Source organism: Oncorhynchus mykiss, chromosome 27, assembly GCF_057628025.1.
Source record: "Oncorhynchus mykiss isolate SJ-2025 chromosome 27, ASM5762802v1, whole genome shotgun sequence".
NCBI classification, from domain to species: domain Eukaryota; kingdom Metazoa; phylum Chordata; class Actinopteri; order Salmoniformes; family Salmonidae; genus Oncorhynchus; species Oncorhynchus mykiss.
The window spans coordinates 21,877,833-22,022,011 of record NC_143048.1 but is presented as its reverse complement, the minus strand read 5'-3'; the positions used below and the strand labels follow the sequence as shown (position 1 = coordinate 22,022,011).

The 144,179-nt window shown below is 41.8% G+C and overlaps 7 protein-coding genes and 2 long non-coding RNA genes across 12 annotated transcripts; 4 read left to right on the top strand and 5 right to left on the bottom strand.

The window, feature by feature from the left end:
• The first annotated feature begins 16,450 nt into the window (after window positions 1-16,450).
• proca1 (protein interacting with cyclin A1) lies at window positions 16,451-20,630 on the top strand. The gene is made up of 4 exons (XM_021587963.3): window positions 16,451-17,570; window positions 17,722-17,854; window positions 18,120-18,254; window positions 18,474-20,630. The coding sequence occupies exons 1-4, from the start codon at window positions 17,006-17,008 to the stop codon at window positions 20,359-20,361; spliced, it is 2,721 nt and encodes a 906-aa protein (XP_021443638.3). The 5' UTR covers window positions 16,451-17,005; the 3' UTR covers window positions 20,362-20,630.
• A 2,793-nt stretch (window positions 20,631-23,423) lies between these two features.
• LOC110507751 (transcription elongation factor SPT6) lies at window positions 23,424-54,566 on the bottom strand. Of its 4 annotated transcripts, none has more exons than XM_021587961.3 (37): window positions 54,349-54,566; window positions 53,729-53,837; window positions 53,410-53,589; window positions 53,088-53,158; window positions 52,721-52,910; window positions 52,533-52,617; window positions 52,018-52,273; window positions 50,886-50,987; window positions 50,649-50,762; window positions 50,466-50,555; window positions 50,226-50,368; window positions 49,895-50,037; window positions 49,697-49,813; window positions 49,308-49,437; window positions 48,955-49,105; window positions 45,434-45,588; window positions 43,756-43,951; window positions 43,348-43,490; window positions 41,912-42,029; window positions 41,544-41,620; window positions 41,222-41,357; window positions 40,277-40,414; window positions 30,891-31,058; window positions 29,984-30,111; window positions 29,605-29,812; window positions 29,285-29,432; window positions 28,943-29,085; window positions 28,611-28,751; window positions 27,938-28,133; window positions 27,390-27,628; window positions 27,092-27,205; window positions 26,765-26,889; window positions 26,147-26,259; window positions 25,962-26,039; window positions 25,287-25,465; window positions 24,939-25,153; window positions 23,424-24,708 (listed from the first exon to the last, which is right to left on the bottom strand). In XM_021587961.3, the coding sequence occupies exons 2-37, from the start codon at window positions 53,826-53,828 to the stop codon at window positions 24,522-24,524; spliced, it is 5,217 nt and encodes a 1,738-aa protein (XP_021443636.3). In that variant the 5' UTR covers window positions 53,829-53,837; window positions 54,349-54,566; the 3' UTR covers window positions 23,424-24,521. The 4 variants fall into 4 exon arrangements, 3 of the variants coding, with proteins under 3 accessions (XP_021443636.3, XP_021443637.3, XP_090079706.1); XM_021587962.3 differs by lacking the exon at window positions 54,349-54,566 and adding an exon at window positions 54,151-54,254; XR_016492450.1 differs by lacking the exons at window positions 23,424-24,708; window positions 24,939-25,153; window positions 25,287-25,465; ... (7 more) ...; window positions 28,943-29,085; window positions 29,285-29,432 and having other exon boundaries at window positions 39,763-40,414.
• Window positions 54,567-54,754: 188 nt separating this feature from the next.
• LOC110507750 (dehydrogenase/reductase SDR family member 11) lies at window positions 54,755-57,955 on the bottom strand. The gene is made up of 7 exons (XM_021587960.3): window positions 57,243-57,955; window positions 56,430-56,639; window positions 56,028-56,122; window positions 55,780-55,909; window positions 55,375-55,467; window positions 55,218-55,283; window positions 54,755-55,082 (listed from the first exon to the last, which is right to left on the bottom strand). Exons 1-7 carry the CDS (start codon window positions 57,372-57,374, stop codon window positions 55,041-55,043), a joined length of 768 nt encoding a protein of 255 aa, XP_021443635.3. The 5' UTR covers window positions 57,375-57,955; the 3' UTR covers window positions 54,755-55,040.
• A 7,100-nt stretch (window positions 57,956-65,055) lies between these two features.
• Window positions 65,056-77,057, top strand: ca4b (carbonic anhydrase 4b). Its single transcript, XM_021587959.3, has 8 exons — window positions 65,056-65,256; window positions 65,879-65,923; window positions 67,917-68,081; window positions 68,360-68,505; window positions 68,674-68,766; window positions 68,864-68,930; window positions 75,954-76,117; window positions 76,384-77,057. Exons 1-8 carry the CDS (start codon window positions 65,202-65,204, stop codon window positions 76,561-76,563), a joined length of 915 nt encoding a protein of 304 aa, XP_021443634.2. The 5' UTR covers window positions 65,056-65,201; the 3' UTR covers window positions 76,564-77,057.
• Window positions 77,058-88,921: 11,864 nt separating this feature from the next.
• LOC110507748 (uncharacterized) lies at window positions 88,922-89,626 on the top strand. Its single transcript, XR_002471175.3, has 2 exons — window positions 88,922-88,997; window positions 89,218-89,626. It is a non-coding gene; the product is annotated as an uncharacterized LOC110507748 (long non-coding RNA).
• A 182-nt stretch (window positions 89,627-89,808) lies between these two features.
• On the bottom strand, window positions 89,809-92,383 carry LOC110507747 (RIMS-binding protein 2). The gene is made up of 5 exons (XM_021587958.3): window positions 91,839-92,383; window positions 91,209-91,365; window positions 90,860-90,963; window positions 90,616-90,687; window positions 89,809-90,520 (listed from the first exon to the last, which is right to left on the bottom strand). Exons 1-5 carry the CDS (start codon window positions 92,073-92,075, stop codon window positions 90,455-90,457), a joined length of 636 nt encoding a protein of 211 aa, XP_021443633.1. The 5' UTR covers window positions 92,076-92,383; the 3' UTR covers window positions 89,809-90,454.
• Window positions 92,384-96,656: 4,273 nt separating this feature from the next.
• On the top strand, window positions 96,657-103,228 carry ywhag2 (3-monooxygenase/tryptophan 5-monooxygenase activation protein, gamma polypeptide 2). Its single transcript, NM_001124475.1, is given in 2 exon segments — window positions 96,657-96,851; window positions 100,952-103,228. Coding segments are annotated over 2 exon segments (747 nt in total). The 5' UTR covers window positions 96,657-96,764; the 3' UTR covers window positions 101,612-103,228.
• An 8,692-nt stretch (window positions 103,229-111,920) lies between these two features.
• LOC149971273 (uncharacterized) lies at window positions 111,921-113,046 on the bottom strand. The gene is made up of 2 exons (XR_016492449.1): window positions 112,915-113,046; window positions 111,921-112,596 (listed from the first exon to the last, which is right to left on the bottom strand). It is a non-coding gene; the product is annotated as an uncharacterized LOC149971273 (long non-coding RNA).
• A 5,493-nt stretch (window positions 113,047-118,539) lies between these two features.
• camkk1b (calcium/calmodulin dependent protein kinase kinase 1b) lies at window positions 118,540-139,879 on the bottom strand. Its single transcript, XM_021586988.3, has 16 exons — window positions 139,590-139,879; window positions 139,287-139,334; window positions 139,076-139,129; window positions 138,879-138,930; window positions 138,625-138,758; window positions 138,497-138,533; window positions 138,280-138,301; window positions 137,776-137,864; window positions 137,191-137,390; window positions 136,927-136,980; window positions 136,589-136,662; window positions 136,264-136,351; window positions 135,970-136,098; window positions 135,470-135,573; window positions 125,220-125,264; window positions 118,540-118,723 (listed from the first exon to the last, which is right to left on the bottom strand). The coding sequence occupies exons 1-16, from the start codon at window positions 139,842-139,844 to the stop codon at window positions 118,639-118,641; spliced, it is 1,470 nt and encodes a 489-aa protein (XP_021442663.2). The 5' UTR covers window positions 139,845-139,879; the 3' UTR covers window positions 118,540-118,638.
• Window positions 139,880-144,179: the final 4,300 nt, after the last annotated feature.

The following is a 144,179-nucleotide window of genomic DNA, read 5'->3' as shown; positions in this document are numbered from 1 at the left end:
GTCGGTCCAGGGCCACCTCTCTTCCTCCACACCGGTCGTATGATTGTAGTATTGATCTCCTTCCGGGAACCACCCCCCCCCCGGGGTAGACTATACTCTCTGTCGGCTCCCGAACGTAAGGCTCTCGAAGATTATTTGTCTGTAGCTCTTGACGCCGGTACCATAGTCCCCTCCTCCTCTCCCGCCGGAGCGGGGGTTTTTTTTGTCAAGAAGAAGGACGGGTCTCTGCGCCCCTGCATAGATTATCGAGGGCTGAATGACATAACAGTGAAGAATCGTTATCCGCTTCCTCTTATGTCTTCAGCCTTCGAGATCCTGCAGGGAGCCAGGTTTTTCACTAAGTTGGACCTTCGTAACGCTTACCATCTCGTGCGCATCAGGGAGGGGGACGAGTGGAAGACGGCGTTTAACACTCCGTTAGGGCACTTTGAATACCGGGTTCTTCCTTTCGGCCTCGCTAACGCTCCAGCTGTCTTTCAGGCATTAGTCAATGATGTCCTGAGAGACATGCTGAACATCTTTGTTTTCGTTTACCTTGACGATATCCTGATTTTTTCACCGTCACTCCAGATTCATGTTCAGCACGTTCGACGTGTCCTCCAGCGCCTTTTAGAGAATTGTCTTTTTGTGAAGGCTGAGAAGTGCACTTTTCATGCCTCCTCCGTCACATTTCTCGGTTCTGTTATTTCCGCTGAAGGCATTAAGATGGATCCCGCTAAGGTCCAAGCTGTCATTGATTGGCCCGTCCCTAAGTCACGCGTCGAGCTGCAGCGCTTTCTCGGCTTCGCAAACTTCTATCGTCGTTTCATCCGTAATTTCGGTCAGGTGGCAGCTCCTCTCACAGCCCTTACTTCTGTCAAGACGTGCTTTAAGTGGTCCGTTTCCGCCCAGGGAGCTTTTGATCTCCTCAAGAATCGTTTTACATCCGCTCCTATCCTTGTTACACCTGACGTCTCTAGACAGTTCGTTGTCGAGGTTGACGCGTCAGAGGTGGGCGTGGGAGCCATTCTTTCTCAGCGCTCCCTCTCTGACGACAAGGTCCACCCATGCGCGTATTTTTCTCATCGCCTGTCGCCGTCGGAACGTAACTATGATGTGGGTAACCGCGAACTGCTCGCCATCCGGTTAGCCCTAGGCGAATGGCGACAGTGGTTGGAGGGGGCGACCGTTCCTTTTGTCGTTTGGACTGACCATAGGAACCTTGAGTACATCCGTTCTGCCAAACGACTTAATGCGCGTCAGGCGCGTTGGGCGCTGTTTTTCGCTCGTTTCGAGTTCGTGATTTCTTATCGTCCGGGCTCTAAGAACACCAAGCCTGATGCTTTGTCTCGTCTCTTCAGTTCTTCAGTAGCCTCCACTGACCCCGAGGGGATTCTCCCTGAGGGGCGTGTTGTCGGGTTGACTGTCTGGGGAATTGAGAGGCAGGTAAAGCAAGCGCTCACTCACACTCCGTCGCCGCGCGCTTGTCCTAGGAACCTTCTTTTCGTTCCCGTTCCTACTCGTCTGGCCGTTCTTCAGTGGGCTCACTCTGCCAAGTTAGCCGGCCACCCTGGCGTTCGGGGTACGCTTGCTTCCATTCGCCAGCGTTTTTGGTGGCCCACCCGGGAGCATGACACGCGTCGTTTCGTGGCTGCTTGTTCGGTCTGCGCGCAGACTAAGTCCGGTAACTCTCCTCCTGCCGGCCGTCTCAGGCCGCTTCCTATTCCCTCTCGACCGTGGTCTCACATCGCCTTAGATTTTGTCACCGGACTGCCTTCGTCAGCGGGGAAGACTGTTATTCTTACGGTTGTCGATAGGTTCTCTAAGGCGGCTCATTTCATTCCCCTTGCTAAGCTTCCTTCTGCTAAAGAGACGGCACAAATCATCATCGAGAATGTTTTCAGAATTCATGGCCTTCCGTCAGACGTCGTTTCGGACAGAGGTCCGCAATTCACGTCTCAATTTTGGAGGGAGTTTTGCCGTTTGATTGGGGCTTCCGTCAGTCTCTCTTCCGGCTTTCACCCCCAGTCTAACGGTCAAGCAGAACGGGCCAATCAGACTATTGGTCGCATCTTACGCAGTCTTTCTTTTCGCAACCCTGCGTCTTGGTCAGAACAGCTCCCCTGGGCAGAATACGCCCACAACTCGCTTCCTTCGTCTGCGACCGGGCTATCTCCTTTTCAGAGTAGCCTCGGGTACCAGCCTCCGCTGTTCTCATCTCAGTTCGCCGAGTCCAGCGTCCCCTCCGCTCAGGCTTTTGTCCAACGTTGCGAGCGCACCTGGAAGAGGGTCAGGTCTGCACTTTGCCGTTATAGGACGCAGACTGTGAGGGCTGCTAATAAGCGTAGAACTAAGAGTCCTAGATATTGTCGCGGTCAGAGAGTTTGGCTCTCCACTCAGAACCTTCCCCTTAAGATGGCTTCTCGCAAGTTGACCCCGCGGTTCATTGGTCCGTTCCGTATTTCTCGGGTCATTAATCCTGTCGCAGTTCGACTTCTTCTTCCGCGATACCTTCGTCGCGTCCACCCGGTCTTCCATGTCTCCTGCATCAAGCCCGTCCTTCGCGCCCCCGCTCGTCTTCCCCCCCCCCCCCCCCATCCTTGTCGAGGGCGCACCCATCTACAGGGTCCGTAGAATTTTGGACATGCGTCCTCGGGGCCGTGGTCACCAGTACCTCGTAGATTGGGAGGGGTACGGTCCTGAGGAGAGGAGTTGGGTTCCCTCTCGGGACGTGCTGGACCGTGCGCTGATCGAGGATTTCCTCCGTTGCCGCCAGGTTTCCTCCTCGAGTGCGCCAGGAGGCGCTCGGTGAGTGGGGGGGTACTGTCATGTACTGTCATGTTGTGTCTTGTCTCTGTCCTTTCCCTTCACCCTGTCTCCCTCTGCTGGTCGTTGTTAGGTTACCTTTTCTCCCCCTCTTTCCCCCAGCTGTGCCTTGTCTCCTCCTAACCACCTTGTCACCCCTTTTCCCACCTGTTCCCTTTTTCCCTCTGATTAGGTCCCTATATCTCTCTCTGTTTCTGCTCCTGTCTTTGTCGGATTCTTGTTTGTTGTGTTTCATGCCTGAACCAGACTGTCGTCATGTTTGCTGTAACCTTGTCTTGTCCTGTCGGAATCTGCCGGTCCGTCTGAGCCTACCTATGTTTGGTAATTAAAGAAGCTCTGTTTAAGTTAATTCGCTTTTGGGTCCTCATTCACGCACCGTAACATACTCGTTGGTTATTACTGCATTGTCGGAACTAGAAGCACAAGCATTTCGCTACACTCGCATTAACATCTGCTGTATGTGTATGTGACAATTAAATTGGATTTGATTTGATTTGGAAGACCCATTTGCAACCAAGCTTTAACTTCCTGACTGATGCTGCCTCCCCCGTGCTTGATGGTTGGGATGGTGTTCTTTGGCTTGCAAGCCTCCCCCTTTTTCCTCCAAACATAACGATGGTTATTATTGCCAAACAGTTCTATTTTTGTTTCATCCGACTAGAGGACATTTCTCCCGAAAGTACGATCTTTGTCCCCATGTGCAGTTGCAAACCATAGTCTGTCTTTTTTATGGCGGTTTTGGAGCAGTGGCTTCTTCCTTGCTGAGCGGCCTTTCAGGTTATGTCGATATAGGACTTGTTTTACTGTGGATATAGATACTTATGTACCTGTTTCCTCCAGCATCTTCACAAGGTCCTTTTCTGTTGTTCTGGGATTGATTTTAACTTTTCGTACCAAAGCACGTTCATCTCTAGGAGACCGAACACGTCTCCTTCCTTCGCTGAGACGACGAGCAAATTATTCGTTTTTAGATTTTACAGCACCTTACACAACATATATCTTCTAATTTCCCTAATCACCCCATACACTCTGTCCAATTTGAAATATAGTTGAGTAGTGGAGACCAGAGTCTATCATACTTGGACTGTCTCTTGTGGAGGTCATAAGTGAGGTTTTGAAGAGGGAGAAAGTCACCAATCTGGTCAATCCACATTTTAAATGTAGGAGAGGTATTAGAGTTCCACAATAGAAGAATACATTTCTTAGCAAAGTATGTAATAGTCATAAGCAAATTTTCTCTGTCAGGATCAAGAACAAAGTCCTGCTGGGCATTAAGAAGATAGATACACGGGGTCATATCAAACTGTACATCTAGTATTTTCTGTGCAGCAGTATGTATAGATTGCCAGAATCTGGCAATACAGCTCTCTACAGCTCCAAAATACATGCATATAGGTTCCACTTTCAGAGGTACATCTTATACAGTTAGGAGACATGTCTCTTTTCATTCTATGGAGTCTCAAAGGAGTGTAATAAAATGTGTACAAAATGTGTAATTAGATTCTTTCATTTTTACATTAGTAGAGGAGCAGTATACCCTGTCGCAAACCTCCGCCCATAACTCATCACTGATAGTCAGACCAAGGTTCTTTTCCCAGATTATTTTCAAAGGAGTAAAGGAGGAGCCTCCTTTCTCAGAAAGGAGTCTATAGATATAAGATATTTTGCCTTTAATGGATTGTGCTGTGACAAGAAGGGTTTCAACTTCATTCAACTGAGTTCTAAACCTCCTCTTGGAAGGTAAATGAGGAAATTACATGTCTAATTTAAAGATGTTTTTTTAAATGGGATCTTGGCACATTGAATTCACTGCAGAGCTCTTGAAAGGATTTCAGTGTAGTGGTTTACTGATGAAATAAGTCTGAAAAGGTGCTGATTCGTAGAGTATGCCAAAGATTAAAGTTGGCATCCCTCAGGGCTTTTGGCAAGTCTGGGTTGCCTACTTATTTGGGAGGAAATGCCCAGGTATTTCTTACAGTCCCTCCACGCTAGTAGGGTGCTGTAAATCACAAAGGTTTTGGCTATGTTGCCCACTTCACTAAAGTTATTAATGAATATAATTGAGCTTTGGGGTAATGAACCACAGGATTGGGCTTCTATCTGAATCCACGTTGACTCTTGTCTGTTTGTGATCCATGTTAGCATGTTGCGGATTTGGGCAGACCAGTAGTACAATTGAAGGGAGGGAAGGGCAAGACCACATTTTTAGATTCAGGTTTCGATAGAGTGGAGAACTTGATCCTGGGTTTTTATTGTCCCATATACATTTGGTGATGCTTTGGTTAGTTGTTTTGAAAAAGGAAACTGTGAGAGAGCTGCAGGCCGCCTGCAGAAACACCCATAATACTTGGATTGCTCCTTATCAACTCTGCCAGAGGCTCCGCCCCCAACAAGTAGAGCAGGGGGGACAGCGAGCCCCCTTTTCTTGTGCCCCGTTCCAGAGGGAATCTGTCAGAGTTCAGTCCGTTAGTAGTCACCATGGCATTTGGATGAGAGTATAGTGATTTGATCCATTTAAAAAAAAATTGGGCCCATATTAAACTTTTCTAAGACTGAAAACAGAAAGCTCCACTCCATCCTGTCAAACCCCTTCTCAGCATCCAGTGAAGCCAGCAGGACAGGGGTGTGGAACACCTTCTCAGCATCCAGTGAAGCCAGCAGGACAGGGGTGTGGAACACCTTCTCAGCATCCAGTGAAGCCAGCAGGACAGGGGTGTGGAACACCTTCTCATCATCCAGTGAAGCCAGCAGGACAGGGGTGTGGAACACCTTCTCAGCATCCAGCAGGACAGGGGTGTGGAACACCTTCTCAGCATCCAGCAGGACAGGGGTGTGGAACACCTTCTCAGCATCCAGTGAAGCCAGCAGGACAGGGGTCTTCTGTGCGTTTATTTGATCAATAATATCAAAAAGACGGTGAATGTTATCAGAAGAGTATCTGTCTCTAATAAATCCAGTTTGGTCCGCTTTTATTATTTTGGGAAGAAGAGTGTTTAGTCTTTTGGCGAGCAATTTGGTAATTATTTTGTAGTCGAAATCCAACAAGCTTATGGGCCAGAAGGACGAGCAGGATAGAGGGTCCTTGTCTTTTTTGAGCAACACTGTAATGCGAGCTGTGTGCATTGAGTCTGGGAAAAATCCTCCAGCATTGGCATGAAGATAGGGCTGAGCTGGGGCCAAAAAGCTTTGTAGAACTCTCTGGGGAATCCATCTGGGCCTGGGGACTTATTAGGTGGCATGGAGGTAATTGCCTCCAGGATCTCCTCATGAGTGAAGGGGGAGTTGAGATCTTCTTGGTAGGTCTCTGATACTTTATTTAGCGAGATTCCCTTTAGGAAGGAGTGGAGTTCTGCCTCTGTGTGTTTTTTCTTATAGGTATATAGTTTGCAGTAAAAATCATAAAGTTAAATGTTTCTTTTTGTGACCTCGTCCTCTGCTGTTCGGATAGCCATGATTTTACGCTCTGACTGCTCTTTTTTTAATTGGTAAGCAAGCAATCTACTAGGCCTATTGCTATACTCATGGTATTTCTGTTTAGTAAAGAAAAAAAATATATCTCCTGAGTGTAGTCCAAATTCAGTTTGGTTTGGCTGCTTTAAGTTGACTCCAGGAGGTGCTGTCTGGGGATTGTTTATGTACTTTTTCAAAGCATTCCAGCTCCCTCTCGAGATCTAGCTTGTGTGCTTCCATTGTTTTTTTCTTAGAGGAAGCATATGCAATTAGATGACCTCTTAGTGTGGCTTTAGCAGCGTCCCAAATTGTGGCCGGAAAAACAGGAGAATCTTTGTTGTCTTGTGTGTAGTTGTCTATCCATGTAGTTACCAATGTATGGAACGCTTCGTTTGATAACATGGAGGTGTTGAATTTCCAGCTCTTTGACCTCAGGATGTTTTTGCAGAGGTCAAAGCGGAGGTGGACAAAGGCGTGATCAGAAAGTGCTATGGGTCCGATTGTACACGTTGCTGAATTTATGGAACTCTTTGGGATAAAAATGTGATCTATACGGGAGTTGGTGTTATGGACATTAGAGTAGTATGTATAGTCCATAGATGAGCTATTAGTCTCTCTCCAGATATATATCAATCCCATCTCTTTAGTAAGAGAGTTCAACATCTTTGCAGATCTAGGATTTGTGGTGGGGACTTGAGAAGATTTGTCTAGGGTTGGGTTAAGGGTACAATTAAAATCTCTGGCCACCACGCCAAAGGAAACACAATGCTCATTGAACAGGGTTATCATTTTTTACATGAATGCAGGAGTATCTGTGTTAGGGGCGTATATGTTTAAGATAGTAATTGGTTGACCCAGTTATCAAAATAAATCTCCCCTCCGGATCAGATATGTTTTTGTAAATTTTTGTCAATGGAACATTCTTATGGATAAGTATGGCTGTACCTCTACTGTGAAAGATGAGAAATACACCTATCCCACCCAAGCTCTGCGGAGTTTGGCATGTTCGGCATGACAGAGGTGTGTCTCTTGTAATAGCACGATATCTGCTTTTTCCTTTTTTAGAGCACATAGTATCTTTTTCTGTTTTATTGCATGACCTAGACCATGGCAGTTCCATGTCAATAGATTTAAGGTACTAGTCATCATCATCGAACAGTAATCGAACTTTAGTGCAAGTCATCTCTGGGTAAAAGTGGATAATAGTTACAGCGTTCACATAAAAGGAAAATAAATGGTGTACATAAAATAACAATCTCTGAACACCTCAGCCGAGTTCCCAAACAACTTGACACATCCCGTTGGATCTATTACCCCCCGCTGAGTCTCAATTCTGTGTTCCGAAAAAAAAACAGGAACAGTTAGCAACGCACAACGTCTCCCCCTCCCCACCAAAGAAATGCCTCATCCTCTCCTCTCCGCCCCGCATTGAGTAAATGACAACTTAGCCCCCGTCCAGACCACATAAAATCAATAGCGCAGCCTACATATACCTCCTCCAGGGGACATAGGGAACCACAAGTAATAATAGCAACACATAAAAAGGGAAATAAAAGTAGGCTGAAACATTAGTAGGCCTAGGTTAGGCTATAGAGCATATCCCTCTCAGCTAAAGGAAAATAAATATAGATTGGACGGCTATAATGACTTTTAGCGGGGCGGTGGTCTTTGGATATCGGCTATATGTTGTCTTACCTTCTTTAGTAATAGCATTAATCGCATTAAGTCATTGTTCCGTTTCTCATTGACCAGGATTGCCTTTCAAAAAACGTTTGGCCTCTTCTGGAGTTTTGAAGTGTCGCAGGGATCCTTGGTGAAGAATCCTCAGCTCGTTTGGGGATTTGAATCCCCTGAAGATGCCTTGGTCAATCGAGTATTTCTTCACCTCGTCAAACTCTCTGCGCTTTCGGCGTATTCCAGCTGACAGGTCCTGGTGTAAAGTGAGTTTGGCGTTTCCCACTGTGATGGTGTTGATTTTCGCCACCTGTAGGACTCATTCCTTATCGGTGAATCTCAGGAAACGTATGGTGATTGGGCGCGGTGGTTGTCTGGCTGCTGGTGGGGGCCTCAGTGCTCGGTGTGCTCTCTCGAGTTCTATGGGCCTGTCGGTGGACAGGTGGAGCCACTCAGGAAGTTTGTCCTGCAGGTAGCGGATCAGTGGCATGTTTCCCTATTCTTTTTCACCCAGATTTAATAGAACACAATTATTCCTTCGCCCCCTGTTCTCTAGGTCCTCTGTTTTCTCTTCCAGATGCTCTATTTTCTTTTTAGCATATGCTATTGTTTCCATGGCATCTGTCAATAAGTTTTCCATGGATAGGATTCGCCCCTCTGCCTCGTCCAGGTGCCCTGCGTTTATGGTCTTGTTATCTTGTTGTTGATGTCAGGCAAAGCGTTTTCCAGGATTGTCACCTTGCCCCCTATCGCACTGATCTGAGAGTTAATGGCATCTAATTTAATGTTGAGTTCTGTACGTTGGGATCTCAACTCAGAAAGGATGTCTTCGACAGAGTGTGGGGTTGGGCCTCGGGGGGGAACGGGTCCTCTTGCTCCTGGCTAATGGCGCTAGCTTTTTCAGAAGCTAGCTTCTTCTTGGAGGCTTTTTCCGTCGCTAATGCTCGAGTTCGGGGTCTCGTTCAAGGGTCACGTGATCCCTTATAAAAGTATTTTAACTTGTTGAAACAAAGTTTAGGGGTAGATTTTTGGATTCCTTTCTCTGAATGTTTAACGAGTGGATTACTCCAATTGATGGCGCCGACTAAACTAACTTTTTGGGATATAAAGAAGGATTTTATCTAACAAAACAACACTACATGTTATAGCTGGGGCCCTTTGGATGACAATCAGGGGAAGATTTTCAAAAAGTAAGTGAATATTTAATCGTTATTTCAATGTATGATACCTGTGCCGGTGGAACAATATTTTGATGTGGTGCGCCGTCCTCAAACAATCGCATGTCATTTTTTTGCTGTATTAGCTAAATGTTTGATATCCATAATTTGTATGATTATTTATTTGAATTGCGCACCCTCTAGTTTCACCGGAAGTTGTCCCGCTAGCTGGACGCCTATCCGTAATTATCAAGAAATTTGTGGAGAGGTTGAAAAACAAGTTTTAATGAGTCCAACCTAAGTGCATGTAAACTTCCGACTTCAACTTCCGACTTATTCAATCTTTCCATATCCCAGTCTGTTGGCCCCACTTGCTTCAAGATGTCCACCATTGTTCCTGTACCCAATAAAGCTAAGGTAACTGAACTAAATGACTATCTCCCTGTAGCACTCACCTTTGTCATCATTAAGTGCTTTGAGAGGCTAGGTAGGAACCATGTCATCTCCACCTTACCTGGCACCCTAGACCCAATACAATTTGCATATCTGTCACATTCTGACCTTAGTTATTTTGTTATGTCTTTGTTTTAGTATGGTCAGGGCGTGAGTTGGGTGGGTTGTCTATGTTTATGATTTGGTATTTCTGTGTTTGGCCTGGTATGGTTCTCAATCAGAGGCAGCTGTCAATCGTTATCCCTGATTGAGAACCATACTTAGGCAGCCTGTTTTCACCCTTGAGTTGTGGGTGATTATTTTCTGTTCAGTGTTTTTCCAGTACCGTTCGTTTGTTGTTTTAGTTATTGTTTCAGTGTTCAATTACTTTATTAAAGAATATGGACACTAACCACGCTGCGCATTGGTCCTCCTCTTCTTCCACCTACGACGAACGTTACAAAGTTTAGCATGTCTTTGTCGTGACGAATCTGTGATCCTGCTGCCAGGAGAACAGTAATCAATAAGACCATCAATTTCGGGACACACAAGTGACTTTAATGATGTAATTCATTTAAATAATAAAACAAAATTCAAATGAACAAATCCCCCTTGTCATTTTACATTTATTTTGGGACGTTGCCTATTTTGTTAAATTTGTTAAGCCATGTGATATATCAGAAATTGTGTAATAGCATTATTGTCCCCCTAAAATATTTTAAATAAATACAGTTTATATGGGTAGAAGACTTGAAAAATTAAAGGACAGTGCACACTCTAGGAACTCAGCTGCAATCATTTAATAACCTAATAACCAACGTTTCGACAGACAAGCTGTCTTCATCAGGGTATAATGACAAACACTGCGGGGTGACTAGTTTATATAGTGTCAAAGGACACACACAGGTGTCTGTAATCATGACCGGGTGTGGCCTAATATAATTGGTTAATTCTCAGATATAAAAAATAACATACCAAAAACATGAATGGATAGCATACGATCATAGATACAATTTGGCTACATAGGCCTACAAACATTTACAACGGAAAAATCACAATAATCACAAGAATGACTTCAGATCAAAGTCTACGTTGAGACCGAAGGGAGTAAGAGTCTTTAAATTAATTAAAGATCCAGGCAGCCTCTCGTTTTAACAATACATTGTCGAGGTCACCCCCTCTCCTAGGGAGGGTGACATGTTCGATGTCGATATAATTTAGGGACGAAATCGAGTGGTTTGCGTCCAAAAAAGTGAGCCGCTACTGGTAAATCGATGCACTTAATGGTGCTACGATGCACCGAGATTCGTACTTTTAATTTGCGCTTTGTTTAACCCACATCATTTTTACCACAAGCATCATTTATAAGATAAATAACTGCCTTAGTGGAGCACGTGATAACACCTTTGATAGGGATATGTTTCCCTGTTCGGGGGTGTTTAAAGGATCTACATTTATAAGTGCCATTGCATTGAGCACAGCCATTACACTTGTAGTTTCCATCCAGTAGGGGCGCAAATAGACGTTGTACAGGGTGGTAAATCAGAGTTTACCAATTGATCTCAGAGATTTCTGCCCGGCGAGAATACGATCAAGGGAGCGCCTGAAAACACATTACCGATACTGTCATCGGAGTTTAGAATGTGCCAATGTTTGAACGATTCCCTTAATTTGTTCAAAGCACTTTGCATAGCGCGTAGTTAGAACGCAAAATGCTTCTTTTTGCGAGACTGTCCTTGAAAAATATCTCGGTTTATTTTGAATTTTCTCAATGTCAGTATTAATCTGGCCATCTTTGTACCCTCGCTCCTTGAATTTTATTTTCGTCTCAGCCATGTTTCTGTCGAAATCTGGTTGTTTTTTGCTTTTTTTTTTTATTCGACAGAATTGGCTGTATGGCAAACTGTTTTTCAAGGGAAGTGGGTGACAACTATCAGCCCTCAACAAACTGTAACGATCAGTAGGTTTCCTGTAAAAATCAGTGTATATAACATTATCCTCACAGGAGATCAAGGAAACTGATTTGACGTGTCAGATTGCAAAGTAAATCTCAGATGCTCAGAACAAGAGTTAAGAAAAGTATGGAATGCCTGGATCTGTTTTGCATCACCCCTCCATAAAACAAAAATGTCATTGATATACCTTTACCAAATAATGATGTTAGGCAAGAAAACATTTGAGAGGATTCATGGACTGTTTCTCCATGTAACCCACATACACATTAGTATAGTTAGGAGCCATGGGGGATCCCATAGCAGAACCCTTTGTCTGAACAAAGAAATCATCTAGAAACATGAAGTAGTTGTGTGTGTGTGTGTGTGTGAGTACTACTTCAGACAATGTTATAATGCATGCACTGGAAAGTAGTTTATCAGGGTCACGTGCAGAAGAAAATGTTCCATAGCTTCAATACCGCCCTCGTGTGGAATATTCTGTATAACGACTCAACATCAAAAGTAACTAACAAGGTATTCTCAGGGAGAGGATCAAGAGATTCAACGATAGAGATCATACTGCTGGTGTCCTTTACAACAATGGGGCGCCCTGGAGATTTTGTAACATTCTTGTGTAATTTCGGCAAAGTATAAAAAGTAGCAATTTTAGGGTGTTGAATAGCCAAAAAGCAGTGTTCTTTTTTGGTTATCTGACCAGAACTTAAATAACCATCTAGGACAGTAAAGATAGTATTCTGAAATTGGTCAGTGGGGTCACTTCTGAGTTTCTTGTAAAAAGTGTTGTCAAACAGTTGTCTATGACACTCATTTACTTAAACAGACCTATCCATGAGCACAACCGACCCACCCTTATCAGCAGGGCGGGTAAGGACTGAGTATCGGATTGTACAACCGACCAACCCTTATCAGCAGGGCGGGTAAGGACAGACGTATCGGATTGTACAACCGACCCACCCTTATCAGTAGCGCGGGTAAGGACTGACGTATCGGATTGTAAATCAAGCAAAGCTTGTTTTTCATCCTTAGGTCAATTATGGAAAGACATGTACTCCTGTTTGTTCTTACGGAGATGAACGATCTCTTTTTCAACGAGTCTGCAATATGTCTCAATAGAGTGATTGCGATTTAATGGAGGTACAAAATAACTCTTTACTTCTAAAAGGAGTCGGAATATGTGCAGGTCAGCAACCTACATGTTCAGTAGAAATATCACGATTCGGGGAGCTAAAGTATTCCCTTAAACGGATGTTTCTAAAATAAAACTTAAACATGTCTACCTTAACATCGAAATCGTTTTACTGAGTTGTAGGCACAAAAGATGACCCTCTATTAAGCAAGGAGATATGGGCAGGGCTCAATATCTTGCTTGATAAATTGAAGACACTCAGTCCCGTGGGGTCTGGGACCGTGTGAACGGTCCCCTCTGCCTCTGGTAGTCGTTTCTTCTTACCCCGTCGGGTGCGGCATCTCGTCGGTGCGCATGTCCGCGGCTACCTCCCCGTTTCCATCGGCCCAGTCTCTCGTTGGATAAAAAAAAAAAACTGGCACTGGTAGCAGATGAGGCGCTGGTTGTAGGTCAGTCGGGGATGGATAGAATGTAAGCGGCCTCCCTCCTGCGTCTGTCATGGAGAGGAGGACCTCTTTTATCAGGGTTTCTCCAGGAGTAGACTTTGTCCGCGGCCTTGTCTTTTTTGTTTTGGTTGAATTTCTTTATTTTAAGTTCCTTTATTTCTTTAGACAACTTGTCCTGGAGCGCTTGGTTAGTTTATAAGTTAATTGAATATGCCAGTCCATTTCAATAAAATCTTTTGTCAACTGGTCAACAAATAATGTTATTAAATCAATCGAGCATTTGTTCAGGATGGCACACCAGCGCTCACAGAAATACTCTGTGCGCTGTCCCAGTGATGGTTCTTTTTGCCACCTGAGTCCCGGTGGAATAATGCCTTGACGCACCACCGCTAACTAAACTAGCCGTTTCACAACAGATGAAAATCTGTAATCACAACCGGGGATTGGCTTGATAGCATTGGTTAATTCTCAGATATAAAATAACATACCAAAAACATGAATGGATAGCATATGATCATTGAGTCACTGATGTGAGGGTTGGCACCCCCCTCCCCCCCCTTGGGTTGTGCGTGGGGGAGATCTTTGTGGGCTATACTCAGCCTTGTCTCAGGATGGTAAATTGGTGGTTGAAGGTATCCCTCTAGTGGTGTGGGGGCTGTGCTTTGGCAAAGTGGGTGGGGTTATATCCTGCCTGTTTGGCCCTGTCGGGGTATTGTCGGATGGGGCCACAGTGTCTCCCGACCCCTCCTGTCTCAGCCTCCAGTATTTATGCTGCAATAGTTTGTGTCGGGGGCTAGGGTCAGTCTGTTATATCTGGAGTATTTCTCCTGTCTTATCCAGTGTCCTGTGTGAATTTAAGTATGCTCTCTCTAATTCTATCTTTCTCTCTTTCTTTTGTTATTTCTCTCTCTCTGAGGACCTGAACCCTAGGACCATGCCTCAGGACTACCTGGCCTGTTTTCAACTCTCTAGAGACACTCTGAATGATCCGCTATGAAAAGCCAACTGACATTCGCTCCTGAGGTGCTGACCTGTTGCACCCTCGACAACCACTGTGATTATTATTATTTGACCCTACTGGTCATCTATGGGGTGGCAGGGTAGTGGTTAGAGTGTTGGACTAGTAACCGGAAGGTTGCAAGTTCAAGTCCCCAAGCTGACAAGATACAAGTCTGCCCCTAACTGCCCCTAACAGGCAGTTAACCCACTGTTCCTAGGCCGTCATTGAAAAAGGAGTTTGTTCTTAACTGACTTGCCTAGTTAAATAAATAAATATATTTGAACATCTTGACCATTTTCTGTAATAAGCTCCACCCAGTACAGCCAGAAGAGGACTGGCCACTCCTGGTTTCTTCCTAGGTTCTGTCCTTTCTAGGGAGTTTTTTCTAGCCACCGTGTATTGCTTGCTAGGCTAGAACTTTGTGACATCAGCTGATGTAAGAAGGGCTTTATAAATACATTTGATTGATATATACAATTTGGCTACATTTACAATAGCAAAATCACGAGAATGGCTTCAGATCAAAGCCTACGTTGAGACCGAAGGGAGGGAGCAAGAGTCTTTAAATTAAAGATCCAGGCAGCCTCTCGTTCTCCTAGGGAGGGTGACATGTTCGATGCCGATATAACGTAGGGACAAAATCGAGTGGTTTGCTTCCAAAAAGTGGGCCGCTACTAGGTAAATTTGTTTTATACAAATTGTCTGTATAAATAGCCTTTATAACATATGTAAACAGGCCAGAAAGGTATAAAAAATATATTGGAATGCTTTGAGTGCTATTATAATCAAATCAAATTCATTTATACCGTATGATAAAATATCACCTACTTGTTGCACTTACAACTCGTCTAAGTCTATCAACTGATTTGAGCCAGTATATGGCTGTGGATTGACTGCGTTTTTTAATGGAATGTTGGCATATTGGCAGTTAATTAGACAAATGTATGGAATCATTCCTCTAAAACTGGCTAGCTAGCTAACAAACATACAGTGCAGATCAATTCTTCAAATTCAGGATTTTCCACATTATTTTATCACAGTACTGGCAAACCATGGTTGACAAACTCCCTGACCAAATTGGCGGACCTTTATACCATCATAAGAAGGTTCATGTCCATTTGAGACATTCCTACGCCTGCTCAGTTGTTTGCCTACTCTGTGACGCCATAGTAAGAACAGAGAAATCGACAGAACCTTCCATTTAATAAAATTATATTTAATAGAAGGATCTGGAGATCTGGAGAAATCAATTATTGTTGTCAGCTAATTGTTCAATCGTGTCTCATTTGTTTGTGGATAACAGTGCGAGTGTTTTGTAATTCAATGTGTGCATATTAGTGTGGATAATTTAATTTTATACATATATTTTTGTCACTTTCTATTAAAACTATTATTCTGATAATACCAACTGTAACTATTTGCCTATTAAAAGGGTTTATAAAGGCTGTGTTATATAAACTATGGAAGGGTCCAAAGGCTATCCAAACGGATTACCAGCATATAGGCAGATTTTTATCAATGTCAAAATATGACATTTTGACATTTTATCAATGTCAAAATCTAGAGCACAGAATTATTATTGTTTTCCACCCACTAAAACCTTGTAGTAATGAGCATTCAATTAACCCAGGGGCTTTTCCAAGGTTTAGTCGAATGTTGCCTCGGGTGATTTTGCATAATTTCTCTCCGCCTTCTAACAATCCGATTCAAGTGTATTTGCGGAGAATACAAAAATACCCACGCCTCTCCTGAAAGCTCATTGTAAATCCTGCCTTGTGACAAAACAGTGGCCTGATTAGAACTCACCGCCGATTTTTGTCTGGACTAGTGACTGCACATGCAGACCTAGCCAATTGGGTGAAATATTTAATAATCCATAAAACCTAAAAATGTTGCCAAAGCAGTATATGGATGGCAATATTTAAAATGCATAGCCCGTTTTTGTCAAATGAGTTCCATGATATTGCTAGCTACTTTAACAGATGAATTACCTGCCCGTGCTCCCATGCAGTGCCAGTCCAAGTAAATTACCCCATTTGACACCAGGGCAGCATTTACGCTTGGCTTGGGTACAGTAGTGCACCCTCTGACATGACCTCAACCTCAACTCCCCATCCTCCATCGGTAGTAGGTTTCAACCTCTGAAATAACATTAATTAAACCCAGTTTGCTCAGACATGCTGCTGAGAGAGCGCGGATTGCGTGCGAGCTTTGCAAACCTTTCCATTCTAGACAAAGAAAGACGTTTGTTCCAACATTCTAATTTAGGTCACCACCAATGCCTTTTGTGGAATCTAAAAGATGTCCAATCTATTGGGTTGGAAGAATCACGCCATCCTTGTTACCATGGGAAGCGCGAGAAGAACCTCCTCCTTGCTTGCAGCGTCACCAAAGCTAAATCTCGATTTTTGGTGAAAAGGGGGACGGGGAGGTAACTTGCGGTCAACCCACGGCAGAGTAGCCTAGGCTGCCAGCAGTTGTACACGCCATCCTATTAACCATATCGGGTCTGCTGACTTTGATTATTCGCCTATAAATAAATAGAATGCGTGTAAAAGACAAAAACGCACACAAACGTGCCTTGTTGTCAATATACTTTCCTGCAGTTATTGTCTCATTTGGATTTAACAAAATTCAGGCACAGGTAGGCTGATTATTTTCATGTTGAACTGCTAGTAATTGTAGAATAGTCGTGTTTTTATGTTTAAGCAACAGTTTGCGCACATTCTGAAATTAGCCTGGACTTACAATATCAATGGATTCCGTTGAAATAATGGAAAGTGTGTAATCGGCCACTGAAGGGGTTAATTTTATGTGTCAGACCCCTCCCATTATTGTCAGTCATCGTATTAATAATCGCACCACTAGAAGTGTCGCTATAAAGCCGGTTTTGGCGAGAACACCGGAAAGGAAGTGGTGCTGTCTCAGTGCGCGTGGTGCTGAAAGTGCCATCTGAAGTAATGTGGTCGGTCTTTTTTTTCTTTCTGTCTTATCTGGACAGAAACTTTGTCAAGGGAGAATTCCCCAATTATTCCCTAGATGCAGAGAAACAGAGTAAAGATGTGTTTTTCATGCTCAACAGCACATTCTGTGTCAAAATGTCAGGCATTGGGGGAAATTGTCTTTACCAAGTGTCAGACGGAATTGAGGAAGTGCGCTCAGTGCATGACACGTCGGGTGAACTGGTGGACTGCTCAGTAACCATCAACCAGACGCAGGTGAAGTCATTCATGCATGTGTGCAGATTGGGACTGAAGCACCAGATAACCAACCCCGAATATATGGAGTTGAGTTTTGCGGACATGACAGAAGCCAAATACAACTGTCAAGCGTTCCAGAGGACATCAAAGTGCACGACGGTCACCACGGAGAGGATAGCCGCACCAACAGCACAGACACCGAAGGAGACGACGAGAGAGAATTCTGTCCACGAGGATAACAAGCAGAGATCCAAGCGAGGATTCACTTATCCTGGAACCCTGTGGTGTGGAGCTGGCAACATGGCTGATAATTACGACCATTTGGGTAGGTTGTGAACTTGCGTAAAGTTTGATGTTATTCTGTATTTTAGATGCATGATGAACTATTATGACCACATTTAGTCATTCAACTGTTTCCCTGATTTCGGTGCATGTTGGTTTGTTGTTATTGTTTAATATACATTCGCCGTTTGCAGGAGAGTTCGCGGCGACTGACAGTTGTTGCCGCGTTCATGACCACTGCCCCTACGTCATCCATGCGTTTTCTTCAAAATACGGCTACACCAATTTCAAGTGGCATCCTCTTAGTCACTGTGACTGCGATAATGCGTGAGTTGCCTACATTATAGTTGAAACGCCTTTTTTTGTTTAAAAAATAGAATGTTAGGAGCAAAATGCAATGCCTTTGATCCATCCGTTTAAATAATCTATAAAGAATAAATAAATAAACTACTTCATACACTTGAGTAATCATGTTAGACAGTCAGAGGCTCAAACCAATTATATGATGTACTACTACAGTCTGTCAAACCATCCAGACAGGCTACAGTAACCAGGAGTGGCTAATTTTCTCTTTGTCACACTATCTGTGCAGGTTGAAGGAGTGTCTGAGGAAAGTCAATGACACCTCCTCCAGGGTGGTTGGCCAAGCTTTCTTCAATGTCATTGAGGTGCCCTGTTTTCAGTTTATATATGAAGAGCAATGTGTGGAGCGCCACTGGTATGGCGTGTAAGTACAATATTTACTGTAATAATGCACATGTTGTGGCAGGTGCAGCGAAATGCTTATGTTACTAGCATCGACAGTGAACTAGAATGTCTTGCAAATACAATACAAATAATTTTAAAAAATCAAACGAGAATTAACAATCCAAGCATTTTTAGTGGCTTTATAATACACTACAGGGAGCACATTTTAAACCTCTCTCCATCTCTCTTAACCACACAGGTGTAAAAAATATGACAAGCTCCCGGTTGCAGTGCCTAGAGAGTCCATCCCATATGATTTCGGAGGTATTGACGTTATTGACGTGCTGACCGTGGCTCCTCAGAAAGAGACAAAGGAAACAGGCACAGAGCAGGACAATCCTGAAGGCACAACACAGTCCACTGTTTCTGGCTCCCAGACCACTGGCCCTGAGGAACCCTCCCTCAGGAACATGGTCACAGTCGCTGAGGACTTCATCAAATTTCTGGCCACCGTCTCCACCTCTCAGGGTTCGGCTACAGACAACACCAAAGGAGAGACACAGACCTCAGAGAAGAAGAAGAGGAAGAACACTGCAGGGAAAAATAAGAAAAATAACAAGAAAAGGAAAGGGAAAGGAAAAGGGAGAGAGAGGAAGCAGAAAATCGACTTAGTCTCAAAAGGTGCAGAGGAGTCCTACCAAGTTAGTCCTACCAAAGCAGAGGAAGTTGTCAATAAGAGTAACTTTGCAAATGAGCCTGAGAATGATGACCAGGTGAACAGAAATGTCAACCGTTTCAGTGATGGTGAAAAAGATTGTGGAGGGAAAGCGGAGCTTTCTAATGATGTCATGAGAGATGAACCACATGTAGATGAAGAAAGTGCTGCAGATGCCTCTGACACCTCAGCCACTGCTGTCAAGATGGAGCAGACAATGCTGGAAACTCCGGCTCTGAAGGCTCACACAGAAACAGCGTCTCTTTCTGCAACCACCAGCACACCCATTGTGACCACACAGAAAACCAAAAGGCAGAGGTCAAGAAAGGGGGAAGGGAGGAAAAAACAGAGCAACATAACGCTAACTGTCACCCCTAAAGGAGTTGCACGCCATACCGCCATTAAACAGGACCTCCCAACAACCACAACAGAGAGCTCTGGCACCCCGACCATCCCTACCAGCACTCCCATAATCTCTGCAGATCAGCCTGCGCAACTAAAGTTAGAGAACCACAGTGAAAAGCGACATGTTACGGTTACTGCCGGCACCCCCATTGTGACTTTTATCAAAAGCAAAAGGCACAGGTCAAAGGAGAGAGAGAAAACAAATAAATGGAGGAAAATCCCTCCCACTCTTCCCATGGTGGGGGATACTTTCCGAAACCCCACTGAAAAGGATCTTGAAGTGATCACTACTGAGAGCACAAGTGCTCCAGCCATCACCACCATCACTACTGTTCGCGTTGCAGGGCAGCCAGTGTCACACAGACCCAAAAGTCACAATGAGAAAGGATCCAATACCATTACGACTGTAGGCTCAACTTTGAGTGAGACCAAAAGGCACAGGCTGAAAGAGAGAGAGGGAAGAAAGATGAGGAGAAAAGTCATATCAACTCTCTTGGCTGAGGGCACATCTCTTCAGAATCCCACTGAAGATGCCCTTCATACAGTCACTACTGACAGCACTGTTGTACTGAACATCCCCACAATCACCACTGTAGTCGCTGCAGAGCAGGCTGAGATGCTAACGCCACAGAGCATAGAGAGTCATAGTGAAAAGGGACTTCTCACCAGAACAGCCAGCGATCCCGTTATGACTGGGAGAAGACAAGGATCAAAAGAGAGGGAGGGTAGAAAGAAAAGTAAAAAAGTGACCATACCCACTGTTGTCAAGGATGAGGTTCCTATCCATAATGACAATGAAACTAAACTTGAAGAAATAATAACAGGTACAAGTCTGACACCCTCAGCGTCAGAAATCTCATTCAAAGTTGACGAAGTAGGAGAGTTCAATCTACAGGGTTCTGAGAACTACAGAGAACAGGCCCTCAGAGAACAGACCAGCACACACACTATAAGTCCAATAAAATCCACTGTCCAGAAAACGGAAGAGAGAATAGGTAGAAAGAAAAGGAGAAAACCACCACAATGAGACTCATACTAACAATGTTGCTAGTATAGAATGAAAGAGTGAAATGATGTCCTAGATGACTAGTCTGGCTCTTGACTATCAGGAAAACCTGCTATGCAGACTCAGACGTATGTGTAGTATGTGTTAGTCGTCATCTTGTGTATGTTTTGTAAAATCAACATTTGTGCCACTATTCAACAGGAATTGAAACAAGTGAATGAAGAATCAGGATAATGTTTTGTATTATAGTATGTGCATTTAAACACAAATGATTAATAAAATATTGGAAAGAAGCATATATTGAGTGCAATGAATTCTAAAAGTGATGATTTCATTAATAACACAATATTTTTTTTGTGCATGTAGGCATGTACTGTACTCCCAAGACACAGCAGGGAATATTTCATACGGAAGAAATGAGGGAATTCTAAGTTCAGGGAGTTCTCCATTTCATCTGCTTACTCGTAAATGGCTTACTTTTACTTTTCTGCAAACAATTCTTGCAATATTGTATACACAGACAGGCTCCAAGCCAAGAAAGCTGAGCCTTCTTCCAGGTTTAAATAATATTTCCTTTGTTCTGTGTGGGACTTTGGACCTCTAGTCTTTTCCAATGCGATATAAGGCATTGTGATGAAAAAGGTCACATTCCTAAAAAAGAATTACGCGCTCACTATGAACTCTATTCTCCTATGAACTATGAACTCTATTCTCTCCCCTAAATGAGGGCTGTAAGACCCTGAAACACTGAGGCTCAAATCCCTATGCTGATTCTTACACACTACAATTTTTAAAATTAACCTTTATTTAACTAGGCAAGTCAGTTATGAACAAATTCTTATTTACAATGACGGTCTACCCTGGCTAAACCCAGACAACGCTGGGCCAATTGTGCACCGCCCTATGGGACTCCCAATCACGGCCGGATGTGATACAGCCTGGAATCTAACCAGGGACTGTAGTGACACCTCTAGCACTGAGATCAGTGCCTTAGACCGCTGCGCCACGCGGGAGCCCAAATGAAGTTTCACAGAATGAGATTGACATGCAATACTGTTGCTTACTGTACAGACACACATGTATAGAATAAGTTATGTAATTATGTCCAGCAGTTCATGGAAGGTGCACATGATTTTTTGGTATTTCTCACTTAAAGGATATTAACATAAACAGCTCTAGGCCTGCTTCTGTTTTTTGTTTCTTGTCTGCTGTTTCTTGATATTTATTTAACTAATTTACAATAAATTGACAGGATATGTTACAGACTGAAAACATCAGCTAGGATAATAAAATCAGCAAAAAAAGAGACGTCCCCTTTTCAGGAACCTGTCAAAGAAAATTGGTAAAAATCCAAACAACTTTACAGATCTTCATTGTAAAGGGTTTAAACACTGTTTCCCATGCTTGTTTAATGAACCATAAACAATTAATGAACATGCACCTGTGGAACAGTCGTTAAGACACTAACAGCTTACAGACGGTAGGCAATTAAGGTCACAGTTATGAAAATTTAGGACACTAAAGAGGCCTTTCTACTGACTCTGAAAAACACCAAAAGAAAGATGCCCAGGGTCCCTGCTCATCTGTGCCGAATGTGCCTTAGGCATGCTGCAAGGAGGCATGAGGACTGCAGATGTGGCCAGGGCAATAAATTGCCATGTCCGTACTGTGAGATGCCTAAGACAGCACTTCAGGGAGACAGGACGGACAGCTAATCGTCCTTGTAGTGGCAGACCATGTATAACAACACCTGAACATCATACCTGCGGGACAGGTACAGGATGGCAACAACAACTGCCCGAGTTACACCAGGAACGCACAATCCCTCCATCAGTGTTCAGACTGTCCGCAATAGGCTGAGAGAGGCTGGACTGAGGGCTTGTAGGCCTGTTGTAAGGCGGGTCCTCACCAGACATCACCGGCAACATCGCCTATGGGCACAAACCCACCGTCGCTGGACTAGACAGGACTGGCAAAAAAGTGTTCTTCACTGATGAGTCGCGGTTTTGTCTCACCAGGGTGATGGTTGGATTCTCATTTATCGTCGAAGGAACGAGGCCTGTACTCTGGAGTGGGATCGATTTGGAGGTGGAGGGTCCGTCATGGTATAGGGAGGTGTGTCACAGCATCATCGGACTGAGCTTGTTGTCATTGCAGGCAATCGCAACGCTGTGCGTTACAGGGAAGACATCCTCCTCCCTCATGTGGTACCCTTCCTGCAGGCTCATCCTGACATGACCCTCCAGCATGGCAATGCCACCAGCCATACCGCTCGTTCTGTGCGCGATTTCCTGCAAGACAGGAATGTCAGTGTTCTGCCATGGCCAGCTAAGAGCCCGGATCTCAATCCTATTGAGTACGTCTGCGACCTGTTGGATCAGAGGGTGAGGGCTACGGCCATTCCCCCAGAAATATCCGGGGATTTGCAGGTGCCTTGGTGGAAGAGTGGGGTAACATCTCACAGCAAGAACTGGCAAATCTGGTGCAGTCCACGAGGAGGAGATGCACTGCAGTACTTAATGCAGTTGGTGGCCACACGAGATACTGACTTACTTTTGATTTTGACCCCCCCCCCCCCCCCTTTGTTCAGGGACACATTATTCAATTTCTGTTAGTCACATGTCTGTGGAACTTGTTCAGTTTATGTCTCAGTTGTTGAATATTATGTTCATACAAATATTTACACATGTTAAGTTTGCTGAAGATAAACGCAGTTGAGAGTAAGAGGACGTTTCTTTTTTTGCTGAGTTTAGTAAAACAGTTGGACACTTCAGTAAGCAGTGACTGGTATTCAAAGCTTAAGCTACTGATGGTGTTCCAGACTGGGACTAGACCCAAGCATTCAGACCAGCTCAGTTTGGGGGGGGGGGACAGAGTGTTTAAGCAGTACTGGCAAGTAGTAGGCTAGTTTGATCTGAGACAAAGTATAATAATTTCTCACCTCATACCACAGTATATTACATCAGCTGCATTGTCAGTGTTTTTCAATGGTCTTTTGAACGGAATCATATTGTATTTTGTATGGTCTGACTACTTGAGAGGAACAATTGTTCGCAGTTGGCAAAGAAACAAGAGAGTCTTCAGTATTTGACATTTTTATGAAGGAAAGGCATTCAACAATGCTAACATGCAGCTTTAATTAGTACTGCAGGCTGGCACTGATAGATCTCTTTGTTATGGACTCATTTTGTTTGTGGATTACATGAGAACATGATGAATACTAAAAATAACTGACACTGTTCTTACATGAGTTGAATTCAATTACAGGAAGTGAATTTTATAGTTTTAAAATACATTCATATGGGTTAAATACATTGACAGAGGATAACATTTAAGTGTACTGTATATTACGGGACAGCAGCTGTAATGTGAATATGCTGATGTAGCACAGTATGCACAGACCACAACATGTTTCAGTTGGCAATGCATTTAAAAATACAAAGTAAAAAAAATAATACAGTTAGTAAAAGTGCTTGAGGTCCTATACCTATTCTGTTCAACACTTCCAAGTAATACTGTCAATGTTCTTCATTATGTTACACTCAGAGTAGACATGAAGCCTGTATAGCTAATGTAGGCTAAAACCTATACCTAGTCAGCTCTCAGGCAATACACCAAGCAGCAACTGGATATGAATCCAGAAACTTACAAGTCATTAAAATGGCCTAAGACTCATGTGACAAAGATAAAATGGTATAGATATAATATACATGGTACTACAAATGGCCTTTTCAAACCCCTACTGAGAGATAGTTAATATTTATATAGCATATGTACAGTAACCTCGGGTGTGATTCAGAAAGAAATAGTTTTCATTGGTTTTTGTTGCATCACATGCATTTGAAGTTAATACGCTTAAAACCTGGTTTAAACAAGGCATGCAGTTTTCATTGTTTCCAATACATTCCACTAAAATTGCAAGCGAGAAACAGTGCTACCAAAGAAGTGATAGTCAACGTTTCCAACCATCTTCTTTAGGTGAATTTGAAACAAACCACTGTTATCAAATACATTATCCACGTGCAATTCAGTCATCCATGTTGGTCACCATCATCTTATCCTTCAATGTGAACAACTGAAGCAGTGAAGTGTATGCAGTAATATATAATGAGTCCAGTTCATATACAGTACAGTAGGGGTGAGTAACAGTGGGATCGGGAGAAAGAAAGTCTCCTCTGGACCTAGCGATCCATCTCATCCAGCAGCGGTGTGGCGTCTCCAGCGAGGGACATGGGCGTGCTCTCGATCATGGGGCTGGGAGAAGGTCGTGGGGTCATTCTGGGCCTCGTCTTCTTGCGCTCTGCCTCTTTCTCCTGGAGCCACTGCTCGGCCATCTTTCCCCAGTCCACTGCTGTGTGGGAAGTTGCCCTGAGGGTTGGGAGCAGGGAGAAAAGATAACTCACTATTTACTTACTCACTCACAATGTAGCAGTTGTATGCTTCCTGAACAATTAGAGGTAAGTTATCTGCCGTTGGAAACTTCTGTAAGTACGCAGCTACATACATGGACCATAATCTCTCCATTTGAATGACCCAAATTGAAATGGTTTCTCTATTGGATAATTCTGTCTAAGAGCTAGTTTTGAGAGGTGACTTACTTTGGTGTTGGTGTCCTGTGGTGGCGGGAGGAGGATGTTGATGATGGTGTGGAGGAGGAAGGGCGGTGTCCATGTCCGTGTGAGGACTGGGGAGTGCTGCTGGGGTACTGGGGTGTGGTGATAGTCTGCTGCTGGCTGGGGGTGGGGGTGGTGTATGAATAGCTGGGCGTCAGAAGGGGAGTAGCAATCGGCTGCTGAGCTGGTGTGGCAAACACCTGGGACAAAAAAAATAAAGTTGAAGGGCTCATGTTGAACAGAAATATGAAAAACGGATAGAGATGAAAGTGCAACGTTTTTGTGATTGTGACATTCAGATATACAGAAAGTGTCTGTGTATTCCAAACGTACATGATAGGCGCTGCTGCTCCCCCCTCCGCCGCTGCTGCCACCAGTATAGCCGTACTGGCTGGATGCCCATCCGGCTGGTGTGGTGTTGGGGTTCTGGCCCTGGCCCGTTACTGCGGCAATGGCACTGAACATCTGAGAGGTCATGTTCTGAGGGAGGGCGTTCACTGCACGAGTCAGATCTGAGTGACAGACGCACAGGGCATACATAATACATACAACTTTATACATTAGGAGAAGATTAAACAGAGAAACTGTTTCTTAAAAGTCCTTAAAATGCTGACGATTTCAACCTTAGGATGCATGAAATGTTAAAAACCAATTGAGGTAACATACAGTATATCATAGCCATAGAAATCCTGGGGAGTGAGTATACGTACACAATAACTGACATAGGGCCGGAACAATACCAGTATCACGATACTCGTTAGTATCGTGGCAAGGAAACAAAGCACAAAGCAGATTTGACTTCTTTAGGAAAACAGCCCTAATGCTGGAAACAAACATAATTATGTTGTCATCCAGAGTCACATGTATTTATTTTTACCAAGCTATAGCACACAATATTCTACATACAGCAGGTTTTTAAATAACCAAAGAGTTTTGTCTGCTTCGTGTTTTCCTTTTTGTCATGGAAAAAATATGGCGATACTGGTATTGTCCCGGCCCTAAACTGACCTGCAATGTTAATATTGGCTGGCGTGGCATTGACAGAGGCTGGGGTTCGTGTTCTACTGCTGCTGCTGGGAGTAATCCCTGTAGGAGAAATACCAAATATCAGATAACAGAAGTGAATCTGTCATTAGAGCACGATTAACCTGGACTGTAGGTTTCATTGTGTGGCATTCTGTGTATGCTCTGACCTGCCACTGGCTCCTGGAAATGGTCTTTGAACCAGCGGAAGAGTCCATTGACTGTGGGAAAAATCTGGCCTCTGTATCTGAACCCCTCAGGCGTGACAGTCACAAACTCAACCCTGCATGCCAGAGAAAAGTCATGCCATTCTGATTATGACAATATAACAATGACAGTACATTGTGACACTACAACACCACAGTATAGTACTTTATGAACACCACAGTATAGTACTTCACTGAACAGTGATAATTACTGTGGATACATGTGACAAACCCTCCTGAGCGAGAAGTAAATAAGGGTTAATGTTTATGTCCTTTCATGTCTCTAAACAAGCACCAATAATCACTCTTTCTCTTGGCAGGCAACAGCGGCAGAGACAAACAGGCGCTTTATGCTTCCCCTACTGTACTGACACACATTCTGTGTTTGGGTTTTGGGGGTGAGGCAGTTTCATTTCCAACACGAGAGCTTTTTTCTTTAGGGTGTCAATTACACATGAAAGAAAATGAAGCCAAGTGCATCTCCAGCATTTCTATATCTATGCAACTTCATACATTGTATGAATGGGTGTTTTTTTGAATGACAAAGGCAGCGGCTAGTGTGGTTGGCAGTCCTGAGGTAACCTTGGTTTTCCGCGGGGCTGGTAACCGAGCAGAAACTTCCCTGGCAGCTCTCTACAGGCAGACACATAGTAGGGGATGAATGTAGGCTTTTCCTTCTTGCTTTTCACTAAGACCTCCTCCATTTTCTGCAATTCAAAAAACAGGGATGGCAGCTGATGATCAATCGAAGAGAATTGAAAAGGTTTCTATCCCATCTGTCTCTTTGAAACTCTTATTCTCTCTCTCTCAAACACACACACACACTGGCAGATAGGCTGATACACACATAAATACACATTCATACACAATGATACTGTGAATTGAAAGAAAGTATATCCTTGTTCCTACCTTTCGGTCTCCACCATTGCATTCTTGAAAATACTTGTGACCAAGTAGATCGCGAGCAAACGCAGCCATTGGTTGAACGTATCTGGCTGTGATTTCATCCAGATCTTCAAATTCCTGAGAAAAAGGTCAAACAAACTAGTGAAACACATTGCTTTCATGCCAAATGGCGCCCTATTCCCTAAATAGTGCACTACTTCTGTAGATTATATAGGGAAAGGGTGCCATTTTGGACGCACATAATTAAATTCATACAGCCATATACTGCTTCATAATGAAGAAGCCTGTGAATGGAGCTGACCTCAGTGTTGATCCACAGGGTATGTCCCAGGCTGAAGGCATTCTCCTTGCCCTCCTCTCGTACGTCAATGTGCTGGTAGATGCCATCAGCAACCTTCCAAGTAACAGTCAGGTGGTTCTCTCCCTTACTGCTGGGCCTGATGATCACATCTCCCTGGTCCATGGACTCCATCATCTTCTCTGCCTGCTTGAAGTTGATGTTATGGAACGATGGGTGGGCTATCACCCTCTTGATGTAGGCTACAGGGAGTGGAAAGATGTATTTTAGCGTTTGGTATTATATTATTAGGCCTGGTTTCCCAGCCACAGATGTAGCCTAGTCCTCGACTAAAAAACACTTTAAATTTAACATTTTCAATGCCCAGGCTTCTTATTCCAGGACTAGGCTTAATCTGTGTCCCGGAAACTAGCCCAAAATCTACTCTTACTACCATTACCAAAATCAACCAATAATAAAAGATGAAACAAGAATGTAATTTTATCCATTTATCAATTCCAGCTATGTTCTCCATCTAGAGTTGTACAGTAAGATCTCAGACAGGTTCACACTTGTTCTCTGCTGTTTCTTCTTGGCCTCCTCCTCCTGCTTCACATCCTCTGTCTCAGTGTCAAAGTCGTAGTAGGTGTCCTTGGGAAGCTTCCACTCATTGTTTTTATCCGACAGGTCTGACGTCCGACAGGTCAGATCCACACTGAGCTTCTCAATGTCAATCTTCATGATCCTGCAGTGCACTGTCATGCCCACCTACAGCAGGTTCAAGTTAAAGTGTTATGACTTTTATAAAGTGCTATATGACTTATAAAGTGTTGTTACTTTTATAAAGTGCTATATGACTTATAAAGTGTCGTTACTTTTATAAAGTGTTATATGACTTATAAAGTGTTGTTACTTTTATAAAGTGCTATATGACTTATAAAGTGTTGTTACTTTTATAAAGTGTTATATGACTTATAAAGTGTTATATGACTTATAAAGTGTTATATGACTTATAAAGTGTTATATGACTTATAAAGTGTTATATGACTTATAAAGTGTTGTTACTTTTAGAAAGTGTTATATGACTTATAAAGTGTTATATGACTTATAAAGTGTTATATGACTTATAAAGTGTTATATGACTTATAAAGTGTTGTTACTTTTATAAAGTGTTATATGACTTTGGTAATTGACTGGTAGTTATACTGAAACCGAGAGATATTTTGGGGGAAACTACAGTGATACCTTAACCCTTTCTTCAGGGTGCTTGACCACTTTGTCACTGAGGAACTTGGTAGGGATAAAACCGGTGACTCCGTTGTCCATGCGACAGCGGACCCCAATAGCTTGGCCAGGGCAGGAGCCACTGTCAAAATGATTCCACACCTGCCAAAGAAAACAGAGGCTATGTCAGACTTTGCTGATCAAAAAGACAGCTGTGGTCAATAAAACTATAGCAACAAATAACAATAATCTAGGAACTTAAAACCCGATAGCCCACCACTCTTCAGATGGGCTGTCACTCACAGTGTGCAAGTATAGATTGCAGCAGAATATGGAGCATATCAGATTCTCACCTCGCTGAGCTCCGGGAAGTTATCCTGCTGACAGAAAGGACACTGCCACAGACCTGTCTCATCATTCCTTATGGCCTGGTCATAACTCTCCCCCTGGGGGCGCCGATGAGCAATGCCTGTCACCACACTGGTGATCAGTTTACCTAGAGAGCCACGAAGACAGTCAGACCGAGACCATGAAAACAGTGTTGAGATACCAATTAGGGAGTTATACATATTTTCTACTATGTCCACATTGGGGCTGTGACTCCCTGCACCAAAAAAGGTTGGTAGTGTGCGTGTTAACCCATAATTTTGAAAGAGATATCAATAAGGCCCTGGTTGAGAAGAAACATTACGTACCGATGTAAAAGGTCTCTGGTGTCTCCTTGGTGAGCAGGTTGAAGATCTCCTCTGTGTTAGGTCCTCTGTAGGTGGACCTCAGGTCTTTGTACCTGCAGCTCAGCTCAGCACGGATGTCATACAGGGTGATGCCCTTGTTACCATAGCCCTGTGGACACAGAGAGTCTCAAACAGTGAGCACTACAATGTCCTCAGATCAGGAAGAGGATGCAAGCTCTTCATAACCACCCAGAGTAGGACAACGTATGTGTTCCAAATGGCACCCTATTCCCTATATAGTGCACTACTTCTGGGATGCAGCCTACATCTCCCACACTGACCTGTCTTTCCAGCTCCTCAGCAAAGGCATCCAAGTCTAGGTCTTTGAGCCGCTCCGGGTTTTCCAGGATCTCCTCCAGTGCTCCAGCTGGGTTGGCGTCCTCCGCTGACTCATCGTACTCCAGGGCATCCACGGCCATCTTCCTTGCCCACTCGTAGGTCTCTGGGTGCACCCGCGACCCGTCCAGAACCTCAATATAGGAGTCAGTACTGCAGGTAGGGAAAGACACTATGTAGTGAATTGGCTGTGTGATGATATCAATAAAAGTAGTAGTGAATGTTACTATTATGAGTTAAATTTCAAAACAAAATATGTTTTTTAGTCTCAGGAATTTTCTGCAGTATTGCATGAATGACCATGCCCAATGGTCTGAGACCGACCTGTCTCCAAGTGAAGCTGTGTCAATCTTGATGAAACCAGCACAGTTGATGAAGACCTTGGGGCCCATGTGACACATGGTGACCAGCTGAGTGCGGTTTTCCAGACGAGTGTTATTTTGCTTCAGGATCTGGAAACAGAGATGGATAAGTGTACATGTAAAAGTATCTATTCAGATGTCAATACAGTAGAGCAGTGGTTCCCAAACTGTGGGTTGCACAGGGTCCGGCTTTAAACTTACTCTTGAAAGTTGTAATAGTAGAATGCCAAAGGTGCAATTTCGAGTAGTGCATCATCAGAATTCTCTTGTCATGTCAGTCATTGCATACCTTCGAGAGCTATTTATAACTTGTCAGAAATGTCCAGATCAACTTGCCCATGTCAGATAAAGTTTTCTAACTAGGTTTTTTTGCCTATAGATTTTGTGGTAATATTAGAGTCATTCAAATATCACATGAATACTCATTAGACATGTATAGAATTGCGAGAAAATTTGCTTTAAAACCGCAAAAACTTCTCTGGACCACATGACAAAATGTGTAGAATTGCAGAAAATGTACTTTAAACCTGCAAAATGTTCTCTCCACCAACAAAAGGGGTGTGAACAGTTTGTGTCATGAACAGTGCTTGCGCCCATAGAAATAGATGTGACGCGAGTGCAAGTGGGGAAGTGGGATTTTCCACAATGCTGGAAGGGGGGCCTGAATGAAAAAGTTGAGGAACCAATGCAGTAGAGTACTGAGAAACTAGAATAATAAAAACAAATAGGTACATACTGCTACTGTATATTAATCAATTCTATCTGGTAACACTTGGTATATTGTTGCTTTTATATCTGTGTAGTAACACTGTAATTACATTGCATTAACATGTTGGCAATCTAGATGCCTTATGTGATCTATATCTTACCCTGAGCAGGTGGGATCCCTTCCTGGGCCCCAGGCCACAGACGTACTGCACCAGGCTCTGGGTGTAGGGGTGGGCCATGGCCCGGTTCACATCCACACCCACTTCATTCACCCGGTTGATGAACTCACAGTACAGAGCATTCAGCAGGTCCTCCTTCACTACATGCTCCTGTGTGGGAAGAAAACAGAGAACAGTTAGACTCACTCTTTACAGACACATTGATTCACAGACTTTGATTCAAACCAGACTATGATTATCATGTACAGTCAACTAGACTTGCTACTGCATTAGGGTGATTCCACTCCAGAATGGCCCAAAAATATTTATGTTATTACAGATTTTTTGTGAGAATTCCCAGAACACTTAATTGGGAGGAAGGATGTTTAACATGCTTTTTACATTTGTATCACAACATTGTTTTAGAACCATTTTAGGCCTTTTTAAAACCTATACCTGCCTCCTGTAAGACCCTATGATCCGTGAACCGTACATGTTACAGACAACATCTTGGTGTTTGGAACAATATACTCTTTAAACACATTACATTTTGAGAATGTGCTCTCCATTTTATACATTGACATTATAGGTTATTAACCAATCACAGCTAGGGCTGTTACGGTGACCTGAGTCACGACCGCAGTCAAATTCCACGTGATAATTTAGTCATTGTAACTAGGCCTCTCCAAGCTCTAATGCTGCTGATGGTCATTAGTAGCCTACCAAACCCAGCACTCTGTTGTCCATCTAATGACTCTGGCATCAATGCAAATGTAATCGAAAATGTAATCTATAGGCTATTCAATTGCGTGAGAAAACAGAGTTTTGATGGCTTCTATTAAAAAGAGGTTCCCATCAGCTTTCTATAGGCTAGGCTTACTATACTACTAACCTAATATTAAGAAAATTGCTTTGTTTTACAACAGGTGTATAGCCTACCTGGCTGGAATGAAAATGAACCATGGCAAACGCGTCCTCCATTTGCTATTTAAGTGCATAGATTACAATATTCCCCCCCCCCCCCCATCTCTGTTCTGATACAGGTGCATGACAATGGTCCATTCTAAATCAAAACTAATTTCACACATTCAGTATATTAATTAGCATACGTAAAGACAAGATTAAATTATGAATAGTCTGATGGGTGATATTATCACTTGTGATTTATATATCATTTTAACATTTTATTTCACCTTTATTTAACCAGGTAGGCTAGTTGAGAACAAGTTCTCATTTACAACTGCGACCTGGCCAAGATAAAGCAAAGCAGTGTGACACAAACAACAACAACGTGTAATAAACAAACATACAGTCAATAACACAATAGGAAAGAAAGTCTATATACAGTGTGTGCAAATGAGGTAAGATAAGGGAGGTAAGGCAATAAATAGGCCATAGTGGCGAAATAATTACAATTTAGCAATTAAACACTGGAGTGAGAGATGTGCAGATGATGATGTGCAAATAGAGATACTGGGGTGCAAAAGAGCAAAAAAAAGTTAGGAGATGGATGGGCTATTTACAGATGGGCTATGCACAGGTGCAGTGATTTGTGAGCTGCTCTGACAGCTGGTGCTTAAAGTTAGGGAGGGAGATATGAGTCTCCAGCTTCAGTGATTTTTGCAATTAGTTCCAGTCATTGGCAGCAAAGAACTGTAAGGAAAGGCGGCCAAAGGAGGAATTGGCATTGGGGGTGACCAGTGAAATATACCTGCTGGAGCGCGTGCTACGGGTGGGTGCTGCTATGGTGACCAGTGAGCTGAGATAAGGTGGGGCTTTACCTAGCAAAAATGACCTGGAGCCAGTGGGTTTGGCGACAAATATGAAGCGAGGGCCAGCCAACGAGGGCATTCAGGTTGAAGTGGTGAGTAGTATATGGGGCTTTGGTGACAAAATGGATGGCACTGTGATAGACTGCATCCAATTTGCTGAGTAGAGTGTTGGAGGCTATTTTGTAAATGACAACGCCGAAGTCAAGGATCGGTAGGACAGTCAGTTTTCCGAGGGTATGTTTGTTTAGCAGCATGAGTGAAGGATGCTTTGGTGCAAAATAGGAAGCCGATTCTAGATTTAATTTTGGATTGGAGATGCTTAATGTGAGTCTGGAAGGAGAGTTTACAGTCTAACCATCCACCTATTTGTAGATGTCCCCATATTCTAAGTCAGAACCGTCCAGAGTAGTGATGCTGGACGGGCGGGCAGGTGCTGGTAGCGATCGGTTAAAGAGCATGCATTTAGTTTTACTTGCATTTAAGAGCAGTTGGAGGCCACGGAAGGAGAGTACGGCATTGAAGCTTGTCTGGAGGTTAGTTAAAACAGTGTCCAAAGAAGGGCCAGAAGTATACAGAATGGTGTCGTCTGCGTAGAGGTGGACCAGAGAATCACCAGCAGCAAGAGCGACATCATTGATGTATACAGAGAAAAGAGTCGGCACGAGAATTGAACCCTGTGGCACCCCCATAGAGACTGCCAGAGTTCCGGACAACAGGCCCTCCGATTTGACACACTGAACTCTGTCTGAGAAGTAGTTGGTGAACCAGGCGAGGCAGTCATTTGAGAAACTAAGGTTATTGAGTTTGCCTATAAGAATGTGGTGATTGACAGAGTTGAAAGCCTTGGCCAGGTCTATGAATACAGCTGCACAGTATTGTCTCTTATCGATGGAGGTTATGATTTCATTTAGGACATTGAGCGTGGCTGAGGTGCACCCATGACCAGCTCTGAAACCAGATTGCATAGCGGAGAAGGTACGGTGGGACTCGAAATGGTCTGTGATCTGTTTGTTAACTTGGCTTTCGAAGACCTTAGAAAGGCAGGATAGGTCTGTAGCAGTTTGGTTCTAGAGTGTCTCCCCCTTTGAAGAGGGGGATGACCGGGGCAGCTTTCCAATCTTTGGGGATCTCAGATGATACGAAAGAGAGGTTGAACAGGCTAGTAATAGGGATTGCAACAATTTTGTCTGATAATTTTAGAGAGGGTCCAGATTGTCTAGCCCGGCTGATTTGTAGGGGTCCAGATTTTGCAGCTCTTTCAGAACATCAGCTATCTTGATTTGGGTGAAGGAGAAATGGGGGAGGTTTGGGCAAGTTGCTGTGGGGGGTGCAGGGCTGTTGACCAGGGTAGGGGTGGCAATGTGGAAAGCATGGCCAGCCGTAGAAAAATGCTTATTGAAATTCTCAATTATCGTGGATTTATTTATGTTTCCTAGCCTCAGTGCAGTGGGCGGCTGGGAGGAGGTGCTCTTCTCCATGGACTTTACAGTGTCCCAGACCTTTTTGGAGTTTGTGCTGCAGGATGCAAATTTCTGTTTGAAAAAGCTAGCCTTTGCTTTTCTAACTGCCTGTGTATATTGGTTCCTAACTTCCCTGAAAAGTTGTATATCGCGGGGGCTATTCGATGCTAATGCAGTACGCCACAGGATGTTTTTGTGCTGGTAAAGTGCAGTCAGGTCTGGAGTGAACCACAGGGTATATCTGTTCCTGGTTCTACATTTTTTGAATGGAGCATGCTTATTTAAGATTGTGAAGAAAGCACTTTTAAAGAATAACCAGGCATCTTCAACTGACGGAATGAGGTCAATATACTTCCAGGATACCCAGGGCAGGTCGATTAGAAAGGCCTGCTCGCTGAAGTGTTTTAGGGAGCATTTGACAGTGATGAAGGGTGACCCCTTAGAGGGTTGTTTGACTGCAGACCCATTACGGATGCAAGCAACGAGGCAGTGATCGCTGAGATCCTGGTTGAAGACAGCAGAGGTGTATTTGGAGGGCAGGTTGGTTAGGATGATATCTAGGAGGGTTCCTGTGTTTACGGATTTGGGGTTGTACCTGGTAGGTTCATTGATAATTTGTGTGAGATTGAGGGCATCAAGCTTAGATTGTAGGATGGCCGGGGTGTTAAGCATGTCCCAGTTTAGGTCACCTAACAGCACGAACTCAATCAATTCACATATGGTGTCCAAGGCACAGCTGGGGGCAGAAGGTGGTCTATAGCAAGCAGCAACGGTGAGAGACTTGTTTCTGGAAAGGTGGATTTTTAAAACTAGAAGCTCAAATTGTTTGGGCACAGACATGGATAGTAAGACAGAATTCTGCAGGCTATCTCTGCAGTAGATTGCAACTCCGCCCCCTTTGGCAGTTCTATCTTGTCGGAAAATGTTATAGTTGGGGATGGAAATTTCAGGTTTTTGGTGGCCTTCCTAAGCCAGGATTCAGACACGGCTAGGTTGGCAGAGTGTGCTAAAGCAGTGAATAAAACAAACTTAGGGAGGAGGCTTCTAATGTTACCATGCATGAAACCAAGGCTTTTACGGTTACAGAAGTCAACAAATGAGAGCGCCTGGGTAATGGGAGTGGAGCTAGGCACTGCAGGGCCTGGATTAACCTCTACATCACCAGAGGAACAGAGGAAAAGTAAGATAAGGGTACGGCTAAAGGCTATAAGAACTGGTCGTCTAGTACGTTTCGGAACAGAGAGTAAAAGGAGCATGTTTCTGGGCGCGGAATAATAGATTCAAGGCATAATGTACAGACAACGTGGAGGTAAACCTAGGCATTGAGTGATGATGAGAGAGGTATTGTCTCTAGAGACATCAATTAAACCTGGTGAGGTCACCGCATGTGTGGGAGGTGGGACAAGAGGGTTAGCTGAGGCATATTGAGCAGGGCTGGAGGCTCTACGGTGAAATAAGACAATAATCACTGACCAAAACAGCAATGGACAAGGCATATTGACATTAGTTAGAGGCATGCGTAGACGAGTGATCACAGGGTCCAGTGAGGAGCTGGGCGGGCTGGAGACACGGCGATTCAGACAGCTAGCGGGCCGGGGATAGCAGGCTAGCAGAAGGGCCTTAGAGGGACGTTGCGACCGAAGAAGTCTGTTGTAGCCCCCTCATGCAGTTACATCGGCAGACCAGTTGTGATGGATCAGCAGGGGTTGCTTCAGGATAGAGACGTTAGCCAGGGGAAGCCAATCGGATAGCAGCTAGCTAGCTGCGATGATCCAGGTGAAGAGGTGAAGAGCTTGCGGTATGAATCCGGAGATAGAGTGCCTTGCGAAAGTATTCGGCCCCCTTGAACTTTGCAACCTTTTGCCACATTTCAGGCTTCAAACATAAAGATATAAAACTGTATTTTTTTGTGAAGAATCAACAACAAGTGGGACACAATCATGAAGTGGAACGACATTTATTGGATATTTCAAACTTTTTTAACAAATCAAAAACTGAAAAATTGGGCGTGCAAAATTATTCAGCCCCTTTACTTTCAGTGCAGCAAACTCTCTCCAGAAGTTCAGTGAGGATCTCTGAATGATCCAATGTTGACCTAAATGACTAATGATGATAAATACAATCCAGCTGTGTGTAATCAAGTCTCCGTATAAATGCACCTGCACTGTGATAGTCTCAGAGGTCTGTCAAAAGCGCAGAGAGCATCATGAAGAACAAGGAACACACCAGGCAGGTCCGAGATACTGTTGTGAAGAAGTTTAAAGCCGGATTTGGATACAAAAAGATTTCCCAAGCTTTAAACATCCCAAGGAGCACTGTGCAAGCGATAATATTGAAATGGAAGGAGTATCAGACCACTGCAAATCTACCAAGACCTGGCCGTCCCTCTAAACTTTCAGCTCATACAAGGAGAAGACTGATCAGAGATGCAGCCAAGAGGCCCATGATCACTCTGGATGAACTGCAGAGATCTACAGCTGAGGTGGGAGACTCTGTCCATAGGACAACAATCAGTCGTATATTGCACAAATCTGGCCTTTATGGAAGAGTGGCAAGAAGAAAGCCATTTCTTAAAGATATCCATAAAAAGTGTCGTTTAAAGTTTGCCACAAGCCACCTGGGAGACACACCAAACATGTGGAAGAAGGTGCTCTGGTCAGATGAAACCAAAATGGAACTTTTTGGCAACAATGCAAAACGTTATGTTTGGCGTAAAAGCAACACAGCTGAACACACCATCCCCACTGTCAAACATGGTGGTGGCAGCATCATGGTTTGGGCCTGCTTTTCTTCAGCAGGGACAGGGAAGATGGTTAAAATTGATGGGAAGATGGATGGAGCCAAATACAGGACCAATCTAGAAGAAAACCTGATGGAGTCTGCAAAAGACCTGAGACTGGGACGGAGATTTGTCTTCCAACAAGACAATGATGCAAAATCTACAATGGAATGGTTCAAAAATAAACATATCCAGGTGTTAGAATGGCCAAGTCAAAGTCCAGACCTGAATCCAATCGAGAATCTGTGGAAAGAACTGAAAACTGCTGTTCACAAATGCTCTCCATCCAACCTCACTGAGCTCGAGCTGTTTTGCAAGGAGGAATGGGAAAAAATTTCAGTCTCTCGATGTGCAAAACTGATAGAGACATTCCCCAAGCGACTTACAGCTGTAATCGCAGCAAAAGGTGGCGCTACAAAGTATTAGCTTAAGGGGGCTGAATAATTTTGCACCCCAATTTTTCCGTTTTTGATTTGTTAAAAAAGTTTGAAATATCCAATAAATGTCGTTCCACTTCATGATTGTGTCCCACTTGTTGTTGATTCTTCACAAAAACATACAGTTTTATATCTTTATGTTTTTTAGCCTGAAATGTGGCAAAAGGTCGGAAAGTTCAAGGGGGCCGAATACTTTCGCAAGGCACTGTATGGAGAAAAAGATGTCCGATAAGCTCTGGGTTGAAACGCGCTGTGCAGACTGGCAGGAGTTGTCCGGGCTAAAGGTTAGCTGATGATCGCTAGCAGTGGCTAGCTGACTACTAGCTAGTAGCTAGCTTCTGTTGGGGGTTCCGGTTCTAAAGTAAAGGAAATAGCAGATCTATACCACATTGGGTGAGGCGGGTTGAAAAATATAAAAAATATATGCGAAGAAAAAATATCTAAAAATATATAAAGATATATACACGGGACACGACAAGATGAAGACAAAGACGCCTGACTGCTACGCCACTTGTGAATGATATATTATCACTTGTGAATGATGTATTATCACTTGTGAATGATGGATTATCACTTGTGAATGATGCCCAGCGTGTGCAGTAAAGGCAAGAAACAGCACATGCCTTTTTTCTGTGTGACCTTTTCAAATCATAGTCGCACACCTCATGTAGTCTAGCCCATAAGCCTATATGTTTTGATAAGGTTTGTATCACAATTTAAGTGACCAAATTACTTCTTAAAATTAAGCACATTAATCCGCTTTACAACTGGTGTAGAGCCTTACTGGTATACAAAGTGGGTGCGTGAGTTTCAAGTTTAGGGAAGATAAGTTTCACCATAAATATGCACCTTTATAATAAAGCATTACATCCATAATCTCATTTGAGGTCACTTTTGAGAACAATGTTTTCCCGCTAATTGATTTTGGAATATTTGTGCTTACTGCCGTGTGCGCATTGCTGCACTTATAATGTGAAGAAATAGCCTGATAGTTTAAAAAAGTTAAGATAAACATTCTGATCTGTTGCATCACCCTCATTGCTTTTTTTGTTGCAACAATTTCAATGATTTTACTGAGTTAATGTTCATTTGAAATAAATTCCTTAGGCCTTAATCTATATGGATTTCACATGACTGGGAACAGATACCTTGAAAAAAATGGGCCTCAGGATCTTGTTGCGGTGTTTTTGTGTATTGAAATTGCCAATCGATAAAATGGTATTGTGTTTGTTGTCCGTAGCTTATGCCTGCCCATACCATAACCTCACCGCCACCATGGGGCACTCTGTTCACAACGTTGACATCAGAATACCGCTCACCCACACGACGCCGTACACACAGTCTGCGGTTGCCATATGGCATAGCTAGATCAGGGCATAACATACGGACATTTTAGAGTATGCTATTCTGTTCTTCTGAAATAGACAACATTTTCTTTATAACATGTTTCTTAAGACCTGTTTAAAATAAATAATGGATTTATTGTGATTGTGAGGGCTATATTAAATGGATTTATTATACTTAAAAAAAAAAAAATGTAGACGTTTCAAAAGGTCTGCATCAGTGGCTTGTAGGCCACCCCCCCCCCCCTGGGCCATGCAGGCATGGAATCGTCCATTTAGTAGGGGTTTGTAAAGGATCTCTGTAAGCTCTGTGTGATTTCATCAAAGCATGCCTGGCCTAATAGAAACAGGAGTTGCGTCCTGAATGGCACTCTATTCACTGTATTGTGCACTACTTTTAACCTGTCTAGGACTGGGACCCTATTCCGTTAGCGGAACCCCTCGCCAACAGCCAATGAAATTGCAGGGCACCAAATACAAATCAACAGAAATCTCATAAATCAAATTTCTCAAACATACAAGTATTAGGCACCATTTTTAAGATAACATTCACATTAATCCAGCCACAGTGTCTGATTTAAAAAATGCTTTATAGTGAAAGCTCCACAAACGATTATGTTAGGTCACCACCAACTCACAGAAAAACCCAGCCATTTTTCCAGCCAAAGAGAGGAGTCACAAAAAGCACAAATAGAGATAAAATTAATCACTAACCTTTGATGATCTTCATCAGATGACACTCATAGGACTTCTTGTTACACAATGCATATATGTTTTGTTCGATAAAGTGCATATTTATATAAAAACATCTCAGTATACATTGGAGCGTTACGTTCACTAGTTCCAAAAACATCCGGTGATATTGCAGAGAGCCACATCATTTTACAGAAATACTCATTAGAAATGTCGATGAAAATACAATTGTTAGACATGGAAATATAGATACACTTCTCCTTAATGCAACCGCTGTGTCAGATTTCAAAAACACTGAGAACGGCACTCAGAGCCCAAACCAGCCAGAGAAATATCCGCCATGTTGGGTAGTCAACATTATTCATAAATAGCATTATAAATATTCACTTACCTTTGATGATCTTCATCAGAATGCACTCCCAGGAATCGCAGTTCCACAATAAATGCTTGTTTTGTTCGATAATGTCCATCATTTATGTCCATTTATGTCCAATAGCTTCTTTTGTTAGGGCGTTTGGTAAACAAATCCAAAAGCGCGTTCTCGTCCAGTCGGCCGAAAAGTAAAAAAAGTTACATTACAGGTCGAAGAAACTTGTCAAACTAAGTATAGAATCAATCTTTAGGATGTTTTAATCATAAAAGTTCAATAATGTTCCAACCGGAGAATTTCATTGTCTGTAGAAAAGCCTGCCATATGAGTTATGTTATACTCACAGACATCATTCAAACAGTTTTAGAAACTTCAGAGTGTTTTCTATCCAATACTACTAATAATATGCATATATTAGTATATGGGACTAAGTAGGAGGCAGTTCACTCTGGGCAAGCTATTCATCCAAAAGTGAAAATGCTGCCCCCTATCCCAAACAAGTTAATCAAAGTCCTATTTGGAACTCAGTCTGTACCTGCAAAGGGTGTAACTTGAGGCAGAGGATGTCTTCGTCACTGCTGCACACCTGAGCATACTCCACCAGGGGGTCCTGGATCTTCCTGGCCACAGACACAGCCTGTCTCAGGAGAGGGGGGTAGTCCCGGAAATCTGCCTGTGGATTGGAGAAATAGAAAAATAAAGTACCAGTCAAAAGTTAGGACACATCTACTCATTCAAGGGTTTTTCTTTATTTGACTATTTTCTACATTGTAGAATAATAGTGAAGACATCAAAACTATGAAATAACACATACGGAATCATGTAGTAACTAAACAAATCAAAATATATGTTATATTTGAGATTCTTCAAAGTAGCCACCCTTCGCCTTGATAACAGCTTCGCACACTCTTGGCATTCTTTCAATCAGCTTCACCTGGAATGCTTTTCCAACAGTCTTGAAGGAGTTTCCACATATGCTGAGCACTTGTTGTCTGCTTTTCTCATCCAAAACCATCTCAATTGGGTTGAGGTCGGGTGATTGTGGAGGCCAGGTCATCTGATGCAGCCATCCATCACACTCCTTCTTGGTCAAATAGCCCTTACACAGCCTGGAGGTGAATAATCTTTTTTGGTTACAACATGATTCCATATGTGTTATGTCATTGTTGTGATGTCTTCACTATTATTCTAGTAAATAGTAAAAAGAAAGAAGAACCCTTGAATGAGTAGGTGTGTCCAAACTTATGACTGGTACTGTATGTAGAGTTAAGAGAAAAATCTATTTAACTGTCACTCACTCCACAATATTTCAGTCATTGGCAATACATATTACATATTTAAAAACCACATTGTGGACCACTCAGAGAGAGTTTCTGGAGGTACAGTATGTAGAAAACCTCCAATGTAGAGAAAATTGAAATTAGGAAATGCCTTGTGAGAATAAAGAAAACATGTTTGGGAAATGAGGGCAGGACTTGACCTCTGACTTCTTGCTGTTCATGTAGAGCATGGCCAGTTCATTATCAACCAGCTCCACCCCGATGGTGGGGAAGGAGGACTCCTGCTCCAGCTCACTGGCAGTGCGTTTAATGTCCTCAATCACCATCTGGGCGTCCCTGCACAGGGAGTGGAGGGGGAACATTACAAACGTTCAGGATGTGCATCCCAAATGGCACCCAAGTAGTGCACTATATAGGGAATAGGGTGCTGTTTGGGATGCAACCTCAGTCATGTTAGTAAGCTTTTTCAAACAGCAGTCTAAGAAGGCCACAGGTGAAAGAAACCAGGAGAGGGTTGCAAACCTGTTCTCCCCAGCTATAGCGATGATGTGAGGCTTCTTGCTGTTCAGAAACTTCTTCAGGGTTTCAATATCGTGGATCTAAAGGTATGGTAGGACAAATATTACAATATTTACTACAAATATGGTCAACAATGGATGGTATGGTTATCTGAGCTTCTTCAAAACTCTTGCTCTGTGTCCCAAATGGACCCAATTCCCTACAGAGTGCACTACTTCTTTCCGGAGCCCTTTGGTACGAAAAAAAAAGTATGAAAATGTATGCACTCACTACACTAATTGTAAGTCGCTCTGGACAAGAGCGTCTGCTAAATGACTAACATGTAAATGGGTGCCATTTAGGACTCACACTTGGTTTGGTTTTATATATACCTTTTTCTCCCTTTCATCCTCCCTCCATGCGTTCCTCCTCTTCAGGAAGTAAGGAAGCCTGAGGAAATCCCCCACCTCTCCGTCACCATTCACCAGGGCACAGAACACTGGGGTGTCTCTGTAGACAGACAGAGGTTTGCAGTGAATAATAACTATGTCACAAACATAGAGTTCCTATTAAATTTCTCGAGGGGTTATGTCATAAACCCTCAATGTTCCAGAATGGGGTGAAAATGGTAGCCATATTGGCCAGGGAGAAATCCAAACCAGTCTAATTCGAATGAATGGCAGTAGAGGCATACTTTGGAAAACAAAAGTAAGGCATGTGATATTTAAAAAATTGTGTAATAGAATTATTGTCAACCCAAAATATTTTCATATAATTATAAATACAGTTTTATACACATTTTCTGTATAAATAGCCACTAAAATATATGCAAACAGACTGTAATTGTCAAAATGTTTATTTTCTTGGAAAGCTTTGAGTGCTATTATACTGTATGATACAATATCAGTACTTGTTGCATTTACAACTTGACTAAGTTCTATCATCAACTGATTTAGCCAGTGTATGGCTGTGGATTGACTGCATAGATGCAGTAAAGAGGTCAATGGAACTCAACCAAAATAATGGAAATACCATGGAAACGTGAAAGATGCCATCGGGAAAAGATCCTGAATCTCCTCATTGCCCTCCAGCAAAATTAGACTACATTTAGGCTATTGTTTATACGTGTCATGGTCACCAATCAACTGCATTACAGTTAAAAAGACTGACTAACACCACTTCTCTGTGCAAGCTATGCTGGCAGGTAGCCTAGTGGTTAGAGAGCTGGACTAGTAACCGAAAGGTTGCAAGATCGAATCCCCGAGCTGACAAGGTAAAAATCTGTCATTTGGCCCCTGAACAAGGCAGTTAACCCACTGTTCCTAGGCCGTCATGGAAAATAAGAATTTGTTCTTAACTGACTTGCCTAGTTAAATAAAGAATTTAAAAAATGCTACCAGCTTATACAAAGGGAGTTAGCATAGCAGTCACTCAATACTTCTAAATCTGAGAAGGAACTACATCTAAATGTTATGCAGTGAAAACAGCCAAATATATCCAAATTGGACTTTAGTAACCATATTGTGGGCCAGACTTGACAAATATCAATTTTGATTGATCAGATTTGTGGAATGTGCGCCAATCCGGTGTCCTTCTATCCCCCACGGTCTGCGTTCCATCGACCTCTTACCACATCTATTGATTGAATGGAATGTTGGCATATTGGCAGTTCATTTGAGACAGTTAGAGAGACCCTATTCCCTATATGGTGCACTACTTTTGCCCAGAGGCACATAGGGTCTAGTCAAAAGTTGTGCACTACATAGGGACTAGGGTGAAATTTGGGACACAAACAAAGTGAAGTCAGAGACAGTGTGTATTACTCTACCTGCTGGATGAGAAGGCCACTCCCAGCACGCGGATTCCTTTGCCGTGGGCCTCAGACATGAGCTCCTCATCCTCCTCCTCCACTTGTTGGTCAGGCCGATAGGGCGCCACCTTCAGCCAGTTATACAGCTTCCTGCTGCAGGCCTGAGGGGCGGGCAACCACTATCACAACACTGTAGCAGGCTCAACATACATCAATGCTCTGAGCCGCCTGCTTTGGAAAGTCAATACCAGAATAAGAAAATAAGTCATCAATACCACAGTAGCAATGACGTCACATCAAAGTAAAGAAAATAAGAAGTTTAAATGTTGAGGTAATGTCTTCACAATATATCACAATAGATGTTGCTGCAGAAGATGTATCCTTGGGTGTGTGTGCGTGTAAGGGCGAAGCGGGGGGGAGGAGTACCTTAATGATGTTCTCCTTTGCTTCTGCAATAAGTTTGTTCTTCAGCTCTTTCGCCATCTGCGGGTAAAGGAACTGTTTGAGGGATCGTTCAATGGCCAGAGTGCGCTGTCTGTTCCACTCCTGAACCTGATGGCTGAACTCATCTCTGTAGTAAAACTGCTTTATCTCTTCATAGTACGCCTGGTCACCTCCGTACCTGCTCAACAAACATAGTGATATCATCGATACTTGACTGATTCAGGACAGTATACATGTAAAAAGAACACATTTTGGAATTTGTTATTACATGGTATTAATATGTTATTACATGTTATTAATGGTTATTTCATGATATTAATATGTTATTACACAAGCTCAGAACCTGCGTTGCAAATGGTACCCTACATCAGTGGTTCCCATACTTTTTATAGTCCCGTACCCCTTCAAACATTCAACCTCCAGCTGCGGACCCCCTCTAGCACCAGGGTCAGCACACTCTCAAATGTTGTTTTTTGCCATCATTGTAAGCCTGCCACACACACACTATATAATACATTTATTAAACATAAGAATGAGTGTGAGTTTTTGTCACAATCCGGTTCGTGGGGAGTGACAAAGAGCTCTTATAGGACCAGGGCACAAATAAAAATAATCAATAATTTTGCTCTTTATTTAGCCATCTTACATATAAATCCTTATTTGTTCATCAACAATTGTAAAAAACTCACCACAGGTTAATGAGAAGGGTGTGATTGAAAGGATGCACATAACTCTGCAATGTTGGGTTGTATTGAAGAGAGTCTCAGTCTTCATGCTAGTGAGGGCCGAGAATCCACTCTCACATAGGTATGTGGTTGCAAAGGGCATCAGTGTCAAGGCAGGATACTCTGAATGCAGCCCTATCCATAAATCTGTCAGTGGCTTCAAAATAAATTAAATTTGCACAGAACTGCTTGGTGCCATTTTGATGAGGCTCTCTTGTTCAGATATCGGTAAGTGGACTGGAGGCAGGGAATGAAAGGGATAATGAATCCAGTTGTGTGGTCCATTTCGGGAAAGTACCTTCGTAATTGCGCACCCAACTCACTCATGTGCTTTGCTATATCACATTTGACATTATCCGTAAGCTTGAGTTAAGCATTGTCCCAGCCATATCTGCGGCAGCAGGAAGAATGAAGTCCTCCACAATAGTAGGGGCTTGTCTGTCCTAGCCACCATATAAGACGCTTCTAGCCCCTTCTTATTAATGGTATCTGTTGCTTTTATACATGTTTTACTAATCGAAAGTCGTCTTAGTTCTCACTCAAAAAACTCCTGTGGTTTATTTTTCAAATTGGCATGTTTAGTTTCTAAATTTCTGTGCAAGAGCAAAGGTTTGACATTGTGTTGTTATTTCAAAGAAACACTAGATGGTTTATTTTTATTTTTGGCAGTGAAACGAGGCTACTCAGGCGAGAAAAAAACATCACCCAAATGTAAAGCCCTGTTGGAAAATCTAAATGGACTGTTTGAAAATGTGAATCACATTTTTATTTGGCTTACCCCTGCCGGATTGCACGATACGTGGGAATACCGCCCTACATAAATGCACTAAATTTGACCAGAGCGTAGTGCACTATTTAGTGAATATGGTGCCATTTGGGATGCTGACAATGTTATTAATATGTTATTACACAATTTTATAATAAAAAGCCCTCACCCCTTCACTCCAATCAGGTCAATACAGATGTTTATGGTGAGCAGGCCCTCTTCCTCTGCCTGGAACATCTTGAGGAACTGGTCTCCATTCAGCTCCTTTACAGGCTTGTTTTTCAGATACTTAAAGGAGTAACCATAATGGGCCTCATCCACATCCTATAGGAGAGATTAGACCACATACATGTCTGGTAGAGTACTTCAAACTAGATCACGACATATTAATTAATATATGCACTAACTGTAAGTCGCTAAATGACTAAATGTAAAAATATGAGTCAATGAAAAGGTTTCACATTCTTGTTCTGAAGCCATTCGAGCGTTGCTTTGGCTGTATGCTTGGGGTCATTGTCCTGTTGGAATGTATACTACGTTTCAAAAGTTTGGGGTCACTTCGAAATGTCCTTGTTTTTGAAAGAAAAGCGATTTTTTTGTCCATTAAAATAACATCAAATTGATCAGAAATACAGTGTAGCCATTGTTCTTGTTGTAAATGACTATTGGAGCTAGAAGCGGCTGATTTTTATTGGAATATCCACATAGGCATACAGAGGCCCATTATCAGCATGTCACACCCTGATCTGTTTCACCTGTCCTCGTTATTGTCTCCTGGAGGCTCTCCAAGGGCGCTCTCCTGGGCTACGGCAGTTTGGGAACAACAATCTGTCATTTGGAGGAATTCATGGCAGAGGTGAGAAGTTTTTGAGTCTCCGGTATCTGGGAGAAAGGTGGCCAGCAAACTGCTTGACTTAAGTCAACTCCCATAGTGAGTTTGCACATTGGCCGCCGAGAATGCCTGAATTCCGGAGTCTCTTTTCAATACTTTTCTGCACGGATTATCTGAGGAGATTAAGGATGAGCTAGCTGCTCTGGAACTGCCGGTGGACCTTGACTTCCTTATCACTTTAACCATTAAAATTGATGGACGCTTAAGGGAAAGCAAGAGTGAGAGGAGGTCTGGTCTCGGGCACACTCGTGCACCCGATATGATGCGTTCCTCTCCTATGGAATCTGGGAGTTTCTGAAGGCAGCTCTTCCCGAGAGGAGTCGAAGCCACCCGAGCTCTCTCGTGAATCTATGACGGGTGAGTTGGATACTCCTGAGCCTATGCAGTTGCGAAGAACTAGGCTATCACTTTGGGAGCGCTCACGGAGGATGAACAGTAACTGTTGTCTTTACTGTGGAGGGGCAGGACATTTTATACCTACCTGCCCTATTAGGTAACCCTTGTCTTTAGTGGGTACCAGTACTATGGGGAGTCAGACTGGGAGTTCCCTAATTCCCATCACCTGCACACCCCTTTTTGCTCTTGTGCTGTGGTGAGACCAATCTATGTCTCTCCGAGTGCTCATTGACCACAGTGAGACAATACAGTTCCTCCTCATGACATCTCCCCATGTTCCGGTTATGTTGGGATTTTCCTGGCTCCAAAAGCACAATCCTGTGATTGACTGGACCACAAGCTCCATCCTGAGTTGGAGCCCATTTTGCTATTCCCACTGCCTTCAAGCAGCACAGCCTTCCTCACGTCGTCTTCCTCATGATGTTAGCAAGACTGTGGATGTCTCTGCTATCCCCACAGAATACCATGAACTCCTAGAAGTTTTCAGTAAGGCACGTGCTACTTCCCTTCCCTCGCACCGTCCTTATGATTGTGCCATTGATCTTCTCCCAAGCACTACACCACCTCGGGGTCGATTGTATTCTCTGTCTGGACCAGAGACCAAAGCTATGGAGGAGTACATAGAGGAGTCTCTGGCCACTGGAGCCGTCCGTCCATCTGCATCTCCTGCCCGGTGCAGGGTTTTTCTTTGTGGAGAAGGACAAGACCCTGCGTCCATGCATTGACTACCGGGGACTTAATGACATTACTGTCAAGAATCGTTATCCCCTTCCTCTCCTCGGCATTTGAACCTTTCCAGGGGGCCACCATATTTTCCAAGTTGGACCTTTGAAATACCTACCACCTGGTTCGGATACGTGTGGGGGATGAGTGGAAGACAGCCTTCAACACAGCCAGTGGACATTATGAGTACCAGGTCATGCCATTTGGACTCACCAACGCCCTCACTGTTTTCCAGGCTTTGGTCAATGATGTGCTTCGGGACATGCTAAACCGGTTTGTGTTCGTGTACCTTGACGACATCCTGTTTTTTTCCTGTTCTTTATGTCAGACAGGTCCTTCAGCACCTCTTATGCAAATGTATAAAAAAATGTTAAACTGAAATACCTTATTTACATAAGTATTCAGACCCTTTGCTATGAGACTCGAAATTGAGCTCAGGTGCATCCTGTTTCTATTGATCATCCTTAAGATGTTTCAACAACTTGATTGGAGTCCACTTATGGTAAATTAAATTGATTGGACATGATTTGGAAAGGAACACACCTGTCTAAATAAGGTCCCAGCGTTGACAGTGCATGTCAGTGCAAAAACCAAGCCATGTGGTTGAAGGAATTGTCCGTAGAGCTGCGAGATAGGATTGTGTCAAGGCACAGATCTGGGGAAGGGTACTAAAACATGTCTGCAACATTGAAGGTCCCCAAGAACACAGTGGCCTCCATCATTCTTAAATGAAATAAGTTTGGAACCACCAACACTCTTCCTAGAGCTGGCCGCCGAGCCAACCTGAGCAATTGGGAGAGAAGGACCTTGGTCAGGGAGGTGACCAAGAACCCGATGGTCACTCTGACAGAGCTCCTGAGTTCCTCTGTGGAGATGGTGATCCTGCTGGAAGGTTCTCCCATCTCTGCAGCACTCTACCAATCAGGCCTTTATGATAGTGGCCAGACGGAAGCCACTCCTCAGTAAAAGGCACGACAGCCCGCTTGGAGTTTTCCAAAATTCACCTAAAGAACTCTGACCATGAGAAGCAAGATTATCTGGTCTGATGAAACCAAGATTTAATCTTCGGAGAGTGCACTGTAGACAGGTGAGTTTCTTTCTAAATCATGTCCAAACAATTGAATTGGCCATAGGTAGACTCCAAACAAGTTGTAGTGACATCTCAAGGATGTTTCAGACTGTAACAAAACAAAATGTGGAAAAAGTCAAGGGGTGTGAATAGGGAAAGGGGATACCTAGTCAGTTGCACAACTGAACCCATTCAACCAAAATGTGTCTTCCGCATTTAACCCAACCACTCTGAGTCAGAGGAACAGTTGTTGTGGGAGTTAACTGCCTTGCTAAAGGGCAGAACAGCAGATCTTCCACCTTGCCGGCTCAGGGATTCAAACAAGCAACCTTGTGGTTACAGTCCCAACACTCTAACCGCTAGGCTACCTGACGCCTCTGAAGGTATTGTATATCCCATGAAAGACCTAAATAAACCACTAATACAACAAACAAATAAGTGGAGGTAATTTGCAGAATAGGGTTGGAAAATACATGTAACTTTCACAAATTCCCAGGAATTCCTGGTAGAAGGATAAAGGATTTCTTCCAACTAGGATTTCTGGAAAACCTGGGAATTTTCCGAATGTTTCCGTGATTTTTCAACCCTATTGCAAATAGATGGTGTATACCTTCTTTCCCTTCTTGGTGGGTTTGATGTTGATCTTGGCTCTTTCCTGGAACGTCTGTCGGAGCACATGTCTGACTAGAGGCTCCCGGGCGATCTGCATGGCGACCATGTAGCGAGTCCCCTCCAGTACTGCCTCTGCTGTGCTGAACTGGCTGCACAGGCAGAGAGAACATACTATTAGTAGTATTGTGGAAGGTATAGGTTTGTATCTCTAATGGTGCGACTTGAGATGCAGCCATGTACAAGTTTGCATTTTCACCTCTCAACACCAACTCTGTTACTGCTAAAATGGTTGGGTTATCTTAATATTAAAGTGTATTCTGTATACAGTGCAATAATGAGTCGCCGGTTAACCTGCAGATGTAGTCCTTAGCCAGCTCCATGGGCTCAGCAGGAAACTGCTCCGTCTCGTGACGCTGGTAACTGTCACGTAGGTTTTCTCCAAACTGCTCTGGAGTCAGACCAAACTTCTTGGCCAGGCCATCTGATGAGAGAACCCTTTAAATGGTGGACTCAAAAACCGTTGCAAATACAATTGGTTCGTGATACAGGAAGTGCACTTCGATTAGCAAACTCTGTTAAAGTACACTAGTCACAGTTTTCCAGTCACACATTATTTCGCAAGTGTTTGTATTATCACAAGCTAACTGTATAGCCCTGAAGATGTACTGTATAGCACACAAATCTGTCTGTAATAGGTGCTGATAGTGACGCCTACTGGACACACATGATAAAGCACTCACCCAGTCCTGCACACTGGCAGATGCTGTACATATCCCTGCGAGATGCAAGCTTCAGGTCTGTCCCCTTTGACTGCTCCTCTTCTTCCTCTTCCTCCTCCTCTACTTCCTGCTCATTACCTGCGAACAGAATACATGATAATTACTCTGGTGAGGGTAAAGGTGCTTTCCCTATCTTACAATATATAATCTAAATCGTACCATCTTCATCCACTTTGATCTTCTTCATCTTTTTCTTGCTGGACCTGGCTGCATTCTGCATCTTTGGAATATCTCGGCCATAGTACAGCAGGAAATGGTTGTAGACGTCGCCCAGTTCATCACTAGACTGGACATCCTTCAACCTTGTCAAAAAACATAATCAGGTATGCATTCAGATACAACAAAGATAATAAAGGTGTCATAACATGACTAGCGTACTGTCCAAGGGGTGTACTTGTACATCAAGTTGCCTCACTACAGAAACAGGAGATGGGCTGTTCTGGCTCAGACAAGGCTTATTTACAAACATGTTTGACATGATAAGCCTTACCTCTCTAAATCTGAAGTGTCTAGTGGTCGAATGCCATCAGCCAGTGGCTTATCTGGGTCAGCTGAGATCTGTTCAAACTGGTATCCCTGCATCTTCTGGAACAGGCGTCTTAGGTTCTGTTTGCGGGTTTTCAGCTGGGTCCACTGAGGAGGAAAGAAAGTCCCACATTAAACAGTAATTAAACAGAGAGAATAAATGAAGGGTTAAAGTTAACCAAAATCCAATGCTACAGTATATTACCTTCTCATCCCACTGCCAAACCTTCCACAGATCATTGATATTGAGTTCAGGCTCTACATACTCTTTCCTGTAGAACGCTATAAACGGAACCTAGAGGTGAATCAATGAAGACAGTTGTATTAACTGTGAAAAATTATATGGAAGAACTACTTTACCGACAGTGCTAGAAGGACTGTGTAGTACCTCAAAGTGTTGGTTTCTCATGAAATTCAAAGCCTCTTTAATCTTCTGGATGGTGCTGGGGCCTTTTCTGCTGAAAGTAGTGGTTGGACCTCTGTCCAAATAGTCTGCGTTCTCCTGAAAACACAGAATATTAGATTTTTTTTAAAACGCAAGCATTTTAAAAACAGACCTAGACTGTAGCATCAGCTTTAACTAATCGTATTATGATACCTAGCTAAAATATCCTCACTCCAGTACCTGCATGGAGATGGTGAGAGTAGAGAAGGCATTCCTATAGATCCACTCAGCCTCCTGTTCCAGCTCATCATCCTCTGCTGGCTTCACACGAGTGGAGCGTAACTAAAAACAACAAGACCACACACATAGAAAGGGGTATGGGCTACAGTAGTGGTATTCAAAGTCAGTGGTATTCAAAGTCAGTGGTATTCAAAGTCACGGTCGCAGGGGAACTACAGTGAAAGAATTAAGAGTATAGATTATTATTTGCCAGCAGCATACCACCATGCATACCACTGCTGGCTTGCTTCTGAAGCTAAACAAGGTTGGTCATGGTCAGTTCCTGGATGGGAGACCAGATTCTGCTGGAAATGGTGTTGGAGGGCCAGTAGGAGGCACTCTTTCCTCTGGTCTAAAAAATATCCTAATGCCCCAGGGCAGTGATTGGGGACACTGCCCTATGTAGGGTGCCGTCTTTCGGATGGGACGTTAAACGGGTGTCCTAACTCTCTGAGGTCATTAAAGATCCCAAGGCACTTATCGTAAGAGTAGGGGTGTTAACCCCGGTGTCCTGGCTAAATTCCCAATCTGGCCCTCAAACCATTACAGTCACCTAATAATCCCCAGTTTACAATGTGCTCATTAATCCCCCTCCTCTCCCCTGTAACTATTCCCCAGGTTGTTGCCGCAAATGAGAACGTGTTCTCAGTCAGGTAAAATAATGGATAAATAAAATTGTATGGGACAATATGCAAAAGTTTTTGAGAAAGATAATTATCATTTATTTATTTTATTTAGTAAATGTATTTATTCGTTTCATTTCATTTTGATAAGAGATGCAAATGTCATGAATTGAAGGTGATTTGTTTATGTAAAAATCAAAATGTACCGATTTTAAGGTTGTGTCATTTTTGGGGTGGGTTCATGCAAAATTATTGTGAAAAAAATGTGGTCCCCAGAAATTCTGGCTGAAGAAATGAAAAAGTCTACAGCGTCAAGCACATAACTGTTATAGGTGAGTTTCAGGTGCTCACGTGTCCCAATGACTATGACTGTGACTGTGCACCCTATTCCCTATATAGTGCACTACTTTTGACCAGAGCCCATAGGATTCGAGTGCCATTTGGGACGCACCCTATAGAAGTATACACACCTGGAACCTCTCTGGCATGTCAGTGGAGCGGATCTCGTTGTCCTGGTCCGTCATGTGACTGCTCTCCAGCTCGCTAGGCTCATAGATCTCAAAGATACTGCGTCGACCCACCCTCTTCTTGGCCTGCTTCTTGGGCCGGTCCCATGACTCTTCATCTGCATCCTCCTCCTCCTCCTCAGCATCTTCATAGGCTTCAGTGTCAAACTCGGCAAAGTCAAAGTCCCCTCCGAATATCTCTTGGGCCTCCTGAAGGGCTCTGTAAAAAGGCAGTGGTGCTCAGTACTAAATACTGCATGTGAGTACAGATAAACATGCCAGTGTCCCAAATGGCACTCTATTATAGTGCCCTACTTTTGACCAGGGCCCATTGGGGAATAGGGTGCCATTTGGGAAACATCTACCATATCAAATTCCATTGCACAAATAGGACTTTTTACTTTCGAGTAAGCTTTCAGGTGGAGAGGCTACTGCAAATTGGGATCTAAGTGATTAAATTAAATGTCAGAATCACTTACGCATCAGTATATCCTGGCAGCTTCTTCCTCCACTTGGGTTTTTTCAAGGGCTGTCCGTCATCATCCACAATAAAGTCATCGATATCTGAGGAAAAAAAAAAAAAAAACACTATGACTCAAATATTTTCAAATGGCTAACTCAAAACAACTCGACTGTTTATAGATGAAGAAACTAAAATGTTTCATACCAGACTCTTCATCGTCCTCCTCCTCATCCTCCCCGGGATGCAAAGGCACATCCAATGCCTCACCCTCATCCGCTCCCGTCCCCATGAAGATCTCATCCGCTATCATGTCCTTCTCATGGGCCTCCCTGACATCTTCATCTCCCTCCTCATCCTCATCATCCGACATGTCTCGCAAACGACGGAACTTTTGCTGTTTATGATGATAAGGAAGGAGTAGAGATATCAGGAAAACATTTTAGTCAATCTACTTTTACATAGTATTTTTAGAGTGGGACCATGGGACAAGACACGAGACCTCCGCTGTGTGTTATACAGTGTCCATGATGACAATTCATTTTGCTTGTCATAATGGCATCGGAATATTTACCCTTTTCACTTTTACTCCCAAATTCTCCTCAATGAGATCAATATCATCATCATCCAAGCGGTCGTCAAAGCCTGTAGACAGAAATTCCAAGATACTCAAACACCAAAGGTGATTATTATTGGTATGCATGATTCTGCTGCACACTGTTTGGTGTCACAAATCATGACTGCTTGAATCTGAATGGGCAAAATAGAATCAAAGGGTTTACGACATTATAGTTTATTCAATGACTGAAGACATAGCCTACATTGTGGCTAGGAAGCAATCACAGTGCAGCCCAGACATGAATAAATACAGGACCAATTTATGAATGAACACTTACTTCTCTTCCTCTTACGGTGTCCAATTTCCTCCCCAGAGTCACTATCACCTTCTTTATCTTTATTCCCTTCTTCCTCATCCTCTTCCTCCCCTTCCCCTTCCTCCACACCATCATCAATCAGACCACAGAGGTTTCCATCTGCATCTTGATCCTCTGTATTCTCCTCTTCCTCCTCCTCATCTAAGTAAGTCACAAATCAAGAAATCGTACATTGTTAACATCGATCTTATTTAGGGTAGTTGTGATGATGTCCCTCTGTCAAGGGGCATCTTTGAAATAAAATCTAAATGGTTCACATGCTGTACAATGAAAAGATTACCATCATTTGCTGCAGCATGCTTCAGTGCCTTTTTCTCTGTGTCCTCTGGACACCCAAATTCCTCCTCAGACTCCTCTGCTTCCCTCTCGATGAAATCCATGTTTAGTGGCTGTTGAAGAGATAATAAACAACATGATTTTCATTAGCTGGTTATGTGTCAAAGAACCGTTTTTGGAAATAATGTTATGGGACAGAATTATTCCATCATTTAAAAACGTTAACCAATTTATTATTGTAAACAATGAAATATTAGGCTACAATAAGCTATGATGATAAGACGCTGCTGTCTGCCATGGCTGACTGGTAGAGATGCAGTAGAACATTATTATACCCAGGGGGCTAAGACATTGCTAGATATCACAAGGTTTAGCTAGTTAGCTACGATAAAAATGTATATGACTTTGCAAATAAGCAAAGGTAACCGTAGCTATCCAACGGATATCAGGCTGGAGCTGCAGGTAGCATTCTTCTTAGCTACAACAACATAGCCAACGTTAGCTAGCTTGCATAACAACAATGGAATGAGATGGCTACCAAGCTAGCTCTATCTACTGTAGCTAGCATACAGCTGTATTGCCACAAACAGCTGGCTGACTCCCATCGCCCATAACGGTACATACCTATGTGACAGGAGGCAGGACCGGCTCCTTTTTAAATCGACTGATTAGCAAAGCGTGATATGGAAAATAGATTCATTTCTTAACGACATAAATGTATTAGCTATCTAGGCGCAAGCAAATTTCCAAGACTGGAATGCAGAAAAATCCCTCAAACTCTAAATGAAGGCGAGGCACGTCACAGATGAACACAGCTCTCCTTGGATTGCAGAGTGCAATCCTTGCATTATACTTTTCAATGTTTTCGTGTATTATTTTTCTAGTGTTATGCTATGTAACATAATACATGTTGTTTTTGCATTACTTTTCAATGTCTTATTTTTGTAATATTTGTATGTAACATAGAAAATGTTATTCAGTTTAATTGGATCTTGTGTTTACTATATTGTATCAACACCAGCACACAAAATTCACTTGAAATAACTTTATTTTAGAAAACACATTAATTAAATAAAAATGATCAAAATACTGATGGAAAATTGCAATAGTGTTGTTACACAATGTCAGTATTATCAGGTTGTATCAGATTGTAAAGGGGCTGCAGTGTAGCCTACAATAATTTTCATGGCAAATAATAATTTTCGGATCAGACCCAAAATCACAATTCAAAAACTCCACAATCCTACAGCTTTAAGCCAACTTTAAATCTTCTTTGAGATGAACAAGGTGCATCAGATTCCTGCTGCAGGACTGCTCTATGACACTTGCTCCACAGGTCGCATTTGAACATCTCCAATCTAGATTAGTAAAGACAGGAGTATGGTAGTTATTATTTGTCAGATTATGAAAAACTTTTCCCCCATTCATTCAAACATTGATGGAAGTGAACAGAGTGTGCAAAGAACACTGAGACAGACAAGTCTCTTACTTACGTGAACATGTGGCGGTGTGCCTAAGACATACGTTACAGCACTGGCAATGTCGACTGCTTCCAAACACTGTAGGAAGGCAGTAGAATTATAACGTACACATTCAAAAACAATCATATAGCCTGTATGCACAGATATCATTATTATTGTTATTATTCACCTTCATACTGTTGTAGGTAGCAGCAGCCTTCTCTGGATGGAGGCTGTGAAGTCGGAAAGCAAATTCCGTTTCCACTATACCAGGAGATATACACTGTTCAGAGGAAAACAGAAACACAGGGTTAGTGACAGTTTTACATTAGATGGCTCTAACGATTACATTGTGCATTAGCTAGATAGATTTGTAAACATCAATGTGGTCTATGATGAGGACACACTGGCCTGATATTGTGGAGTGTTACCAATAATAGAAGACCATCGTTTTCAGCAGTGTACTGTTGGTGTATAGTACTCACAATATGACAAATTAGCACAATTCAGTGCTGGGTGGCTTTGGACGACTGATCAGCTCATTAACAATACTCTTCTTATTAGAAATATTTCATTCTAAGAATGAATAACTTACCGTGGCTCGAATGTGGGTTTTAGCCTCTCGCAGCTCTTGACGCAACCCTTCGGTCAGGGCAGTCACAGCATACTTGGTAGCACTATAGAAGTGTGTATCAGCACTGAAAACTACACGATGTCCACTCATACTAGAATAGAAGAAGATACACTATGGTTTGTTCTACCAGTGTATTGTCCAAAGAAAAGCATTCACTGCAACCTGAGTCCAATTGCATATCTGGAGGTAGAGATAGAATTGTACGTTACCTGTTTATGTTGATGATATGTCCATCATCCACCTTCCTCTCCTTCATAGACTGGTATGCCTCTCGTGTGCAGATAGACAATGCAATGACGTTCAGCTGTAAAATACATCCGTTGAATATCAATGTGATATTAAATATTGGACTGAAGAAAGTGTGACGGCCATCACTTGTTTTTTGTTGATAAATAAGGTCAGTAACAACACAGAGATTGAAACATACATCAATAACAAATGTTATTAAATGATGGAGCGCATGACACAGGATAGCGAAAATCATGCCTTGCTTTTTGACTGTAAGTCGCTCTGGATAAGAGTGCCTGCTAAATGACAAAACAAATCTAAATAAAAGATAAATATGGACAGCATTTGATATAAACACAGAGATCATTGACAGTGACACCTACATCAATCATTGTCCTCCAGCCATCGGTTTTGCCATTCAACAGTGACTCTGAATGGGCCAGGCCAGCATTGTTGATGCACACATCCACTCCCTGATGGAGAGTCTTGATGGCAGAGAACATGGAAAGGATCTCCTCTTCATTTGAAAGGTCACATTTGTAGGGAACAAGGGTGCCACTGTGCCCAGCGCTCTGACACTCTGCTGCCAGTTTCTAAAATCAAAAGGTAAGATTACTTCATGCACTATGTTCCATAGGTTAAAACACCATGGTGAAGCCATGTGAAAGTAATTCCCAAATGTGCTTCATTTGACACATAATATTTTCTATAATATCATATACTACTGTGAGTACTATGGCACACATCATAAAAGTAATGAAACAGTTTGCAAAGAATACTTCACAATTGGTATAGATCAGGTGCCATGAGACTGTAGTAATCTATAATAAACCTAAAACGTGTGATGCAAACCTTGTGACAGAATGCAGGTGACATGTAAATGATTTATTTGTTGGCCCATATAGGCTACATATGAAATAGTGCAGTAAGTGTTTATTTTGAATTTGTGAAATTGTTTGATGTTATATGAAAGTATAGGGGTTTATGTTTCTAGAACCGTACCGCAATTGATAATCTATTCAGTATTTGGCTGTTTAGTTTTCCAGAGCCAATTCGCCCACAACATGTAAGGTCATTGGAGTAAGGTTAGCTCCTTTAGTCCAATATTGGGCTAAGATAGTAGTGCCTAGTGCCTAGTCAGCACAGTTCAAAAAGTAGCAACAACAAAAAGGCTACAACACATACATGGCCCCCACCTCTATTTTCTCGACGTTCCTGGCACAGCCGACAACCTTCATGCCGTGCTGGACAAGAGCCTTGCAAATCGCCGCTCCGATTCCAACAGAAGCCCCGGTAACAAGCGCCACTCTACCTTTCCAGCGATCCATAGTCTATCAACACAACTGGATACTGTATTTCCTAAAGTTGTTCAATTGTATACTGTTCTCAAATCGTTCAGAATTTCGCAGAGTATCAGCTACGTTGTATCCACTGATAGGTGCACAAACTCCCTAACTCGTGCCCAATGAAACTCAGGCCAACCCCTTTGTCCCTCCGCACATGATTGAATATTCATAGGATGACTGATTGCTGTTCGAGCCCTTTCCTTTCCTATTTTTATTTTATTTAACCAGGCAAGTCATTTAAGAACAAATTCTTATTTACAATGACAATTAGTCCTTGGATTCGACCCATGGACTACAGTGACGCCTCTTACACGGAGATGCAGCGCCTTAGACCGCTGCGCCACTCGGGAGTCCTAAAGCCCCACTCTAGTGAAATGTTGTGTAGTTAGCCGGATACTCTCTCTGTCTGCCAATAAAAATATGCGTGTTAACTTCAAATACATTTCAGCAGGGGCACAACTTTGGTTTTAGAAGTGGGATAACATAATATTATAATAATTATTTTATCTGGTCAGATAAACACTCCAAACAGCCTACCCAGCTGCTCGTTCTCTGCAGGGTCCAAAAGTACACCCCAGCCTCGTTTTGTATCACATTCCAATTATACAACTGAGGGGGACAAAAATGCAATTTCAGAATGTGGGGGATATCTCCCCGTCCCTAGTGAAAGTTAGGTCCCTGCTTCAGGGAACACAGAACCTGGTGGTTTCACAATTTGTGATAGGCCTATATGTATATCCCTTTGCAACAAATTGCTGGTAACTATAGTGCATTCGGCAAGTATTCAGACCCCTTGACTTTTTACACATTTTGTTACGTTACAGCCTTATTCTAAAATGGATAAAATCGTTTTTTCTCTCATCAAACAATACCACAAAAAAAGGTTCTTAGAAATGTTTGCAGATGTATTGAAAAACAAAACTGAAATATCGCAATTACATAAGGATTCAGACCCTTTACTTAGTACTTTGTTGAAGCACCTTTGGCAACGATTACAGCCTCAAGACTTCTTGGGTATGACGCTCCAATCTTGACACCCCCGTATTTGAGGAGTTTCTCCCATTCTTCTCTGCCGATCCTCTCAAGCTCTGTCAGGTTGGATGGAGAGTGTCGCTGCAGAGCTATTTTCAGGTCTCTCCAGAGATGTTAGATCGGGTTCAAGTCCGGGCTCTGGCTGGGACACTGAGGACATTCAGAGACTTGTCCCTAAGCCACTCCTGCGTTGTCTTGGCTGTGTGCTTAGAGTCATCGTCCTGTTGGAAGGTGAACCTTAGACCCAGTCTGATGTCCTGAGCACTCTGAAGCAGGTTTTCATCAAGGATCCTCTGTACTTTGCTCCATTCATCTTTCCCTCAATCCTGACTAGTCTCCCAGTCCCTGCTGCTGAAAAATACCCACAGCATAATGCTACCACCACCATACTTCACCATAAGGATGGTGCCTGGTTCCGCCAGACGTGACAGTTGGCATTCAGGCCAAAGAGTTCAATCTTCTTTTCATCAGACCAGAGTCCTTTAGGTGCATCTGGGATAGTCCAAGCGGGCTGTCATGTGTCTTTTACTGAGGAGTGGCTTCCATCTGGCCACTATCATAAAGGCCTTATTGGTGGAGTGCTGCAGAGATGGTTGTCCTTCTGGAAGGTTCTCCCATCTTCTCAGAGGAACTCAGGAGCTCTGTCAGAGTGACCATCGTGTTCATGGTCAATTCCCTGACCAAGGCCATTCTCCCCAAATTGCTCAGTTTGGCTTGGCGGCCAGCTCAAGGAAGAGTCTTGGTGGTTCCAAACTTCTTCCGTTTAAGAATGATGGATGCCACTGTGTTCTTGGGGACCTTCAATGCTGCAGTCATGTTCTGGTACCCTTCGCCAGATCTGTGCCTTGACACAATCCTGTCTCGGAGCTCTACAGATTCCCTTGACCTCATGGCTTGGTTTTTCGTCTGACATGCACTGTCCACGGTGGGACCTTATATAGACAGGTGTGTTCCTTTCCAAATCATGTCCAATCAATTCAATTTAGCACAGGTGGACTCCAATCAAGTTGTATAAACATCTCAAGGATGATCAATAGAAACAGGATGCACCCAAGCTCATTTTCGAGTCTCATAGCAAAGGGTATATATATATATATATATATATATATATATATATATATATATATATATATATATATATATATATATATATATATATTTATTTATTTATTTATTACAAAAAAAATAATATTAATCTCCAAACCTGTTTTCACGTTGCATTATGGGTATTGTGTGTAGATTGATGAGCGTGAGCGGTCTGAATACTTTCCGAATGCACTGTAGTTTACATGTTGTCAACAATCGAAGCCAAGTCCATCTGTTTTGGCTCATAGTTGCGTATGCTTCAGTTTTGTTGCTAAATAACCAACCCCTCTCTAGGAGAACCCTGGTTGATTCACAGGTAGAACGCTTTTGGTTCCAAATATAACTGTTTTGGGTTCCATGTAGAACCCTTTCCACAGAGTTTTCTACATGGAACCCAAAATGGTTCTGCCTGGAACCAAAAGGGTATTTTACCTTTAACCAAAAAAAGGTTATCCTACGGGACAGCTGAAGAACCCTTTTTTCTAAGAGTGTATAACAATAAGCTCCAACATGGATTTGTAAATGATGTCATGTGAGGAGTATTCGAGAAGCGTTGAAATTACACATTGACTCCTGGGGGTTCTGGAGTGGTCTGACATCCAGGGCTGGTTCCAGACATAACCCACCTAGAAAAATGTTGTTGAAAAGACGACTATGCCTGACGTCTAATCTACGTTCGGTTTTGGTTGAAAGTGTTGTTGAAAATACTTGTTTTTTATGTCATTTAAAAGACGACAATACAAAGATGTCAGTCTAAGTTCGGTTTTGGTTGAAAGTGAAAGTTGAAGAGACGTTTTATCAGGTCGTTGCTTCGACGATTTAAACGTAATTCAAATTACTTGCATACGCAGACACAGTATAAAAAATTTGTCTATGAACAATTTTATTAACAATCATACATCCCTCCAGTATTTACACACTGTATTAATGTACAACATTCAAGTGCTAATTGTCTTTATTCCATTCCTGAAGAAGCATGACTGAAACCATCTACTCATATTTCAATCATCCAGCTTGACAAAAGCACAAAAAAAATATTGTTCCATGCCTCACCATTAAGTCAATTATTGCCAATACATATTAACAAGGGGGTTTCCATTCGGTTTTGATATTTCATATTCACATTTCATGTAACATTTAGTAATCATCATTATTTATGTAACCAATTTAGAATGTATTTGTACATTTATATTGTTTACAGACAGGTTAAATAAAGATTTTAAGCCTTGAGACTATTTAGACATGGATTGTGTGTGCACGACATACTGTAAGTGGTCGCTTACAATTGCAACGTTTTCTCTCCGCCCCATGGCAAAATGTGTAGAATTGCAGAAAAGAGGTGAGTGCCCCAACCAAATCTTGCTTAGGGCCCCCAAAAGGCTATAGCCGGCTCTGTTGACATCTATGGGGGACTCTGTCTGCCTCAAAGGCCAGTACCCAGCTAGCACAAAACATTCTGAGAACCATATGTTTCTTAGAGCTTGTTGAGTGCGGGGTTGTCCTATGGCTATTTTGCATACAACCTTACCAACACATTCTGGGAATGGTGCAGGATAGTTGCTTGGCTTTGAAACATTCTCAGTATGTTTAACCTTTTACTGCAGTGTGCTAAATCAGAGTCACACAGGGTGTTTCTTGGTAGTCTTAAACAAATATTATTTGAAACAAAAGTATACACACATGGTTATGGGCTTAAAAACAAGAAGACACCGGTACCATGTCAGATATAGAGTTTAAATGTATTCAATTTTGAGTTTGCATCCCAATATTACACTTTATATACTGTACATCACAGAAGACGGAAATATAACAAAACCATTTCAGATAGAAACACCAGATTTTCTCTGGGGAAAAATTAAATGTGTTAATGAATTATGAAATCATGAAAAACCATGACAAATTCCACCCATGAGGCCACTAGAGGGTGCTTTGGTAATTGGAGAGTAAGAGTAAGGAACTTGACAAAAAAAGTATTTTCTTAGTATTTCATTACTTAAGAATGTTTCCTAAAAACAAACATGGTTATATTTCAGTTGAATTTTAGTAATGTTCTAGGAACTTTCTCCAAATGGTTTGGCACTGGGAATATTCTCAAATAGTTCAGAGAATATTACGAGTGTCAAGGTTGTGCGCTACTGGTGTAGTCAGGTGCAGGAGAGCAGAGAGTTGTGATCAGGCGCACACTTTATTTGGCAGAAGCAACAACAGACGGACGCAACTGCGTCAAACAAACCTCCAGCCAAAGGCAAAAGTAAAAAGCTCAACAAAGTCACAAGGATGCAAATTGTTTAACAGTTAAACACGCCAGGAGTTGAACATGGTACCCGGAGAAAGAAGAGCCTGGTGCGTCACTCAAAACATGTAACAAAAACAATTCCACACAAAGACATGGGGGAACAGAGGGAATATATACAGTGGGGCAAAAAAGTATTTATTCAGCCACCAATTGTGCAAGTTCTCCCACTTAAAAAGATGAGAGAGGCCTGTAATTTTCATCATGGGTACACTTCAACTATGACAGACAAAATTAGGGAAAAAATCCAGAAAATCACATTGTAGGATTTTTTATGAATTTATTTGCAAATTAAGGTGGAAAATAAGTATTTGGTCAATAACAAAAGTATATCTCAATACTTTGTTATATACCCTTTGTTGGCAATGACAGAGGTCAAAAGTTTTCTGCAAGGTTTTCACACACTGTTGCTGGTATTTTGGCCCATTCCTCCATGCAGATCTCCTCTAGAGCAGTGATGTTTTGGGGCTGTTGCTGGGCAACACGGACTTTCAACTCCCTCCAAAGATTTTCTATGGGGTTGAGATCTGGAGACTGGCTAGGCCACTCCAGGACCTTGAAATGCTTCTTACGAAGCCCCTCCTTCGTTGCCCGGGCGGTGTGTTTGGGATCATTGTCATGCTGAAAGACCCAGCCACGTTTCATCTTCAATGCCCTTGCTGATGGAAGGAGGTTTTCACTCAAAATCTCCCGATACATGGCCCCATTCATTCTTTCCTTTACACGGATCAGTCGCCCTGGTCCCTTTGAAGAAAAACAGCCCCAAAGCATGATGTTTCCACCCCCGTGCTTCACAGTAGGTATGGTGTTCTTTGGATGCAACTCAGCATTCTTTGTCCTCCGAACACGACGAGTTGAGTTTTTAACCAAAAAGTTATATTTTGGTTTCATCTGACCATATGACATTCTCCCAATCTTCTTCTGGATCATCCAAATGCTCTCTAGCAAACTTCAGACGGGCCTGGACATGTACTGGCTTAAGCAGGGGGACACGTCTGGCACTGCAGGATTTGAGTCCCTGGCGGCGTAGTGTGTTACTGATGGTAGGCTTGTTACTTTGGTCCCAGCTCTCTGCAGGTCATTCACTAGGTCCCCTCGTGTGGTTCCGGGATTTTTGCTCACCATTCTTGTGATCATTTTGACCCCACGGGGTGAGATCTTGCGTGGAGCCCCAGATCGAGGGAGATTATCAGTGGTCTTGTATGTCTTCCATTTCCTAATAATTGCTCCAACAGTTGATTTCTTCAAACCAAGCTGCTTACCTATTGCAGATTCAGTCTTACCAGCCTGGTGCAGGTCTACAATTTTGTTTCTGGTGTCCTTTGAAAGCTCTTTGGTCTTGGCCATAGTGGAGTCTGGAGTGTGACTGTTTGAGGTTGTGGACAGGTGTCTTTTATACTGATAACAAGTTCAAACATGTGCCATTTATACAGGTAACGAGTGGAGGACAGAGGTGCCTCTTAAAGAAGAAGTTACAGGTCTGTGAGAGCCAGAAATCTTGCTTGTTTGTAGGTGACCAAATACTTATTTTCCACCATAATTTGCAAATAAATTCCTTAAAAATCCTACAATGTGATTTTCTGGATTTTCTTTTTCATTTTGTCTGTCATAGTTGAAGTGTACCTATGATGAAAATTACAGGCCTCTCTCATCTTTTTAAGTGGGAGAACTTGCACAATTGGTGGCTGACTAAATACTTTTTTGCGATTAGTGTGATTAGGGAATGTAAACCAGGTGTGCGAAGAAACAAGACAAAACACATGGAACAATGAAAAGTGACCTCCGAACGCCACCCGAACAAGGAGAGTGTCACGTTCTGACCTTAGTTCTTTTATTATGTCTTTGTTTCAGTATGGTCAGGGCGTGAGTTGGGTGGGTTGTCTATGTTTGTTTTTCTATAATTTGGGATTTCTGTGTTCGGCCTAGTATGGTTCTCAATCAGAGGCAGCTGTCAATCGTTGTCCCTGATTGAGAATCATACTTAAGTAGCCTGGTTTCACTTTTGAGTTGTGGGTGTTTATTTTCCGTGTTAGTGTCTGTGCCACACGGGACTGTTTCGGTTTGATTTACTTCATGTTTATTGTTTTGTTCAGTGTTCGTTATTCATTAAAAAACCTGAACACTTACCACGCTGCGTTTTGGTCCTCCGATCCTTCATACTACTCCTCTTCGTCAGAGGAGCCGACTTCGGCGGAAGTCGTGACAAAGAGCAATGTTTGTCTTTGTGAATTTTGCTACTTCAGCATAACATTTCCAGGTTTCTACATAGTTCTATTTAAAGTCATGTTCTCAAATTGTTCCGAGGACGTTAAGAAAACCACAAGAAAACTTTAGTAATGTTCAGAGAACAGTCTAAGAATGTTATTTAAAAACATATACATTCCGTTCTCAGCATCAACAAAACTCTCTCTATCCTCTATCTTTTTAAGTGTGTTCAGGTTTGTTGGCCATGCCCACTAATTGGCTACACCTGATCTTAATGCTTGTTTCCTTTGAAACTGGATCTGTTTGAATAGACTAAAATAAACAGATTTGTATGCGTAAAAAAACATGGCATGCCAGCTCCATCCTGATGGTGAAGTGGACTAATTACATGGATAGAGAACAGAAGACTATAGGTTTGAAACTCACTGATGCCGTGTCACAAAAAAATAAGTGTTTGCATTATTAATGCCGAAGGAAATACATTTCCATGTGTCTTATCTGTGCTTGGAGTTTTTAAAAGAAGTTAACAAAAAATAAGCTAGCAATGTTTAAAGTCTTACTGACACATTCAGTGAAAGTTTTAAGGAAGTTCTTGAAAACCCCCTAAATAACCTATAATATCCATTTTCAGAGCCTTAATAAAACCACCCAGAGTAAAACATTCTCAGAACCTCCCTGCAACCAAAAATAAACGTTCCCAGAACAGGCAGTGTTCACTTCTATTCTATCAGTCAGGTAACTTATGGCTTCGTTCCCAGAACCAACAGGAAACCAAAAACCTATGTTCCCACAACTTCCAAGGAAACAAACGTACTACTGTTTATTTATCGTGTGAGAGTACCCCACATCTCAAATCATAAAATGATATGCCAACTATCTAATCAGAGTAGTTCTGAGGAAATAGCCAACAAAGAGTATCTCACTAATGTATTCAATAGTTTTGACTCATATCTGTCTATAAATCACTCTTGACTGGAGTATATGACATTTATTAACGAATTCCCGACAATGTATAGATAACAAATGATAAGGGAACAGCCCTATGTAAATACATTTTATCAACAGGTATGGATACAACCTAGTGGGAGGAGTTGCCTTTTCTATTGGAACTTGTATGAACCAGGTGCTCTGCTTATTGACATTATTTGGAACATAACTTAATCTGTTTGACCCAACCAAAAACACGAATCACAATGAATTTACTTATTTCATTTTTCTTTGCCACCATTGTGAATATTCAAGGGGCAGGTGAGTGTGTTCATTTATTTATTCAACCCTAGTAACTAACATGGGCTGAAACTTGATCTATGTGTTCTTGCATTGGGTATACAATGTTTAGGAAGCTACTCTGAAAATGTAGTTAGCTAAGTTATAAAGCTAAATATATTACATACTACAGTAAACGCTTGGTACTTTGGAATTCCACAACAAATATCATATAAATGCATTAATAAATAGTCATTTTGGCTGAAATAAAACAAAGAACTGAAGTAACTCACAGTAGCAGATCAATCAGATAGCAAAATGTTCAGTGTGTATGAAATATAAATGGTCAATTATAGAGACTTGATCAGCCCAACTGCCTGCTTATTGTAAGGAAATATCCAATGTTTTTGTCAAAGCTTACCCCACTATGTGGTGATGAAACTACTGAATTAGATACATGATTTTGAAATTCAACTACCACTGTCTCAGAGAATGAAATGTTCTGAATATACATTTCTATCACATGTGGCAAGTTAACCTTTCTAATGCTATCTGCCAAAAGCAGATATGGGTGTTCCTTTATAACTGTCTGTATCTGATTGACAAAGGTTAACCTTAACAGTGAACTTTGCCACACATCTTTGTCCTTAAATCCCTTCTCTAGATTGGTGCTACCAGTCCCAGGTTACATGCGGTGGCAACTGCACAGGTAAAACATATACAGTACTTATGTGACAGTATAGATTGCCTCTGTGTTGTATTTTAATTAGCGAACAGGTGTCCAGAGGATCAGGGTTGGTCTAATGATGCATTATTTTCTGATAAAGAAACAAACATCCCTCAATTAAATGTTGTGCTGCCCTTATGCACCAACTCTTCTGTAAAGTATAAATTAACAGCAGGGGAAATGAATACCCATGCTAGCCCAATGACGACATGTGCAGAGAAAACTACAATAACGCAAATCAAATCAATTCAAATCAAATGTTATTGGTCACATACACATGGTTATCAGATGTTAATGCGAGTGTAGCGAAATGCTTGTGCTTCTAGTTCCAACAGTGCAGTAATATCTAACAAGTAATCAAAAAAACAACAACTAATACACACATATATAAAGGGATGGAATAAGAATATGCACATATAAATATACGGATGAGCAATGACCAAGCGGCATAGGCAAGATGCAATAGATGGTATAAAATACAGTGTATACATATGAGATGAGTATGTAAGATGTGTAAACATTATTAAAGTGTCATTATTAAAATTACCAGTGATCCATTTATTAAAGTGGCCAATGATTTTGAGTCTGTATGTGGGCAGCAGCCTCTCTGTGTTAGTGATGGTTAAACAGTCTGATGGCCTTGAGATAAAAGCTGTTTTTCAGTCTCTCGGTCCCAGCTTTGGTGCACCTGTACTGACCTCACCTTGTGCATGGTAGTGGGGTGAACAGGCAGTGGCTCGGGTGGTTGTTGTCCTTGATTATTTTTTTGACCTTCCTGCGACATTGGGTGCTATAGGTTTCCTGGAGGGCAGGTAGTTTGCCCCCAGTGACACGTTGTGCAGACCGCACCACCCTCTGGAGAGCCTTACCATTGTGGGCAGTGCAGTTGCCATACCAGGCGGTGATACAGCCAGACAGGATGCTCTCAATTGTGCATCCGTAAAAGTTTATGAGGGTTTTAGGTGACATGGAAGTTAGAGTAGCAGTGATCCAGTGAATTGCCCGCACGAGTGCTACAATCAATACGCTGGTAGAATTGGTAGACATAGGTAGACTTGTTCTCAAATTTGCTTTGTTAAAATCCCCAGATACAATAAATGTAGCCTCAGGATATATGGTTTCCAGTTTGCATAGAGTCCAGTGAAGTTCCTTGAGGGCTGTCGTGGTATCGGCTTGAGGGGGATATACACGGCTGTGACAATCATCAACGAGAATTCTCTTGGGAGATAATATTGTCGCCACTTGATTGTAAGGAATTCTAGGTCAGGTGAACAAATGGACTTGAGTTCCTGTATGTTGTTACGATTACACATGAGTCGTTAATCATGAAGCATACACCCCCACTAACTAGTTAGCATGTACAGCATTCACAAATCAACAGATACAAATCACAATATACTGGTAGAAGACCATAATATTACAATGTCAGTGACTATATACACTCAATATCTGTGTTTTAACATAATGGATTGACAAGGATTTTCATGGGACAATTTTACTTGAACCTTTTCCACATACAGTAGAAATGGAAGAGGTGAGGGAGGGCAGGGAATGTTTATGAGGGAGAATACAGAAGGAGAAGGAAGTGTGAGACATTAAAAAGGGAACTTACATCAAGAAAATGAATGTACACTAATATCAGGCATGGGAACTACTACAATTTTGTATAATTATAAAACATGAAATGCAACACTTGTTGCACATATATTTGCTAAAATACCCATGGGAATCAAAGTTCTTTAAACATTTTTATTTAACTAGGCAAGTCAGTTAAGAACCAATTCTTATTTTCAATGACAGCCTAGGAACAGTGGGTTAACTGCCTTGTTCAGGGGCAAAACAACAGATTTTTACCTTGTCATTGTGGATTTGATTTCGCAACCTTCCAGTTACTAGTCCAACACTCTAACCACTAGGCTATCTGCCACCCCAAATCAAACATAACTAATGTTCTGTCTCAATATTTGCTGAGAAGGACCTGATGGTTGGGCAACGGTTGCTGGGACATGTGACGGAAGAGCCCAGTCTCCAATTAACATTGTGACGAGAAGAACCCTACCAGACGGACGCCTTACACCATTCACATTTACTGGGTACCAAGAGGCCTTCCACGGTTTCATCACAAACAATGGTCACACTGGTAAGTTGCTATATAGATGCTGCTTTTACAGTATAGATTACATTTACAGTACAATGTCCCCTACTAATGATACACCATGCTGATATACTGTATTGTAGTTGTATTGAACATGAATAGCAAGGCCTATTCACCATTTTAATGCCTTGATATTTCACAGATTTGATATAAACTCAAAGCTCCATAACATAGACTGAACAATACAATAGTACAGTACATGCAAGGTCCATGGACTCCACATATCTGCTCTTACATGGACTAAAGCTTTCATATCTCTGCAGTTCAAGTGGACCTGCCTGCCACTGCGAAGGTTCAGGGTGGAGATCTGGCGGTGCCATACAAGGCAGTACAGCTCCACCTGCACTGGGGCAAGGATGGAGGCCCTGGATCAGAGCACACTATTGATGGAGAACGATATCCCATGGAGGTTTGATGACCAAAAGAAAGGAAACATTCACAATACATTTTCATGCTCTTGATTTGTGTTTATTGCATTGTTTTTACTGTCATTTGGGTACAGCATGTGTGCAGTAATTACACAGCAATCACATTTACATACACTATGAGTGTTCACATTTTATTTATTTGTCCTCAGCTGCATATTGTTAATATAAAAGAGGAATACAACTCTTTGGCTGAAGCTCTGAAAGACACTGCAGGGGTTGGAGTTCTTGGATTCTTTTATGAGGTATTAACTATGAGATTATCCAGGAGATGTACAACTGTAATATTTTTATTTGGGTTGTTAGGACATTTGATTGATGATACTTATCTTATATTTTCAGGAATCAAGAAGCTCCAACAAAAAATATGACACCATTGTAAATGCTCTGAACACTATCAAACATCCCAGTAAGTCACATAATCCCATAAACAACAGCCATTGTTATTTATTATTTTATGGGATGGAACCAGGTAGATAATACTCCAGGATCAGGATTATACAAGGATAGGCCTATGGGAAAGTGCCCATAGTTTCCAGTCACATTGGCATAAGTGCCAAGAGTCTAAAGTACAACTTGCATTTTTCAAAGATTTCAAAAGTTTAATTGCCTCATGTACAAGATACACCAGGTGTAAAATAGTACAGTTAAATATGTAACTTCTTTAGGATCGGTCGGTCCCTGCGGGACGGTTGAGCTAACATAGGCTAATGCGATTAGCATGAGGTTATAAGTAACAAGAAAATGTCCTAGGACATAGCCATATCTGATATTGACAGGAAGCTTAAATTCTTGTTAATCTAACTGCACTGTCCAATTTACAGTAGCTATTACAGTGAAATAATTCCATGCTATTGTTTGAGGAGAGTGCACAGTTTTGAACATGAAAACTTATTAATAAACAAATTAGGCACATTTGGGCATTCTTGATACAAAAGTTGGAACAGAAATACAATGGTTCATTGGATCAGTCTGAAACGCTGCACATACATTGATGCCGTCTAGTGGCCAAAATCTAAATTGCACCTGGACTGGAATAATACATTATGGCCTTTCTCATTTCAAAAATGATTGTACCAAAGAAATACAGGGCCTGAGCTACAGACAGTTAGTTTTGGGTATGTCATTTTAGGCAAAATTTGAAAAGGGGCCAACCTGTTGATCCTACTTGAGACGCAGACGTCTCAACTAGGCACCTGGAAATGCAAATGCGCTACGCTAAATGCTAAATGTACTTGTTAAAACTCAAACGTTCATTAAAACACACATGCAGGGTATTGAATTAAAGCTACACTCGTTGTGAATCTAGCCAACAAGTCAGATTTTTAAAATGCTTTTCGGCGAAAGCATGAGAAGCTATTATCTGATAGCATGCAACACCCCAATATACCTGAAGGTGACGTAAACAAAAGAATTAGCGTAGCCGGCGCTACACAAAACGCATAAATAAAATATAAAACATTCATTACCTTTGATGATATTCTTTGTTGGCACTCCTATATGTTCCATAAACATCACAATTGGGTCTTTTTCCCGATTAAATCCGTCCATGTATGCCCAAAATATCCATTTGTATAGCCTGTCTGGTTCAGGAAAAAAGCTCTCTTCCAACACTCAACGTCATTTTTAAAAATTATATAAGTTGCCTATATTCTCTGACAAAACACTTCAACCTACTTTTGTAACCCAACTTTAGGTATTTGTAAACGTTAATAAGCGATCAAATTGATCACTGGGCGATCAGTATTCAATAGCAGCTACTCAAGAAAACAATGTCCCTTTTTCTCTCTTCCAAAATCGATTGCTGTAGGCTGGATGGAATGAAGGATCTATTTGTCATGACACAAAGGATTTTTACTATATTCCTGGCATGAGTAGCAGGACGCTGAAATGTTGCGCGATTTTTAACAGAATGTTCGAAAAAGGAGGGGGTAGACTTAACTTAAGAGTTAACTTGCAAGCTCTTTCCCAACAGTGCAATAACGGTAATATACAGTTTCTTCAGAAAGTGACTCGGGCCGGGTCGGGTGTGGCTGGGCTGGGCTGTGGAGGACGTACTGCTCTCGACCTTCACCTCTCCCGAGTCCGTACAGGAGTTTCAGCGATGAGACAAGACTAACAATCAATTGGATACCACGAAAATGGGGAAAAATGTTGTTGTCAAAGTGAAATTATGTTTTTAGAAATGTGTACAAATTAATTAAAAATTAAAAGATTAAATATCATGAGTCAACAACTATTCAACCCCTTTGTTAAGGCAAGCCTAAATAAATTCAGGAGTAAAAATTATCTTAACAAGTCACATAATAAGTTGCAATAAAGCAATAATAGTGTTTACATTTTTTTTTTTTACTATCTAATCTTTTTATGACTACATCATCTCTGTAGTAATTTTTTTATGACTACATCAAATCACATTTGATTTGTCACATACACATGGTTAGCAGATGTTAATGCAAGTGTAGCGAAATGCTTGTGCCTCTATTTCCGACCATGCAGTAATCTAACCTAACAATTTCACAACAACTACCTTATACACACAAGTGTAAAGGAATGAATAAAAATATGTACATAAAAATATATGAATGAGTGATGGCCAAACGGCATAGGGAAGATGCAGTAGATGGTATAGAGTACAACGTATATACACTGCTCAAAAAAATAAAGGGAACACTAAAAAAACACATCCTAGATCTGAATGAATGAAATATTCTTATTAAATACTTTTTTCTTTACATAGTTGAATGTGCTGACAACAAAATCACACAAGAAGTATCAATGGAAATCAAATTTATCAACCCATGGAGGTCTGGATTTGGAGTCACACTCACAATTAAAGTGGAAAACCACACTACAGGCTGATCCAACTTTGATGTCATGTCCTTAAAACAAGTCAAAATGAGGCTCAGTAGTGTGTCTGGCCTCCACGTGCCTGTATGACCTCCCTACAACGCCTGGGCATGCTCCTGATGAGGTGGCGGATGGTCTCCTGAGAGATCTCCTCCCAGACCTTGACTAAAGCATCCGCCAACTCCTCGACAGTCTGTGGTGCAACGTGGCGTTGGTGGATGGAGCGAGACATGATGTCCCAGATGTGCTCAATTGGATTCAGGTCTGGGGAACGGGCGGGCCAGTCCATAGCAGCAATGCCTTCCTCTTGCAGGAACTGCTGACACACTCCAGCCACATGAGGTCTAGCATTGTCTTGTATTAGGAGGAACCCAGGGCCAACCGCACCAGCATATGGTCTCACAAGGGGTCTGAGGATCTCATCTCGGTACCTAATGGCAGTCAGGCTACCTCTGGCAAGCACATGGAGGGCTGTGCGGCACCCCAAAGAAATGCCACCCCACACCATGACTGACCCACCGCCAAACCGGTCATGCTGGAGGATGTTGCAGGCAGCAGAACGTTCTCCACGGCGTCTCCAGACTGTCACGTCTGTCACATGTGCTCAGTGTGAACCTGCTTTCATCTGTGAAGAGCACAGGGCGCCAGTGGCGAATTTGCCAATCTTGGTGTTCTCTGGCAAATGAAAAACGTCCTGCACGGTGTTGGGCTGTAAGCACAACCCCCACCTGTGGACGTCGGGCCCTCATACCACCCTCATGGAGTCTGTTTCTGACCGTTTGAGCAGACACATGTACATTTGTGGCCTGCTGGAGGTCATTTTGCACGGCTCTGGCAGTGCTCCTCCTGCTCCTCCTTGCACAAAGGCGGAAGTAGCGGTCCTGCTGCTGGGTTGTTGCCCTCCTACGGCCTCCTCCACGTCTCCTGATGTACTGGCCTGTCTCCTGGTAGCGTCTCCATGCTCTGGACACTACGCTGACAGACACAGCAAACCTTCTTGCCACAGCTCGCATTGATGTTCCATCCTGGATGAGCTGCACTACCTGAGCCACTTGTGTGGGTTGTAGACTCCGTCTCATGCTACCACTAGAGTGAAAGCACCGCCAGCATTCAAAAGTGACCAAAACATCAGCCAGGAAGCATAGGAACTGAGAAGATGTCTGTGGTCCCCACCTGCAGAACCACTCCTTTATTGGGGGTGTCTTGCTAATTGCCTATAATTTCCACCTGCTGTCTATTCCATTTGCACAACAGCATGTGAAATTTATTGTCAATCGGTGTTGATTCCTAAGTGGACAGTTTGATTTCACAGAAGTGTGATTGACTTGGAGTTACATTGTGTTGTTTAAGTGTTCCCTTTATTTTTTTGAGCAGTGTACATATGAGATGAGTAATGTAGGATATGTCAACATTATATAAAGTGCCATTGTTTAAAGTGGCTGGTGATACCTCATACATACAATTATCTGTAAGGTCTCTCAGTCCAGCAGTGAATTACAAACACAGATTCAACTCTATTGGTAGATGGGTAAAAAAAGCAAACATTGAATATCCCTTTGAGCATGGTGAAGTTTTTAATTACACTTTGGATGGGGTATCCATACACCCAGTCACTACAAAGATACACCCGTCCTTCCTAACTCATTTGCCGGAGAGGAAGGAAATCGCTCAGGTGACTTTAAAACAGTTACAGCATTTAATGTATCAACACAATTATAGATAGTCCACAATACTAACCTAATTGACAGAGTGAATTCGCTTTTTGCCCTGAATACAAAGTGTTATATTTGGGGAAAATCGAACACAACACATTACTGTGTACCCCTCTTCATATTTTCAAGCATATTTTCATGTTATGCGTATGCTTTAAATCATTAAGGACTAGGGAGTTTTTCAGGATAAGAAAGAAATGGAATGGAACTAAGCACAGGCAAAATCCTTGAGGAAAATCTGGTTCCGTCTGTTTTCCACCAGATTAATTCATCTTTCAGCATGAGAATAACCTTAACCACAATGCCAAATCTACACTGGAGTTTCTTACCAAGAAGACAGTGAATGTTCCTGAGTGGCCGAGTTACAGTTTTGACTTAAATCTACTTGAAAATCTATGGCAAGACCTGAAAATGTTGCAAAATCCATTTGTGGAAAGCTCTTAGAGGCTTACCCAGAAAGACACAGATATAATCGCTGCCAAAGGTACTTCTACTAAGTATTGGCTCAGGGGTGTGAATACTTATCTAAATAAGATATTTATGTACTTCATTTTCAATAAATGTACAAACATTATAGGGTAATGGGTGTAGATGCGTAAAAAAAAAATAGATAATTGTATCCGTAACACATGAAAATGTGGAATAAGTCAAGAGGTATGAATACTTTCTGAATGCACTATAGACGAAAAGAAACACACGTGAAATACGAGAAAATAAAAAAATTGAAACATGAGAATGCAGTTATATACAGGTCAGTGCCAGTACCATTAATACAATGTGCAGGGGTACTGGAGTGATTGGGATCGGTATGAACATGAAAATGGGGTAAAAGTGACTAGTAGCAGGATAAATTGCAATCTTAATAATAATCATAATAATCAATAAAGCAGCAGTGAACGGTAATAGTAATCACTATGGCAGCTATGTGGTGTGTGCATTGTGATGTGTGTGTGTGTGTGTGAGTGTACAGATAAAGGATTTTAATTTGAGCCAGCCTACTACAGTAGGAAAATAATCCTGCAGCAACAGGAAATGTGAATTATATGGATTATAATTTACAGACAATTTTGTAGGGGTTGATACATTTTTTGTAAGGGGAAATCAAGTCTGAAATGTCAAAGTGGAAATGTGAGAGTTTCCTTTTGCGAATGTGGAGACCAATTTCTAACATGTATGGACCACTGATGTATAAAATAACCAAGACCTTAATCACGCAGCTGACCAATTTCCGCAATATTTTAGTTCTGGGTTTAACAAGTTTAACCAAGAAGAAGTGACTGGCTGCAATCCACACTTTGGTTTTGGTATAAAAGTCACTGCCTAGAAACTCATATGTTAGCATTTTTAGACTAAAAACATTATTTTACCTAGCATAACACTATTACAACAGGGTGACTGTTTTGGAATAAAATTGTAAGTATATTCTCTTAAACATCCACTGTATTGTGTGCTTATTGTTAAACCATTGATATGTGCTAGTGGTCATTTTGAGACCTTAAGGAGCATGTTCATCTTTTTGTGAGAAATGATACCGGTCACTCAAAACCAGGGGTTGCAACCGGTTCAGAGAACAGAAATGAAAACCGAAAAATAACTAAATGTTAAGAGAAACGGAAACAGAACCAGGAACGAAAGGGATCTCTAGTGTTACAGAACAGAACTGTTATTTTCAAATCTTGAGAACGAGTTAATAACATTCTTTTTAGTTCCAAAAATATTCCTAATTTCTAGTATGTAATTCTGTATAATTAGAATGTTAGTATAGCCTAAACATGTTCAAATTCAAGTCATGATGCTCAGCGTTTCAAGCCAAGCAGCATGTCGCTCTCTCCCGACCCGTGAAATTTCAGTCGGATCTTGCGCCTGCACTTATCTGACCAATCAAACATGTAAACAACTCTTACCTCTTGGGCTCCCGAGTGGCGCAGTGGTCTAAGACACTGCATCTCCATGTAAGAGGTGTCACTACAGTCCCTGGTTTGAATCCAGGCTGAATCACATCTGGCTGTGATTTAGAGACCCATAGGTTGTCTCGGTTTGGCTGGGACAGGCCATCATTGTAAATAAGAATTAGTTCTTAGCTGATTTGCCTAGTTAAATAAAAATACCTGTTCCACAGCAAGCTGCTCAGGTGGCACTAATTGGAGGAGTAATTTAACGAGCTAAATGTAATTTCACAAATGATTTCACAGTTTAAGAAATGAACAAAAAGGAACTATATCAGCTGTTACTTTTTTGGGGTTCAAACCGCTTTAGGACTTTTAGGACTATTTTCTGGTCAGAACACTAGAACAAAACACATAGGGGTTCTGCTCGGAACAGAATCATTGAAAAAGTATTTCGGTTCCAGCCCCTGATCAAAACATTTATAAAGTATTTATTAAGTATAAATATCCCACACTTTAGATGAGTCCACGCAAAAATACTTAACTAGTGACTAGTAAATGGTTTATAAGGACCTACTGCATATTAAACATCTTACAAATGATCTTATGAATCATTATTAAATAGGTTACTAACTTTTACAAATGTGGGTGTAAATGATGAATAAAATATTTAATAATCCATTATAAATGCTTTAATACGTGGAGTTATTATAAAGTGCTCTCCAAGTGCAAGTGGTCAAATTAAGATCCTACATCTGTATGTGTGTGGCGTCAGTAGTGAGTTTGTGAGCGTGGGTGCATGAGTGCGTGTACATGTGGGTATGTGTGAATGAGAAGAGTGTCAGTGTAGGTGTATGTGCCTGAGTGGTAGACCTGTGGTTGAGCATGGAGAGAGAGCAGGTAGTCATTGGGGAAAGTCGGGTGGCTGGAATCCTTGGCAACTGTATATTTATTTTCCATTGTATTTATTGTGTCCAACTTTAGGCTCAAACACTACCCTTAGTGAAGTGTCCCTGGACATGCTCATCCCCTCTCGGAGTAAGATGACCAGCTACTTCCGCTACAATGGCTCTCTCACCACACCCGCCTGTGTAGAATCTGTCGTCTGGACAATGTTCGAAAATACCATTTCTCTCAGCAGGCAACAGGTGCTTTATGGATTCACCTTTGACATTATACTGTACCTCACCTATGTCACCTTTATACTTGACATTATACCTGTACAATAATACAGTTAATTTCCTGACAGCAGGTAATTGTAAAACTGCAAATGGTTAACTCTGCCCCAAAACAATTTGTGTAGAATTGCAAGAAATTTGCCGTTTCCCCCCAAAACAATCTCAGACCTTTTGGGGGCCATTCGAAACTGTGGTACGCCACTGGTCTAACATGTTTTCATCTTTGTGTCTTACAGCTTGCTGCATTTTCTCAGCTTCAGTTTGCTGATGGAAAGCCTATGGTGGGAACCTATCGCCCAGTCCAGCTATTGAATGGTCGCCAGGTGTATCGCTCTGGAAGTCAAGTTGTCTTAGTCAGCACTCTGCTACTCATCACCTCTGTGATATCAGCCATTGGACTCCCACTGCCCAACTAAATACCAGGATCTTTTGGATTTGGGTGTCAGTGAATTAGAGAGTGCCTGATATTGCCAAAATCTCAAATGCTTATATTTTGCTTTGCTATGCAGATGTTCTCTTTCAAGTTGACTTTACTTGCCAAATTATATTTGATACAGTTTATTCAAGGGGGTAATGTGTTTAAGGACACAGCATAAATAATGCACCAAGACATTTTATAATGTTATTGTTATGTATAAAACAATACTTGAGAGGGCATTGATCCAAGCATTGTTATGACGCTCTTATTACCTTCTTCATATCATTATTGTTAATATTTAGTTAACCTCATAAACTTCCTGTTGTTATTGAACAGTCAATGTCATTATGTGACCTGTGCTTTCCACAGAACCAGCAACACAACTGGTGAGAATCAGTATCAAAGCACTGGAACTCTGATCTATATTGTCCGGTAACAAACCACATCCATGTATTTTTTATATAAATAAAATCTAATTGTATTGGTCACATACATATGATTAGCAGATGTTATTGTGGGTGTAGCGAAATGCTTGTGCTGCTAGCTCTGACAGTGCAGTAATATCTAAAAAGTAATATCTAACAAATTACACAACATATACCCAATACACACAAGTCTAAGTAGGAATTAAGACTATATACATATAGACGAGGGATGTCAGAGCGGAATGGACTGTAGAATAGTATAGAGATGAGTAATGCAAAATACAGTATGTAAACATTATCAAGTGAATGAGATACTGTAGAATAGTATGGAAAAATAATTTACATATGAGATGAGTAATGCCAGATATGTAAACATTAAGTGGCTAAGATACCGTAGAATAGTATAGAATACAGCATATCCATAAGAGAAGAATAATGCAAGATATGTAAACATTATTAAGTGACTAAGATACCGTAGAATAGTATAGAATACAGCATATACATATGAGATGAGTAATGCCAGATATGTAAATATTGTTAAAGTGACTAGTGCTCCATCATTAAAGTGGCCAGTGATTTCTAGTCTATGCCTATAGGCAGCAGCCTCTAATGTGCTAGTGATGGCTGTTTAACAGTCAGATGGCCTTGGGGCGGCAGGTAGCCTAGTGGTTAGAGCATTGGACTAGCAACCAGAAGGTTGCAAGATTGAATCCCCGAGCTGACAAGCTAAAAATCTGCCGTTCTGCTCTTGAACAAGGCAATTAACCCACTGTTCCTAGGCCATCATTGAAAATAAGAATTAGTTCTTAACTGACTTGCCTAGTTAAATGAAGGTAAAATAAAAATAGAAGCTGTTTTTTAGTCTCTCGGTCCCAGCTATAAGGTGTACCAATTCAGGTAAAGCTATAAAGCTAACAACATATTGTTTTTTCTTCACTTTATTCACACTAACTAAGAACAGTGGCGCAGCGGTCTAAGTCACTGCATCTCAGTGCAAGAGGCGTCACTACAGTCACTAGTTTGAATCCAGGCTGTATCACATCCGGCTGTGATTGGGAGTCTCATAGGGCGGCGCCCAATTGGCCCAGCGTTGTCCGAGTTTGGCCGTCATTGTAAATAAGAATTTGTTTTTAACTGGCTTGCCTATTTAAAGAAAGGTAAATACAAATTAAAAAGAATAAGAAAAAAAGGCTATTTTGATTTATTCTTATGTAATTTCTTCAACAGTCCACCAAGTGGCAGTAATGGGTATCAGAGCACACCTGCCATTCCTCTCTGCATCCTTTTTGACCACCACACTGCACAAAGCAATGCAAGATGTACAACTCCTACTTTCTTATTTCCACCCAAAAGCAGTTGTCGTCGCACCCCCCCCCCCCCGCCCACACACTTCACGGATTATTGATACAATAGAAATGGCTGCAATGGCAGATTCAGCGGTTTCCATAGGGGTCTGTTGTCGGTCGTTTCTCTTGTGGTCATATAACCATGTGTTTTAACTGAATATATAATTTCCACTCTGTAGACTTTAGACTTCCCATAGCCAGGTCAGGTTAGTCAGGACACCCCACACCTAACAATGTCACACTAGTCTAATCAGGGATAATTCAATCAATCCCTAGTCAACAACCTGTGGATAATAGCCACTGATTCCATTTAGGGCACTTCTTGTTTAGATACAGGTAGGCTACACTATCCATTTCACCTTAAGTAATCCCATGTTAAAAAGAAATAGCACTGCAGTGAGTTGAACCAGGGGAATAATCTACCACCTACTCAATCATGTTTGGCTATTGCTGTAGGCAGTGGCAATTTTAGCATGTAAATCTTGGTGGGGCAAAAAATATAAAATGGTATGCATGCCAGCAAAGCCACTACACATCACAACACTAAACAATGCATTAATTTCACTATAACGGTGACAAACGGTGCCCACAAACTGTCCGGGCCTACATAAAGCTGTCCTAACAGCAGTCCTAATACATTACCACTGTTACACCTGGCTATCAGTGCAGCCTTGTCTGGCAGCGAAACAGTTCATTCAGCCTAATTTACTGCCTTTTAAAAAAACATATCTGATATGGCTGACTTGCTTAAACAAATGTGGTTTCTAATGACAATTGAGATGTACAAACTATGTCATAAGGGGACAACAAGCGGATAAGAGGCCATTTGTAACTTAGATTAAGATGTTAATGAGCGAGCTAGGACGAACGTAGTCAATATAACTATTTGTTTTGCGAATTGAGAACATCGGCTGTTCTTATGGTGTTCTCACAGTACACCAAGTCAGGATAAATAAAGGGGGCATATAAGCAGACATTGAAAGCTCTTAAAATTACTGTTGTGCCTCGTCTCTTACAAAAGCTTTCCAGAACATGCAAATACTGTTACTTTTATACTGTTCAACATACCTTGTGTCAATTGAAGCTTATCCTCAATACTGACAAAACTAAACTAATGGTGTTTTCCATTGCAATAAATAGACCTCTGAAACGTTCACCTATTACTACCTGTCAGGGCAAGGAGATTGAGGCTGTAACTTCATATAAATATCTTGGAATTTTAATTGATGACGGCCTCTCTTTTAAATTGCATATTCAACAACTTACAAAAGAAATTGAAGCTGAAATTGGGATTTTATTTTAGGAATAAGGCCTATTTTCTTTTGAAGCCAGAAGGAGGCTAGTATCAGCTACATTTATGCCTTTACTAGACTATGGGGATATTTTGTATATGAATGCTTCTGCTTGTAACGGCCGTTGTTGGTGGAAGAAGGTGAGGACCAAGGTGCAGCGTGGTATGTGTCCATATTTATTAGAATGAACACGGAAATAACAAAAATAACAAAGAGAAACGACCGACAACAGTTCTGGCTGGTGCAGACACACAACAGAAAACAGGCTCCCTAAATATGGTTCTCATTCAGGGACAACGATTGACAGCTGCCTCTGATTGAGAACCATACCAGGCCAGACACAGAAATAGCAAATCATAGAAAAACTAACATAGACAACTCACCCAACTCACGCCCTGACCATACTAAAACAAAGACATAACAAAACAACTAAGGTCAGAACGTGACAGTACCCCCTCCAAAGGTGCGGACTTTGGCTGCAAAACCTGAACCTATTGGGGAGGGTCTGGGTGGGTGTCTGTCCGCGGTAACAGCTCTGGCGCGGGACGTGGACCCCACTCCACCAAAGTCTTTGTCCGCCTCCTCAACCGCCTCCGTGGCCTCTATTGAGCGGCGACCCTCGCGGCCGACTTCGGACTGCGGACTCTAGCAATGGGTCCCGAATGGACAGGAGATTCCGGGCAGCACCAGACAGGCGGGAGACTCTGGCAGCGCCGGAGTGAAGGACGACTCCGGCAGCACCGGAGTGACGGGCGATTCCGGCGGCTCCTTGCTGACGGACGGCTCTGGCGGCTCCTGGCTGGCGGACGGCTCTGGCGGCTCCTGGCTGACGGACGGCTATGGCGGCTCCTGACTGACGAGAGGCTCTGGCGGCTCCTGACTGACAGGCAACTCTGGCGGCTCCGGACAGACGGGCAACTCTGGCAACACCGGACAGACGGGCAACTTTGGCAGCACCGGACAGACGGGCGACTCCGGACAGCTCCGGACAGACGGGCGACTCCGGGCAGCTCAGGACAGACGGGCGACTCCGGGCAGCTCAGGACAGACGGGAGACTCCGGGCAGCTCAGGACAGACGGGAGACTCCGGGCAGTTCAGGACAGACGGGAGACTCCGGGCAGCTCAGGACAGACGGGAGACTCCGGGCAGCTCAGGACAGACGGGAGACTCCGGGCAGCTCAGGACAGACGGGGACTCCGGGCAGCTCAGGACTTACGGGAGACTCCGGGCAGCTCAGGACAGACGGGAGACTCTGGGCAGCTCAGGACAGACGGGAGACTCCAGGCAGCTCAGGACAGACAGGAGACTCTGGCAGCTCAGGACAGACGGGAGACTCTGGCAGCTCAGGACAGACGGGAGACTCTGGCAGCTCAGGACAGACGGGAGACTCTGGTAGCTCAGGACAGACGGGAGACTCTGGCAGCTCAGGACAGACGGGAGACTCTGGCAGCGCTGAACAGGCAGGAGCATCTGTAGGGAGGAGACGGAGAGACAGCCTGGTGCGGGGGGCTGCCACCGGAGGGCTGGTGCGTGGAGGCGGCACCGGATAGACCGGACCGTGGAGGCGCACTGCAGGTCTCGAGCACCGAGCCTGCCCAACCCTACCTGGCTGAATGCTCCCCGTAGCCAGGCCAGTGGGGCGAGGTGGAATAGCCCGCACTGGGCTGCGCTGGCGAACCGGGGACACCATGCGTAGGGCTGGTGCCATGTACCCCGGGCCGAGGAGACGCACTGGAGACCAGATGCGCTGAGCCGGCTTCATGGCACCTGGCTCGATGCCCAACCTAGCCCGGGCCGATACGAGGCGCTGCTATGTACCGCACCGGGCTATGCCTGCTCACTGGGGACACCGTGCGCCTCATGGCATAACACGGTGCCTGCCCGGTCCACCTTTCTCCACGGTAAGCACGGGGAGTTGGCTCAGGTCTCCTACCTGACTTAGCCACACTCCCTGTGTGCCTCCCCCAAATACATTTTTGGGGCTGCCTCTCGGGCTTCCTTGACCGCCGTGCCAACTCCATTCTCCGGTATCCCTCCTCACACATTGTTCCAGAGAATCCCAGGCGGGCTCCGGCACTCTCCCTGGGTCGACCGACCACCACTCTATTTCGTCCCATGTTGTAACCTCCTCCAGATAGCGCTGCTCCTTACCACGCTGCTTGGTCCTTTGGTGGTGGGTGATTCTGTAACGGCCGTTGTTGGTGGAAGAAGGTGAGGACCAAGGTGCAGCGTGGTATGTGTCCATATTTATTAGAATGAACACGGAAATAACAAAAATAACAAAGAGAAACGACCGACAACAGTTCTGGCTGGTGCAGACACACAACAGAAAACAGGCTCCCTAAATATGGTTCTCAATCAGGGACAATGATTGACAGCTGAAATAGCAAATCATAGAAAAACTAACATAGACAACTCACCCAACTCACGCCCTGACCATACTAAAACAAAGACATAACAAAAGAACTAAGGTCAGAACGTGACACCGCTCAGTGTTTGAGATCAATTGACACTCTTTACCATGGCACTTTCAGATTTATTTTAAACTGCAAAACCCTTACGCACCACTGCACTTTGTATACCAGGGTTGGTTGGCCTTCTCTAGTCACTCGTAGGCTCAGTCACTGGTATACTTTTATTTACAAAGCCAATTTGGGTTTACTACCTTTTTATTTGTGCATTTTTATTGTTCAGAAATGTGGTGGGTACTCTCTTCGGTCGCTGGACTTTATCTTGCTAACTGTTCCAAATGTCCGAACTGAATTTGGTAAAAGGGCTTTTAAGTTCTCTGCTCATTGTCTTGGAACACCTTACAAAATACTTTTAAACTGGAAGAACTTGACCCGATTGGTGTTTTTAAATCACTGATGAAGGATTTTGAGGCTGATTCCCTGACCTGTCAATGTTTTTAATTTGCTGTTTTATACTCCTGTGAATTCAATGGTTTTTACTAGATTACTTGTAGTTTTTCATGTTGTCTGTAATGACTTAGTGCTGCCTATCTTGGCCAGGGCGCTCTTGAAAAAGCGACTTTAATCTCAATGAGCCCTTCCTGGTTAAATAAAATAAAATGTACAAAAATAAAAAATATTCAATGATTACATTTCTCTAAAACAGGTGATAGGCTGTTATGTGCACCACCAAGTCAGAACAGTAGGTGGAATTAAGAGGGGTAAATATACAAAATTGTTAGGGGGAGGCACATGGGCTACTAACATCTCACTACACAACAAACACTAGTATTACTTTCTTAACTACAGTATCAGTATCTCCCTGGCATATTACATCATTTATGCAGCAGCATAAAATACATTTTTGGAGTTACCTTGTTGTGCTGTGCTCACTCGAACAACACTCGTCATCAAAGTCTGGAATTCTCTAGATTCATGGTGCTTTCAAAACAATTGGGAACTTAGAAAAAAACAAGGTTGAATCATGTTGATGTCATTGATCTTCAGGTTGTAGCTCTAGAAAGAGGCCGGATTTACAATTCCGAGTTGGATGACTGTTCAAAGCTTCTTTTCCCAGTCGGAGCTCGTTTATTCCCGAGTTCCCAGTTGTCTTGAACTCAGTGAAGTCAAGTTCTCGCAGTTCCAAGTTAACAGTTGTTTTGAGCGTGGCATAAATCTTCATTGACAGCATGTCACGGATGTCGTTGGAAGGAGACCAAGGTGCAGCGTTGTGAGTGTACAGTTTGTGTACATTTTATTTTATTATTGTAAATGTCGCCAACAAAACAAGAAACAAAATAAACAACCGTGAAGCTTACGACCCACACTGAAAGGAGGGAAAAAGGGCTACCTAAGTATGATTCCCAATCAGAGACAACGATAGACAGCTGTCGCTGATTGAGAACCATATACACAGGCAGTTAGGAAAGCTAAGGCTAGCTTTTAAAACAGAAATTTGCATCCTGTAGTACTAACTCAAAAAAGTTCTGGGACACTGTAAAGTGCATGGAGAATAAGAGCATCTCCTCCCAGCTGCTCACTGCTCTGAGGCTAGGAAACACTGTCACCACCAATAAATCCACTATAATTGAGAATTTCAATAAGCATTTCTCTACGGCTGGCCATGCTTTCCACCTGGCTACCCCTACCCCGGTCAACTGCCCGGCACCCTCCACAGCAACCCGCCAAAGCCCCCACCCTTTCTCCTTTACCCAAATCCAGATAGCTGATGTTCTGAAAGAGCTTCAAAATCTGGACCCCTACAAATCAGCCGAGCTAGACAATCTGGACCCTCTCTTTCTAAAATTATCTGCCGAAATTGGTGCAACCCCTATTACTAGCCTGTTCAACCTCTCTTTCGTGTCGTCTGAGATTCCCAAAGATTGGAAAGCTGCCGCGGTTATCCCCCTCTTCAAAGGGGGTGACACTCTAGACCCAAACTGCTACAGACCTATAACTATCCTACCCTGTCTTTCTAAGGTCTTCGAAATCCAAGTTAACAAACAGATTACCGACCATTTCGAATCCCACCGTACCTTCTCCGCTATGCAATCTGGTTTCAGAGCTGGTCACGGGTGCACCTCAGCCACGCTCAAGGTCCTAAACGACATCATAACCGCCATCGATAAGAGACATTTCTGTGCAGCCGTATTCATCGACCTGGCCAAGGCTTTCGACTCTGTCAATCACCACATTCTTATTGGCAGACTTGACAGCCTTGGTTTCTCAAATGATTGCCTCGCCTGGTTCATCAACTACTTCTCTGATAGAGTTCAGTGTGTCAAATCGGAAGGCCTGTTGTCCGGATCTCTGGCAGTCTCTATGGGGGTGCCACAGGGTTCAATTCTCGGGCCGACTCTCTTCTCTGTATACATAAATGATGTTGCTCTTGCTGCTGGTGATTCTCTGGTACACCTCTACGCAGACGACCCCATTCTGTATACTTCTGGCCCCTCTTTGGACACTGTGTTAACTAACATCCAGACGAGCTTCAATGCCATACAACTCTTTACAACTACAAATACCTAGGTGTCTGGTTAGACTGTAAACTCTCCTTCCAGACTCACATTAAGCATCTCAAATCCAAAATTAAATCTAGAATTGGCTTCCCATATCGCAACAAAGCATCCTTCACTCATGCTGCCAAACATACCCTCGTAAAACTGACCACCCTACCGATCCTCAACTTCGGTGATGTCATCTATAAAATAGCCTCCAACACTCTACTCAACGCAATGCAGTCTATCACAGTGCCATCCGTTTTGTCACCAAAGCCCCATACACTACCCTCCATTACGACCTGTACGCTCTCGTTGGTTGGCCCTCGCTTCATACTCGTCGCCAAACCCACTGGCTACAGGTTATGTACAAGTCTCTGCTAGGTAAAGCCCCGCCTTATCTCAGCTCACTTGTCACCATAGCAGCACCCACTCATAGCATGCGCTCCAGCAGGTATATCTCACTGGTCACCCCCAAAGCCAATTCCTCCTTTGGTCGTCTTCCCTTCCAGTTCTCTGCTGCCAATGACTGGAACGAACTGCAAAAATCTCTGAAGTTGGAGACTCATATCTCCCTCACTAGCTTTAAGCACCAGCTGTCAGAGCATCTCACAGATCACTGCACCTGTACATAGCCCATCTGTAAACAGCCCATCTATCTACCTACCTCATCCCCATACAGTATTTATTTATTTATCTTGCTCCTCTGAACCCTAGTATCTCTACTTGCACATTCATCTTATGCACATCTACCATTCCAGTGTTTAATTGCTATATTGTAATTACTTTGCCACCATGGCCTATTTATTGCCTTAACTCCCTTATCTTACCTCATTTGCACTCACTGTAAATAGACATTTTGTTTTCTTTTGTTCCGCTGTATTATTGACTATGTTTTGTTTATTCCATGTGTAACTGTATTGTTGTATGTGTCGAATTGCTATGCTTTATCTTGGACAGGTCGCAGTTGCAAATGAGAACTTGTTCTCAACTAGCCTATCTGGTTAAATAAAGATAAAATAAAATAAAATAAATACCCGGCCAACACATAGATACACAAATCATAGAAATAAAGGACATAGAATGCCCACCCAAATCACACCCTGACCAAACCAAAAATAGACATAAAAAAGGCTCTCTAAGGTCAGGGCGTGACAGTTGCTGGAGGCCGTTGCTGGAGGCTCCGGACTGAAGTACATCGCTGGAGGCCGTCGCTGGAGGCTCCGGACTGGAGGCTGTCGTTGAAGGCTTCGTACCATGACTCCTCACTGGAGGCTTCATGCCATGGATCATCACTGGAGGCTTCTTGCCATGGATCATCACTGGAGGCTTCTTGTCATGGATAATCACTGGAGGCTTCTTTCCATGGATCATCACTGGAGGCTTCGTTCTGGGCGCAGGCACAGGACTCACCAGGCTGTGGAGACACACAGGAGGCCTGGTCCTTGAAGCAGGCACAGGACTCACCGGGCTGGAGAGACACACAGGAGGCCTGGTGCGTGGGGCGGGCATCGGATACACTGGGCCATGAAGGCGCACTGGCGGTCTCAAGCGCAGAGCTGGCACAACCCGTTCTGGCTGGATGCCCACTTCCACCTGGCAAATGCGAGACGCTGGCACAGAGCACACCGCCCTGTGAATGCTCACTCGAGACACCGTGCTCATCACCCCATAACACGGTGCCTGACCAGTCACATGCTCCCCACGGTAAGCACGGGGAGTTGGCTCAGGTCTAAACTCTGACTCCGTGCCTCTCGTGCCTGCTTCGCTGACTTGCCTCCTCATATCGCCGCCGCTCTGCTTTAGCTGCCTCCATCTCCTCCCTCGGACGGCAATACTCCCCGGCCTGCGTCCAGGGTCCCATTCCATCCAGGATCTCCTCCCATGTCCAGGAGTCCTCTTTACCACGCTGCTTGGTCCTTTGGTGGTGTGTAGTTCTGTCACGGACGTCGTTGAAAGGAGACCAAGGTGCAGCGTGGTGAGCATACATTATATTTTATTATTGTAAATGTCGCCAACAAAACAAGAAACGAAATAAACAACCGTGAAGCTTACGAGGGCTAAGTGTCACTGACACAAGTCAACTACTCACACTGAAAGGAGGGAATTGATTCCCAATCAGAGACAACAATAGACAGCTGTCCCTGATTGAGAACCATACCCGGCCAACACATAGAAACACAAATCATAGAAATAAAGAACATAGAATGCCCACCCAAATCACACCCTGACCAAACCAAAAAGAGACAAAAATAAAAAAGGCTCCTTATGGTCAAGGCGTGACACAGCATGCCCAATGTTGAATGTTTATCATTTCAAACTTGGAAAAGAGCCCCTTATTCCCAGATTTGGGACCACACAGCCACTCCACTGAATAGCAGGCTAGTGATTGCTTTGCAATGCTTTCAGTTAGCCACTGTCACTGATTCCTTCCAAACCACTCATTGTTGAATTTGCGATTTCAAACTTGTTGTGTAATGTGTATGTCCAAAGGCAAATTAGCACTTTTATCCATAATTTCTCTTCATTATTTATCTTCATGTGACAGGCATTTAAAAGGATTTTCCAGTAGATTGTCGACTTGATTCATGATGAAAGTATGGTGTTGACATGATCAGTCCAAACAAAGCTACTGTACATATAATGTTATTTGACGTCATTTTATCTGTGGCCAATGACCTTAAAACTTATTGGATGGGCACTTCTAATGTAACTCTATGGCAGCACCCAAGGAGCTAGAATTTTCTAGCTCTACCCTTAGACTTGGCGGTGAGGTAGTGTCCCCATGAGTGACAGAACACTGAACCAATCACGGCGCAAAGCTCCATATTTTCTGCTGGCTTGCCCCACCACGACCACCACTTCTTTTTGCTAAAAATGTGGAGCTCAAAACAGGTGGGGCTCTGCCCTACCTGCCCTAAATGACGGGTCGCCAGTGGCTATAGGACTTCTTCAAGGAGACTAAAGCTGCATGTAACACCCTGGACCAGAGCTACTCAAGGACCATATTCTTACCATCTGTCTATAATACCTATATTATTTCAAGGTAGTTACAAAGGCAGGTACAGTGTAATTATGGTGTAGGAAGGTTGAAATATTAGTAGTGAAATCATTAAATGTGAGAGAAATGACAGGTCTTCAAGTATCTTCAACTAAATAAAGAGAAGGTAGAGTGTAGGCATGGAACGCATCGCTGTTTGTTGTAAACATTTCACAAAAATATCTTGCACAGTTTGCACACCCAGTTTCCACCCATCACCACTTCCTCCTCTCTCGCCTGACTTGACTCTGAGGTTTAGGTTGTCTTGACAACAGAGGACATATCTCTTTTAAAAGTCATTTCACAAGTTTCAGTTGTGCCTATTACATATAGCCCATTATCTGCTGCTGTAAACTGGGGTAGAGGTATGTGTTAGTGTTCTTCTCTGTTGGCAGAATGCATTAGAAGACTCACTACTGTAAGTCATTCTGGATAAGAGAATCTGCTACAGTAAATGACTCAAATGTAAAATGGAAGAAAAAAGAATAAGCAGTAGCGTAACCTATCCCATCAAATATTTTAAAGCAACGAAAAGCTGATATCTGCACCTCCTCTTTTTTTAAAAACAGGTTATGGATCAATTAATTAAACCATGTCTGAGATACACCCTCATAAGACATACGTGTTCTTTTTACTCCTACACTCCTTTAATAGTGGATCTATTCTATTAAAAGCCTAAAACATTTTTTTGGTGTGAATCCCATCAAAGGTTCAGCACATCCTGAGCTTTTGATCTCTTCTCTAGGTTATAGTCAACATGGACAGCACGTCAATATGTCAAATCAATTTGAAAGCGATCAATAGAATATGCATAAATTTCACAATATCTAAGTAGCACATTTGTTAATTGGGCGGTAGGTAGCCTAGTGGTTAGACTGTTGGGCCAGTAACAGAAAGGTTGCTGGATTGAATCCCTGAGCAGACAAGGTAAAACATCTGTTGTTCTGCCCCTGAACAAGGCACTGTTCCCCATAATTGTAAATAAGAATTTGTTCTTAACTGACTTGCCTGTTTAATTTTTTTTTGTTATGTTCTGCTTTCCCTTAAAAGAGACTCTGACTGTGTCCCAAATGGCACCCTATTCCTCATATAGTGCACTACTTTTTTCCAGAGCTCGATGGGCCCTGGTCAAAAGTAGTGCACTGTAAAGGAAAAAGTGTGCCATTTAGGGTACACATTCTGTCATCAGTGAAGATGTCTGTCTATGTGGGCTGTATGGGCGTAGGTTGGTTGGTGTATCTCAGAGACAGAAGGAGAGATCGCTGTAGAGGGACTGTTAGACCTCTTCCTGTGGTTTACACCACGTGACTACGAAGCTTAATAAGAACACCACTGTTAGTTCACACTTCTGTTTCTGCTGGGATAGAGGAGAGAAAGATGGTAAGACCGTGTGATATACTGACTGAGATATATTCATTGAATTTAATGTTGTATAAAACATATGAGAGGTTTACTGTATGGTGGCAGTAATATATTGTAACATTTTATTGGTTCTACTGTTTGAGACAATTTTAGTATACTTTTATAAATTATGAGATCATTTTGTTACACATCCGCAATGTATTACAAAAAAAACCATCACGTTTTTGTGACGATTTAGTTAGTTCCTGTTTTGAATTTGCTCTACGGATTGGACTGAGGAGGGGTTCTGAGCAGAACCAAACACGAAGCTGCCACAGCAACGAGAAGATACTGATGTACAGTGCAGTCATCCATAAAGTAGAGAGTACTACTAAACTCCTCTGCACAGTGTAGTGTTTCCTACTTTATGGATGACTGTACTGTTGGCTACGGAGGAAAATACTACAAGGACTCCATTGACATCAATGAACGATTCTGAAAAGCTTGGAGACCATGGTCTATTTTTAAGTTGTATTACATTTTTGTACTAGAAATGCAGTCCTATGAATAAATGTTAAGTTCCCATTAACTATTCAGTCATGTTTCTCAAATAAAAGTAGATTTGACTGCAATATTGTACTAATGAAAATAAATGAATTGTTTTTCTTGCTTTCCGTGGTTTATGGTCATTCTACTATTGTAGATATTTGTATAACAATCACAGTGCAGTTTATAGTAAAAGTGGTTGTACAGTTACAATTGTTTCAGTGTTCAGCATCTGGTTTTGATGAAGATCCTGCGTTGTATAATTCTAAACCCACTAACATGAGGAACAAGTGTACGAAACAGATTTTCAGAAAATGAACAGTTTAATAGTACTGCTAAATTCTGCATAGATATCTTCATTCAACGTGCTCAATGTTCCCATCAGAATCTCAGTTGGTATTTACCAAAATTAAAATAAAAAAAAATGGTGCATACTACTAAGGAAGAAAATAATATCTCTAACAAGAAAGATATTTCCTAAACCGAAAGATGTAGTAAGGCAAATATAGGCATAACTACAACATAGATCCCCATCAGCAAAGTGAGAATAAAAATCATTTTTTAAGGCTACAATACCCTAGCTGCTGACAAAGCATTATGTAATACGATAACCATGATGTCATTATTTTGGCCAATCTTACTGCACCTTAAAATGTCCAACAAAAGGTTTGTAGTTCATAGGATTTATTTGGACAGAGCAAAATCTGTCTACTGCGTCACTGTGCGTGATGGCCTACACACGGTTCATAAAAACCCTATTCCATGATCATTACAAATCCTTGAGGAGATTTCTGTGGTCACATGTACTTATGCAGAAGAAAAAACATGACAAAATCTTGATCTTTGACACAGTAATATCCCTTCAGATATCCTTGAAAAAGTTTTTTTGTTCATTGTATCTGATTCTGATTCTTGGCATAATCTCATGTATCGGATGCTCCTTGTTAATCCTATTCCCATGGTAGTGGTTCCAGGTAGTTGGATGGCACTAGACCTCTCAGCCCATGAAGGTCCCCCTGGATGGAGATTAGACATTAGCAAAGCATTTAGATATAGAACCAATGGAAAACAAGGTTACATTTCCCCAAAGACAATGCAGTCCAGCACTCACATAATAGAATCCATCTTCATCCATATCACCAAACACATATATTATGTCCCCTGCACGGAAGGCGAGCTCAGCCTACAATAAAATGATTGGGGGGAAAAGTTACTGTTCATTTGGTGTTGCTGTAATATGCACAGTTAGGCCCTATAACTGGGATTACCTCGGAATTGGCGTTCACTAAATTCAAAAGACCAAATTAAGAAAGTTAAAGTGGATTTGGACACCCATGTGGAGGTTCCACACTCACGTCGCTGTCCATGTTGGGGGAACTTTCCCAAGGGTCATACTCAAAGATGGCCACCATCCTGCGGACGACCAAGTCATCTAGCACGCTGGACTCCTCACTGGGATCTGATGTGAAACAGAGAAGTCAAGAGTTGAAGGATTAGATCATAGGACTGCATTCCAAATGGCACCAGGGCCCTGGTCAAAAGTAGTACACTACAGTATATAGGGAATAGGGTGCCTTTGGGACGCACACCAGATCTCAATTGTCATCATTAAGAAATCTCAGATTATTTTTTATATAAACTATTTCAGAGAGAGTGAGAGAGAAAGAGAGTGTGAGCGAGAGTGAGAAAAAAAGAAAGAGATACCTGTGTGGTCGACAGGCAGGAAACCCTGCTGCATGAGCTGATGCTTGAGGTAGTCATCATCCACTGGGATCTCAGATACCATGTTACTAGGCACGACACCAGACAGACCACCAGACTCCCCGTGGTAGAAACCATCATCGTCTTTATCTCCAAACACCTGGCAGAGACAGAGACAAAGTCAGCCATTTTGTTTCCATGGGATTTGTTTGGTAATGATACAGATCTACTGTGCATGTGTAAAAGAAAGGAACATGAGTGGAAAGTTATCAGTTCAACATCAACAAGTTGCAAATAATGACAGGAAATGAGGAAACCACAACTTTTGCACATCATGTAGGCCTACGCATCAACAGAGAACAAACAGGAAACACCAGCATCTAGAAAATCCAATATACTGTATAACTGTTTATAATCTGCCTACCTCATATTAACCACGCCATGTTCAAACTTGGTTTTATCATATCTACCCCTTTAAAATGGGAGGTTACTCTTTACATAAGGTATATTAAACAGGAGTATTTAAAAAGGAGTTTATAAGTTGTTTAGAAACTGTCAATCATTGGTTGTTATAAACACTTATTACACAATGGTTGATAGTCTACAGTACAGATAAACTACTCAGTACATTACCTTGATGATCTGTCCTGGCACAAAAGGGAGCTCCTCCGCAGCGGTCTCAGGGTTTGGGGACATCGCAGCAGGGTTGTATGGGAAAAGAGCCACAAAGAGTCGGACGGGGGGTTCCTGAGACACCTGGCTGGACACCTGGCTGGCGGTCTCCAGCTCCCATTGCCTAATATCCTCTGGTGTAGCAATTCTCAGTCCATCAGGGTAAAGAAACACATCCACTCCTAGCATCCCATCCATCAGCTCTTATGTGAGTGAGAGCAACCCTGATGACAGTTAAGGGCCAGAATGTGTTGGTTTTAACAATAAAGAAGCATTTTTATCAACGTCCACTGTCCTCCAAGAGTTTCTGAAGTCCCTCTTCACTTCAATGAGAGCAACCCCTCTCAGCTCTACACTGGGCAGACAGATGGCTGCTGGAGAAAACAGGGCTCTCCTTACCCTCACCCTTTATGAAGCTAAGCTGCCTGAGGCTGTAATCCTCTTTGAGGAAAGTGGATAACATTCTCGTCCCAACCCTCTCTACCTGTGGGACACAGTCTGTCTGTAGAAGTGTAGTAGCAAGAGAAGAATGTTCAGCTTTGCATGCGCTAAAGATGTGCATTGTTGGGGGAAGTTTAAATGAAAGATGATAGTGTATAGCACTACTAGGGTTTGGCTGGTGTAGGCCGTCATTGTAAATAAGAATTTGTTCTTAACTGACTTGCCTAGTTAAATAAAAAAAATAAAAATAAAAAGAGAACATGCAGATATCATTTTTTCAGTCAGCTACAAATGGGTGGTAAGTGAGATACTATAAAGTGAACGTATGCGGGTCTGGCTCCACGAGGGGGAAAAAGGGGGCTTAGCAGCCCCCCCAGTTGAAACTTGTGCCCCCTCAGTTTTAGTTTTATGTACCTATATAAAAACAGCAAAAAAATTATAATGATGAGTGACAGGTTGCTGCAAAATCTGTATCTCTGCTGTGCTGTGTCAGCACAATGGACAGAGCGCATTGCAGTGTGTGTAGGAGGGCTATGGAAAAACACTGGGGTTCTGCAGAATCCTATGGGTTTTCATAAAAAGTGGGAAAAAACACTTCTCATCCATGGTAGGCTAAGTGAATAACATGATACGCTTCCATCTGTAATATTCTATTTTGATGTATAAGGCCGGGGTCAAGTTCACCATTGAAGCTGCTTCACACAACTCTGCCTAGCTGTAAAAAGCATTCGTGTTATAAGCCTTAGCCTATTAGTTAGCTCTCACCAGCTAATCTGCCTCTGCCATGATGGATATCAGAAACTGGCTTCGCCAAAGTACCCAAACAAAGCCAAAATGAGAAGGAGAGCGAAGAGCAGCAGCAGAATTCAATGTAATTCCAATGCAAGAACATATCGGTATGTTTCATCATAGAAATAAGGATTTTCTTGGTAGCGTATTGGTTTTCTTGGTTGTAAATGGAACTGTAAGTATTGGAAATGTATTTATGGTAGGCTGACATTCCTTAATTGATTACGCAGGTCGAATTTGATCCAACAGAAGTGTATTGTTCCATATCAGAAGGTGTTGCTGTACTTATGAGCAGCATGGTTTTCCATGTTCCATTTGTTTGGCAAGACAGCTGTGCATGGCTGCATCTCACTGTAGTAGGCTGTAGGCTATGTTTTGGTTATTTGGATCTCCATTTGCCTTTTGTTTACTGTGTTTGTTTACTGTTAATGTAACTAGCCTAAATATAGATTGTTTCATGCCTCGAATCAACATTTAGTTAACTAGGCCTACTTGGTACTTCTGTTTTGTTCTGTTCACATTCATTCGTTGGCATTTGCAGTAGTGTTGGTATTCTAAGCCAAACTGCTATTCAGTATTTTCGTTAGCATGCATGAATAACTAGGCTACTACTTTCAGCATTTGCATTATTTTGGTAAGACAGCTGTGTGTACAGGTGCATTCACATAGGCGGTTTGTAATAGGTGAATTGCAGCCTATATCCATTACCAAAAAGGCCTTGCTTTAGTGTACAGGGCGCTGTCCATTGTGCTGATACAGCGCAGCAGCGATTTCAAAAGCACTCAATTAATGGTCTCAAAGTTTCTGCATTTGAACTTTGTGTTTATTGAGGTATAGCATGATATAAGCAGAATTCAATATAATTCCAAAGCATGAACCCCGACAGCTGGTTCCAATTCCTGCAAATATCCAGCAACCTTGCACAGCCGTTGAAGAGGAGTGGGACAACATTCCACAACAGCCTGATCAACTCTATGCGAAAGAGATGTCTTGAGGCAAATGGTGGTCATACCATATACTGACTGGTTTTCTGATCCACACCCCTACTTTTTTTAAGGTATCTGTGACCAACAGATGCATATTGTATTCCCAGTCATCTGAAATCCATAGATTAGGGCCTAATGAATTTATTTCAATTGACTGATGTCCTTATATGAATTGTAACTCAATAAAATTGTTGAAATTGTTGCATGTTACATTTCTATTTTTGTTGAGTGTATTTGATTAAGAATTTTAGGACCCCTTTAGATATAAAAATATATAGACAAAAATGGTTTGATGAAACATTGAATTTGACATTAATGCTATTAGCCCATAGAAACACATTGAATATCACATTCATACAAGGAAAAACAGTTAGTCCCTTCAAAAAAATTTAAAGGAAGTTTGTTTTGAAGTGTCTATCCTATATCTGAGAGATACAAGAAGGATCAGGAAACATTTTTTTTAATGACACATATTTAATGGCTTTTTTAGGGGCTAAACTACTACCATATATACTTCCAATCATAAATGGCACCGGGCTATCTTTAGGCGAGTCTTGTGGGCACCCTAGAGCAAAACAACCGACATGTACTGTGTTCATGTGTTCATGAGAGATTCACCTTTCCATAGAGGGGTCATAGACGCAGCCCATGCAAAAAAACAGATATCTCGAGCTTAAATAGACAGATTTTTATGGGGATTTTTTTAATATGCTGATTTGATTTCCGCAGGGGCACAGAAATTGACTCAAGACGGTTTTAAGTTTATATTGAGACTCAACTCAACTTCCTTCTCTGAACTTAGGTCAGCAACAGATTATCTCTCTCACCACTGCCTTGACAAATGGAAGGGGTTGAAACTTAGGTGAAGAGTGTGGAAACAGTGATTGAGAGGAGAGGAGAGGAGAGGAGAGGAGAGGAGAGGAGAGGAGAGGAGAGGAGAGGAGAGGAGAGGAAAGGAAAGGAAAGGAAAGGAAAGGAAAGGAAAGGAAAGGAAAGGAAAGAAACGGGGAGAGAGGGGAGAGAGGGGAGTGAGTGTGAAAGGGAGAGAGAGAAGGAGAGATGGCAGTATTCTATCGCCATAAGAAAGAGAGACAGAAATAAATAAATAAAGAAGAGTGAGAGAAATAAATAAATAAGAGAGAGTGAGAGAAAGAAAGAAAGAAGAGAGAGTGAGAAAGAAAGAAAGAAAGAAAGAAAGAAAGAAAGAAAGAAAGAAAGAAAGAAAGAAAGAAAGAAAGAAGAGAGTGCGAGAAAGAAAGAGTGAGAGAAAGGCAGGCAGGGAGAAGAAAGAAGGGAAGCGTTGGTGCCTTTGCAGCCGTCCTACATTGAAGGGCTGAGAGACAGAAAATAATCATCTGACGTTTGTGATACCTTAATCAGCTTGGAACATCTTTACTAATTAGCTGATCTGTCCCTCCAACTGGAGCCAGGTGTGAACCAACAGTGTCCTGATTCTGCAGAATGCATGTTCGCCATTGTCCCCAATACAACAATACATGTAGGACTCCGATTCAGCTAATATTGAGACTTTGTGACTGACAAAAGCATACTAACCGCACCTATAGTACTCTGAAACTATGTCAAAAAATGTCAAATACATGAAGTTTAGGGGTGAATCCTAAACTTCCACGTAGGTAGAATTTTCACTGCATTAACATCAATAGGAAGTTGGGATTCACCCCTTACTGATTCGCAAATGCAAGGAGTTAGCACTGGCCGTGATGATTCATCCATCCTTTGCACTGAGTCATGACTTTGTACCATGCTGTACCAGCAGAGGGTGTTCTGACTGACTCATTGTATTGGTGCTGCTGGACTTAAGGTACAGCAAGCAGGAGGTCCCTTCTCCATCACTCCATCTCCCTGCAGAAATGTGCTTTAAATGCACTGACATTGAGTACGATATAGTGCACTACTTGGTCAACAGTAGTGCACTATATAGGGAATAGGGTTGCATTTGGGACTTTCCACACCCATTGAATATGAATAAGGAGGATACCTGATAATTCCAGTTGGGTTGCAACAATAGTATCTGATTTTCTCAGAAGAAACAGGTAGCACAATCAAGTTGTGACACTAGTAATGCCAAATAGTTGTATGAAGCTTATCTTCCCAGGAGAGGTCACCCTTTGCATTGGTAACAGTGAGTGGTTTGTTCAGTGACAGGTGTTAGATAGAGGTAGTGGTAGGTTTAGGGTTAGGCTGGGGTGTGGAGTTGAAGCTAGGGTTAGGGTTATGACTAGGGTTATTATGGTTATGCTTGAGCCAGGGTGTGGGCATGAACTTAAGGATAAGGTTATGGCTGGTTATTGGTTGGGGTAAGGGTTAGGTTTAGAATCACTAAGGAGTCCTATTGGACTAAATTTCCCTCATTGATTGCCTAGTGGGAATGAAACAGGAAATCTGATTCGCTCTCATCCCAGATATGCAGTACCTCTGGATTCCCATGTAAGGACTGTTACATCAGTAGCAAGACACCCACCTTTCTGAGTGATGACGCAGCCGGGGGAAAGTGTGAGGAACGAGAAAGGGTGTCCCGTCGGCACTAGCACAGACTGCACAGAACAGCTGCAGCCTAAGTTCGCACAGAATTTCACGGCATTGCAAGTAGTAGACATATCATTTTATCCCAAAACCTATAGAATATCGTTCACACTAACCAAATATTAAAATGGTTGATCGCGAGCAGCTGGTGCAGAAAGCCAGGCTGGCTGAACAGGCTGAAAGATATGATGACATGGCAGCTGCCATGAAATCGGTAAGTCTCCAAAACGATTGCATGTGAATAGCCTACGAATAAGGACTGATGATTTGGTGTTCAATGAAACATTGAATTCTCTACAATGTCATTCTAATGAATATGAATGATCTCTATTTAGATATTTTATTCCATTCCTAGAGATGTGATGTGTATAAAAATTTAACATTTTGATATTAGATTATGTAAAGGTTTTGCCAGCAATCCTAGACATCACTATACTGCATTGAAATACTAGCCTACACCATTCAGAATATCAAGTCTGTTTCATAGGGCGCAATCACTGTTTAATTATAACGACTAGAATAGCCTACATGTGGAGCTCAAACATTCAAGAAACATTCAAGAAAGGCAATCAATGTATGCTATTGAACGCTCCTTGGGCGGTGCTTGGGCGGTGCCAGTTTCGTGTCTTTAAAATAAATGCAGTGGAGTGATATTACCACGAAATGTATTCAGAGGCACCAAATAACATTGATTTCTCTGTCAAACGTGTTCCTTGCGTTATAAAATTACATGTGATAAATGTGTCCTATGCCACTGTGTACAGACGTCTATTCCACGTTGGTTCAACGTAATTTCATTGAAATTACGTAGAAACAACGTTGATTTAATGTATGCCCAGTGGGACTTAATTCCCCATGTGATTTGTTAAATTCAGATCAGTTAGAATTGGTCTTTAGGATTGTACCATGTGAGGTTGCTCGAATATTGATCGATTCTCCCTGTAATATCTATATTTAATTATATAATTGGCTAGTAATAATATACATTTTTTTAAAGTATATTTTTGAGTTAAATCTGTCCTCTATTGAATATATATATGTGTCTGTTAATAGAGGCTACAGATGTTCTCTGAATGAGCATCTATTCCTGCATAAATGGTTATTCAGTTTCCAGCTCTTTACACAAAACAAATGTAGGAGGCAGCATAATTCTCTCTAGAATGTTCTGTATTTTGTCGTATTGCAGTGAGTCAATGATCAGATTGGATATTGGTCCTTTTGTTATCCGTGGTTGAGCTACATTAAGTTACTTGATCACATTATCATTCTGCATTGCACCTGTATGTCGCATTGTGTGTCACTGTCAACGTGTGCAGTTGCCTCTCCAGACATACTGTATGTCTGGATATGGATAGGGTGAAGCTGTGTGTTCTTTAAAGCAATTTAATGAAATTTACATTATTGTTTGGTTTATTGATACAGGTCTCACACTGTGTGAAAAATGCATTGTCATTAGGCCCTAAACCTAAATGCCCAGTCTCCTCCTGACATCTTAACCATTATTATTATTACCTAGTTACACTTTCTGTCTCATCGGCTGCGTAATTTAGATCTATTTCTCCTGCAGATTTCTGGTTGCATGCGATGGCATTTTAGTGATGTGTGCATGTGGGATTCCTTTCCCTTTAAGCAATCTGCTGGGTCAGTCCATGCAGTCAGAACTGGGCCTTTTTGCAGTGTAGGGGTGTGTACTCGTTCCCCTCTCCAATGGGAAATCCCTTGCCACTGCAGCCAGGGTTCATTTGATGGCAGGAAAAAGTAATGAGAGGTATGATTTTATGTTCTGATTTCACCTTGACCAGTACAGTACATACAGTACAATATTATTCTGCATACATGTTTGCAGAAGTTAATGCATCAATGCAGTAAGATGCAATTATAAGCAGTGCTGCTTTGTCAGTGAATGTGTTAAATGGCATTTGTTTTATTTTATTATGTAATGTATTTACAGTAGCATTATGTGTTCAGCATAGTCGTGACAGATTTGAACCCAGCCCGTCAATAATTGTTTGGGCTGGCAATTAGGTATTCAGATCAGTATGGTAGGCTTTATTTATATTGACTGACATCAGCATTTTGGTACAATGATGATTCACTGACAAGTAATGCATAAGATGGGCTTTTCCAACATCACTTGTAGTCTTTTGCATTCTCTGGCCTTTATGTTTCTTACATATCCATCAAGATGGACTAACAATCAGATAGTAATTGAACATTTGCTTAGTAATACCATGGCATTTGAGCTGTCAATTGTGTGTTCTTGCATTGAAAGCTGGAAAGGAAAAACGCCTGCTTAGAAGCATTCTGTCATCCATGTACACGGTGGCTGTGACGTCACCTATCAGCCGCATTCGTTTTGCTCCTCTATCAGGCTGGGAGGGGAATGTCACATCAGCTCACCAGAAAAGAGAAATATTAGCTTCTCAATGAGAGAGAGGACTTTGCTAGAATGGGCCACCCATTAAGCTGTATTTCCTCTGTAGCTGTATTTATACTGTAGCCTTGTGCTGTCTGCATCTTCCCTCTTATAGTTATAATCTAGATAATCTAATTATTTAGCCGATATTGATTTAGATGGAGATAAAAAAAAAAGCTTGTTTTATTGATGTAAGGTTATCTGGAAGTGGACTGGAAGCGTCTCAGGTCTTTACAGTTGCTCTTAATGTGATATTCAAGATAGGGGGGGTCATTCCACAAAATGAATGTCTTTTGCATCCCTTTGATATTTTAAGTAGAAATTATGCACCAATATTGCATTTTAAAAGCCTGTAATATTAAATTAAGTGCCCTTTAATATAGACCACATGGATAATTCACCCTCTGTGACTTCCAGGATGACTTTAAAACATTTCACTTCAGAATTTCACCATCATTCTAAAGCCCTAGTTATTTTGTTGTTTTGAAAAAGTAATTTCTGAATATTATTCTTTATTTCATGTGAATAGTGATTCATTGTCAGGTAAAAAACTCATTTTAATATGGTGAAAATATTAAATTTCAAATGAAAATAAATGTTTTCAAAAGAAACAAATGAGGTAGACTGACAGTGAACTGCTACTTACGGGTCCTTTTCCAACAATGCAGAATTAAAGAGAAAATACAAAATAAAATAAACATTGAACATCTAATAGTCAAATCCTAGTTTAAAAACAGATGAGCTGGCTCTACTCATTTTGGTCATTTTCTAGTGTTTTGTGGGGGAAACAGAGTGGGTTGAGCATAGCACGTCAACCCTGTTACCCATAGATATACAGACTATAAATGTTTTAACAATGAAACACATATACGTGCATTCAAGTGCTCCTTCATTTATTAAGTTCAACAATTTTATTAAGTTAAACATGCGCTCTTTATGACAGAATGTATGTGAAATCACCAGGTTACACATCTCAAAAGGCACCGAATTTGTGGAATGACCCAGGGAAAATACTGTATATGACATTTGTGTGTGGGTTAAACTGTTGAGAATATTTTTGGTTACTTATTGTAATTTGCTACCCAATGTCTTTCAGTCAGAGCCACTAAATAAATACCTTGTAGGTTAGTGGAATGAGGTGTAGCATTTAGACCAAGTCAGGTTTTACAACGTTAAAAGTTCAAAGGTTACTTATCAATTGTGCTTTTTACAGTACAATATTTGACATTCCTGGGATTAATTAACATGTTACGTCCTACCCTGTACGTATAGAGTCAGGTAGTAGGTGAAAAGCATGTCCTGGGTGACAGCATTACATGGGGTTTCAGACAGATGAAAAGGTCAGTTTAAAGCAGAGGAGAAGGTCAGGGAGACACATGAACTGCCTGAGCGATGATCAACTGACCGTCTACACTTACACTGCAGCTGCCCCTGGATTCCTCGTGGGAACATAGCTACCTCCAATCCTCTGCCCCCTCTCCAGTCCCAACCCCCACTCTCTCTCACTATCTTGAATATGGTTCTCCACTTGCTAGCATTAGCTGTCCACATGACAGCTGGAGCTACTGGTGCACATAATGGGCTGATTGCCATGGAAACTGGGAATTGCACATGATGAGTTGAATCTTGCTCATTCCCAAGAACAACATACTGTACAGTAGATATTATAGGTATGACACTGTATATGGTTGTGACATACAGTGTACAGTACAGTAAAGTACAGTAAATGCTCTGATATGATTTCCTGTAAAACCACACCTTCTGTACGTGATATTGTTGAAAGATAACTGTTTACATTCATGAATGCATAATATAGGGGTTCATTTGCTGTCTTATACAGCTTCCTAAATCACTGCCCAGATATTGCATTTATGACCACTGCTCTGTCCCCTCCTCAGGTAACAGAGCTGAATGAGGCCCTATCTAACGAGGAGAGGAACCTCCTGTCTGTGGCCTATAAGAATGTGGTAGGGGCCCGCCGTTCCTCTTGGAGGGTGATCTCTAGCATCGAGCAGAAGACCTCTGCAGATGGAAATGAGAAAAAGATTGAAATGGTTCGGGCCTACAGGGAGAAGATTGAGAAGGAGCTGGAGGCTGTGTGTCAGGACGTGCTCAACCTTCTGGATAACTACCTGATCAAGAACTGCAACGAGACGCAGCACGAGAGCAAGGTATTTTACCTGAAGATGAAAGGCGACTACTACCGCTACCTGGCTGAGGTGGCCACGGGCGAGAAGAGGGCCACCGTCATCGAATCATCAGAGAAGGCTTACAACGAGGCCCATGAGATCAGCAAAGAGCACATGCAGCCCACCCACCCCATCCGCCTCGGCTTGGCTCTCAACTACTCTGTGTTTTACTACGAGATCCAGAATGCCCCTGAGCAGGCCTGTCATCTGGCCAAGACCGCCTTCGATGACGCTATTGCTGAGCTGGACACCCTGAACGAGGACTCCTACAAAGACTCAACTCTCATCATGCAGCTGCTCCGAGACAACTTAACACTGTGGACAAGTGACCAGCAGGATGATGAGGGAGGGGAGGGTAACAAAGATTAATAAACCACACTTAGAAAAAATATATAATGAAGGGCCAGTGGGCTTTGGTAGGCGCTTTTGCTGATGATCGTACCGCAGCAGTTCTTTATTTTTCCATGTGTTAAAAGAAAAGAATCAAAAGAAAGGTGAGAGGGGAGGTTACATCTTAGTTTAATATATATAGAAATATATATGAATGGTTGAAAGGGCTGCCATCTTGATTTTCTCTTTGACGTTTGCCAAAACCACTGAAATGTCAGTCAATCCGCCTGAAGTGGTCGTTGTTGGATTGGTTTGGCAGCCTCACACTGGCATAAGGACTGGTGTCGTTGTACCAAGGGAAGCTGCTTAGTTAGGTTTATGCATGATAGAGATGCAGACACTTGAGGAAGGGAAAAAAAACACTTGAGTGAGAGTGCCTCACAAAAATAGCTTGCAATGGTTCCAGTACTAGTTTAAAGGTCAACTCGGCCACTTTTCAACCTCATATTCATTATCTCCAGCACCAAACCAGTGTCCACATATGTGAAACTGCGCGTTCCTATGATCTGTGGTCCTACATCACGATTTTCTAGCCATTATGATATATAATATCACTCACTCTTGAAGGGAGTGCAGGAAAGCTAAAAGTATTAATCTGACCAAATCAACTACAAAAAGTACAATGCAGATGTTTTGTAAAGGTTAGATGTTTATTGTAAAGTTAATGCCAATGATGGCCATGAGGTAAGGAGAAAATACTTATCAATTTCCTCTTTCACATGACTTCTAGTTTGAGGTGAATTTGGCATGAAATCCAATGTGACTGTCCTCTGACTGCTCTAAATATGATACTGGAACCATAGCTTTACCTCCAATAGAGTCTATCTAAAGGCAGAGACAGGTTAAAACAGAAACATGATCTTAAAGCAGCTGCAGAGTTTGTGGTTTACTTCTGTGTTTGTTTTATTAAATGCACTTGCCTACTATACTGTTTCTTCAGTGTAAGATGATTACTACAATAATATCGATTATTCAGTATTGTGCATGCTGGTGATGTATTGAAACATACAGTAGCTTGACTTTATTAACTTATACTGTGGGTGTTAAGTATTCATAAGATTGAGAAAACATAGGCTTTGTCTGATTATTTCTTATTTATAACTTATTCTTATTTTGTTTATATTTGCTATACCAAAACGGTGATCGTAAAAATGTATATGTTATGAGCATTGCTATAGTGGCATGCAATATGTGTATTTAATTTGTTGATGGAAGAAAAAAAGTGGAAAAAACACCAGTGATTGCTTAATCTTACCAGCTGGTGTTTGTAACATTAAATTATGATAATGGCTTTGTCACATTAAATTATAATAATGGCATTGTAAAACAAATACTTTGTTCTTTGAACTATATTTGAGTACTTATTTTGTCATGTTATTAACCAGTTTGAACAATGGTGAAGTTTTCAGAATCTGTGTTTCTGTTATGAATTCACAACATGGACCACAATTTATTTCTGACAGTATACATTTTTTGTTTGTTTTTATACCTTTTAGCTGTTCCTGAGTGACAAATATCTTGAATGTGAGTCATTATGTAGCAGTTGCACAAGAAACGAGCTAACTATGATAATAAAAAAAGAATATGACAAAATGATAAATGCACCATTTCCATGGTGGTCGAGTGTATTGTTGTGATGTCACTAATAAGTCAACTTTTGCTTTTTAAAGAAAAGTATTTAAGATAGAATGTTGTAACCTCTTGTGTGCTGCTAGTATGCTATTCTTGTGTGCCTCCTTTGCCACTTCAAATAGTTGATTCAGCATACTCCATAGGCATCCTCAATAACCATGTATGCAAACAGAGAATCACAAGGACACACTAAAAACCCACTCGCGCTTTTAGATCTACGCAAACTTGTATGACACCAGTGCAGTGAGTGCACATGTCTGCTCATGCAATGTAATGCAAACGCTAGTCCAATAATAGCTGGCGTTTAGGACTTCAGGTTGAAGCAAACAGGGAGAGTCATTTGTCATACACTGTTAACGTTATTTACCACCGAGGGCTGAATGTCCCAACTGAATGATTTCCACCACAACAAAAATAATGGATCTAAAGGATCTAGGACTTTAACAGCGTCACAAATGCCACCCTATTCCCTATATGTTGCACTACTTTTGAGCCCTACCAGAGCCCTATTGGTCTTGGTCAAAAGTAATGCACTATAGGTAATATGGTGTCATTTGGGAAGCCACCTATAGTCTTTAACCCACTCTGTACATCTCACATCCTCTGAGCTAACCATGTATCCAAATATATATTGCTGAGGATGTGGTTCTCTATCTTGCTGCTATGCTCTCTAGATTTTATTAGATGTATTATCCTGATCGTAATGGGCTAAAACTCAGCAAATTGTATTTTTTGGTGTCAGATATTATCACTTGCCCTGGCAAACCCAAACACCTTGAGGTGTGTCAGATTTAGATATTTATATTCATAAGCCTATGGTGTTACTTTATGCCATTCATTTAGTGCCATCAACAGAGAGACACTGTTATGCCTTCCATTTTTGCCATGCTAATCTCAGAACAGTTAACACATGTCATTTAGTAAGTACAGTTAACACATGTCATTTAGTAAGTACAGTTAACACATGTAATTAAACCTGGTACTTAGTTAACGTACATAGTCCCTTCTGGGTCACAAGGCGACTTTTGAACACTGTATGTTACTTTTTCCGTCGGTATGTCAACGCAGGTAGCGAGAGTGAACGATTCAGATGACTTTGCATCGCATAGAAACGTTAAACTCTTATCATTTGTTTAGTTTTGTTTTTTGGACACATCAGAAGGGATGGTTCATACACTAAGAACATTTCATTCATTGTTTTGATATACAGTAATGTTTAATTTAATTTAGTTTTTTTGCTATTTTGTTTGTGTTTATTTATTTAACTGTCATTTTGTTTGACACAGATCCTTGTGTCTGTGCATTTAGGCTGAACAGTACTGTAACATGTATGCTCTCTTTTCTCTGAAATGGAATTCAACTTCAATTGAATCAAGTAAAGGGTTGGTACCATGGCTATACAACAGAACAAATGTAGACTGAAGGCACACAATCTTATCAACAAATCAATTACTATTATAATGGGCTTAATGAATCATGTATAGTGTGTTTTTAGGAAATGTCGTTGCTATCTGTTGCTCATTCAAGCTATTTGTTTGCCAGTATATACAGTATACATTATTTATTACAGTAGATATTTATTATTGTCATTCTGAACTACCAGCTCATTCACTATACTTCATCCTATAAACTCAGTGCTACAATGTTTCCTGCCTTCTCCAGTATTTCACTCAGTGCTACAATGTTTCCAGTATTTTACTCATAGACATTTAAAAAAGGAGAGTGTAGTGCACCATAGACATTTAAAAAAGGAGAGTGTAGTGCACCATAGACATTTAAAAAAGGAGAGTGTAGTGCACCATAGACATTTAAAAAATGAGAGTGTAGTGCACCATCTACATATTAGAAGGGAGAGCGTAGTGCACCATCCACATATTAGAAGGGAGAGTGTAGTGCACCATCTACATATTAGAAGGGAGAGTGTAGTGCACCATCTACATATTAGAAGGGAGAGTGTAGTGCACCATCTACATATTAGAAGGAAGAGTGTAGTGCACCATCTACATATTAGAAGGGAGAGTGTAGTGCACCATCTACATATTAGAAGGTAGAGTGTAGTGCACCATCTACATATTAGAAGGGAGAGTGTAGTGCACCATCTACATATTAGAAGGAAGAGTGTAGTGCACCATCTACATATTAGAAGGGAGAGTGGAGTGCACCATCTACATATTAGAAGGAAGAGTGTAGTGCACCATCTACATATTAGAAGGGAGAGCGTAGTGCACCATCTACATATTAGAAGGGAGAGTGGAGTGCACCATCTACACATTAGAAGGGAGAGTGTAGTGCACCATCTACATATTAGAAGGAAGAGTGTAGTGCCACATCTACATATTAGAAGGGAGAGTGGAGTGCACCATCTACATATTAGAAGGAAGAGTGTAGTGCCACATCTACATATTAGAAGGGAGAGTGGAGTGCACCATCTACATATTAGAAGGGAGAGTGTAGTGCACCATCTACATATTAGAAGGAAGAGTGTAGTGCACCATCTACATATTAGAAGGAAGAGTGTAGTGCACCATCTACATATTAGAAGGAAGAGTGTAGTGCACCATCTACATATTAGAAGGGAGAGCATAGTGCACCATCTACATATTAGAAGGGAGAGCGTAGTGCACCATCTACATATTAGAAGGAAGAGTGGAGTGCACCATCTACATATTAGAAGGAAGAGTGTAGTGCACCATCTACATATTAGAAGGAAGAGTGTAGTGCACCATCTACATATTAGAAGGGAGAGCATAGTGCACCATCTACATATTAGAAGGGAGAGTGTAGTGCACCATCTACATATTAGAAGGGAGAGCATAGTGCACCATCTACATATTAGAAGGGAGAGTGTAGTGCACCATCTACATATTAGAAGGGAGAGTGTAGTGCACCATCTACATATTAGAAGGAAGAGTGTAGTGCACCATCTACATATTAGAAGGGAGAGCATAGTGCACCATCTACATATTAGAAGGGAGAGTGTAGTGCACCATCTACATATTAGAAGGGAGAGTGTAGTGCACCATAGACATTTTAAAAATTAGTGTAGTGCACCATTGGACAGTGTGACAGAGAAACCAATTTGGGACACTGTGCTCTCAAATGAAACACTTTTTTGCTTTTCATGTGCTGGGTCAGAGATGCTGGGTCAGAGGTCATAGTTCAAACAGGTTTGTATGTATCTGTATGTGTGCATGAGTATGTGAGTGTGTGTATGGGAGAAAGAGTGAGAGTGGGAGAGAGAGAGAGATAAGGTGCTTTTTTTACATCATCATCTATAAAATCACAATATGGATCAAATGCATACTTCTAGGCTATACCAATAGAGAACCACATATACTGTACTCTTTTCCTATGGGTGAAATATAGTGTTCTTACTCAAAACATACATTTCATTAACATCATTTGAAAGAAACTGATATGCTTGTTGGACAATAAATCTCTGTCATGTGGATGCTGTAAGCCAATGATATCTGCCATTCCCCGACAGTAGTTTCACATACACGCACGCACGCACACACACACAAATTATTCATGCACATCTGTTTATTGCAATCCGGAAACAGAACCCCACAATGACTGATAAGATGAAATGGTAAGCTGTTGGATCCCCAAACCCTAGACTGCAGTCTCTTGCTGCAGCCTGCTGTACTGAAGCTTTCATTAGATTAATTTCTGTTTTTGGAATGGTCTCTCTTGCCAGCCAATAGCTGATAGGCTCACCCTGCGCAGCCACCAATCTCGTTCCTGTTGCTAGGGCTATAATAAGCCTCCTGTTATTAGCCCCAGTTCCTTGCTGCATTGTTCAGACACCTATAGCATTCTGCAAAAAAATATGAAAGCTCAAGCAGCAGAGGAAGCATTAGAATTCAGCAGCACCAACCTGTCCCCCATGCTGTGTTGTAGTGCACTACATTATCTGCACCAAGGACGACAAGACCAACATTCATACGGTGTCCAATAGATTTTTGAAAGTATCTATAAAACAATGACAAAATTATTTATCTGCTAACATTGGTCCTTTTTTCCGACCTTCTAAGCATCTGATGACTTCCTGGATTGTGACAACATAGACTAGACAGCAGGCAACAACGATACTATAGTATAATCAAGTTAACCAGATATGTTCTCTCTATGTATAAATCACTGATAAATCATGTCAAACCTATTCTATGGGCACTATTCACATGGTAACACTTTAAATGGTTTATATTGCATTTACAAATGATTAAATAACAGAAAACATAGTTATAAACCATTAAGAGGATGTGAGGTCAGTGTTCTATATCTGGTCAAAGTGTCATAATGAGGTCTGGGGTTTTAAAGCAGCCCACTGAGTTAAAACCGACAACCACGAAAGCCAGCATCCCGGAGTCGCCTCTTCACTGTTGACGTTGAGACTGGTGTTTGCGGGTACTATTTAATGAAGCTGCCAGTAGAGGTTGTTTCTCAAACTAGACAGTCTAATGTACTTGTCCTCTTGCTCAGTTGTGCACCGGGGCCTCCCACTCCTCTTTCTATTCTGGTTAGAGCCAGTTGGCACTGTTCTGTGAAGGGAGTAGTACACAACGTTGTACAAGATCCTCAGTTTATTGTCAATTTCTTGCTTGGAATAGCCTTCATTTCCCAGAACAAGAATAGACTGACAAATTTCAGAAGAAAGTCCTTTGTAATCAAATCCACAAATGCTACTCAACTAGTCTAAAGAAGGCCAGTTTTATTGCTTCTTTAATGAGCACAACAATTTTCAGCTGTGCTAACATAATTGCAAAAGGTTTTTCTAATGATCAATTAGCCTTTTAAAATTATAAACTTGGATTAGCTAACACAACGTGCCATTGGAACACAAGAGTGATGGTTGCTGATAATGGGCCTCTGTAAGCCTATGTAGATATTCCATTAAAAAATGGTCAGTTTCCAGCTACAATAGTCATTTACAACATTAACAATGTCTACACTGTATTTCTGATCAATTTGATGTTATTTTAATGGACAAAAAATGAGCTTTTCTTTAAAAAACAAGGACATTTCTAAGTGACCCCAAACTTTTTAAGAGTAGTGTATATAAACTTAATTCAAGACAATACATGTTTCTGTTTTCATTCATCCCTGACAAACAGCTGTGTGTATATATAGAGGAAACCTAATGGGCACCATCTGAACCATGCACTGCATGTGTGAACAGTCTTTGACAAAATTAACCATGCTAGAGTACTATTTTTTTTCATTTTTTTGCGGTATTTTACCCTCTTTTTCTCCACAATTTCAATCTTGTCTCATCGCTGCAACTCCCCAACGGGCTCGGGATTTTGAGGCGAAGGTTGAGTCTTGCGTCTCCCGAAACATGACCCGCCAAACCGCGCGTCTTAACACCGGCCTGCTTAACCTGGAAGACAGCCGCACCACTGTGTCAGAGGAAACACTGTTCAACTGAAAACCGCAGTCAGCCTGCAGGCGCCCGGCCCGCCACAAGGAGTCGCTAGAACGTGAAGAGCCAAGTAAAGCCCCCCCGGCCAAACCCTCCCCTAACCCGGGCGACGCTGGGCCAATTGTCCATCGCCCTATGGGACTGCTGGTTCGATACAGCCCAGGATCGAACCCGGGTCTGTAGTGACACCTCTAGCACTGCGAAGCAGTGCCTTAGACCACTGTGCAAGTCGGAAGGCCCAATGCTATTGTATTCTATTCTTACAGTGATATTACATCATTTGCCTGCTACGTCCACTGTGGAATCTGAAGCGATCCTGCTGTGCTACAAAGGATTTCTTTACAGTGTAAATGACTATCATAACTTAGTCGGAATAGAGGGAGATGGTGTGCTAAATTTGGCTCAGAGTTTTTTGCTTGTTATGCAAGAGTATGTTGATGTCTAATGGACTGACTACACCGTAGCCTAGTCTCCATGGTTGGCTGTCACATTGATGTACCCAGTCTACTCAGTGTCTACTCACAGGCTGCAGGCAGAGAGTACTATTATTAGAACTGTCTGTGTACTCAGCTTCTACAGTACTACTAGCTTTTTAATAGGATGATATTTCTGGAGCTCCACTGGCATTCTCTTTTTTTTGTTGGGGGGGGGGGGGGTGATCATGAAAAACAAAATGCATGGTGATCTAATGCATCTACTTGTCTTCCGGCATCTTTTACATGTAGTAAATTACGAGATCCAAAGTTACGAGTACACAGGTATTATGTAAGTTCGGAGTACCAAAACAAAGTAGCTTCATAGTTCCATGTGGGATACACTTAACAACATCTTGCAGGGTGTTGAATGGGAAACCTTATTGCTTGAGATGTTTGAAACTGCTAAAAATCTGGCATTCTATCAGACAATATTCTCAATCTAATCCAACTTCTTCAGGATTGGTTGGTCCCCTGCGGGACGGTTGAGCTAACGTAGGCTAATGCAATTAGCATGAGGTTGTAAGTAACAAGAACATTTCCCAGGACATAGACATAGAGTTGAAGTCGGAAGCTTACATACACTTAGGTTGGAGTCATTAAAACTCGTTTTTAAACCACTCCACAAATGTATTGTTAACAAACTATAGTTTTAGCAAGTTGGTTAGGACATCTACTTTGTGAATGACACAAGTAATTTTTCCAACAATTGTTTACAGACAGATTATTTAACTTATAATTCACTGTATCACAATTCAAGTGGGTCAGAAGTTTACATACACTAAGTTGACTGTGCCTTTAAACAGCTTGGAAAATCCCAGAAAATGATTTCATGGTTTTAGAAGCTTCTGATAGGCTAATTGACATCATTTGAGTCAATAGGAGGTGTACCTATGGATGTATTTCAAGTCCTACCTTCAAACTCAGTGCCTCTTTGCTTGACATCATGGGAAAATTAAAAGCAATTTCCAAATGCCTGAAGGAACCACGTTCATCTGTACAAACAATAATACGCAAGTATAAACACCGTGAGACCACGCAGCCGTCATACCGCTCAGGAAGGAGTCGCGTTCTGTCTCCTAGAGATGAACATACTTTGGTGCGAAGGGTGCAAATTAATCCCAGAACAACAGCAAAGGACCTTGTGAAGATGCTGGAGGAAACAGGTACATAAGTATCTATTTCCACAGTAAAACAAGTCCTATAACGACATAACCTGAAAGGCCGCTCAGCAAGGAAGAAGCCACTGCTTCAAACCCGCCATAAAAAAAGCCAGACCATGGTTTGGGGACACTGCACATGGGGGAAAAGATCGTACCTTTTGGAGAAATGTCCTCTGGTCTGATGAAACAGAAATAGAACTATTTGGCCATAATGACCATCCTTCTGTTTGGAGGAAAAAGGGGGAGGCTTGCAAGCCGAAGAACACCATCCCAACCATGAAGCATGGGGGTGGCAGCATCATGATGTGGGGGTGCTTTGCTGCAGGAGGGACTGGTGCACTTCACATAATAGATGGCTTCATAAGGAGGAAAATTATGTGGATATACTGAAGCAACATCTCAAGACATCAGTCAGGAAGTTAAAGCTTGGTTGCAAGGGTCTTCCAAATGGACAATGACCCCAAGCATACTTCCAAAGTTGTGGCAGAATGGCTTAAGGACAACAAAGTCAAGGTATTGGAGTGGCCATCACAAAGCCCTGACCTCAGTCCTATAGAAAATGTGTGGGCAGAACTGAAAAAGCATGTGCGAGCAAGGAGGCCTACAAACCTGACTCAGTTACACCAGCTCTGTCAAGAGGAATGGGCCAAAATTCACCCAACTTATTGTGGGAAGCTTGTGGAAGGCTACCTGAAACATTTGACCCAAGTTAAAAAATTTAAAGGCAATGCTACCAAATACGAATTGAGTGTATGTAAACTTCTGACCCACTGGGAATGTGATGAAAGAGATTAAAGCTGAAATAAATAATTATCTCTACTATTATTCTGACATTTCACATTCTTAAAATACAGTGATTTGGGCAGTCTTGATCAAACCTTTTGCACAGAAATGCAATGGTTCATTGGATCAGCCTAAAACCTTGCACGTACACTGCTGCTATCTAGTGGCCCAAATCTAAATCGCACCCGGGCTGGAATAATAAGTTATGGCCTTTCTCTTGCATTTCAAAGATGATGGTACAAAAAACATACAAAACAACTGTTGTTTTTTTCTTTGTATTATCTTTTACCAGATCTAATGTGTTATATTCTCCTACATTCCTTTCACATTTCCACAAACTTCAAAGTGGTTCCTTTCAAATGGTACCAAGAATATTCATATCCTTGCTTCAGGGCCTGAGCTACAGGCAGTTAGATTTGGGTATGTCATTTTAGGCGAAAAATTAAATAAAGGGTCCGATCCTTAAGAAGATTTATCAAACTTCAAGATTTGATTATCTGTTTTGAGGGTTCATTTCCTCTTACTCAGATTTGTCTGGTTCATTTGAATGGAATATACAGTACCACTCGAAGGTTTGGACACACCTACTCATTCAAGGGTTTTTCTTTATTTTTTACTATTTTCTACATTGCCTTGATGACAGCTTTGCACACTCTTGTGTTATTTCATAGTTTTGATGTCTTCACTATTATGTCTTCTATTATCTAGAAAATAGTCAAAATAAAGAAAAACCCTGGAATGAGTAGGTGTGTCCAAACTTTTGACTGGTACTGTAGATATTCTTCAACAAGGCAAAATAAAGACAAATAGTATGAATGACAAAATGTATTATTAATTCATATGAACATTTATAGACTTTGCTGTGTATTATTTATCAAAATAACCAGAATTTTCAGCTGAAGTTTTTAAGAAACCTCCCATGAGTAAAACAGCATAGAGAACTCTCCTTAGCCGCCCCTCTTCACTGGAAATGTCTACTATATTGAAAATACATTTTAAAAAGCACTGTACAGTATACATATTTGAAATCAGAAGATTGAAACATGAGACTGCAGAAATAATGATTTCCAGGTAGAAACGTATCTCCCAACTCACTTTCATTCAGCATCAAGTGTACATACATGATCATTTACATGGTCACACTTTCTTTGGATAGTCCATCCGTAGATGCTCTACAGATGATCATGCTATCTACAAACTATTTGTTGATAAGCAACTGCTTTCTAAGGTTACAGTGGGGTTGGGGTAAGGTTTAGAATAAGGGTTTGGGTAAGAGTTCGAGTTAGGGCTAGCATAAGGGTAAGGATTAAGTTTAGGGTTAGGATAAAAGTTAAGGTTAGGGTTAGTAGATAGTTAGTTGAAATGTTACTAATAGTCTGTAAGCGCTTATCTCCAGTTGACCAATATCTACTGCAGAAGATCTGTATGCTTGACTCTTCTTGCCATGATTGGTTGTTAGCTATTAGTCGCTAGTCCCAAACATCATCCCTGTTAAGTAAAAATAACATATCAGATGTCTGTCAGTTCTCCTGTCAGTTTTTCAAGAGAATAGAGAATAGAGAAAGGGTTGGAGCTACAGGACCAATGAAATATATCAAAATACAATTTCACCGAAACAGGCCATTCAATGACTTGATTGACAGTAACTATAAGAAGTGACACTAACAATGCAAGTTAAGGTATAAAATACAAGCCACTGCAGAAGATGTCAAGTCTTAGCCATGAATTGCACTTGAGAACTGGTGCCTGCAAAATTACACAATGTTGGAAGCTTACTCATGGGGAGTTTACTCATGGGGAGTTTACCTCTTGCTGATGGCCATGGAGAGCCCTCCTTCCTGGACAGCTGGCATGGGCAGTGGGACCTTGACGATGAGCACACCCTTTGGAGAGAGAGAGAGGAGATCACCTTCTCAGAGTCCACACCGGGAGAATACTGCAGCCAGGAGACAGAACAAGTTTGTATCAGAGGAGAGTACTCTCATGTGACAGAAGTTATTATTGTCAATATCAGCACCCCAAATTGCATCCTATTCCCTCTATACTGTAGTGTGCTTCTTTTGACCAAGACCTAAAGGACTCTGGTCAAAATTTGTGCACTATATAAGGAATAGTGTGCCATTTTGGACGTATCATTGCAATCAACACCCAAGGGATGTTACTTTAGCTTTAAGGATTTATAACTATTGAAATGTTCTGCTTTGTGCTCACGTGGACTTCCTGGTGAAGTTTCATCTCTTCTCTCTTCGTGCTTTCCTATTGATATTACAGACACATTGGGGTTAGGAGTGTATCTTCGGTGTGTACAGTGTGTGTATGACTCTCTGTGCACAGATTGAGTTAAGTCTACAGTTTATGCTTTAGAGTGCACCTGGCTGTAGTATATTGTATGGGTACTGGGTTGTTATTTTGAAAGGCTTGACTCCCTCCTGAAGCTGCTCTGGGATACAATGTTTACCGACAAAGATTTGGCATTGACCCTTAACTATAAGCTGCAGTACTGTACGTGACTAATAAATGTAACATTTATCTTCGTCTACCAGTAGGTAAGCAACATTTTTATTTGTTTTATTATACAAGAAAGATCAAAACATAAACTGAACGACGACAAGGATAATATAGAGCTGGTGGGATTTTCCATGCATCGGCAGGACAGAGAAGCTACGTCTGGTAAGACGAGGGGCGAAGGTGTGTGTCTATTTGTCAATAACAGCTGGTGCGCAATGTTTAATATTAAAGACGTCTCGAGGTATTGCTCGCCTGAGGTAGCGTACCTTATGATAAGCTGTAGACCACACTATCTACCACGAGAGTTCATCTATATTATTCGTAGCTGTCTACTTACCACCACAAACCGATGCTGGCACTAAGACCGCACTCAACCAGCTGTATAAGGCCATAAGAAAACAAGAAAATGCTTACGCAGAAGGGGCACTCCTGCAGGCAAACTTAAATCTGTTTTACCTCATTTCTACCAGCATGTCACATGTGCAACCAGAGGGAAAAAAAACTCTAGACCATCTTTACTCCACACACAGAAACGCATACAAAGCTCTCCCTCGCCCTCCATTTGGCAAATTTGACCATAATTCTATCCTCCTGATTCCTGCTTACAATCAAAAAACAAATTTAGGAAGTACCAGTGACTCGCTCATTAAGGAAGTGGTCAGGTGACGCGGATGCTACGCTACAGGACTGTTGTGCTGGCACAGACTGGAATATGTTCAGGGATTTATCCAATGGCATTGAGGAGCATACCACCTAAGTCATTGGCTTCATCAATAAGTGCATTGACGACGTCGTCCCCACAGTGACCGTATGTACTGGGCTTGCCCATTAGGCAGTAGAAGTAGGGGTTGCCCATTAGGCAGTAGAAGTAGAAGCTTACATCCACAGAGGAGCCTGGGGGGCACATGTAGCCGGGCCAGTGGGAGCCTGGCCAGTGGGATCACTTGTCTGGGATCTGGGGCATCCCGAAGGACTGGTCGAAGAGCCATGAGCCGTGGTGCCAGTTGTGGAAGGGGTCAAAGTTTGGCTCCCGGAGCATAGTGAAAAGGACATGATTTAAACTATTTTCTTGGACTGTTAGGAAACAAAGACAAGCTCATGTGTCCAAAGACATATATGAGATATACTGTACCCAACACCCACCCTGGGAAAAAGGACAAGTATCAGGACTATGGACATTAGAGGTAATCTCCCTCTGCTGGGTGTGACATACTGAGAGCCCACATAGCACAAACCTAAATAACATACAGTACCTACTGCACAGACCTCATGGTACAAAAGCTACAACAAACACGCCCACAGGATTACACTACAAAAAACAGCGGTAGCAACAAAAGCTTGGCTTGAGCATTGCAAAAAGTCATTTTATTTCCTGTTGTTGCACTTTTTGATCATGTGAATCATGCACTCTTTGATTGAAACGTGTAATTGTGTATTTCCTGTTTTGCTATCTATTGTTGGTTCTGGTTGGTTAGTATCCACACACAGAGAGAGACAGAGCACACCCAACAGAGACAGTAAACAGCTGTGAAGATTTGTCAAGACCTTGCAAATGAAAACAGATACTTTGAGAAGACTGTCTGTGTAATCTGCAGTTATTCGCATTGAGTTTAATTTTTTTTTATTTTTATTAAGAATCATGAAAAGAGGAACAGTGAAAACAGTCTACCAAGGAGTATAGCCGAGAAATGAGCTCTCTGCCGCAGTGGCAGTTCTGAAAGTGATGATTTAATTTGTTGGTTTAGGACTTGATTGCATGTCAGTGACACCAGCATGATCTTTGTGTGAAAATCAACCTGGACCTTAACGTGTGTCTAGGCCAGGTTTTGCAAACAAGTCAGTTATATGAAGCTCAGAGAGAAAGAGACATGGGCAACATGACTGCTAGCATGATGGAGTCTTGAGTGACTTAGAACAGACTGACAGAGTTGGGGATGGGAAATGGAGTCTGAGAAAACCAAGCCCATGATGGTGCTGACTGGGTTGTAACAGCTGTAGTGGCTTTAGCTGGTCCGGGGGAGTCCCGCTGGGCCTTTGCATTGGCCTGGCTGGCTCAGCCTGTTGCTGAGGCTGTCATGGCAGATGTTGCTTGCAAGGCAGCAGAAAATGATCAGCTATACGGCATACAGTTCTCCCAAAGAAGACAGGCTGTGCTGAAGGGTTGGTGGTCTCTGGAGCACAAAGGGGAGGTGTGATCTACAATACATAGGTATGTACTACAAACGGGATTAGGGAGCTTGTTTTTTTAAATCAGTTACAAAACAACACATTTTCTGTTTCCTGTGTAGTCTATTTTATGTAAGGAATCACAACAATCAATTGTCAACTGAATTGTACCTCTATCAGTAGACCAGTGTATTTTTATATATAGTGTGGAGAAACAAGACAGTTTTATGCATTCTATTTCTAAGGTGTGGTCCGATCAAAAACAGAGCACTACTGTGCTGTTGCTTGGCAACTGTTTCCACAGTAACCTTTGCTCAGAAACATTACACTGTGGATTTCGAGGAGTGCCATGTACATCAATGGGAAAACAAACCGATCACAAAAAAGCCAACTAATGTGAAAAATGATTAAACATGGTCCAAACTGATGTGCATGTTTCAATAAATTAATGAACATGCCTTTTTTTATTTTGTTACAGCTCACATGGAGGCTGTGCATTTAGCAGGTACCCCTAACACCTGTGCAGTAAGTCACTCACTTCAATAAAGGGAAACTTAACCCCTGGAGTGTTCATTTTAGATAAAGGGACTGTGTGTCAATCCAAATCCCCTATCATAACACATATGACTAGTATGACAGCCCCTTGAGATAAATGGCTCTATAGTACACAGGATAAACACACCTATTTTTTACCTCTTCTTGCTGAGGAGTGCATGACAGTGACGTATGGACTTCATATGTGCACCTCTTTCTTATCAAGAGTGGACACACCTTTACATGCATTGTGTGACATCAAGGTGTTCCCTGACCGTTGAAAGAAAAAAAGCATGGGACAAATGGCATGATGTTTCATTGTGGTCGTTGGCAAGTGGTATTAGATCATTCTACAGAAATACACTATAATATGTCTGAAGCAAGCCTAATGTAGCCTCTGTATGAAGAACAATGGAGAAAAAAACTGTCCTGAGGCACAATAGATACAGTTAGACAGAAGGGTGCCATCTAGTGGTATATTTACAAAGAAACAGGGACATTGAACATAAGGCCTATGAAAGACTATATGTCTTTCAATTTTGAATAAACAAACACTGAAAATCAAAGTAGACACATACCTTAGTAGATTGCACACACCCCAAACATTTCTTCAAAACAGCATGGTTCTCAGAAACAGTCTCCATCAACTTCAGGTACAAAATCTCTTACCTAAACACATCATAGGGCTCCTCTTTGATACTATCGACCTGTCCCATCCTAATTAAGGTCCCAGGGGCCCATTCAGAGGGGCCCAGATTCACAAAACGTTCTTAAGAAGAAATGTCTTCTTAACTGCCATTTTCTACATAACTATAGACTTAAGAAGAAAGTTAAGCAAAGTTGCTATTCTTCAAAAAGGTTCTTGAAAATGTTCTTGAGCTATTTCTCCTGAAGCAAAAAGTTAAGAAGAAATGTAGATTCTTGAACTACAGTTATTGGAAATTCTACGATAGCTAAAATAGTTTCTGTATTGATTATTTTAGCCCAAGAACATGTTTTAGAACAGTAATCTCTAGGCAACCAATTTAGCTAGCTAGCTAGCTAGCAATGGTAATCATGTTAGCATATTTATTATTGCGATTACTGTTCTAAAACATGTTCTTGGGTTTAAAATAATCAATACTGAAACTTTCAGATTAAGTTTGTGGGTGTATTAAGAAGACATTTCTCTTAAGAAGGTTTTGTGAATCTGGGCCCAGGTTCCTACCCTGTCACAATAATACAAGTGTTATTCCAGTTGTTTATTTTACAAAAACATGTGGATGGTGTCAGAGAGCCATATTTGAATAGCCTACTGGGCTATGACATGAGGGATTATCAATATGAACAAATATGTGGCCATATTGTTGAAAATTATGTGATATACTTCAGAATTTCAAAAGCACCAATGAAAAAAGCCAAACCGAAAACAGGTCTTTTGTCTTATTCAGGTGTTTACATTGCCATATTATATAACTTTCATGTCAGCTGAGATGATTCAGAATAAGCTCCACTTTTTAGCTCCTCGCAATGCAGACTTTGTGTCGACATAACTTGTTTTTCACTCTTAAATCTGTATGTTGTCCTAAAAGCTGTGGTCAGGCTATTCTGACACATGTTCCAGAAGTCCATTTGACATCTTGATGGAGTTCTAGATGTGATATTACTCACTTCAATTTGTACAACAGTAAAAAAAAAAAAATGATAATAAAGCATTTAGTCCTACTTTTTTTTTTAAAACAGCTCCAGATGAAAGATTGCTTGCACTATAGGACGTTAATAACACCTGCGTGCAAGAGTCCTGTTAGAGAGACCTATACAGGGAACAAACAAGAATGTTCATTTGCTAACTTTAATTATCGGCAACATCAACTGTATGAAAGCATGCAAAAATGACTTCTTTAGAATGGATTGTAACAACCACATTTCAGCTGAGCACATAGGTGTAATATTTGGAGAAACACAGAGCTAACAGTACAAAAGGCATTCAGACTATTAAGAGTACTATAGTACAGTCATGAATAGACAATGAAACCTATGTTAACAACAGACACAAACATCATGCAGTTGGGATAAGACAAAAGTTTTTAAAAAAATAACACATGGTTTGTACTTTTATTATATGATATATAAGGTTTATCACAAATATTTCTAAAAGACTGTATCGGGGTGAGCTCTTTCATTTGGATCTTTCTTCAAATAGATTACATTAATATTACATATTATGTGAAGATACAGCAAAGAGTTTTCTTTAAACAGGTCTGTCCTTTCATTTAAACAGGTCAATCAGAAAAGACAAAAAAACAAAGAAAGAATGGTGTGGGAGCAGGTTTACCAGCAGGCCTATGCAAATGTACCATCATCTTCAGTAAGGTCCTCCAACTCTCCTTCTACGCTTCCATCCAACTCTCCGACTCTGCTTGATTTCCTGCGGGCAACATATGTTTTATTCTCCCCAATGATGAAATCGGGGCAAGCGGGACAACTATGGATCGGTCTCCGTACAACTGAAATTCCACAATTTGAACACGCATATCTCCTGTCCCATTTGAGATACAGTCATTAGATTTTGTACATACAGTGCCTTGCAAAAGTATTCCGACGCCTTGGATTTCATCACATTTTATTCTGTTCTGTTATTCTGTGGGATATAAAAAATATGTATTTTTAAGATGAATCTAAATACAATTACTAAAATATAGTCGTTGCACAAGTATTCAGCTCCCTGAGTCAATTCATGTTACAAACACCTTTGGAATCAATTACAGCTGTAAGCCTTCTTGAGCTTTGCACACCTGGATTGTGCAATATTTGCCCATTATTCTTGTCAAAACTCTTCATGCTCTGGCAAGATGTTGGGGATCATGGCTAAACAGAAATGTGCAAGTCTTGCCATAGATTTTCAAGCAGACTTAAGTCAAAACTGTAACTTGGCCACTCAGGGACATTCACTGTCTTCTTGGTAAGAAACTCCAGTGTAGATTTGACCTCGTGCAGTAAGTTTGCCATGAGGTAGCAGAGAGAACTGTCTATGACTATGGTGGCTGGAGTCGTTGACAGTTTTTAGGGCCTTCCTCCTTTTTAGGGCCTGGTATAGAGGTCCTGGATGGCAGGAAGCTCGGCCCCAGTGATGTAGTGGGCCTTACGCACTACCCTCTGTAGTGCCTTGCGGTCGGAGGCCGAGCAGTTGCCATACCAGGCAGTGATGCAACCAGTCAGGTTGCTCTCGATAGTGCATCTGTAGAACCTTTTGAGGATCTGAGGACCCATGACAAATCTTTTCAGTCTCCAGAGGGGGAATAGGTTTTGTCGTGCCCTCTTCATGACTGTCTTGGTGTGCTTGGACCATGTTAGTTTGTTGGTGATGTGGACACCAAGGAACTTAAAGCTCTCAACCTGCTCCACTACAGCCCTGTCGATGAGAATGGAGTCACGCTCGGCCCTCCTTTTCCTGTAGTCCACAATCATCTCCTTTGTCTTGATCACGTTGAGTGAGAGGTTGTTGTCCGGGCACCACACGGCCAGGTCTCTGACCTCCTCCCTATAGGCTGGTTCGTCGTTGTCGGTGATCAGGCCTACCACTGTTGTGTCATCGGCAAACTTAATGACGGTGTTGGAGTTGTGCCTGGCCATGCATTCATGAGTGAACAGGGAGTACAGGAGGGGACTGAGCACGCTCCCTTGAGGGGCCCCAGTGTTGAGGATCAGCGTGGCGGATGTGTTGTTACCTACCCTGACCACCTGGGGGCGGCCCGTCAGGAAGTCCAGGATCCAGTTGCAGAGGGAGGTGTTAGGTCCCAGTGTCCATAGCTTGTTGACGAGCTTTGAGGGCACTATGGTGTTGAACGTTGAGTTGTAGTCAATGAAAGCATTCTCACATAGGTGTTCCTTTTCAAAGCACTTCATGGCTACAGACGTGAGTGCTACGGGTTGGTAGTCATTTAGGAAGGTTACCTTAGTATTCGTGGGCACAGGGACTATGGTGGTCTGTTGTTGGTATTACAGACTCGGACAGAAAGAGTTTGAAAATGTCAGTGAAGACACTTGCCAGTTGGTAGTCCGTAATAGTTTTCAAGCCCTGCCACATCCGACGAGCGTCGGAGCGGATGTAGTACGATTCGATCTTAGTCCTGTATTGACACTTTGCGGTTCACCGGAGGGCATAGCGGGATTTCTTATAAGCTTCCGGGTTAAAGTCCCGCTCCTTGAATGCGGCAGCTCTAGCCATTATCTCAGTGTGGATGTGTCCTGTAATCCATGGCTTCTGGTTGGGGTATGTACGTACGGTCACTGTGGGGACGATGTCATCAATGCACTTATTGATGAAGCCAATGACTGATGTGGTGTACATCTCAATGCCATAGGAAGAATCCCGGAAAATATTCCAGTCTGTGCTAGCAAAACAGTCCTGTAGCTTAGCATCTGCTTCATCTGACCACTTTTTTATTGACCGAGTCACTGGTGCTTCCTGCATACATTTTTGCTTGTAAGCAGGAATCAGAAGGACCTCTGTCCTCTTTTCCTCCGTCGTCTCTTCAAGCAAATTACGGGGATTTTGACCTGTTCCTTGGAAAGCAGTATGCAGTTCACATCGGGCTCGTCGGACTCGTTGAAGGAAAAAAAACTTTTGCCAGTTCGTGGTGAGTAATCGCTGTTCTGATGTCCATACGTTATTTTGAATCATAAGAGACGATAGCAGCAACATTATGTACAAAAGTTTTAAAATAAGCTACATACAACGCAAAAGACTTGACATAAAAACACAATCGGTTAGGAGCAATAAAACGTCAGCCATCTTCTCCGGCGCTGTCAATCACAGTTGATGACCTAATGAAAGGTGAATTCCCCTCCCAGTCTCTGGTGTACAGCAAACTGAAGTAGGGTTTCCTCTAGGATTTTGCCTGTGCTTAGCTCTATCCCCTTTCTTTTTGTCCTGAAAAACTCCCCAGTGTTTGCCAAGCATACCCATACCATGAGGCAGCCACCACCATGCATGAAAATAAGGAGCCAGTTACTCAGTGATGTGTTGTGTTGGATTTGCCACAAACATAAGGCATTGCAATATTACTTTAATACCTTGTTAAAACTAAGATGCAAGTTTTTATAATTTAGGTCAGTATTGTGGAGTACTACAATGTTGTTGATCCATCCTCAGTTTTCTGCCATCATAGATGGCAGCTGTTTTAAAATCACCAATGGTCTCGTGGTAGGATCTCTGAGCAGTTTCATTCCTGTCCGAAAGCTCAGTTCAGAAGGACGACTATACCTTTGATGTGTCTGGGTGGTTTAATATATAATCCACAGCATAATTATTAACTTTACCATGCTTAAAGAGATATTCAATGTGTAATTTGTTATTGTTACCCATCTACCAATCACTGCCTTTCTTTATGAGGCTTTCAAAAAGCTCTCTGGTCTTTGTAGTTTTATCTTTGCTTGAAATGTAATACTTGACTGAGGGACCTTACAGATGTTGTATGTATGGGGGACAGAGGAAGGGTTAGTCATTAAAAAATCATGTAAACCCCTATTATTTCAAACAGAGTGAGTCCTTGTAACTTATTATGTGATTTGTTAAGCAATATTTCACTCCTGAACTAATTTAGGCTTGCCTAAAAATGGGCTGAATACTTATGCAAAGACCATATTTTAGTTATGTAATATATACAGTATATATAATTGTCTTCCACTTTGATATTACATTACATTACTCATGCTGCCAAACATACCCTCGTAAAACTGACTATCCTACCGATCCTCGACTTCAGCGATGTCATTTACAAAATAGCCTCCAACACTCTACTCAACAAATTGGATGCAGTCTATCACAGTGCCATCCGTTTTGTCACCAAAGCTCCATATACTACCCACCACTGCGACCTGTACACTCTCGTTGGCTGGCCCTCGCTTCATACTCATCATACTCATCGCCAAACCCACTGGCTACAGGTGATTGACACAGTCTATCACACAGTCTTTCTTCTAATATCTATAAGCATTTGCTAGGTAAAGCCCCGCCTTATCTCAGTTCACTGGTCACCATAGCAGCACCCACCCGCAGCACGTGCTCCTGCAAGTATATTTCACTGGTCACCCCCAAAGCCAGTTCCTACTTTGGCTGCCTTTCCTTCCAGTTCTCTGCTGCCAATGACTGGAACGAACTGCAAAAATCACTGAAGCTGGAGACTCATATCTCCCTCACTAACTTCAAGCACCAGCTGTGAGAGCAGCTCACAGATCATTGCACCTGTATATAGCCCATCTGTAAATAGCCCATCCAACAACCTCATAGCCCATACTGTATTTATTTAGCTCCTTTGCACCCCAGTATCTCTACTTGCACCATCATCTTCTGCACATCTATCACTCCAGTGTTTAATTGCTAGAGTGCCTTGCGAAAGTATTCGGCCCCCTTGAACTTTGCGACCTTTTGCCACATTTCAGGCTTCAAACATAAAGATATAAAACTGTATTTTTTTGTGAAGAATCAACAACAAGTGGGACACAATCATGAAGTGGAACGACATTTATTGGATATTTCAAACTTTTTGAACAAATCAAAAACTGAAAAATTGGGCGTGCAAAATTATTCAGCCCCCTTAAGTTAATACTTTGTAGCGACACCTTTTGCTGCGATTACAGCTGTAAGTCGCTTGGGGTATGTCTCTATCAGTTTTGCACATCGAGAGACTGACATTTTTTCCCATTCCTCCTTGCAAAACAGCTCGAGCTCAGTGAGGTTGGATGGAGAGCATTTGTGAACAGCAGTTTTCAGTTCTTTCCACAGATTCTCAATTGGATTCAGGTCTGGACTTTGACTTGGCCATTCTAACACCTGGATATGTTTATTTTTGAACCATTCCATTGTAGATTTTGCTTTATGTTTTGGATCATTGTCTTGTTGGAAGACAAATCTCCGTCCCAGTCTCAGGTCTTTTGCAGACTCCATCAGGTTTTCTTCCAGAATGGTCCTGTGTTTGGCTCCATCCATCTTCCCATCAATTTTAACCATCTTCCCTGTCCCTGCTGAAGAAAAGCAGGCCCAAACCATGATGCTGCCACCACCATGTTTGACAGTGGGGATGGTGTGTTCAGCTGTGTTGCTTTTACGCCAAACATAACGTTTTGCATTGTTGCCAAAAAGTTCAATTTTGGTTTCATCTGACCAGAGCACCTTCTTCCACATGTTTGGTGTGTCTCCCAGGTGGCTTGTGGCAAACTTTAAACAACACTTTTTATGGATATCTTTAAGAAATGGCTTTCTTCTTGCCACTCTTCCATAAAGGCCAGATTTGTGCAATATACGACTGATTGTTGTCCTATGGACAGAGTCTCCCACCTCAGCTGTAGATCTCTGCAGTTCATCCAGAGTTATCATGGGCCTCTTGGCTGCATCTCTGATCAGTCTTCTCGTTGTATGAGCTGAAAGTTTAGAGGGACGGCCAGGTCTTGGTAGATTTGCAGTGGTCTGATACTCCTTCCATTTCAATATTATCGCTTGCACAGTGCTCCTTGGGATGTTTAAAGCTTGGGAAATCTTTTTGTATCCAAATCTGGCTTTAAACTTCTTCACAACAGTATCTCGGACCTGCCTGGTGTGTTCCTTGTTCTTCATGATGCTCTCTGCGCTTTTAACGGACCTCTGAGACTATCACAGTGCAGGTGCATTTATACGGAGACTTGATTACACACAGGTGGATTGTATTTATCATCATTAGTCATTTAGGTCAACATTGGATCATTCAGAGATCCTCACTGAACTTCTGGAGAGAGTTTGCTGCACTGAAAGTAAAGGGGCTGAATAATTTTGCACGCCCAATTTTTCAGTTTTTGATTTGTTAAAAAAGTTTGAAATATCCAATAAATGTCGTTCCACTTCATGATTGTGTCCCACTTGTTGTTGATTCTTCACAAAAAAATACAGTTTTATATCTTTAGGTTTGAAGCCTGAAATGTGGCAAAAGGTCGCAAAGTTCAAGGGGGCCGAATACTTTCGCAAGGCACTGTATATCGTAATTACCTCGCCACTATGGCCTATTTTATTGCCTTACCTCCCTTACCTTACCTAATTTGCACACACTGTATATATACTTTTTCTACTGTATTATTGACTGTATGTTTGTTTATTCCATGTGTAACTCTGTGTTGATGTATGTGTCTAACTGCTTTGCTTTATCTTGGCCAGGTCGCAGTTGTAAATGAGAAATTGTTCTCAACTGGACTACCTGGTTAAATAAAGGTGAAATAAAATAAAAGTATTTTGTGTAGATTGTTGACAAAAAAATGACAATTAAATCCCTTTTAATCCCAATATCTAACATAATAAAATGTGAAGAAATCCAAGGGGTCTGAATACTTTTGCAATTTGCAAGGCATCTCCTCATGAGCATCAAGTGTTCCATAAAGACCTACTAGCTTGGCCCATTACAATTTCCAGAAATTATACTTTTTGTCCCCCAGCAAGTTTTGGACAAGCATATCGCCTGTCCCTTTTGAGCTACAGTCATTACATTTTGTACAAATTAGCATCTCCTCATGATCTTGTTTTATATCAATGCATCTCCCTATCAGGCAGTCGAGCTCATTCTCTGACATCCCGTCCATTGTGAGCTATCAAGTTTTGATTTCCAAGGGAAAAAAGACTTGATTGTTTTTTATCTTTCTCATTAATCCACGCAACAAACGTGAATAATTGGCACTCATTGGCCCAATGGGGGTGTTGCATAATTTGTGGGGGACAACATATTTACTCTTGTCTTGTTACTGTGTGTTGTTAAAGGCAACTAGAAGGGGGAAGGGTCATGACAAGAAGAACACTGCATTAAATGCCATGCCTGTCAGGAACAGCAACTAAGGTTGCGTCCCAATTCCAAATTGTACCATATTCTCTATATAGTGTGTACTACTTTGACCAGGGCTCTTACCTCAACGAAGGATGAACCTTGGATTCCAAAATCCCCCAAGAGTCTCTGCAACAGGTAACAGATAGACAAGAACAGGACAATATCAGCAAATATGTGCTTGTTAAAGTACGTCAATACAATTTAATCATAAAGTTACATTACATGATGGAGATAGATAAACAACGCATATCACAATATTCCAAATTACAATCATGGGAAAACAGTTTGGAAAGCAAATGACTATTGCTGTAAACAGAAGTCAAAGACAATACTATAATCTGCCTTTTAGTTATCAAAATGCTCTACTTAATTGAGAGAACAGTATAGCCTATCTTCTTGGCCCTAGCAGAGAGCATCGGTCAAATGCGTTGAGACAACGCATTATCAATGACCCAAGCCAAGCTCATTTAATCCCTACCATTGTGTCGCTGAGCTGTCATAATGCTTCAGCAAATGTACATTATCCCAGGGGTGTTGGAAGGCACAATATAAGCAACCTAATGTATGTCCCTCGTACTGCCCTGAATGCCTCTGCTGATCCTACAGCTATTGTATGCAGTAATCATATGCCTATGAACCAGAGTTATACTGGTAGCACTGAGGTGGTGTGCCCTAGCAGGAAGTCCACCTCAGTGCAGCTCACACTGCACTAACATAAATAACCCAAGCATGTCTACCTCTGCTAAGCTTCCCAGTAAAGCAAGAAAAACAATCAAGAATCCCAGAAAAGTGCTACAAATAGCCCACATTAACATGTAGTTTAAGAAAGAAGGTTCATGAAATCAATAATTTGCTAGTAACAGATGACATTCATATTCTGACAATCTCTGAAACCCACTTAGATAATACTGTTGATGATACAGTGGTAGCATTACATGGTTATAACAAAAATGCCAAAGGTGGAGATGTGGCTGTTTGTATTCAGAACCACATTCCTGTAAAGCTTAGAGAGGATCTCATGTTAAGCAGGTTAATCTGCTTCACCTAAAGCCTATTCTGGTGGGAAGCTGCTATAGACCACCAAGTGTTAAGTGTTAATAACAGTCAGTACCTGGATAACATGTGTGAAATGCTTGATAATGTATGTGATATCAATAGAGAGGTATATTTTCTGGGTGATTTAAATATTAAATGGCTGCCCACTCAAGAGAAAGGAACTAGTGCCTGCAACCTGGTTCAGGCTATCAATCAACCTACCAGGGTAGTTACAAACAGCACAGGAATGAAATCCTCAACATGTATTGATTACATCTTTACTAATGCTACAGAAAACTGTTTGAAAGCAGTATCCAAATCCATTGGATGTAGTGATGACAATATAGTAGCCATATCTAGGAACACCAAAGTTCCAAAGGCTGGGCCTAATATAGTGTATATGAGGTCATACAATAGGTTTTGTAGCGATTCCTATGTTGTTGATAAAGAATATTTATTGGTCCGTGGTGTGTAATGAGGAGCAACCAGATGCTGCACTTGACACATTTATGAAATTGCTTATCCCAGTTACTAATAAGTATGCACCTGTCATGACGTTGGCCTGGGGGAAGGTTTATGACAGTCATAAATGCCTCTTCCCCCCCTTTTTCCTCTCTCTACCCTACTGATGTTACATTTGCAAACCCCTTGGTTAACATAGAGATTCTGGGAACATCAGAAGGTGGGGGGAAATGAACTATATTCTGGTAATCCGACCAATTGAACATATCATAATGAATATGATGTCAGTTCGGTTGTCATCTGAGACATTCTCATCAATGATAAGATGACAAACTCTACAGAGGAAAATGTCTACACATCAGAGTTATCGGATTCACATGGAATTGTTGTTCAATTTAAATGTTTGAATATGAAATTATTCTTGATGGGATGAAATGTGATTTTAGCTTCTAAAATGTGAGATTTGGGTTTTCATAAGGTTAGGGCTCTGCTCAATCAGTTGCCCGCCCCTGTGAAGGAACATGGGCTATAAAACTTTTCTAACATGCCCTCCTCTCACTTCCTATGTAAAGCCTTGACGACAATATAACCTCCTGTTCCGAGGATGTGGGGACGACGGTCCGATGTCAGAATGGTTCAGATAATAACTACAGAACGAAGCCAACATCAGCGTGAGCTTTGGTTGCGAATGGTATGAACTTTGAACTCTTATTCACTACAGAAGTGATACCTCCTAGCCGTTGAGTTAGCAACAGCTGCTGCAAACGAGGGTTAGGAAGGAACAGACAGCGTATCCCGTCTATCACACAACAAAGTTACTACAACGTATCCAATTGACAACCAGAGACATTCTTTAAAGGACAAAGGACTCGGTTGGACAACACGGCCTTCCATCTACCACCAACCTACCGAAGCGCAGCTCAGAGTAAATATTTATTGCATTTTCCTTTTCCAAATGGGAGGTAATTTAGAATGCATAAGATACTGTATTTACGATAGCACAGCTTCGCCCTTTGTTCCTCAGTCTTCCCGCTCTTTCACTCAAACCAGGCCCCTTTTCTTTTGTGTAACAAGCTGTTGTCACGTTCTGACCTTAGTTCCTTTGTTTTGTCTTTGTTTTAGTATGGTCGGGTGTGAGTTGGGGTGGGCAGTCTATGTTTGTGTTTCTATGCTAGTTTTTGAGTTTGGCCTGGTATGGTTCTCAATCAGAGGCAGGTGTTGTTCGTTGTCTCTGATTGAGAATCATACTTAGGTAGCCTTTTTCCACCTGTGTTTCGTGGGTGTTTATTTTCTGTTTTGTGGTTCATCTCTAGACAGGACTGTTTTGTTTGTTCGTTCTTCCTAGTTGTTATTCTGTTTAGTTTTCAGATTTGATTATATAAAAAATCATGAACACTTACCACGCTGCACCTTGGTCCTCACCTTATTCCACCGACGACGGCCGTTACAGCTGTCATATCTGTTCCGCCCGCTAGGGACGTTTTCCTTGATGATGTAATTTGTAATCAAGTTATGATTTAATTATGTGTATGTGTAATTCTGTGTGAATAGTTAGGTATTTAGTAAATAAATAATTAAACCCAATTTTCTATTGCTGATTCAACTTGTTAGCCAGGGTTCGTGCAGATAACCAAGAATTTACAACTTTCAGATGAGACTGAATTAAGATGACGATTAATATTGACTGCTATTGATGTAAAATATTACTAGGTCTTTAAGAGTTTATTCGGAAGATAACAGCTCTATAAATATTATTTTGTGGTGCCCCGACTATCTAGTTAATTACATTTACATGATTAGCTCAATCAGGTAATATTAATTACAGAGAAATTATTTTATAGAATAGCATGTCATATCACTTAATCCGGCATAGCCAAAGACATGACACACCCAATAACAAAATGAATGTAAAAACGGTTATATCCCTGTGGATTGATGAGGAATTGAAAAACTGCATGGTTGAGAGGGAAGAGGCAAAAGGAATGGGAAATATGTCTGGCTGTACAACCGATTGGCAAACGTACTGCAAATTGAGAAATCATGTGACTAAACTGAATTAAAAGAAGAAGAAACTACACTATGAAACAAATATAAATGATATAAAGAATGACAGTAAAAAGCTTTGGAGCACCTTAAATGACATTTTGGGCAGAAATGCAAACTCTTCTCCATCATTCATTGAATCAGATGGCTTATTCATCAGAAAACCCTTATGTTGCCAAAAACTTTAATTATTTTTTTCATTGGCAAGATTAGCAAATTGAGGCATGACATGCCAGCAACAAACGCTGACACTATACATCCTAGTATATCTGACCAAATTATAAAAGTGATTGTTGTCTATCAACAATGACAAGCCACCGGGGTCTGACAACTTGGATGGAAAATTACTGAGGATAATAGCAGATGATATTTTCACATATTCAATTTAAGCCTACTAGAAAGTGTGTGCCCTCAGGACTGGAGGGAAGCAAATGTTATTCCCCTACCTATGGATAGTAAAGTCCCCTTCACTGGCTCAAATAGCAGACCAATTAGCCTACTACCAACCCTTTGTAAACTTTTAGAAAAAATGGTGTTTGACCAGATACAAGGCTATTTTACAGTAAACAAATTGACAGGGTTTCAGCATACTTACAGAGAAGGACATTCAACAAGCACAGCACTTACACAAATGACTGATGATTGGCTGAGAGAAATTGATGATAAAAAGATTGGGGGCTGTTTTGTTAGACTTTAGTGCGGCTTTTGACATTATCGATCACAGTCTGTTGCTGGTAAAATGTATGTGTTATAGCTTAACACCCTCTACTGTATTGTGGATAAAGAGTTATATGTCTAACAGAAGACAGAGGGTGTACTTTAATGGAAGCCTGTCCAACAAAATCCAGGTAGAATCAGGAATTCCACAGGGCAGCTGTCTAGGCCTCTTACTTTTTTCAATCTACACTAAATCTTCAAATGAATAATGTGGTAATTGAGCAAGTTGAGGAGACTAAACTACTTGGAGTAATCCTGGATTGTAAACTGTCATGGTCAAAACATGTTGATACAACAGTAGGCTAGGATGGGGAGAGGTCTGTTCATAATAAAGTGCTGCTCTGCCTTAACAACACTATCAACAAGGCAGGTCCTACAGGCCCTAGTTTTGTCGCACCTGGATTAATGTTCAGTTGTGTGGTCAGATGCCACAAAGAGGGGACTTAGGACAATTGCAAATGGCTCAGAACAGGGCAGCACGGCTGGCCCTTGTATGTACAAAGAGAGCTAACATGAATAATATGCATGTCAATCTCTCCTGGCTCAAAGTGGAGGAGAGATTGAGTACTACATAGAGCCATGACTACAGCACATGGAGCTCTATTCCACATCAAGTAACTCATGCAGCAGTAAAATTAGATAAGAATACACCTTATGGAACAGCGGGGACTGTGAAGCAACACAAACAGGCACAGACACATGCATACAAACACACGACAACATACGTACTATACACACAGGTACATGGATTTTGGTTATAGATCTGTGGTAGTAGAGTAGAGGCCTGAGGGCACACACTTAATATATTGTGAATGTATTGCAATGTTTTAAAAATGCATAATTGCCTTCATTTTTCTGGACCCCAGGAAGAGTAGCTGCTGCCTTGGCCGGTGAGTGAGCATATTCACATCATTGTTGGGTCAGTGCCACTTGAAAGTTTTTTTTTTTACAATAATTTTGTCCTCTGTGTTAGATGGACGTAATATTGTATTTGTTTCTCCCCTTTTCATAGGCATATTAAATGGATCAACATCGTATTTATTGATATGTTTGTCTGTGTCAGCAGAGTAGGCTACACTGTAAGTTTTGTTGAATTAAAAATAGTATGCCAATATCCACAGTCATATAAAGTGTAGAATTGCATAAAAGGCAAACATTTTCCATTGCACAGAAAGGAGAAGAAACATATCTGATATAGCCTATAGCCTAGGCCTACTGTATGGCACTCAGCCAAGCATTTAACGGTCTTTTTTGCGAACAGTGACTGAGCAATATTATTCGCCTAAATTATGACTATCAAATCTGCTCATCACATTAGGAATAGTAGGCTCTTATATATAGTACTAGTCAAAAGTTTGGACACACCTACTCATTCAAGGGTTTTTCCTTATTTAGACTATTTTCTACATTATCGAATAATAGTGAAGACATCAAAACTATGAAATAACACATATGGAATCATGTAGTAACCAAGAAAGTGTTAAACAAATCAAAATATATTTTATATTTGAGATTCTTCTTAGTAGCCACCCTTTGCCTTCATTACAGCTTTGCACACTCTTGGCATTCTCTCAACCAGCTTCATGAAGTAGTCACCTGGAATGCATTTCAATTGACAGGTGTGCCTTTAATGCATTTGAGCCAATCAGTTATGTTGTCAAAAGGTAGGGGTGGTATACAGAAGATAGCCTATTTGGTAAAATACCAAGTCCATATCATGGCAAGAACATTCCTTTAATTCATGAAGGTCAGTCAATCCGGAAAATGTCAAGAACTTTGAACGTTTCTTCAAGTGCAGTTGCAAAATCAAGCTGATGAAACTGCCTCTCATCAGGACCACCACAGGAAAGGAAGACCCAGAGTTAGCTTTGCTGCAGAGGATAAGTTCATTTGAGCCTCAGCCTCAGAAATTGCACCCCAAATAAATGCTTCACAGAGTTCAAGTAACAGACACATCTCAACATCAACTGTTCAGAGGAGACTGCGTGAATCGGGATTTCATGGTTGAATTGCTGCAAGGAAACCACTACTAAAGGACACCAATAATAAGAAGAGACTTCCTTGGGTCAAGAAACATGAACAATGGACATTAGACATCTGATGAGTCCAAATTTGAGATTTTTTGGTTCCAACCACCGAGTCTTTGTGAGACACAGAGTAGGTGAACGGATGATCTCTGCATGTGTGGTTCCCACCGTGAAGAATGGAGGAGGAGGTGTGAGGGTGCTTTGCTTGTGACACTGTCAGTGATTTATTTAGAATTCAAGGCACACTTAACCAGCATGGCTACCACAGCATTCTGCAGCGATATGCCATCCCATCTGGTTTGCGCTTAGTGGGACTATCATTTGACTACCAGGCTGTGTAAGGGCTATTTGACCAAGAAGGAGATTGATGGAGTGCTGCATCAGATGACCTTTCCTCCACAATCACCTGACCTTAACCCAATTGAGATGGTTTGGGATGAGTTGGACTGCAGAGTGAAGGAAAAGCAGCCAACAAGTGCTCAGCATTCGTGGAAACTACTTCAAGACTGCTGGAAAAGCATTCCAGGTGAAGCTGATTGAGAAAATGCCAAGAGTATGCAAAGCTGTCATCAAGGCAAAGGATGGCTACTTTGAAGAATCTCAAATATAAAACATATTTGTATTTGTTTAACACTTTTTTTGGTTACTACATGATTCCATATGTGTCATTTCATAGTTTTGAGGTCTTCACTACTATTCTACAATGTAGAAAATAGTCTAAATTAAAAAAAACTCTTGAATGAGTAGGTGTGTCCAAACTTTTGACTGGTTCTGTAAGTCTGCAGATGTGATGATGCATGGAATAATTTATTATAAAGGTGCATTTTTCTGGTGAAAATTTGCTTCCCCAAACTTGAAACTCACCTGTGGCATGTGTCTAACTGTCTTAGTTGTAATGCCTACTGGCCAGGTTGGTAGATTTTTGAATAGAAAGCAATAACTAAATGTACTGTTAAACTCACATTCCTTTCAATATTTTACCCAGGTCTTAGCAGAGATGCAGAGAACAAACAGCTCAAGAGGTATGCTTAGATATGTGAAAAAATATGCTTTTTTGTACATAGAATTAAGCAAAAATGATTATGGCTCTAGATTGCAGGACAAATCTGTTTCAGATGTTTAAAAAAAATACAAATTTCTCCAACTGTCGGACCACCCCTCAGCCATCCTCACAGACTTTGTACCCTCTAAAATGTTTGGGGTGCCTGACGCCCCATGTGGTTATGGAACAAAGAGATCCTGTAACTCACAAATGAAGTGAATTAGTGAACTAGTTTAAAATAGGATCTCTGTGGTGTGGAAGGAGAGAGCTAACTACACAACGGTGTTACATCACTTCCAGTGCGTTACATGCAGCTTGTTGACTCGGCGCCTTCCTACAGGCAAGCCGCACATAACACCCTGGACCAGAACTAGCTAATTAGCTACATCACTTCACAAGAAGGTATAATTAGTTGTGGCAGAGGCACCAAACAGCTCCGCACAGGTCCCAGTGCACTTACTGTACACCCAGCCTGACTTTTTGGAAAACAAACGCAGCTGGCAGCACACCATTAGCTCTGCTTTCCTCGGGGCTTTCCTCTTAGCTTTTTAGGAGGGGCCAAATGCTTCTGCTACAGATACAGGTAACTGCCAAAATAAAGGAAACACCAACACACCAAATAAAGGAAACACCAACATAAAGTCATATTAGGGCATTGGGCCACGATGAGCTGCCAGAACAGCTTCAATGCACCTTGGCATGGATTCTACAAAGTGTCTGGAACTCTATTGGAAGGATGCGACACCGTTCTCCTACGAGAAATTCCATAATTTTGTGTTCTGTTGATGGTTGTGAAAAACACTCTCAGGCGCTGCTCCAGAATCTCCCAAAAGTGCTCAATTGGGTTCAGATCTGGTGACTGAGATGGCCATGGCATATACAGTGGGGCAAAAAAGTATTTAGTCAGCCACCAATTGTCCAAGTTCTCCCACTTAAAAAGATGAGAGAGGCCTGTAATTTTCATCATAGGTACACATCGACTATGACAGACAAAATGTATTTATTTGCAAATTATGGTGGAAAATAAGTATTTGGTCACCTACAAACAAGCAGGATTTCTGGCTCTCACAGACCTGTAACTTCTTCTTTAAGAAGCTCCTCTGTCCTCCACTCGTTATCTGTATTAATGGCACCTGTTTGAACTTGTATAAAAGACACCTGTCCACAACCTCAAACAGTCACACTCCAAACTCCACTATGGCCAAGACCAAAGAGCTGTCAAAGGACATCAGAAACAAAATTGTAGACCTGCACCAGGCTGGGAAGACTGAATCTGCAATAGGTAAATAGCTTGGTTTGAAGAAATCAACTGTGGGAGCAATTATTAGGAAATGGAAGACATACAAGTCCACTGATAATCTCCCTCGATCTCTGGCTCCACGCAAGATCTCACCCCGTGGGGTCAAAATGATCACAAGAACGGTGAGCAAAAATCAGAACCACATCAATCAGAATCAGAGCAAAAACCAGAACCACACGGGGGGACCTAGTGAATGACCTGCAGAGAGCTGGGACCAAAGTAGCAAAGCCTACCATCAGTAACACACTACGCCGCCAGGGACTCAAATCCTGCAGTGCCAGACGTGTCCCCCTGCTTAAGCCAGTACATGTCCAGGCCCGTCTGAAGTTTGCTAGATAGCATTTGGATGATCCAGAAGAAGATTGGGAGAATGTCATATGGTCAGATGAAACCAAAATATAACTTTTTGGTATAAACTCAACTCGTCGTGTTTGGAGGACAAAGAATGCTGAGTTGTATCCAAAGAACACCATACCTACTGTGAAGCATGGGGTGTAAACATCATCCTTTGGGGCTGTTTTTCTGCAAAGGGACCAGGACGACTGATCCGTGTAAAGGAAAGAATGAATGGGGCCATGTATCGGGAGATTTTGAGTGAAAATCTCCTTCCATCAGCAAGGGCATTGAAGATGAAACGTGGCTGGGTCTTTCAGCATGACAATGATCCCAAACATACCGCCCGGGCAACGAAGGAGGGGCTTCGTAAGAAGCATTTCAAGGTCCTGGAGTGGCCTAGCCAGTCTCCAGATCTCAACCCCATAGAAAATCTTTGGAGGGAGTTGAAAGTCCGTGTCGCCCAGCAACAGCCCCAAAACATCACTGCTCTAGAGGAGATCTGCATGGAGGAATGGGACAAAATACCAGCAACAGTGTGTGAAAACCTTGTGAAGACTTACAGAAAACGTTTGACCTCTGTCATTGCCAACAAAGGGTATATAACAAAGTATTGAGATAAACTTTTGTTATTGACCAAATACTTATTTTCGACCATAATTTGCAAATAAATTCATAAAAAATCCTACAATGTGATTTTCTGGATTTTTTTTCTCTCATTTTGTCTGTCATAGTTGAAGTGTACCTATGCCTCTCTCATCTTTTTAAGTGGGAGAACTTGCACAATTGGTGGCTGACTAAATACTTTTTTGCCCCACTGTAGTTTACACCAGGGCTCCCCAACTGGCATCCCATGGTGGTTTTATTTGGCCCGCCAAGTTTTCTGAACAAAAAACATTTTTTCAATTTTCTTCAAACACCAGGAAATCAGCTTCAAGTGATTACAATTTTGGAAATCTGTTCCCATGTATTCCCATGCATAATAAAGAGACACACGATCGTATACAATTGTAAGCAAGGTTTGAAATTATTATGTTTTAGTCAAATATTAGATCTGCTTGGGCTTCTTGCAGTCAATTTGCAGTCTACAAATTATTTGTAATTATGTTCCACCTCCCCCCCGACCATCCAATCTAGTTGATGATCCCTGGTTTACATCATTTTCATGCTCATCAAACCATCCAGTGATCACTCCCGTGCTCACGTGCCGTGTGGATGGGGGAATTGTCATCCTATGTTAATTCCATTTACAGTAGCCTATATATCTAACCAACTCTGTGTATTTCTGTCACTTTGTTTTGTTTTGTTTGTTTCCTAATCCCAAAGTCGGCAGATAGAGAAACCAGATAAGGAAGATTTCTAGGGGACTTACGCAAGGAAACCTCCTGGAGCAGACATGGACCTCTCTGCCCTCCTGTTCTGACACACAAAGGGGTTACTGAAGGACCTCTTCCTCAGCATGGACTTCACCAGGATCTAATGTGGGGAGAGAGAGTGTCACAGGGTGTCCCAAATGGCACCCTATTGTCTATATAGTGCACTACATTTGACCAGGGGACCTGGTCAAAAGTAGTGCACTATATTGGGAATAGGGTGCCATTTAGGACAGAGAAATACTCTATCAATTTGCCTTATGACTTAACTTTTCCCTGACCATGTGTCTTGACCTGGAAAACTCTGGGCACTCAAGTTTTTCCTGTTGTAGGTCCCAGACTTTTCCCCTTATTAAGACACAGATGTTCAGGAAAAACTCCAGTCCCTGTTTGTGATAGATGAGTAATTAAGTAAGTCTTGTCCGAGCCAGAACGGCTCATAGGGCAGGAGCCTATCGCCTGTACATTCCCTGGACAGGACACTAGTGAACTGACTCACCACAGCAGACATACTGGGGATGAGTTTGATAGAGTTCTGGACCTCCTCCTCAGTGACCTCCACCACGGTGCAGTGTTCCTCCTCCAGGGGTAGAAGGTCAGTGCCATCCTCCGTCACCCACGGGTGCTCCTGGCAACACACAGGACAGGGAGGACAATAGTCACACAACACATGAGACAGCTCTACTGGGACAACTCTACTACTGTAACATTTCATAATTTGAAATGTCAAAGATGTCATGAAGGACTGTTTTTTTTAAAGCACCATTGAAGGTCTAGCTCTGCCCGCTTTCACCTTGATTTCAGGAATGGTGATCCTTGTATAAGGATTTTTATCCAGCATCCTTACAATAAGATCCTTCAACTCCTTGCAAACTTCCGGCCTGTGGTACCAAAGAGTGACTGAGATGAATACCCACCAAACCACCTACAGTACAGTAACTAGAGTAGTAGTGAATGGCTAAGAACAATAAAACAATACGATTACTATGTTATTATCACGTACTATTACATGCCATATTGTGAAGTTCTACCCATATTTTAGAGAGGTGCATATAGTGCAGACTAAATATTCACACATTGCTTTTACATGGTAAACAGTGTCCCTTAGTGGAACTCACATGTCTGGGAACTCCACAGGCCTGTTCCTGATCTTATTGTGCAGGCCAATGATGTATTCATCGATGAAAGGGCACTGAGATAGGAAGATAGTGAAGAAAAAAACATTAAAATGCTGCTATAAATAAATAGATAGGCTACATGCATACACATGCTGTCTGTTTCCCACATAAAGCATTCAATTGATTTATTTTAAAAGCATTATTATGTGAGGTGCATCGGTTGATCGAACAATATTTGTAGTCGTCAGCATAATGGACACAGGAAATCAGATGAGAAACCAGCAGGCCAAAACAATCCATGGCAGAATACCGTACATTATGATAATAATAGAACCTACCTTCCCATAGACAAAGCAGTACAGGGTGATTCCCATGGCCCACACATCCAAGGCCTAACAAACATGAACATTGACCATTACTTTACAAAGAGAGCTTGCTGTATATTTTACAGTACAGTAAAATGTTGACCTTTGACACCAAGTACTTTTCTAATTATTTTTGATACCAGTCAATACAATACATTTTCATGGGGTAAATTTTATTTCTACGATATAATCAAAGATTAATTATCTAATTAGATAAATAAGCGATTAGTGTCTAACCTTGCCAGTAAAGCTCTGTTCATGGTCAGTCATCATCTCGGGGGCCATGAAGGCTGGAGTCCCTGCTGAGCTGGACAGGAGAGCATCACTCCCCTCAAACTGGTTACTGACACCAAAGTCTGCAATCTTCACATGCCCATTGTCTCCCAGCAACAGGTTGGAAGGCTTGATGTCTCTGTGGATGATCTTCTGGTAGTGCACTGGGAGGGAGGGGTACCAGGGAAGAATTACAGGAGACACTGCTTTAGCTCTTTTTTTAAATCAACTTTTATACGTCTATGAACAGCATTGGCCGAGTAATTTAGGTCTTGATATTCAGCTGTCAAAGCACCAATTGATCCTGTCTTTTCAGAACGTATCTGACGAGTGACTTTTAAACCAATGTTTTGCTAAAGCGTGAGCAGGGTTAGCAGTATGCTGCAGGTCTCTGAACAAAAGGCTTGTAGGTCCTACGTCCCAAATGGCACTCTATCCCCTTATTTAGTGCACTACTTTTGACCATGGCCCATAGGGCTCGGGTCAAAAGTAGTGCACTATATAGGGAATAGGATGCCATTTGTGACGAAATCCAGGTGAAGGACTCACAGTATTCAATCCCCAGGAGGATGTCTCTGAAGTAGAAGCGGGCTTGTCCCTCTGTGAAAGGAGTGTCTGAGGGCACCTCCATCACTGGGCTAGGGCCAAGGAAAAGCAACAGAGACAGGCAAAGGTAATCAAGCATCACCATCATAATATTCCAAAGAGTGGTCTTCCTACCACTAAAAATGCCTGAACCTTGTCATTGTTATCTTATGTCCCTTAACAATGGATACCTTATATTCACAAAATTCAGTAATTGGATGAGTTATATATAAATAACTAAATTCATCCTTTCAGTGTTATATATAATAATAATATAAGCCATTTAGCAGATGCTTTTATCCAAAGTGAATTACAGTCATGCATGCATACATTTTGCATATGGGTGGTCCCAGGAATCAAACCCACTACCCTGGTGTTACAGGTGCCATGCTCTACCAGCTGAGCTACAAAGGACTAGTGTTATAATGTAATGCAATACAGTATATTTCAGAAAGGGGTAAAACTTACCCTTTTGGCATTAACTCAAAGGCTAGAAAATAAACAAACAGAGAATGAAAGGACTAGTCAGAGCTCACATTAGTTTCTATGTAATAAACAAACTGGATAGACTGTATTATAGTCTTCAAACTATGGACCTAGTACAAGGAGATACAACAGAAAACATACATTTACCACATAACACCTTATTTCATCATTTAGTGCACTGAGATGAATGCATACTTACCCATGTGGAGATTATCTTCAGCAGGATCATCGAGAACCTACAATTGGAAAGTGTAAATCTATTAAATTAATACAACTACATGTAATAGTAGAACCTTTTAAATCTTCCACTTATGTATGTGTGTTCACCTCCACCAAATTGACAATGTTAAGGTGGTCTAGTTTCTTCAGGATGGCGATCTCCTGGTAGACTCTCTCCAGTGGCCCCAGGGGTTTGGGTGGCAGTCCCTGTTCTGTGCTGGCTCCTCGAGGAGGGGGACGCCCTATAACCAACCGCCATTATATATAGTGATATATATATAGTGGTGAGCATCACCAGTTCATGTTCATATTGGTTCTAAAGCACATACTTAAAAGGACTTAAAAGGAAAAATTTCACCTACGAGGAAATCCACACATCTTCATCAACTTCTTTTTTGAAAAAACTTTCATTGCCTATGAAAGGACAGACATGATCAGTTTGCTCCTATGGTACAAGAGCCAATCAGGCCAAAACAGAGAGTTGAGTAACTGTACATGTCTCTGCTTCCACAAAGGGGATGATAAGGAATGGAATGTGCAGAGCTGAAAAGATGCTTACATAGTATTGTTCATCATCTTCATTGTAAGCTAATCTCACCACCCCATACGAGCCCTACAATAGAAAAAGAAGAAAGTCTGACAGAATCATTTTTACTTATTACACAAGAATGCTTTATGAAAAAATGTTTTCTCTTGTCGGACAAATTCAGCATCTAGTTTTGATATCCAGTTTTGTACCAGACTGAGTATTCTAACTTTTCTTTTCTTACCTTTCCAAGCTCATCCTTCAACTTGTATTGGTTGAGCTGGATACAATTCTAGGGAGAAACAAAGTGAAGGGTATTTAGTGGTGGGATATTGCACATTGACTACACATTATATAGGCTCATGCCTATTTATTTTGAGACTTCATAGATGAATCCCAAATGGAACCCTATCCCCCATATACTGTGTCCTGAATGGCACCCTATTCCCTTATGGGCCCTTGTCGAAAGTAGACACTATATAAGGAATGGGGTGCCATTTTGGACACAGCCCTGACCTCCATTTGGGATGCAGCCTTGATCTCTGACCTGGGAATCTGAAATGGACACCCGCTTGGACTCGATGGTGGGCTGTCGGGCCTCTCGCGGCTGGGTCGATCGCTCCTGCAATGATAGCTTCCTGTCTGACAATGACAGCTTCCGGCGCGCTGGTGCAGGGGGCCTTCGGTGACCGTTGGGCGTGGTCATCCGGTTGGATGCCATGCTCATGGCGGCCACCATGTCGGCCAGCTCTGCATTGTGCTCAGAGTCCAGCTCTGCCAGTCCATCAGTGTCTTCACTCATGGCTGTCCCTGTCCTTGTCCCAGTCCCGGTTTAATCACAGAGAATGGTCAGAGATGTCACAGGGGCCAGCTAATTAGATAATTAATTGTACATTTTAACCGACATTCACTAACGTTCTGTACTTGTACATCAAGCTGTTTCATGTTACAGAAACAGGAGATTCTGCTGTAGAGATTCTGCCCTCAGACAAGGCTTACTTACTTAACCAACATTCAACTGTAACATCTCCCTGAAATGGGAGACTACACTAACCTGGCTTTTCAACTTTGAATATTGAACATATTTTCCAAACTTAATTTTGTAGAATTAAGGCATGCACATTAACTAGAGATAGCTTATTATTTAACAGGGTAAATAAGAAAAAAAACTATATGTCAATTGAATGAACTATAATTGGCTTGTACCTTTCTACATGTACAATACAAAACTAAATGACTATGACTTTTCATGGAAATAATATGTCTAAACACATCATAGATGACAACCACCTGAGCTCTGCTGCCTACCGATTCCTATCAACACAAATAGCACTAACTGCAAATCCCTCCCAAATCCACCACTAAAACTTTCACACCTACAAAAATCAGATTTTCTGCAGCAAACATAGCAAATTACATAAAGGAAGCATTTTCATATTATGGTTGTTTTACTTACACACAGCTTGTGGATCCTAAATTGCCTGTCAGTGTGGATGAGCTTCATGGTCTGTTCTGCTGATGTTTAAGAGAGAAAACCCCTTTGAGTCTCAGATCAGGACTTTCACTGCTGAGCCAAAGACTGTAGGATTACTCCAGCCTTAAGGATAAATCCTTGCCGTATTTAGCCTCATTAAGGTTATTCAGAGGGTAGCAAGCAGTATTTACATTGATAAACTTCACCCCTGGGCCAGTGCAACAGGGGAAAAAGGTAAATGATTGGACATTAGGAATCATGGGGACATTAGGAGTGCGTCCCAAATGGCACCATATTCCCTATCTAGTGCACTACTTTTGACCAAACACCTATGGGCTCTGGTTAAAAGAAGTGCACTATATAGGGAAAATTGTAAAATTTGGGACACATCCTATGAGTTACGGCCAGGAAACAGTTCGATCTAACGGAGACTGGAGATTGATGTTAGGAAAACCACTGGAAGTGAAGGATGACCATTGGTGGTGGAACAACCTATGCTGTCTGTGATTTCTCTATGGACAATGCTATAGACATAATGGGAGTTTGCCGAGCTGAGTGCCCAAGGAGGTTCTTAAGCTTGCTGTTTACCTCAGAGCATATTGGCTCAAGTGTTACATAAAACCCCTGGAGAAAAGTTTCCAACACTGAACATAGAATACCAATCAACCAGAAATTGTTGAAGATATTGCTTGTTTGGATAAGTTCTAATACAAAACAATACAATTGTAACAAAATATTTGAAATACAAAATAAAAGCTATTGGATAAATGCAATCAATCCAGTTTATGCCCAAATAAAATTTCAGGTATAAACTATTCCTAAATTCTTTAATTATCACCCTCACAGCCAATGCAATATTAATCATAGAGTCTACAGTAACTACAAAGGCAGATGAACTGACTTTGCTGAGAACTACTTAATTGAGGGAAAATATACTTGATATGACTGTGATACGATATGTGGTTCACCCAGCTGTCACACATGATTGTGGCTAATTTTAGCTAGGTGGCTAACGCTAGCGTTAGCTAAGTGGCTAACATTAGGGGTTAGGGGTTAAAGTTAGGAGTTAGGTTAAAGGGTTAAGGTTAGGGGAAGTGTTGGCTAACATGCTAAGTAGTTGCAAAGTAGCTAAAAATTAACAAGTAGTTGTAAAGTTACTAATTAGCTCAAATGCTAAAGTTGTCCGTGATGAGATTCAAACACGCAACCTTTGGGTTGCTAGACGTTTGCGTTATACGCCTACCCATCCACCCCTTAAGTAACCTTTTGTCGTATGTAACCATACCAAAAATAACATATCATACTAATTTGAGTGTCCCGGATTCTCATTTACTATGTCTATAAGATCAGGCTGCGAAAGACCCTTCCATTGGGAAAGTGGGATACCTAGTCAGTTGTACAACTGAATGCCTTCAACTGAAATGTGTCTTCCGCATTTAACCCAACCCCTCTGAATCAGAGAGGTGCGGGGGGCTGCCTTAATCGACATCCACGACACCCAAGGAACAGTGGGTTAACTGCCTTGATCAGGGGCAGAACGACAGATTTTTACCCTGTCAGCTCGGGGATTCGATCCAGCAACCTTTTGGTTACTGGCCCAATGCTCTAACCACTACCTGCCTCCCCATTTGTCTCACAGTGGTATGTCATTCATTCAGAGACGAATGTGGATGCATTCTCCTGTCACCACTTCTCTGATCGACACCGCCTGAGCGGTGAGGTTTGCGATAATCAGATTTAATAACTTGTTGTGACAGCAACATATCAAACTAGATTAGATATGACAAGTTCATTTCCAATAATCCCAGTCACATTTTGCAACAATTTAAGATATAGATATTTACATGTATTAATATTAGTTATCTTATCTTAACTGAAATGGTTTAGGCAATACTGTGTACAGTGTTTTTGCAGTACTGTTACACCCTGATCTGTTTCCCCTGCATTTGTGATTGTCTCCACCCCCCTCCAGGTGTCGCCCGTCTTCCCCATTAACCCCTGTGTATTTATACCTGTGTTCTCTGTTTGTCTGTTGCCAGTTTGTCTTGTTTGTCAAGCCTGCCGACCTGTACTTTTGCCCCACCTCTGGATTATTGACCTCTGCCTACCCTGAGCCTGTCTGCCGTTCAGTACCATGGACCCACCTCTGGTTTATTGACCCCTGCCTGTCTTGACCTGTCTATTTCTTGCCCCTGTTGGATTATTAAACCATTGTTAATTCGACGTTGTCTGCATCTGGGTCTTACCTTCATACCTGATAGTATGTAGACTGACCTGTGTGAAGCTTGCCACAGTAAAGATTAGCCACAATAGTGGAATTTGCAGTTTGCCTTAAAAAATAAATGTCCCCCTTCAAAAATTATTTAACCGGATACAACTAGTGGAATCATGTCATATCTGGACTAGATAATGCTAATAAAAGGTCCGAATTTTATTACATAAATTAAACAAAAGACAATCATTTGTAAAAATCTGACACTGTGGATGTATTAGACTTTAGAATTGCATTGAGGGCATACTTAAATGCATTGTACAGCCTTACCCTAATTTATGGACAAACGATCCATAGGTATCAGCCTACTCATTGACACCAGCAGATTACAATTCTGAAGAGTTTACACAAATATTAGCATCGTAACACTTACAGTTGAAGTCAAACGTTTACATACACTTAGGTTGTAGTCATTAAAACTCATTTTTCAACCAAGTCGGTTAGGACATCTCCTTTGTGCATGACACAAGTCATTTTTAGAACAATTGTTTACAGACAGAATATTTCACTTATAATTCACTGTATCACAATTCCAGTGGGTCAGAAGTTTACATACACTAAATTGACTGTGCCTTTAAACAGCTTGGAAAATTCCAGTAAATTATGTCATGGCCTTAGAAGCTTCTGATAGGCTAAATGACATCATTTGAGTCAATTGGAGGTGTACCCGTGGATCTATTTCAAGGCCTAGCCTCAAACTCAGTGCCTCTTTGCTTGACACCAACAAACTAACATGGTCCAAGCACACCAAGACAGTCGTGCAGAGGGCACGACAAAACCTATTCCCCCTCAGGAGACTAAAAATATTTGGCATCGGTCCTCAGATCCTCAAAAGGTTCTACAGCTGCACCATCGAGAGCGTCTGTAGCGCAAGGCACTACAGAGGGTAGTGCGTACGGCCCAGTATGTGCGTATGGCCCAGTACATTATCAGGGCCAAGCTTCCTGCTATCCAGGACCTTTATACCAGGCGGTGTCAGAGGAAGGCCCTAAAATTGTCAAAGACTCCAGCCACTCTAGTCATAGACTGTTCTCTCTGCTACCGCATGGCAAGTGGTACCAGAGTGCCAAGTCTAGTCTCCTGAACATCTAATCAAATGGCTACCCAGACTATTTGCATTGCCCCCCCTCTTTTACACCGTTGCTACTCTCTGTTGTTATCATCTATGCATAGTCACTTTAATAACTCTACCTACATGTACATACAACCTCAACTAACCGGTGCCCCCGCGCACTGACTCTGTACCGGTACCCCCCTCTATATAGTCTCGGTATTGTTGTTTTACTGCTGCTCTTAATTACTTGTTACTTTTATTTCTTATTCTTATCCATATTTTTTAAAACTGCATTGCTGGTTGGGGGCTCGTAAGTAAGTATTTCACTGTAAGGTCT

Coding starts and splice junctions, on each gene's coding strand:
- ca4b (XM_021587959.3), top strand. CDS start 65,202: ATGAATTTACTTATTTCATTTTTCTTTGCCACCATTGTGAATATTCAA. Junction 65,257..65,878: donor TGTGAATATTCAAGGGGCAG/GTGAGTGTGTTC, acceptor TCCCTTCTCTAG/ATTGGTGCTACCAGTCCCAG. Junction 68,931..75,953: donor GAACACTATCAAACATCCCA/GTAAGTCACATA, acceptor GTCCAACTTTAG/GCTCAAACACTACCCTTAGT.
- LOC110507750 (XM_021587960.3), bottom strand. CDS start 57,374: ATGGATCGCTGGAAAGGTAGAGTGGCGCTTGTTACCGGGGCTTCTGTT. Junction 56,640..57,242: donor GGAACGTCGAGAAAATAGAG/GTGGGGGCCATG, acceptor TTTTGATTTTAG/AAACTGGCAGCAGAGTGTCA. Junction 55,468..55,779: donor AAACCCACATTCGAGCCACG/GTAAGTTATTCA, acceptor TCCTCTGAACAG/TGTATATCTCCTGGTATAGT.
- proca1 (XM_021587963.3), top strand. CDS start 17,006: ATGTGGTCGGTCTTTTTTTTCTTTCTGTCTTATCTGGACAGAAACTTT. Junction 17,571..17,721: donor TGATAATTACGACCATTTGG/GTAGGTTGTGAA, acceptor CGCCGTTTGCAG/GAGAGTTCGCGGCGACTGAC. Junction 18,255..18,473: donor GAGCGCCACTGGTATGGCGT/GTAAGTACAATA, acceptor TTAACCACACAG/GTGTAAAAAATATGACAAGC.
- LOC110507751 (XM_021587961.3), bottom strand. CDS start 53,828: ATGGATTTCATCGAGAGGGAAGCAGAGGAGTCTGAGGAGGAATTTGGG. Junction 53,159..53,409: donor ACACCGTAAGAGGAAGAGAA/GTAAGTGTTCAT, acceptor TTCTGTCTACAG/GCTTTGACGACCGCTTGGAT. Junction 26,040..26,146: donor TTTCCAGGAGCCAGTGGCAG/GTCAGAGCATAC, acceptor TTTCTCCTACAG/GGATTACTCCCAGCAGCAGC.
- camkk1b (XM_021586988.3), bottom strand. CDS start 139,844: ATGAGTGAAGACACTGATGGACTGGCAGAGCTGGACTCTGAGCACAAT. Junction 138,931..139,075: donor AAGATGATGAACAATACTAT/GTAAGCATCTTT, acceptor GTCCTTTCATAG/GCAATGAAAGTTTTTTCAAA. Junction 136,352..136,588: donor CCTGTGGAGTTCCCAGACAT/GTGAGTTCCACT, acceptor TTGGTACCACAG/GCCGGAAGTTTGCAAGGAGT.
- LOC110507747 (XM_021587958.3), bottom strand. CDS start 92,075: ATGGATGGGATGCTAGGAGTGGATGTGTTTCTTTACCCTGATGGACTG. Junction 90,688..90,859: donor CCCCCAACATGGACAGCGAC/GTGAGTGTGGAA, acceptor ATTTTATTGTAG/GCTGAGCTCGCCTTCCGTGC. Junction 90,521..90,615: donor ATGAAGATGGATTCTATTAT/GTGAGTGCTGGA, acceptor ATCTCCATCCAG/GGGGACCTTCATGGGCTGAG.